At 39.3% G+C, this 144,179-nt stretch overlaps 1 protein-coding gene across 2 annotated transcripts; it reads right to left on the bottom strand.

The window, feature by feature from the left end:
* Positions 1–25,078: 25,078 nt before the first annotated feature.
* PTPN20 (protein tyrosine phosphatase non-receptor type 20) lies at positions 25,079–127,507 on the bottom strand. Of its 2 annotated transcripts, XM_045567827.1 has the most exons (10): positions 127,352–127,460; positions 89,548–89,636; positions 86,262–86,362; positions 82,532–82,644; positions 60,796–60,947; positions 59,622–59,712; positions 43,647–43,981; positions 39,281–39,496; positions 26,069–26,131; positions 25,079–25,189 (listed from the first exon to the last, which is right to left on the bottom strand). In XM_045567827.1, the coding sequence occupies exons 1-10, from the start codon at positions 127,383–127,385 to the stop codon at positions 25,124–25,126; spliced, it is 1,260 nt and encodes a 419-aa protein (XP_045423783.1). In that variant the 5' UTR covers positions 127,386–127,460; the 3' UTR covers positions 25,079–25,123. The 2 variants fall into 2 exon arrangements, with proteins under 2 accessions (XP_045423783.1, XP_045423784.1); XM_045567828.1 differs by lacking the exon at positions 89,548–89,636 and having other exon boundaries at positions 127,352–127,507.
* Between the last annotated feature and the right edge of the window lie 16,672 nt (positions 127,508–144,179).

Raw genomic sequence — 144,179 nt, 5'->3', positions numbered from 1 at the left:
CTGGCGTCTGGGCATGCCCCCCCTCCCCCCCGACACCCACGCTCTCGTGGACCCCACGCCTTGGCCTGGGGCTGCTCCTAGTGCCTTGTTTCTAATGAGCAGAATCCGGCAGAAGTCACAGGATACCACTTCCAAGATCAGCTCACACGACAGGCTCTGGGTGGCGCTTGTGTGTCCTCTCCTGCTTTCTTGCTCTGATAGGAGCCCGGCGGGCGCGTGCGGTGGCCCGGGGAGCCCGAGCAGCAAGAGAACTGGGACAGGCCTCGGCCAGCAGGCAGCAGGTGACCGGATGTCGCCAGCAACCACTGGAGTGAGCTTGGACGCGGACCCTGCCTGGAGATGTCAGCAGCCCCAGCCGACACTGGGCCTTTCCTTTGCCTTTCTGCGCCCCGTCTCCCTGCTCTAGGACAGGGTGTGGGTCGTAGGGCATGGGTCGTAGGTCATGCTTACCACAGTGCTGGACTCCAAAGATGCAACAACAGTTCCCGTTTTCCTTTCCACACGGAGCGGCAGGCTTGGATGCCGCGCACCCAAACAGCAGCATGATGGCAAACCCTGGGCCCGGCTCTGTTCCGAGGCCGCCTGGAGAACCAGGGCCCCAGCAGCAGGCTGCAGAGCAGATCTGACGCATCAGCGTGGGCCTCCCGCCACCCAAACCTGGCCGGGCAGCGGCCAGCACTCCCAGCTAGGGGAGCGCGTTGATCTGTGGCCTCACTGGTGGGAATGGGCCCTTCTCCGGGACGCCTGGGCACCCGCACTCAGCCAGCCTGCTGGGAGCTCTCTAGACCACGTGCTGACAGCCCCAGTGGAAACCTGACTTCCACCTTTGCCATGGTGAGCCCAGGAGGAGGCATCCGGTCATCGCCCACATCTGTGGGGGGACACACCTGGCCATCCCCTACTTCCCCAGCTTTGCTCCAGACAACCCCCAAGTCTTCTGTCCCCTGGCAGAAGGGTGTGGAGGCAGCCTCCCAGCTCCCCCCCTGCTGCTGCCTGAGCCGCAGTCCCCTGAGTAGGCCCAGGACCCCGACTCTCCAGGACAGGCGCTGGGAGCGGCTGTAGAACTGCGCTGCGGGTTCTTTCCCCCGGGGAGCCTGGCCAAGCCCTCTCCCTGCTGTCCCTCAGGCCAGTCCCTTGGCCCCTGGCTCTGCAAATGTGCAGAGAATTCACCTCTGAGACCCCTCTGCATGCCAGGCTCTAAGCCTGGGTTCCACATGTTTTATCTTGGGTGATCCACCCTACAACACCCTTGGGAAGGTGTTCTTCCTACTTTCTAAATGAGGAAAGTAAAACGCTAAGGTTCATTGTCCTTAGCAAGGTCACATAGCAAGGGTGGCAGTTCTTAAACATCACTCTCAGAGTCTGTGACTCTCCTTCCACTGAGAATGGGGTTCATGCCCTCTCTCCTCGAGTCTGGGCTCCAGGGCTGCTTAGGACACAGCAGGTGTGATGCTGGGCCAGTGTGTGGGCTCAGGCTGTAAGAAATTGACAGCTCTACTCCCATCTCTTGGGACGTTGCTCTTGGAACTGAACAACCCTTCTACAAGGAAGCCCTCGTGGCCCGTGCAGAGGCCCCCCGGCCCTCAGCTCCGGCTAAGCTCCCTGCTGCGAGCCAGCCAAGCAATGTGCCCCCTCCAAGTGGGCCCTCCAGCCCCCCATCCAGCTGCCCAGCTGACACCATGTGGGGCAGAGACCAGCCATCTCCACTAAGCCCTACCCACACTGCCATTTCATGAGCTAAATAAATGTTGTTTTGTAAACTGCTAGGTTTTGGGGTGATTTTAAGTAACTGACACAGCAAGAAGGGCCAACACAGTTCAGCTGACATCAAAGTCCACGCTCTTTCTTATTCCCAGCCACAGCTGCCACCTCACCGTCACTGCATTAGTCCTGGGGGCTTATTAGCGGGGACACAGAAGCCCTGAAAAGACCCTTAAATTGAACGTTCCATCTCACCAGAGCCAGCCCCCACCAGGAATCTCCTCCCAGGCATGTCCTCATCACACATCATCCTCCAGCCCTGTGGCAGGGTAGAATTCTCAGACAACCCCTAATGCCCCTTGTCCTTGCATAATCTTCTTCCCTTGAGTAAAACTTGTGACTATGATAAGCTATCACTCTGAAAATCATATTACTGATTTGGCAAAAGGACTGCAAATGTTAAGGTTACTAATCAGTTGACTTTAAGATTAAGGAGATTTTTCCAGGTGGCCTTAACCTAATCACAGGAGACCTTTAAAAACAAGGCATTTTCTCTTGCAGTGGGAGAAGAGGTAGTCAGGGGATTTGCAGTGTGAGGGGCTTGGGCACTAGGGTTGTTCCTTACTGAGATGGAGGGGCCAAGTGGCCAGGGCCTGGAAGCAGCCTCTAGGACTGGAGTGGCCCCCAGATGTTGGCCAAAAAGAAAATGGGGACCTCATTCCAGCAACCACAAGGACCTAAAATCTGCCCAAAGCCTGAACAAGCTTGGAAGCAGATTTGTCCCCAAAGCCCCAGATGAAAGCACGGCCTAGTGTACCTTGATTTCAGCCAGCGGGAGCCAGGGCACATGCCCGGCTGAGCCCGCAGAGACCTCTGACCCACAGAACTGAGAGAGGACAAATGAGTGTTGTTCTAGCTAACTTTGTAATTTGTTACACAGTAATAACAAAATTAATAGAACCCCATTCTTTTTTGTTTCCAGATTCTTCCTTCTCCAAAAGCCTCCTTCCTTTTTTGTAGACTTTGCAAATGGGGTGACATGTAGTCCTTCAAGCAATGGCTGCGGTGTGGGCCTTGGCCAGGGCCCCTGGGCCGGCCCTTGGGAAGAAGGGGTTCCGCCTGTCAGTGGGGCTGGGTTTGGGCCCAGATGGAACCTCTTGGCGTCCACCCACTGGGCGCCACGGCCTGGCAGAGCCATCGTGGGCGGGCTGAGCCTGCGGGTCCAGAGGACGGACTCCAATTATCAGTCTCCTAGACTTCCTGTTAGGGTGACTAAGCCCAGCCCTAATTAGCTGGACTCTGATGACCTGGACTCTCCCAATTCCCTCATTTCCAGGACGATAATAGCCCCGTCTGTTCCCAGCAGACTGTCCTCCTGAAGGACCAGTCCCAGACACCTCATACAGCAATCTGCTCTCTGCCTCCCGGCTCCTCTCTCACCACGCCCCCCTGACCCAGCCACGCTCCCAGAGCAGCCCCCCACACCGTGCACGGATGGGGCTTCCTGTGCCCGAAGCCCTCCAACCCCGCTCCTCTCCCCGGATCCTGGCCACACTGGGGGAGGCAGGCGACAACGCAGTTCCCACATTTCACAGGGGAATCCCTCAGCACAGATTGCGGGACTTCAGACGCAAACCCAGAGAGCCTTCAAGTTACATCATGTCTCCGCAGTTACTTTTTGGTTTGTAAGGACAATGGTTTCTGTCTTCTATCACCACTGAACCTGTCCCCTTCAGCAGGATGCTCCAGCCTAGATATACAGCAGACTATTAAGAAAACCGATCTGATAAAATTGCAAGGTTGAAGATTTGCTTATCAGATCAAGCAGGGAAACATGGTTTTGATTCTCCATGTCTTTACCAATTTTCTTACCTGTGTGTATTTTTAGTTTACATAGAAGCAAATGAAAATCTCCCATTATGGTGATGGTTTTGCAATGTCTTATGACTGTCATTTTTTCTTTATGCGTGTTGAGACAGTATTGTTTTTGATATTCTAGAACTACATTGTCAAGTGCATACAGCTCGTAACTGCAGACTGTTCCTCTTAATACAATGTATTGTCCCACATTATTCCTAGAACGCCTTTGCCTTAAATTCTATTTTATCTTCTATTAATATTGCTTCATTGTCATTATTTTGGTTTGTGTTTTCCTGGTATATTTTTCCTACCCCCTGATCTTTCTGTGCAGTTTTGTTTTAGTTATGCCACTCGTGAGCAGCATATCCTGTAGGTGGATTTTTAAAATTCTAATCTGATGATATCTGTCTTTTACTAGACAAGTGAATTTGTTTACTTTTTGTTGATTATTCACATTTCTCCCTTAGTTATTTTATGGCTTCTATTTTCCATAATTTTCCACTATTTTCCTTGCTTTTCTTTTCTTTTTTTTTTTCCCCTGGCCTAGTGAATTCTCTTATAGTTTTAAGCTCACGTATCACTTTTCTGTTCTTGTAGTCAGCACCCTTACCTTTCCAATCTATGTCCTGGACTTAACCTTTTTCTCAGAGAAAACCTAAATTATTCATTACTGCTGTCCCTCTCTCAAGGACAACAGGGACCTTGCCAGACTTTAACCCCCTAATCACTCTCCCCCTCAGCTTGCCATTTTTATCTGAAGTTAGATTTACTTCGAATCTTCGGATATGAAACATTACTTTTAATTTTCCCAATCGACAGCTAGTTCCAGCACGCGACACATGCTGTGGGACCCACGTGCCCCGCCATCTCCTGTCCCGGCACGGTCCCTGGGGAGGCGCAGGCTCCGATTGGGAGGAATCGCAGTCACCGCAGTCTCATTCAGTGACACCAGTCCCCCAACAATGCGGCCGGGTTTCAGCCACCATGACATAGTAACTGAGAACCACTGCGAAAGCTACCCCATTCACTGCCCGCTCTTCGGTTCACAAATCGCCACCAGAGATTGGGTTCTCTGTCAGGTCCCCCAGTGGTCTGCGGCCGCGCGTCGGTTACTGGGCTCACACGCGGGCGCAGGGGCACTGCCTGCTCGCCTCCCAGCCAGGGCTCACAAGACGAAATATTTTTTTAAAGGCAATTGCCTAAGAAAAGATAAAAGATGTGCAAAGAAATGAAAAGTGATGGTGCATTGAACAGGCAAGTGAGCTTCCAACTACCCTTCCTGAGTTTTTTTACAGAGAAATAAAACTACAGTACTTTCTCCATGTTCCCCATGTTTTAGACTACAGTGTACTCATTATGTATTGGTTTTACTATCTTTTCATCCTCTTCTATATATAAAACCAACAGTAACAGAGTATTTAAGGCCTTGTCAACAATTTTCAAAGGTCGCTGAGAAGTTGCTATTTGTCCCACTGATTAAAATTGTGTTTCCTGAGTTCCGCCTGTGCGGTTACTGCATAGTCCACGCTACGGTGCAAGCAAGGCCGGCCGGCACGTGTCTGGGTCACAGCTCTGCCACTGAAGGTCAGAGGGAAGTAACTTGGAGTCTTTGTTTGTATTAATATCTTCATATTCCTACTCTAGTATTCAGCTTAGAAAGTCAAGTAGTAATCATTGTCCGCCAGCATTTTGAAGTTGTTACTCCACCCTCTCCTGGCATCTCTTGCTGCTGACAGGAAGTCTGTCATCACTGTCATTCTTTGAAAGTCACCTTTTCCTTCTTGTACTTTTATCCTTTTTGTTTGACTCATTATCCTTTTTATTTTGAAAGAGCTATAGATTCACAAACAGTTGCAAATAGTAACTCCATGCGAGAGGTCCCATGGAACCTTACCTGGTTTCCTCCACTGGTCTTGCCTGGCATACCTGTAGTACAGCATCAAACTGGGGAGTCTGACTAATTTGGCATCCACGGATCGTCCTTGGTGCGGCGTCTGGTCAGTCTCTTGCCCACTATCTGACCAGTTGGTTTTTCACAATGGACACCAACATCTTTGTATATTCTAGAGGCGAGTCTGCCATCAGTCAGATGTGTGGCTCCCACTTTGGATTTCTTTGTGTTTTTCCTGCTTGAGATTTGCTCAGCTTCTTGAGTCTGTATGTTTATGTCTCTTTCCATATTTGGGAAACTTTCAGCCATTATTCCTTGCAATACTTTCTCAGTGCTGCCTTCTTTCTCCAAAACTCTGATAACACGAATAGTAGATATTTTATGTAGTCTTTCAATGACCTAAGGTTCTGTTCCTTTTATTCCAGTCCATTTTTCATTCCCAGGGGTCGGTTCCCGGCCTCCGTCTTCCTCTGCCACCCAGAAGCGTCTGCACCGCTGTCCTCCCCCTTCCTGGGCCTGGAGCTGCCCTCCTGGTTTTCCTGCCACACCAGGGGCAGCTCTGTCTTCTTTGTCGGAGCTTTCTCATCTTCCAGCTGTTAAACTATAAGTTCTCTGTTTTTAACTGTTCTTCTTTCTAGCTCCACTACCCCCGGTGATCCTATTTAGCCTCATGGCTTTTACTGGCCAGAATTTATATTTCTACCTTTGCTCGTTCCCCAGGCTCCAGACTCATACCTGGCCTCTCGACATTTCCACTTAGACAGCAACTGCAGAGGCAGCCAGCAACCCTGCCCTTCCCCTTCTGTCTTGAAGTCGTAGCCCCTGATGATGTACTCCCTCCCTCTCTGCCCCAGCCACCACTCTTGATGACATCAGGGTCCCCGGAACTCTCAACACCTTTTCCCATCATGTTAAGTCTTCACATTCCCACACTCCGCCCCCTTTCCATCGCAGCACCTTAGGAATACCAATTACTCCATTCCTAACTGGCCTATTACTCACATTGACCTTTCCCTACCACGCACATTATTCTGTGACTTGGCACAAACACCTGGGACGCTCATAACGAAAACAGTTACCCTCCCTTTTTGAGACCCCCTCCCTTGCTGCAGTCCCACCGTGTTATCTGTGTCCACTCCACAGTGGACATCATCGGAAAATAATGCCACCCCCAACAGCAGCCCCCCTCCCCGCCAGGCTCTGTACTGCTGAAGCTCCCTGCTTCCTTAGGGGACAGGTGCCCAGACGCTTCGTCACTCTGTCCCTTTCCGTTAATCTCCAGGACAGGGTTAGGACAGGACACTGTTCTCCCTGCTGGCAACTCTTCCGGAACTCTGCCCCCCAGGCCCTCTGGTGGCCTCAGCTTCCCCTCTCTCCAGCCATGCACGGACACGGCCTCACCTTAGGTATCTTCGTCCCTCAAGAATCACACCAGCTCCATCGCCATGCCCTCTGCCGCTGCCCTCTGCCTCCCCCCGCCTTGTTCTCCTGCTTCTCGTCCTCATAAAGATCATCCCGTTTTTTCATCCTGCTAGTCCCTCCTGAAACCATTTCAACTCTGTCCTCACACACAGCCCTCCTGACATTTGTCTATTGCCACCTTGTCATTTCACCAGCCTGGATGAGCCACCACCAGCCTCCCCTCTCTGCTCCTGGCCCTGCGGCACTGGGGGAAGCTGCACAGCTGTGAGCCCTGGCTCCCCGGCCAGCCAGTCAGCCTCTCCGGCCCCAGGTGGCCGCACGGCCCAGCTCTTCATCCCTCGCTGACTTCCTGCAGAGCCCCCAGCAGCTGTTCCCAATCTTCCTCCCCTTCCTAAGCCCACAAACCCACCCCACTTCCTGAACTCATAGCAGATGAATGTTCCTTATAATTTATTGAGAATCTCGTCCGATAATGACGTTCTCACTTACTCTCCCCTTCTCCTTGGATGTCTCTATCTTCCCCCAGTGTGTCTTTTTCTGAGAAATACCTTCCTCTTTTCAAGACAAACTTTTCCCTGGACTCTAGACCCCTCCCCTCGCCTTCCTGAATCCTTCTTGACCTTCCGTTTTTCTGTCTTATAGCTTCTTTCTAAATTTTTAATTTTTTAGCTTTATTAATGTTTAATTGATATATAGGAAATTGCACACATTTAACCTCTACATCTTGATGAGTCTGGACATATGCACACACCTGTGATACCATCACTACAGCCAAGGTGCCAAACATAACACCTCCAAAATTTCCTTGTGTTCTTTTGGGGGTCACTTTTTAGTGTGTAAGAACACTTAACGTGAGCTCTGTCCTCTTAACATATTCTAACATGCACAGTGTCATACTGTTAACTATAGGTACTATGCTTTACAGCAGATCTCCAGAATTTATTCATCTTGCATAACAGAAACTTTATTTCCATTGAAAAACAATTCACCATTTCCCCTCCCCCCAGCCCCTGGCAACCACCATTCTACTTTCTGTTTCTATGAGTTTGACTACTTTAGACACCTCATACAAATAGAATCGTGCAGCATTTGTCCTTCTGTAACTGGCTTATTTCACTTAGCATAATGTCTTCTAGGTTCATCCACGTTGTCACAAATGGCAGAACTTCCTTCTTTCTAAAGGCTGACTGATATTCCATTGTGTATCTACACCACATTTTCATCATCACTTCATCCACTGATGGGCACTTACGTTGATTCCAAATTTTGGCTATTGTGAATGGTGCTGCAATAAACATGGGGTACAGATATCTCCTCAATATCCTGATTTCCTTTCTGTGGGATGTGCATACCCAGCAGTGGGATTGCTGGATTATATGGTAGCCCAATTTTTAGTTCTTTGAGGAAACTCGATACAGTTTCCGTAGCAGCTGTATGAGTTTACATTCCCACCAGCATGTAAGATATGAGGGCTCCTCCTTCTCCACACGCTCACCAGCATGTTATTGCCTTTTTGACACAAGCCATTTTCACTGGGAGGAAAGGATATAGCTCATTGTGGTTTTGATTTCCATTTCTCTGATGATTAGTGATGTTGAGCATTTTTTCATATACTTTTTGGCCAATTGTATGTATTCTTTTGAGGAATATCTATTCAGACCTTTTGCCCATTTTTAAATCAGATTATTTGATTTTTTTGCTACTGAGTTGTTTGCGTTCCTTATATTTTTCTGGTTACGAATCCTTCATTAGATGCATAGTTTGCAAATATTTTCTCCCATTTTGTAGGTTCTCTCTTTACTTTGTTTCCTTTGCTGTGAAGAAGTTTTTTAGCTTAATATGATCCCCTTTGCCCATTTTTGCTTTGCTCACCTGCGCTTTGAGGTCTTACTCAAGAAATGTTTGCCCAGACCAATGTCCTGTAGCTTTTCAAACTGGGACATTTTTGAGAGGGAAAAAGGTGTCACTGATAATTATGTAGGACAAAAGGTGCCAAGGGGACTGTCCTAGTCACCCTACCCTCAGTGATTGTTGTAAGGGGATTTGTCATTCGTTTTAATCAGGTATGATCAGACACAAAGGCATAGAAATGACAGTCATGATCTCTAGAAACAGGAGGCCTGGGGCACCGTGCCAAGCCACACAGGGAAGCACTGGGTCGATCAGGGGTCAGAGGGGGATGGGGAACTATAGGCAAGGGCCTTTATTGTGATTTTCATGGGAAGGAATGGGCAAGGCAGGGGAAGCTGGCTTAGAATTGACTGGTTTGCATAACTGCAGAGGGCCCTGGGGCACAGGGGCTGCCACAGTTGTCTGGTACCTGGCTCTGGGTAATTGGGGCAGGTGAATAGTATTCATGAGTGTGAGAGTCCCACAGCTGGGCTGTGAGCTCTAAGTTGGTTGGTTTGTGTTTGAAAATCACACTCCTGGGCCAGCTGTTCACTCTCCCCAGGAACTGGCTAGCCCTGGGAGGGGCAGCAAGGCCCCAACCTATCAAAGCATCAGAATACAGAAAGTTAAAGACAGGATTAATACAGAGGCTACTACAGTCAGTGAAGAGGCTTTTCCAAAAAGCACATGCTCCACTCCCACCTCACTTTGCCCTGTCCCAGGTGAGAATGGACTCTGCAGGGAGCCAGAGCCGATGACAAGCGTGTGCACATGCCAGGTGTGTGTCAGGAAAGGGAGACTGAGAGCCATTGCTTTGCTGGCCGCTTTCCCCTCCCACATCTTATGCCGACTCGACACCTCTGATACCTCAAGTCTGAGTCCGTGTCTTCAACCTCAGGCTCCCGGACTGCGGGGCTGGAGTCCCAAGCTGCTCCCTGTTCCTGCGTCGACTGCCATTTTTTCCACCTAAAACACTTTCTCCCCCTCTTCATCTCCACCTACCAAACACCCAGATTTCATCAAGGCCCGCTAAAATGCAGTTTCCTGGAAACTCATCTCAGGACCCCTCTCCCCGGCTATGTCCCCGGCTGTGTCCTGGCAGCAGTTTATGCTTCCTCCCATCACGGGGCCATACCCCCTGTCCCATCAGGGCCTGAGCTTCCCACCTCGCTCACCTGGGCAGCCAGGGCCCAGAGATGCTCTTGGAATGAATGGTGTTGGCCCCCTGGGGGCCGTATGTGTGTGAGTGTGCCAGTGCATTATCCCTGGCAACATATTTAAATGGGAGCAGAAGCCTCTGGGAAACATGATTCCTGCAGGGAACGCAGGCTTCCTGGGCGGTGTAGACTTTGTGCAGAACAAACAAGCTTGACTCTGGCTTAAACAAAATCACAGTTGCTGAACTGCAAACCTTCTCTCAGCTTTAGATACCAAAGGGCTTTTAGGGGAGGAAAAGGGAGTTTGAGGCATTTTTTTATTTTTGTAATTTATGTACTTGTCCCTTTTTTGTCTCCTGTGGTTTTGGAAAACACCAGTGTAGTCTGAGAGGGGTGCTTTCTGGAGACCGAGGGGCTGTGCTTAAGCAGGGGGGTCGCCCACAGCTTGTGGGTCACATCAGCGGGACTGTCACTTACTTCACTAACGTGCACCTATCCCAAACCTCCAATTAAGGTGACCTTTTCCCAGAGAAGCTAATACATCCCATCTGCTCCTTCTCTTAGGTCACCCCGGGGACATAAGCTAAGCTGATCAGCTTTCAGTTCCCTGAATACGCCTCTCTGCTTCTCACCTCTGCTCCAGTTCCTAATCTCTCTCATACATGCCTCACCTAATATATCTATATAATCCACATATACACGTATATATAAAATGACATATGGGAGGCTGGAAATGCATATGTATATATTAGGCTAGAAAGACAGAAAGAAAGAGAGACAAATAGTGGACAAGGTGGACATGTCACGGTGCACGGGTTCCATTTTTTCAATAATCTCAAATGTTCTGCATTTCAAATCTACCATGATTTCCTTGTCAACTTGTTCTCCTACCCTCCACAATGACTACTTCTGACCTTCTCCATTCTCCTCCAATCTGTCATTACTGTCTCTCCTCCTCACTCCACGCAGATGGCCTTGCCCCTATTGTCCATGAGGAACTGCCTTGATGGTATGAAGTCCCAACGTGAGCCGCCAGGCCCAGCCATGGTCCCCTCGACCCCACCCTCCACACAGCCCTCATCCCCACCGGGTCTTGGCCTTGGCCTGCTGAGCTCAGTTTATGGAGACCACCCCCCCCCGACATCTGATTAACTTCCCCTTGGTAACTTTCCATCCGCTGACCCCCTCACTCTGCACTTCGGCTATAAACCCCCAGCTGTCATTGCTCTACGCTGAGCTGAGCTCAGGTCTGTACTGAAATCTCTTTCCCCTCCCACAGTAGTTTGAATAAAATCTCTCTTGCCATCTTTAATAAACATCCAGTGCGATTTCTCTGTAACTGGCTGTGAATGTGCACACGCAGACCCCGGGCTGGGCTGCCCGCGGCCGCCTCGGGCAAGTCTTCAGCAGTGCAGGCTGTCGTCTCCACATTTGTGACGGGGACATGCTCGCTGCCCACGCGGCCGTCCAAGGGAAGGCTTCCGTAAAGGGTCGGAGGGTGACTCGCACAATGTGGCGTGTGCCCTACAAGTCAGCCTGGATTTGCAGTGGGGCATCAGCACCCACAGCCGAACGCACGGTGTTCTCCTCCCTCGCACTGGGAGCCAGGCTGAGTCCACGCAGCCTGCAGCAGCGAGTGTGACCGACTCACGTGTGTCCTCTTGGCTCTGGGGCGGCCAGAATAAAGGACGGCTTCTCTAAAATCAAATGAGCAAGATAACCTGGGGAAGGCAGGAGGGAAAGGGGCACTGGTCAGCGGCTGCTACCTGCCTGCCTCTGTGCTAAGCAGCCCATCCATGCGGGTCCAGCAAACCTTGCCCTAATATGGCTCTGTGAGTAGACACTGTCACTGTTTCACAGCTGGCTGCACATCCACGTGGCCTCTCTGTTCACGTGGCTGCTGAGCATTAGCCTGGCCCACGCTGCCCCACAGCAGTGGCTCCCCAAGGAGCAGAGACTGCCGGTCTTCTTGAGGGCCAGACCCAGGACTGGCTCACAGGCATCACTCTGTCCACATTTTGTTGGTCAGGGCGTGTCTGAGATTTGGCCCCAATTCAGGGCAGGGCAGGACTGGACCCCTCGGAAGCAGAGCAGTGCCCGTGCACAGGTGGGAGCGGAATCCGTGGTGGCATCTCCAGAGACCATCTACTGCCCCCTGAACCTGCAGTCTCTTCCTTGGGAAAGGGACGTGGTGGGCACGTTCACACAGGCTAGGAAGCAGGTGTTGGACACCCATGGGGTCATGGACAGGAAGCGCCTTCCACACGCCTGGGCCAGGTTCAGGTGCGGCCAGGCGCAGAAAGGAACAGGAGGATTCAGTACTGAATTCCAGGCAAAGTTATACTCGCTTACAGTGAGCCAGTGTGTCACAAATCCAAGGGGGCCCTGGAGCGGGAACCGTGGCCTTTTTCTGTCCTGGGTCCGGCTGGCACTGGGCCACAGCAGCTGGCCAGCCGGTTCAGGAGAAGCCTGGGGACAGGCAGAGTGGCCCTCGGGGCTGGCGGGGGAGGCTGAGTGGCTGTGTAGGTGGACCGCAGTCCAAACCTCACCTCCCAACCTTTCCAGAGAAGAGCTTCTGGGGGAAACGCCTCCCAGTTGTTCCCATTCCCCAAACAGCTGTGTTTTACGACGTGTTAAGTTTGGGGCGGGGAGTCCTCCATCTGTGGAGTTGGCCCAGCTGAAGGCATCCCCGGGACGTGGATTTATGACCCGCTGAGCGCCAGCAGTGCGCTCGGCCGCAAGGGCCCTGAGGAGGCCTGGCTGGGGGCAGGGGGGGCAGCCCCAGCCCCAGCCCTGCAGGTGCCACGGGGGCCTCCAGGTTGAGGCACCTCTTTGTGGGTCCCCAGCTCCCCATGTGCGGTAGCTGTCTCCAAGCCCTCTGAGCCGATGGCCTGCTGTGTCCTGGTAGCCCGTGAGTGAAGTTTGTGATCCACTGCGGCATCTCAGAACAAGGCCTCCATTCCTGGAGATCTTTGGCCTGGGCAATGGCTTCGTAAGCTGGAAGGCCCCACAGCCTTACCCACCTTGGAGCTTGGGCCGTGGTGAGCGGAGCCCATCGGTCCCGAGACCAACCGGGGACCTGAAGGAGACTTTTCATGTGCTAGCTCCTCCCTCCCAGACCTGGGGTGAGGCCGGCTCACCCTGCCTTCCACGGGAGGCAGAAGCCACGTGGTGAAGCCTTCCCAGCCGGCCTGGCCTGGCCTGGGCTGGGCTGGGCGTGAGCCTCCTGTTGCGTGGGGCCACGCGAGGCTTCCGAGCAGTCACCTCCGTACAGGTGTCCTTTGGAGACAGGCTGTCTGGGGAGGGCGTGTCCGGTGTCTGTTGTGTGCCTGTGCCCGTGCGCAAGGCGGTGGGGGCTGAACAAGGTGGGACAAGGCCTTGGCAGGAAGACCATTTAGAGGTGGGCATAAAGGACCCAGGTAAGGCCTTAGCGGACAGCCTCCCTCCTCCCTCCTTCGAGAGTGCGGATCCCACCCTCTCAGCTCACCAGCAACCCCCTTGCCTTGGAAGATGCCTGTGACTCTGGTCCCCCTTGATGGCAGAGGGTCAGTAGCCTGGCAGGGCAAGGACAACTAAGGCGTCCAGCCAGTGTGAGGCTTCTGGTCCCACTGCCTGCGTAGGGCAAGTGATGCTGGCAGGTAAACAACAGGGGCACACAGAACGTCGCAGGACAGCTGCTCATTTTCAGCTTCGACTCGAGGCAGAAAATGAGTCCATCGAGAGAACTTCGATTCCCACACAGCACACACCTACACAGCCCTCCCCCATCCCGTTCGCAGGAGAACCCCGGGCGCTCTCACCCCTGCCCCCAGGAGAACCCCGGGCACTCTCACCCCTGCCCCCAGGAGAGCCCAGGCGCTCTCACCCCTGCCCCCAGGAGAGCCCAGGCACGAGCGCCAGGTGGAGAGCCGCAGACCCCGGTGGCTCGGCTCAGGCCTCCAGGGCAGCAGAGCCTCCTAGGCGGTAATTACATGTGGCTTTGAGTTCTCCCCTCAGACAACAGCCAACAAATCTCCCTTGAAGGTTGCTGTGAGCTTCTGAAGAGATGCTGATGGGAGGCGTCTGGTGTCGCGCTGTGATCCTGGACCCCCCGTCCCTTGTTCTGTAGGGAAGCACAAACCCTGTGCCCTGGCATGGCTGGCACTGCTTTCTCTGATGGGCCCTGCAAGGAACAGGCACGCGACTAATTTTAGAGTTAGAGTGAGCTGGTTCTGCTACCCTTTCTCATAATACTTACTTATTTAACAAATGTTTCTGGGGGCCAGAAAATTTACATTAGGCACTGCTAAGACAAAATGAATATGGCAAAGTTTGAAATATGTTTGAACCAAGGCTATCACAGGTAAATATTGAAATTGTCAACCCAGCAAACAACTTGTAACGCTGTGGTCTGTGCTTTTTTTTTCCCCCCCGTGGGGTTGGATTTTTTTATAAGAGGAAATTCTGCATGTATTCTTAGAGAATGGCACTTCTGAAGTTCTAAGGGGAGATCTGCCTGCTCCACGCCCGGCCCGCTGCTGTTCTCCCGGTGTGAAGGGACTGTGGCTTAGAACGAGGATAGCGTATGATGCACTAAGAGACAAATGAAAGCTGATCTCGGCAACCAGGACCCGCCGCGGGCCCACACCCTTCCTCCTCCATAGCCAGGCAGGGCCCAGGCTTTTCCTCACAGTGTGAGACACAAGCCTGGTATGTATTCAGTGGTTCCCAAACTTTTTGGCACCAGGGACCAGCTTCACAGAAGACAGTTTTTCCACGGACCCCGGGAGCAGAGGGGTGGTTTAGGGATGATTCAAGCGCATTTCATTTATTGTGCACTCTATTCTGTTATTGTTACATTGTAATATCTAATGAAATAATTATACAACTCACCATAATGCATAATCAGTGGGAGCCCTGAGCTTGTTTTCTTGCAACTAGACGGTCCCATCTGGGGGTGATGGGAGACAGGGACCGATCTGACAGGAGACCGAGCGCAGGCGGTGATGCGGCCATGGGGAGCGGCTGTAAATACAGATGAAGCTTCGCTGGCTCACCTACCACTCACCTCCTGCTGTGCGGCCCAGTTCCTAACATGCCAGAGACGGGTACTGGTCTGAGGCCCAGGGGTTGGGGAACCACAGTTCCAGGTGGATCAGAATGACTCTGGCCCAGGGAAAATAGTTACACCATGGGGGCCTCAGATTCTTGCTGATATTTGTGAAAGGATGAGCAGACACTTCTTCTTAAGGAAATGCCCAGGATCCCACTTCCCACCATGGGACGGACACGAACACAGACCACACCCGCTAGGAGGGCCCCATGGGCCCAGCAGGGCCAGAGGTGACAAGGCTCTCAGCCCAGTGGCAGCGCTGTGAAGGGGGCCTTGCGCTGGTGAGCCGAGATTTTGATTCAAGGGCTGTTTCTGTCTTTGTTCTCCCTTTGTCCCTCTGTTTTCTTGTTTTCTTCTTTCAGATCGTGCTCAGTGAGTGAGCAGGGTGGGCAGGGCTCTGAGTCTCATGTCACCTTTTGTCATCACTGGCACCTTCTCCAGCTCCCTGAGACAGACAGGACAGGGGGCTTTGAAGCATTTGAGCAACTATAGACAGACAGTGGCATCCTAGACATAGTTGACATGCACCGCAGCTTACTTGATTTTTAACCAGCACACCTCTGGTCTATCTGTTATCAGCAGAAGCTGCTAAGCAGGCAGGAATTCCACAAGTCAGAGGGATTAGCTTGGCAGATCCCCCGAATGCCTTGGACAAACAGCAGCGTGAGTTCAAATGTGACCCCAGCGTGGTACACTCTTCACTACCAGCTTGCTTCTCTTGAAAAATGGCCCAGAGAGAACGGGACCAAAGGTGCTGTTCCATCTGTCAAATGTTGTCTCTTTAACAACCCCAGTCAGTACGACAGAATGAAATTCAGTGTGTCTATTTTCATTCCGCATTCCGCGGAAAAGGCAGGCTCCTGAAGGCCCTCTGTGACATTACTCAGGCTATTTATTTTTGGCCCTGTGGCTGCAGGTTCTCCAAAATCAAAAGAGCACTGTGGTGGCCTGCTCCTCCCAAACGCTAGGAAAGCGCACGGTGAAAATCAGGGACTTGCATTCATTCTCTCATCCACAGCTGTGAGTTTGAACCTGAGGAGCAGGGCCATCCCTAGAGGACAGCACTGGTGAGACAGGTTCAGGGGCAGCAAGAACGTCCCCTCGGCCCTGACTCTGCATTAGCTGGTAGAGAAGGAAGGGCTGCCCTCCAAAGAGGAAAGGAATAGCCAGGGAAGCCACTGGAAGGCTCCAGACAGGAGGAAGCAGCCGACAGGCAGCTGAAGGATGCTCACTAGACGGAAATTATGGCTTCCACACAGTAAGAAGGAAGGAGAGAAAGGCCCTCACAAAAAGGTAACGGGACAATGAAAGTAGTTTAAAAGTGAGTTGACAACAGTGCTTACGGAAAAAATTTTTGTTTCTTCATGTCCTCCAACCCAGCGCTTTTGTCCTCCTGCTGGTTAGGTCATTAACAAGTTAAATGAAACAATGAAAGGTGCTCACTCCCCATTTGTGTAAGAATTAGGTTCCAACACAATAGATTCCTCCCCGACAACACTCAATGTTAAGAGGAAGTAAGAGAAACAATGTCCACAAAGCTTTCCTAGTGAAGAAAGAATGATACATGAATTTTGTCCAGCCGAAATGTCATGTGTGTGAGTATAAAGACGTTTCAAATATGCCAGAAATCAAGGAATATAAAACTCATAAGGCCACCTTGGAAAAACTACTGGGGGATGAACTCTAACCAAGCTCTGTGTTATGAAATTCCCATAGCCCAGCTGAAGAGACAACAAACAAGTTCGTCACTACATGGTGCTCTTCAGACGTTTCATTCACTCATCCTGGTTCCTATATTCATCATTTCCTACCAGAGGCTCAGAGTGCTGACGTTTTCTTCATGCAAATTTCCTCCATCCGGCCCCTCAGGCGCCAGCACGCTAACTGCGCTTTGCAACTCCAACAGGGGCACGTCGGACACGGTGTTTCCCAGACTCTGCTCGTCACGGAACCTCCTCTCGTAGGACTGGGTTCTGCAGAACAAGCCTTAGCGATGCGTTTGAGGACTGTGTGCTTGTGTGATAAACCAGTGTCTACGGTATGAATAACACTCCAGAACACTGACATCCTATGGCAGGGAGGCCATTACAATTTCTCTGCTCATTTATGCTCCATTCGGCTAACATCTACTGAGAACCCTCTATTTAGGCATCAGCACAGGTAACAGTGGCTCAAAACCAAATAAAGCACAGGTGAGCCTTTGAAGAGCTCATGGGAAAGTCATAAATCAATAATTATGTAATGTTATGTTTGCCATAGTGGTGGCAAACCACTGTGAGAGTCTGGGGGGAAAGTGACAAGAATGTATTTGCTCACAAGTCTGCACACATTTCATCACCTTACTCACATGTGATAGGAGAGGGCTCGCGACTAAATACGACCATGTTCCCGTCTGCCTCACTCGGAAGACAGGTGTGTTGCCGGGCACGTGGAGAAGTGCGGGGATACCTGCCTGCGAGAGTCCACGTCTGGGTGTGAGCAACCAGAACGCATGTGAGGACTAGAAGTTCCACCTTTGTGACTCTCCAGGACCAGAAATCACAATAGAGCCACGCTAGAGCACAACCACAGCCTCCCGCCACCCGTCTGTTTAGGGTCTCCCAGCCCGTCTCCCAGTGTTGCCATGCCGATGTTTCCTCCTTGCCCTCTGGGTCCCTGAGCGCCTCACACTCTGGTTCCCCTGGCAGGACACCCTCCTGGCATGGGGGCAGCTCCTGTCTTAGCCTCACAGCAACACGTGCTGTGCTCTTGTCACTACCGTGATGAGCCAAGCGAGGACTGTCTGCTTCTCATTAAATACCCCGAAGAGCCCCAGCAGTAGGGTGTCCCAGACTATCTGTCCTTATCGTGCTTGCACTATTTTATTTGACTTGCATTTATACTTTATCATCCTGTCTACCCACCCTCAACTTGACATTCTGTCCCTTAAGGTCTAGATCCAGAAAAACTATGAGCAACCCTGCTCCATGCTGGGCCTCCCTTACAAATCCCTTATTCATGGTACTTGGCTGCGTTAGGAGCCTTGGCAGTCTCTTTACCTCTTGGACGATTCTCCCCACAGAACTTGACCTGAGAAGTCAGGGGTGGCCATTGTGCTCAAATGTCATGGCAACGGGGGTGCCACTTAGCTCTGGAGGCAGCAGTCGGTGCCAGGGGCCCAGTCATTGTCTTCTCTAAGAGGTCACTAGAACTCTCATAATAATAAGCTGCTCCCACAAGTATGCCAGCCCAGACATTCTGGGTAGGGCCCCACATGCCCAGCTCGGGCAGTCACTAAGGCAAGTAGCTCGGACAGTCACTAAGGGACCTGCACACCACTTTGTTTTGCAGGCCAGTAATGCTCACTCTCGGAGCGCTGTGCCTCTTTGATGTAGCCCTTTGTTGCCAATGGCTTTCATGTTCTTCTTCATTTTCTGCACCATACAGGCTGAAGTCCCAGTAAATAAGCACTTCAACACCGGGAGAGCACTGTTCACTGCTAGAAGAGATGTGTTTTCTTGGAGAACGAAATAACTGTCAACATACGCATTTCTGTTTGGCCTACGAAGAGCCTTCTATACATCTGATTTGTACGAGGACTGGTTTCGATAACTAACATTTCAGTGGTGATCCTGTGCAGAAAGGATACTGGCAGAGAATTTTAAAGGTGCGCTACAGTGTACAAGTCACCAAATCCACTCCTCCATATCTGAAAAAGAATTTCTGCATAGTCGTCAGTAAGGAAGATATGTTCTTTCACATAAAGGGACATTTAGTCATTTCCTTGGGGTTATTATCTCCAAGCCTAGCTGTGTGGTGGACTCAGTTTCCCAAGTTATACTCCCATTCATTCTTCAGAAGACAAGTCCAAGACACTACTTGAGTTGTAGGAGAAAAATAATGTTTTACCCGGAAATGCACGTCTGTTGTAAGTGTGCTGCAGACATCCTCTAGCAGATCAAGGCAATTCCTTTCTATTCCTAGCTTGCTAAGACTTTTCTTTCAGAAAATGAAGAATGGATTTCAAATTTGATTAGAATTTTTGTCTGCATCTATTGAGCTGTCCAGAGGAAAGGCTCGTGGGAACAATATTCTCCAAGCTCTTACATGTTGATATCAGTTTGCACCCTTTCTATATCAAGGTCAGTTTTTTTAGACATAAAATCTTTCTTTGGAAATCCTAGGTATATTATTTCATTTTATTTTGTCATAGGGCATTAATGTAAAAAAAAACCTGATAATAATCTAATTTTATTTTCCTCATATTCTTTTTGCATAGATGCCCAGAGGATTTTTTTTTTCTTTTTCATCAAACTTCAGTAATTTTACTAAAAAAATTCCTTGGTATTGGTCATACTCATTGGATATTCTCAAGTATGTACTGTGATATTTCAATATGTAATTTTAAGTTGCTTTATGTCAGAAATGTTTTCTTTATTATTCAAAATATATCTAGAAATATTGAATTTGTTCTGAACTCTTCCTTTGGTTTTTGTCTTTAAAACTTCTCTATATGCTGTCTTCTTTGATACTTGTTATGCTCTCAAATCCTGTTTCTTTCTCCATTTTGTTTTGAAATTATTCTTCCTCATAAGCTTTCTATTTCTTGTAAAGTATCAGTTATCAAATGTATTAACTTGTGTTCATCCTAGTTTAGTCTTTTTTCTAAAATTTTTGTTTCCAATTCCTTGATTTGTCATCCCACTTTGAATTTTTCTAATCCTCTGTGTCTCAAGTAATTTTCCTAATGTCTTTAAACTCGTTTTGAAATATAATAGTAGGGGATTGTTTTCTCGTCTGTTTTGAGTGTATCTTTCTGATGTACCCCCGTTGTCTGTAGGACGCCATTTAATTCCCTAGCCTTTTTTTTCCTATGGTAGCTCGTATGGGATTTGAGGATGATACTTTTCTATTGCTCATTTCTATGTGAATGTAGTTTCCCTGAACCTATAGGTGGCTTGTCCAGACAGCTCTTGTCACTTCACTGAGCTGCTCTGATGTCTTCCGGCTCTGTACCTCTCGCTCACTTTTATAAGGACCTTCTCTTCTCTTCCCCATATTCTCTCTGTTCTGCCCAAGTTTGGTTCTAAGCTTCCTCCTCAGTGTGTGGAAAGGAGCCTTGGGCTGTGAGCGTTTAGAGTAGGTAAGAACTAGGCTGCTCCAGCCTCTTTAGATGCTATCCTGTGCTCCTTGCTCTTGTCCACTGTGGAAGTGAGCAATGCCTGCTGTCCTCAGCGAGCCCACCACACTTCCCAGCAACTACCTGTTGGGTCTCTGGTCTGTGTTCATGTCCATCCACATGTAAATAAAACGGGTCCTTCACCAGAGTTTGAGAAGCACTGCTGAAGGAGTCAGAGGAGGGGGAGAGCAGTAGTAGAAGGCTTCGTGGAAGAGGTAGCTCTTAGGCTGGGCATGAAGCGCAATCAGAGTGGGAATGAATGCTGGTGTTCCTCAGGGCTCTGCCCTTGGCCTCTCACTTTCTCTGGGGGCTCGGCCATTCTCATGCCTTCAAACATCATCTTCAAGGAAAACATTATCCAGATCTGAGTTTTCAGCTCAGAAAATCTTTTTTAACATCAAACTCGTAAAGCCATTTGGATGTCCCGTAGGTATAACAAATTTAGTATGGCCCAAACCAAGTGCATGACTTTCCCCCCAAACTTTGTCATTACATCTCACAAGTTTTATTGTGTTTTCAATCTCATTTAGTTCAAAATATTTTCTAGGCTGGGCGTGGTGGCTCACGCCTGTAATCCTAGCACCCTGGGAGGCCGAGGTTGGCGGATCCTTTGAGCTCAGGAGTTCAAGACCAGCCTGAGCCAGAGTGAGACCCCGTCTCTACTAAAAAAACAGAAATAAATTAGCTGGACAACTAAAAATATATATAGAAAAAATTAGCCGGGCATGGTGGCGCATGCCTGTAGTCCCAGCTACTAGGGAGGCTGAGGCAGGAGGATCGCTTGAGCCCAGGAGTGTGAGGTTGCTGTGAGCTAGGCTGACGCCACGGCACTCTAGCCCAGGCAACAGAATGAGACTCTGTCTCAAAAAATATATATATATATATATATATTTTCTAACTTCACTTGTGATTTTTTTTTCTTTGACCCATGGGTTATTTAAAAGTACATTGTTTAATTTCCAAATATTTTGGAATTTTTGAAATATCTCTATGTTATTGATTTCCAGTTAATTCCATAAACATACTTTATATAGTTCTATTCTTCTGAATTATATTGAGACATTTTATGACCTGAAATACAGTCTTCTTGGTAAATGTTCCATGTGCATTTGAAAAGAATGTGTGTTCTGATGTAGTCTGATGCAGTGTTCTATAAATAGCAATTAGGCCAAGCTGGTTGATAGTGTTATCAAATATTTTATATCCTTAGTGGTTTTCTGTATAATTTTCTATGAATTACTAAGAGACAAATGCTGAAATCTCCAACTCTATGGATTTATCTATCTTTCCAGTTTTATCAGACCTATCTGTTTTTGCTTCATGTATTTTGAAGTTCTGGATTTGAAATGCTATCTTTAGCATATAAATGAGTCTGTAATCCTCAACTCCATTTTGTACCATTGATCTATGCACCCTGCACCAGCATCATACTGTTTTAATTACTGTGACTTTAGACAAGACTTTCTGATCGTTGCTAAGGCAAACCTCTCTGTTCCCCCCAGTTAGCTTTTCTTTCTCACAAATATCTTGGCTCTTTTCATGTATTTACTGTTCATTTAGAACGTTTAGCATCAACTGGTCAAGTTCTCGTTAAGTATTTCATATATTTTATAAAATATTTATTTTATATTTCCCTGTTGCTCAGAAATAGTTTTCCTATTGAACACATAGAACAGGGGTTGGCAAACTTTTTCTCTAAAGGGCCAGCGGGTAAACACTTTAGGCTTTATGAGCCACATGGTTTCTACCGATACTATTAACTCAGCCGTTGCCATCATGGCACAAAGGCAGCCACAGACAACATGTAAACAAGTGGGCACAAAACTTTATTTACAAAAACAGGCAACAGGTCAGAGCTGGCCAGCAAGCCATAGTTTGCTGACTATAAAGAGAGATTAACAGCCAGGCGCGGTGGCTCACGCCTGTAATCCTAGCACTCTGGGAGGCCGAGCTGGGTGGATTGTTTGAGCTCAGGAGTTCGAGACCAGGCTGAGCAATAGTGAGACCCCGTCTCTACTAAAAAAAAAAGAAAAAATAGAAAGAAATTATATGGACAGCTAAAGATATATATAGGAAAAAAAAAATTAGCTGGGCATGGTGGCACATGCCTGTAGTCCCAGCTACTCGGGAGGTTGAGGCAGAAGGATCACTTGAGTCCAGGAGTTTGAGGTTGCTGTGAGCTAGGATGATGCCACAGCACTCACTCTAGCCCAGGCAACAGAGTGAGACTCTGTCTCAAAAAAAAAAAGAGAGATTAATAGATACAGAGAAGGATTAATTTTTACATAGTTATCTTGTATCCTAACTTCATAATGAATTTCCTAATACTATTTTTCAGTCGAGTCTATTATTTCTATGTGGGCAAATATATAAACAAAAGATCATTTCGTTCTAATTTTCCAATGTTTGTAACAATTATGCTTTTGTAGTCTTATTGCTTTGGCTAGATAACCTGGAGCAATCAGCTATAGTGCTAACAGGTGGTATCATTTTTTAAAAATAAAAAGGCTCTGTTTTTTCACCTTCAGATTTGATGCTGTGGTTTCTAAAAAATGTTCTTTATCGTGTGCAAGTTTCAGATTTGATGGTTGTATTAGATATCTTTTAAGATCCTTCTAATTCAAACTGTTTCCCTATGAGGGAATGACTGGTGTTTGATGGTGGCCATAGACAAATGAGTGCTCCACTGAGCAATCCATCGGCCCACTGAATATCAACGACCTGTTTTCACTTACTGGATACTTTCCAAATCTTCTGGTTCAATCACTCAAACTTCATGACAACACAGAAAAAAACTAATTCTTCCCAGGGATTAGAAAAAATTAAGTAGGAAATAAAATGTTTTGTTTTAGAGTTGTTCAAGGTGCTTTCCTTTGTGGTTTTTCAATAAAAACAACTCAATGAAATGACCTTTGAGTACTAAAGGTAAATTTAATTGAAAATTCAATAATGTTCTAGGGAAATTGGGGTGAAAAGTCCAAAGAAAAATAAATTACTAGGTTTAATATAAGAATAAAATCTATAAGGTTATTTCTGAAAACCTTTGGTTTAACATGTAAGCATTAAGAACACAAAATTTTAAAAATATGTATTTAAAGTTGAAAGTTAATAAATGTATATATGTTTATATTTAAACATTTTAAAACTTCCTTTAAATTAGCATTCGTATATTCACAAGTGTCAATGAGAATTTCATATATCCTAGACAGAAATTTTTTCATTACTGGTATAAAAGTTAGTATTTTAATTAGTCAAAAGTTTTCAGTTTGGAATTCACCTTCTAAGAATAAAGTGAAAACCAATGCAATCAGTATTTCCACATTCACTTACTTAATTTCCCTGAAAAACTAAAAGTTAATCCAGCTATCAAAATATGAGGTGCACATTAAAGAAGGGACATATTTAACATCAAGAATGGTGAAATTTTTCTTTACAAGAACATTTCAAGGTCCACATACATAAAAATACTTTAGACAATACATAGTAAATATTTTCCTTTAAGTAATAGCACGGAATCCATTTAAGGAAGATTGTTATACATTATACCTATTATTTTACGAAACAGAGAGAAAATAAAATAGGGGATAAAAATATTAAAGGCCAATCATCAAAATAAAATTAATGTTTAGTACAGACTATTATTTATTTTAATAATATAAGTAGAATAATCTAATATCAAATATATTTCTGGCATATAATTATTTTTAAAATAAGAATTATCAATTTTAATTCAATCAATTCAAATATATTCATTCGGCCAAAGAAACACAATAAACCTCTTAAAAATTCAGGATTTATAAATTAATCTTAAACATTTCCTCAATATAATACATAGCATAGTCTGATCTCCACAGAGTTACACTGTAAAAACATACACGTCAATTGCTTTGTAGCTTATAATCAGGTATAACTGGTCACCAAAACTCCTTAACCATAATATTCCTATAATCATATGAGGCAAAGTCCTATAATAATAAAATGAATGTAATAATGGCCACAATCTTTTCAAAAACAGAGTATGGAAGTTTCCATTTTCAAAACTATGAATCTGGTTTTCCAAAATCTGGTTCCCAAATCCAGTTTCTAAATGTTTCAGCAGAGGTGGGGCAGTAATGGAAAGAAATTATTTAATGGAACTCTGAAAAAAAAAAAACAATCACAGATCTTAGTTTAAAACGCACATCAGGAATGAGAGATACCATAAATGACTCAGAATTACATAATAATGTTTATATCAAAGTTTATTGGTTAGCTAAAAGGCAAAGAGTAAGAGGCAAGTAAAATGTAATATTTGCTTTTAACAAAGCAGACTGAGTAATATGTTAAGTGTTAGGGTGGGATAGGAAAGAACTCAGGCTAGGCAAAAATTTCCTCTTGGACTTTCTATATAAACATCTATTTTAGTTTTGGACTGTTGGCCAGTGTGCTCATGTGACGGAGAGGAGGAGCCCTGCCGACCCATGAAACGCCTCCCAGACCAGCACGTCCTTGTCTTGCTGCTCTAGGAAGGCAGCCCCCCCACCCCCGGAGGTCTCTGGGGCCCTGCGGGAGCGTGAGGGAGAGGAAAATGGAGGCCAATTTGTGTTGAAAGTTAATACCTTCTAACTGGACTCTTCTTTGCCTTTCCAAATAAAATCTTAATGAATATAGTTTTAGTCCGTTATTGGACTCTGTAATCCCTTCAACCGAACAGCCAAACTGCAGTTGCTATAAAGCAAAAGTGTAACTTTTGTTACACTGGAAAACATGGGAGGGTATTTTGAGGTTGTCTAGTAAGAGGAATGAGTAAACACTGCTCACCCCAAACCAAATCATGCTGCCTTCAGGGAGCTTTTACACCAGGAAAGCAGACTACATGCATGACAAACCCCTCAGCACAGCTCCAATGCGTTCTTTATGGGGAGGCTCAAAGCCACGCGGTAATTTCAAGTGAGAGGCAGCAGAAGTCTTTCTTAGTCCAAAGTCAGAAGTTTCTGAAGAACTTTAAGCACAATTTCATAACAAAAGTGATACTGCTCCTATAGACACATATATGAAAAACAACAGAATGTTAAGTAATTGAATACCAATATCCACAGAGAACACATTTGTAATTTTCAACCATGCTGGGAGGTTCCTAAAGAGAGCGAACATTTAACTACGAACACTTAGTTTGTATGAGAACCCCTTTATGCAAATATATTTTTTAAATACAAGGAAGATAAATGATCATAATACAGTTTTTGGTCTAGAACTAAGTCCCTAAAGGCTTAACTAAACTTGGAAAACTGTCAATCTCAACTTCTTTATATCTTCCCTGGCTAAATCAAATTAAAAAGTCCCTTACATTATCTTGACATTTCAAACCATACCTATATGTAAAGATCTAGCCTCAAGTCTCTCAAGGCACACTAGTTCAAATAAAATGCTTCACGACATTGGCCTAAGAGCAAGACAGTGCAAAGATTTAGGTGTAATGTTTTCATTATCCATATTCTCTTGACCCCCTCTTCCAATGATTAATAACTAACCTATGACATAAGTATCTTTTTATTACATGCCAATAATCTTATCAGTGGCAAATAAATATTTCAAATTGCTATCCAAAAATTTATTAAAACTCACTTTAGATGTTACTTAAATAACACGGCCTTATGGGCAAAGCTTGTGCGTGGACACCAGGAGACATCAGTTTCGGTCTTGGCTCCCCCCTTGCTGTCGGAGCGACCTGTGGAGCCGACCTCATTGCTCCAAACTTGTGCTTTGTCAGGAATTTCAGAGTAAAACTATGTCTAACTCAAACAGCAAGAATTCAGTGAGCTCATGTAGGTGAAAATGCTTTATAAATTGTACAGTGCTATATAACGCTAAGCTTTGTATTCACTATTCTCGTTAGAATTCATGTCCTGAAAGCTTACCTTCGTTTGAATCATGCCACGACGCTGTTCTCTCATTTGGGTCACTATATCCACAATGTCGAACTGCAATAAGATGACAGTAATTTTGCATTATCCATTTGGAGGGAAAAACACAAACCTACACATTGCCAAATGAGTATTCCATCTCTCTTTCTAGTAAAAGAGGTGTCAAGCTTTAACTGGAAAGGACTCATTTTCAGCCACAAGTAAATGTAACATTTTTAGTTACATGGATAAGAAGACTTGTTTTAATAGGTTTTCAGGTGAAAGCAGTAAGCAATCATTTATAATAAGAAACACTCTAAAAACAATAACACATTTGCCATCGTAGTCACTTACCTGTTATCCAAAGGGAGAACTTACAGCATAATTCTGTAATTCATAATTTCATAATTCTGGGAAAGTACGAAGGACTTTCTCTGCCCCAAGAGTAGCATTGCTGTTTCTCACACAAAGAGCCCTGTCAACTCAAACGGAGACCCCGAGCTGCTGTCACCCCAACACCCGATTCTGCAGCTGCACACGGAGACCATCACAACTGGGCATGGTTGCTGAGTTGGTACAGGTTCACAAAGGCCTACTGTTGGTCCAAGAGAGATGAGTCTAGAAACCAGGAGTGTTTAGAAACTCTTATGGCAATCTGACACTGACACAGCAGCAGGAGTGTGACCAGCTGAACAGGATATAGACCAGCTAGGTGTCGCTGAACTTGCTAGGAGAGTTACATGTGGTATAAGATTGGTACCAGCCATGTGTCACAAGACCATGTTGAAACATGACACATTTGTCAACTGTAACCCAAAAGCATATAAAAAACTGAAAAAAGTAAGCATTTCTTTATTTTTATAACTTGTCATTTTATAATAATTAAGACTTTTAGGTGAAGGGGGAGTTTGAAGATGGTGGACAAGAAAAACCACCAGCCAGAGTGTCTCTGCAAGAAAGACAGATTTTAGAAGACAGTGAAAAAAAATAAACAGGCAGACAAACATAGATAGGACAAGGGTCAGAAGGAAGGTGCTGAAACTACAGGAGACTCTGTAGTTGCGGAGGAGAACTGGAAGGAGAAAGGCCCCGAAAGGCTTGGAGAGCAGCTACAAGGGTAGGTGGAGCAGTTAAATATTCCCTCCCTTGCATCTCGGACTGCTGGAGGGCTCCTGAGGGGAGAGACCTGCTGACACCAGCCCAGAGACGGCCACCGCCAGCAAGCCGTGAGCCTCTTGTGGACAGGCAGGCTCCCAGCTCCCTCAGGACACCTCCCACGCCACAGAGCAGAGCCGACTGGCAGGTGTCATATTGCTTCATTCTCCCTTCCCCTCCCCTACTCATGGCTGCCGGCTGCCGAGAAAGACAATTCAGCCACCACCCGGAGGCATCTGCAGGGAACGGGACCTTTCCTTTTGGGGCCCTACAGAAGACTGAGGGGTACTCAGACTGTGAGCTCCCTAACCGCCAGCCCTCCCAGGTGCCACTTGCCTGGTGACTCCAGGAGAGAGGGGCAAATCCCGAGGCAGAGAGACATCGATCCAGCCTGGGCACCCCGTGGGTGACTTGGGACCAGCACTCCTCTCCCTGGAAGGGTCAGGGATTGATCCCCGGGGCCCTGGGAACAGGCCTGCAGTCCAGATCCCGTACACCCAGGTCTCGATCGCATTGCCCCGGGCATAGGAGGGATATATGTGAACGACCCTCCTGGGTGTGTGAGCCTTCAGGGGCAGACCAGCATGCCTGACGGGCAACTCTCCTCTCACGGGAAGGCCGTGTGCCCAGCCCAGGATGTGATCCTGGGCAAGGAACCTTCTGGCCTGCATGACAGCCAGGGGAGATCCACAGGCTTGAGGTCCTGCCTGCTGGCAGAGGCCCGGGAGAAACTGCAGAATAGGGGAGGGTGGAAGGAGCCAGGCCTGCTCCAGAGTGCAGGTCTCAGACAGCCCCACCCCCACACGCAGACTTTTCAGCTGAGTGGGGCCATTTCAGCCCCTCCCTGGCAGCTTTGCCCAGAATCAGAGAACAGACCTTTGACCCCTGCTACCAGCATTTGTGGAGCTTGAGGGCAGGCTCGCCCACCCCAGCCCCACCCAGCCTCACTCCCCCACCTGCCCCCCCTGAGGTGCAGAATAAGGACACACCTGGAAGTCCCAGGGCCCCACCCACCACCTGAGGAGCTAGAGTGTCTCTCCAGAGGAACGAGAGCTGGTTACAGGACCCAAAAACAACACTGCAGCCTGCCCCTCCCAGCAAGCGCCACCTACTGACAGGGAGGTCATTCTGCACACCCTTTTACTGCCTCTGCTGACTCATTGTATAGGGTGTGGTCAAATCTCACCTACAAACACCACCTACTGGCTCAGAGACTAAACAGGCTATGTCATTATCCAAACGAAAATCTGAAGGTAAGGCGCAACGGCTGATCCAGATGGGAAGGAATCAGTGAAAGAATTCTGTAAGTATGAAGAATCAAATGGAAAGCACACCCCCAAAGGGGAACACCAGCTCTCTAGCAATAGACATCAACCAAATTCAGAACTCTAAAATAACAGAAGAATTTTGAACATGGATTGTAAGAAAACTCAATGATATGCAGGAAAAAATGGATAACCAACACAAAGAAACCACAAAAAAAATCCAACACTTGGAATAAAAATTCACTAAAGAAATTGAAATATTAAAGAAAAATCAAACCGAACTCCTGAAATGAAGACTTTATTCAAGGAATTACAAAACACAGTGTAAAGCCTCAATAACAGGGTAGATCAAACAGAACAAAGAATCTCAGGGATCGAAGATAACACCTTTCAATTAAATAAGTCACTCAGAGATAGAGCACAGAAATAAGAGAAAAGAGCAAAGCCTATAAGAAATGTGGGATTATGTGAAGAGGTCTAATGTTAGAATCATAGGCATCCCTGAGGGTGAAGAAGAAAATACACAAGAGTTTGATAAGCTATTTGAGGATATAATAGAGGAAAATTTCCCAGACCTTGCTAAAAATCTAGATATCCAGGTACAAGAAGCTCAAAGGACTCCTGGGATATTCATCACAAACAGGAAGACACCACGACACACAGTCATCAGACTGACAAAAATAACTGAGAATGAGGCCCTCCCATGAGCTATAAGGAGAAAGAAGCAGGTAACCTACAAGGAAAACCCATCTGAATAATGGCAAACTTCTCAACTGAAACCTTACAAGCAAGAAGAGACTGGGACCCCATTCTTACTCTTCTCAAACAGAATAATGGCCAGCCTAGAATCTTGTATCCTGCAAAACTAAGTTTGTATACAAAGGAGAAATAAAGGCCTTCTCAGATAAGCAAAGACTGAGGGAATTCATCAAGACAAGACCTGCCCTCCAGGAAGTACTCAAAAACAGTGTTACACACATATCAGCACAATAAACACTCATGAATGTAAAAGCATCCAAAAGCTAAAGGTCAAAGGCCAGATACCAGACTGGCTCAAGAGAGAAAACAAAGCAACAAAGTTCAACTCAACAGGATGAACAGAAATCTGCCACATTTATCAATTCTCTCAATAAATGTGAAGGGCTTGACCTGCCCACTGAAGAGACATAGGCTGGCCGAATGGATAAATATACACAGACCAAGTATCTGCTGTCTTCAGGAAACACATCTAACCCACAAGAATGCATTCAGACTCAAGGTGAGGGGATGAAAAACAAAATTTCAAGCAAACAGAAGCCAAAAGAAACCTGGTGTGGTGGTTCTGATTTCAGATAACTTAGTCTTCAAATCAACAAAAGAAATGAAAGACAAAGAGGGTCACTATAAAATGGTGAAGGGTACAGTTCATCAAGAAGACATAACAATTCTAAATATTTATTCACCTAACTCAGGTACACCCAGATTCATAAAGCAAATCCTACTTGATCTAAAAAAAATGATAAACAGCAACACCATAATAGCCAGAGACTTCAACACCCCTCTGAGAGAACAGGACAGATCCTCCAAACAGAAAGCTAACAAAGAAACAATGGAATTAACCAGGACTCTAGAACAAATGGGCCTGACTGGCATTTACAGAACATTCTACCCCAAAACTACTGAATATGCATTTTTCTCATCAGCTCCTGGGACATTCTCTAAGACTGACCATATCCTAGGCCACAAAGGATGTCTCAAAAAATTTAAAAAAATAAAAATTATACCATGCAACTTCTCAGACCACAAAGGAATAAAATTAGAAATCAACTCCAACAGAAACTCTCATCTCTACACAAAATCATGGAAACCAAACAACCTTCTGCTGAATGATTATTGGATTAATGAGGATACTAAGATGAAAATCAAAAGATTCTTTGAACTAAATTACAAAGGAGACACAAGTTATCAAAATCTGTGGGACACAGCTAAGGCAGTCCTGAGAGGAAAACTTATATCCATAAATGCCTATATCCAAAAGATAGAAAGATCACAAATAAACAATCTAATGAATCATCTCAAAGAACTGGAAAAGGATGAGCAAACTGACCCCGAACCCAGTAGAAGAAAAGAAATAACAAAAACCAGAGCAGAGCTAAATGAAATTGGTAATAAAAAAAACTATATGGAAGATTAATAAAACAAAAAGTTGGTTCTTTGAAAAAATAAACAAAATTCACATGCCTCTGGCTAAATTAAACAAAAAGCAGGAAAGAAAGAACTCTAATAAGCTCCAGCAGGAATGAAAAAGGAGAAATTACAACTGATGCCACAGAAATACAAAATATCATCTATGAATACTATAAAAAAAACTCTATGCACATAAACTGGAAAATGTGAAGGAAATGAATAAATTCTTAGAAACACACAGCCTCCCTAGGCTCAATCAGGAAGAAACAGAATTCCCAAACAGACCAATATCAAGTACCAAAATTGAACCAGCAATGAAAAACCTTCCTAAAAAGAAAATTCCCAGATGAGAGGGTTTCACACCTGAATTTTATCAGATCTACAAAGAAGAACTGGTGCCTATCCTGCAGAAATTATTCCACAACATCAAGAGGGAAGGAATCCTTCCCAACACATTTTATGAAGCCAACATCCCCCTGATACCAAAACCAGGAAAGGACACAATAAAAAAAGAAAACTACAGACTAATACCCCTTATGAATACAGATGCAAACATTCTCAATAAAATCCTAACAAACCAAATTCAGGTGCATATCAAAACAATAATCCATCACGACCAAGTGGGCTTCATCCCAGAGATGCAGGGATGGTTCAACATACACGATTCTATAAATGTAATTCACCACATAAATAGAAGCAAAAACAAAGACAATATGATCCTCTCAATAGACGGAGAAAAAGCATCTGACAAAATTCAACACCCTTTTATGATAAGAATGCTTAACAAAATAGGCATAGACGGGACTTACCTAAAAGTGATACAAGCCATATATAACAAACCTACAGCCAACATCATACTGAATGGGGAAAAATTGAGAGCATTCCCACTTAGAACTGGAACCAGACAAGGTTGCCCTCTATCACCACTTCTATTCAACATAGTGCTGGAAGTTCTAGCCAGAGCAATCAGACAAGAGAAGCAAATCAAGGGTATCCAAATGCGGGCAGAAGAGGTCAAAGTATGATCTTCAATCTAGAAAACCTCAAGCAAAGATTCTGCTATGAGACTACTGGAATTAATAAACAAATTCAGCAAAGTCTCAGGTTATAAAATCAATTTACAGAAATCAGTATCATTCCTATATTCCAACAACAGTCAAAGTGAGAACCAAATCAAAGACTCAATACCCTTCACAATAGCAACAAAGAAAATAAAGTACCTAGGACTATATTTAACTAAGGAGTAAAAGACCTCTACAGGGAGAACTATGAAACACCGAGGAAGGAAATAACAGAGGGCATAAACAGGTGGAAAACCATACCAAGCTCATGGGTCAGCAGAATAAACATTGATAAAATGTCTATACTACCCAAAGTGAACTACAGATTCAGTGTAATCCCTATTAAAATACCAACACCATTTTTAACAGATCTAGAAAAAATAATTCTATGCTTTGTATGGAAACAGAGAAGACCCCGTATAGCAAGAGCAATCTTAAACAAAAAGAACAAATTGGGAGACATCAATTTACCAGACTTCAGCTACCCTACAAGGCTATAGTAACTAAAATAGCATGGTATTGGCACAAGAACAGAGACATAAACCAATGGAACAGAACTGAGAACCCAGATATAAAACCATCCTCATACTGCCATCTAATCTTTGACATAGCAGGCAAAAACATAAACTGGGGAAAAGAATCCTTATTCAATAAAAATGGTGCTGGGAAAATTGGATAGCCACATGCAGAAGACTGAAACAGGATCCACACCTCTCTCTTCTCACAAAAATCAACTCATGGTGGAGAACATACTTAAATATAAGGTGTGAACCTATAAAAATTCTAGAAGAAAATGTTGGAAAAACTCTTAGAGACATTAGCCTAGGCAAAGAATTTATGAAGAAGACCCCAAAGGCAATCACAGCAACAAAAATAAATAAATGGGACCTGATCAAATTAAAAAGCTTCTGCACAACCAAAGAAACTATCACGAGAGCAAACTGACAACCTACAGAATGGGAGAAAGTATTTGCATGTTACACATCTGATAAAGGGCTGATAACTAGAATATATATAGAACTCAGGAAAATAAATCAACAAGAAAAAAATCAAACAACCCTATCAAAAAGTAGGCAAAGGACATGAACAGAAACTTTTCAAAAGAAGACAGACTAATGGCTAACAAACATATGAAAAAAATGCTCAACATCTCTAATCATCAGGGAAACGCAAATCAAAACCACAATGAGATATCACTTATCTCCAGTGAGAATGGCCTTTATCAAAAAGTCCCAGCCAGGCGCGGTGGCTCACACCTGTAATCCTAGCACTCTGGGAGGCTGAGGCGGGTGGATCGCTCGAGGTCAGGAGTTCGAGACCAGCCTGAGCAAGAGCAAGACCCTGTCTCTACTAAAAATAGAAAGAAATTATATGGACAGCTAAAAAATATATATATAGAAAAAATTAGCCGGGCATGGTGGCGCATGCCTGTAGTCCCAGCTACTCGGGAGGCTGAGGCAGTAGGATCGCTTGAGCCCAGGAGTTTGAGGTTGCTGTGAGCTAGGCTGACGCCACGGCACTCGCTCTAGCCCGGGCAACAAAGTGACACTCTGTCTTAAAAAAAAAAAAAAAAAAAAAAAACAAGTCCCAAAACAATAAATGTTGGTGTGGTTGCGGAGAGATAGGAACACTCATACACTGCTGGTGGGACTATAAACTAGTACAACCTCTGTGGAAAGCAATATGGAGATACCTCAAAGAGCTAAAAGTAGAACTACCATTTGATCCAGCAATCCCATTACTGGGCATCTACCCAAAAGTACAGAAGACATTCTATAAAAAAGACATCTGCACTAGAATGTTTATAGCAGCACAATTCACAATTGCAAAGATGTGGAAACAATCCAAGTACCCATCAATACATGAGTGGATTAATAAAATGTGGTATACATATACCATGGAGTTTTACTCAGCCCGAAAAACAATGGTGATCTAGCACCTCTTATATTATCCTGGATAGAGCTGGAACCCATTCCACTAAGTGAAGTATCGCAAGAATGAAAAAACAGAACTTGAAGACAAGTCTTTTGAAATGACACAGTCAGGCACAGAAAAGAAAAAAATAATTAAAAAGAACAAAGAACACTTACATGCAATATGAGATACCATAAAATGAACAAATATTTAAATTTTGCAAGTTCCAAAAGGAGAAAAGAAGGTAAAAGGCATAGAAAATCTATTTAATGAAATAATAGCTGAAAATTCCCAAGTCTTGTAGGAGATATAGACATCAAGATCCAGGAAGCTCAAAAAATCCCAAGTATATTCAACTCAAACAGGTCCTCTCCAAGGCACATTATACGCAATCTGTCAAAAGAGAGAATTCTATAAAAAGTAAGAGAAAAAGGTCAACTCATATACAAAGGAATCCCCATCAGATTAACAGCAGATTCCTCAGCAGAAACTTTACAGGCCAGGAGAGAATGAGATGATATATTCAAAGTCCTGAAAGAAACTACCTGTGAATCAGGAATACTGTATTCAGCAAAGCTATCCTTCAGAATGAAGGACAAATAAAGTCTTTCCCAGACAAATGAAAACTGAGGGAATTCAATCACCACTAGATCGGCTCTACAAGAAGTGCTTAAGGGAGTCCTACATTTGGAAGTGAAAGGATAATATTGACCATCATGAAAACAAATGAAAGTATAAAACATAGCAGACATATATAAGACAAAGAGAAAGGAATCAAATGTTACCGCTATAGAAAACCATCAAATTGTAAGGGAAACAATAAAAGAGGATGAAAGGAACAAAAAATATTCAAAACAATTAACAAAATGACAGGAGTTAATCCTTTCCTATCAACAACAACATTGAATGTAAACAGTTTAAAAATTCCAGTTAAAAGATATAGACTGGCTGAATGGGTAAAAGAACAAGACCCAACTATATGCTGCCCATAACAAATCCACTTCACCTGTAAAGACACACATAGACTGAAAGTGAAAGGCTAAAAAAATATTCCATACAAATGGAAACCAAAAGCATTCAGGAGTAATGGTAATTTTATCAAACAAAATAGACTTTAAGTAAAAAAAACATAAAAAGAGACAAACAAGGTTGTTATATGGTGATAAAGGGATTAATTCAGCAAGAGAATATAACAGTTGTAAATATACATGCATCCAACATCAGAGCACCCAAATATATAAAGCAAATATTATTAGAGACAAAGAAAGACATAGGCCTCAACACAATAATAGTTGGGAACTTCAACACCTATAATCAGCATTGGACAGATCATACAGATGAAAAATCAACAAATATCTGATTTAATCTGTACTGTAGACCAAATGGACCTAATCTAACATTACAGAACATTTTATCCAACAGCTGCAGAACACATTCTTCTCATCAGCATGTGGAACATTTTCTAGAATAAACTATATGTTAGTCTACAAAACAAGTCTCAAGAAATTTAAAAAAATCAAAATCATATCAAGTATATTTTCAGACCACAAATAGATATTTCTAGTTTTTTCTAAAAAAAAACAGAAATCAATAAAAGAAGAACTTTAAAACTTTACAGATACATGAAAATTAAATAACATGCTCATGACCAACTACTGAATGAATGCAGAATTAAAGAAGAAAATTTATATATTTCTGGAAAAAAATGAGAATGGAAACATATCAAAACCTATGAGACACAGTAAAAACATTACTAAGACAGAAATTTATAGCAGTAAACACCTACATCAAAAAAATAGAAAAACAGCAAATAAACAACCAAATGATACACTTTGAGGAATTAGAGAAGTAAAAACAAACCAAACATAAAATAAGTAGAAGGAATGAAATAATAAATATCAGAGCACAACAAGTGAAAGAGACTTAAAAATTTAATAAAGAACATCAATGAAAGGAAAATTTGCCTTTTAAAAAAGATAAACAAAACCAATAAACCACCATCTTGACTAACCAAGAAAAAAGCAAAACCAAATAAATAAAATCAGAAATGTAAAAGGACACATTACAAATGATACCACAGAAAAACAAAGGATAATTAGAAACTATTGCAAACAACTATAGGCCAACAAATTAGAAAACCTAGAAGAAATGAATAATTTCTTGGATACATACAATCAAGTTTGAACCATGAAGAAAGAGAAAGAGAAAACCTGGACAGACCTATAATGAATAACAAGATTGAGTCAGTAATAAAAAGTCTCCTAACAAAGAAAAGCCCAGGACCTAATGACTTCACTGCTAAATTCTACCAAAGTTTTAAAGAACTAATATCAATTCTACTCAAACTTCTGTAAAAAACTAAAGGGGATGGATTTTTTCCAAACCCATTCTATGAGGTTGGCATTACCCTGATACCAAAACCAGACAAAGACAAAACAAATAAAGAAAACTATAGGCCAATATCCCTGATGAATATAGATGCAAAAATCCTCAACAAAATACTAGCAAACCAAATACAACACCATATCAAAAACAAAATACACCATGATCAATTGGGATTTATACCAAAAATGCAAGGGTGGTTCAATATACACAAATCAATAAATGTGATACATCACATCAACAGAATGAAGGAAAAAAACTGCATAATCACCTCAACAGACACAGAAAAAGCATTTTGTAAATTCAATATTCCTTCATGACAAAAAAAAATACTCTCAATAAATTAGGCATAGAAGGAACATATCTCAACACAATAAAAACCATATATGACAAACACACAGCTAACAGCATAATAAATGGGCAAAAGCTGAAAGCCTTTCTTCTAACAACTGGAACAAGACAAAGATGCCAACTTTCACCGCTCTTATTCAGCATAGCACTGGAAGTTCTAGCCAGTGTGATTAGTCAAAAGAAGGAAATAAAGGGCATCAAAATTGGAAAAGAGGAAGTTAAACTGTCTCTCTTTGAAGATTACATAATTTTATATAGAGAAAAACTTAATGATTCTACCAAAAAACTCTTAGAACTGATAAACAAATTCAGCTGCAGGATTAAAAAAATCCACAAATAAAAATCAGTGACTTTTTTATATATCAATAACTAACCAGCTGAAAAAGAAATAAGGCTATTTCATTTGCAATAGCTCAAAAAGATACCTAAGAACAAATTTAACCAAAAAGGTGAAAGACCTGTACAATGAAAACTGTAATACACTGATGAAAGAAATTGAAGAGAACAAAGATAAATGAAAGACATCCCATGCTCATGGATTAGAAGAGTTAATATTGTTAAAATGCCCATATTACCCAAAGAAATTTACAGATTCAGTGCAATCCCTATCAAAACACCAATGACATTCTTCATAGAAACAGAAAAAGAATCCTGAAATTCATATGGAACTATGAAAGACCCCAAATAGCCAAAGCAGAAAGAACAACGCTGGCGACATCATATTACCTGATTTCAAAATACCCTACACAGCTATAGTAAACAAAACAGCATGGTTTGAGTACAAAAACAGACACATAGAACATGGAACAGAATAGAGAACCCATATATAAATCCATGCATTTACAGCCAACTGACTTTTGACAAAGGGGCAAACAACATACATTAGAGAAAGAATACCCTCTTCAATAAATGGTACTGGGAAAACTGGATATCCATATGCAGAATAATGAAACTAGACCCCTACTTATTACCATTTACCAAAATCAACTCAAAATAGATTAAAAACTTAAACACAAGACCATAAACTATAAAACTACTAGAAGAAAACATAGAGGAAATGCTTCAGTACATTGATCTAGGCAATGATTTTATGGTGAAGACTCCAAAAACATAGAAAACAAAAACAATAATAGACAAATGACACTGTATTAAACTAAAGGCTTCTACACACCAAAGGAAACATGTAATAAATTGAAGAGACAACCCACATGATGGGAGAAAGTATTTTCAAACTATTCCTAGAACAAAAGGTTAATATCTAGAATATAAAATGAACTCACACAACTCAACAGCAACAAATAAACAGCCTGATTAAAAAGTGGCCAAAACATCTAAACACATATTTCTTGAGATAAGACATACAAATGGCCAAGAAATATATGAAAAAATTTCAACATCATGAATCATCAGGAAAATTCAAATCAAAACCATGATGAGATATAATCTCACCCCAGTTTTAATGGCTATTATCAAAAAGACAAAAAATAACAAATGTTTGTAGGGATGCAGTGAAATTGGAGCTCTTAGACACTGCTGGTGGAAATGTAAATTAGTACGGCCATTATGGAAAACACTGTGGAGATTTCTGTAAAAACTAAAAATAGAATTACTATATGATCCAGCGATGCTACCACTGGGTATTTATACAAAGAAAAGGAGATCAGTATATCAAAGGGATAACTGTACCCTTATGCTTATTGCAGCACTATGCACAACAGCTAAGATACGGAATCAACCTAAAAGTCCATCAACAGATGAATAGATAAAGAAAATCTAGTGTATATACACCATGGGATTCTATTCAGCCATATTAAATAATGATATACTGTCATTCATGGACAAGCCTGGAGGGCATTATGTTAAAAGAAATAAGTCAGGCACAGAAAGGTAAATATCGTATGTTCTCATTCATATGTGGGTGCTAAAAATAATTGAGTTCATGGAAATAGAGAGCAGAATTGTGGTTAATAGAGGTTGGGAAGTGCAGGAGGGAGAGGACAATGGAGACAGGTTGGTTAACAGATACTAAATTACAGCTAGATAGGAGAAATGACTTCTGGTGTTCTATAGCACTGTAGGATGAATGTGATTAAGTATAATTTATTGTACATTTTCAGAAAGCTACAAGGAGGACATTGAATGTTCTCAACACAAAAAAAACGATAAATGCTAGAGGTGACAGATATGCTAATTACTCTGATTATTACACATAGTCTATACATATTGAAATGTCACTCTGTACCCAGTAACTATGTACAATTCTCACATGTCAACTAAAAATAAAAGGAAAAAAGAACACAGATGTGATCTATTTTAATAAATAAAATTTGAAAAATAAAAAGATAATAATACAGAAAATAGTCTGATTCCTGTCTCTCTCTCTTAGCTGGTTCCAAATTAAGGAGGATAGTAAAGGATTATTAGTGACTGAGTCAAACCCAACAATATTATTATCCTTATTTTACATGAAAACTGGAGGTTTGAGAGAGGATGAACAATTTATACAAAGTCACCAAAATCTAAAGCATGTGGCAAGCTGGCAGTCATAAACCCAGAGACCTCTCATTAACTCTGAAGTAGGCATCTTTTTCTAACACGCTCATGTGCATGTTATTTATGTTCATTAAAAACAGGCACATTTCAGCAACATCCTCTAGCAAGTTCTAAAAACCATGTGTGGGGGTGGAGCGAAGGAAAAGGAAAATGCACTCAGATTTACTGTGTATCTACTGTGTTCTGAGCCATTTTTTGACATTAGGTGCTTTAATCCTCACAACCACCCCAGCAACCTGCAGCGAGCTCAGTAGAACCAAGTATCTGACACACATGTGCTTTCCATTTACCAAGTTGCTCTTGAAGGCTGAATATCAGTCTTCCAATATTGTCAGGCTGTTAAAAGTAGTGTGTTTGCCAACATCGATTCCCACACTTACTGAGTAGTTCTTTTCAATGGCACAGAACACGACATCCACACACAGGAACACCCCCGTCCGGCCTACGCCAGCACTGCAGTGAACAACCAAGGGTCCCATAAGGTGGCTCTTCCTCACATAACGAACGTACTTTATGAAACCGTCTACTGAGGCAGGAGTGCCATGGTCTGGCCACTTGGTGAACTGCAAGTGTTTTACCAAGTGACTAGTTCCGGTCTGTTAGAGAGAGAGAGAGACAGAGAGAGATTCATCAATTTCTTATATTAGAGATCTCCTTTCAATTTTTAATATACCAATAATAATAATAATGGCTATATGGTATTATATTGGTATTATACAGAGCTTTCAAAGAGTACTCAAACCTCATTTTGATGTTTTTAAGAATTCCGAAAGTAACCAGGAATAGTTTTCTCCATTTTACAAAGGAGAACACAGTAACAATAATACAAATAAGAACACTAATAGTTACTATGTGCCAGTAAATGTAGGGGCTTCATATACATTACCTCATTTAATCCTCACATCAACCGCTTCCAGTAGGCACTATTTTACCTCCATTTTACAAATAAAAGAGTAAGGCTGAGGGGATTAAGATGCATGCTAGGTCAAGACTCCCATGTTTAGAGCTGGCACTGAAATTCAGGCCTCCTGCATCCCAACCTACCACTTTCCTCTGCACCATGAGGCTGCAGGAAAGCCAAGATTTCAAAACAGAATAAAAGATGGGCTGATGTGTTAGGAATAAGACCAAAAGGCAACCTGTCTTCACGTAAATGTTATACACTAAATTTGATTAAAATAGGCAGGTGCCTGACCAGGGAGGCACCAACCTCTTCTGGCAATGAGGACAGAGTAGTTACTGACCCTGAGAGTAGACTGTGGGCCCTACTCTTGTGCTAAGCCCCCTGGAAGCGGAGTCGTGAAACTCTCCTCAGGGCTGGCAGATGAAGCACTTTGAGTTCACCCAAATCCCACCCAAAGGGATCGTCACCCTTTCCTCAGTGCAGGGCCCTCGTCATAGCTTACTTGGAACCCACGTGGGAAAACTCAGAATGGGTTTCTTGCTCCTCTTCTGCTTCTGCCTCATGTACCTCTTTTTCCTAAGTGTCCTGAACAAAGATGCTGGTGTTCAGAGCCCTATTCTAATCCAAAGTAACTACTGAAATTTGTGATGGTTAATTTTGTGTCAACTTGGCTGGTCTACAGTACCCAGATATTTGGTCAAACATTATTCCAGATATTTCTGTGAAGGCATTTTTGGATGTGATTAGCGTTTAAATAGGCAAACTTTGATTAAAGCAGATTACCCTCCATAATATGGCTGGCCTCTTCTAACCTGTTGAAGGCCTTGACAGAACGAAGACCAGTCTGCTGTGAGCAAGAAGCGATTAAAGCAGATTACCCTCCATAATGTGGCTGGCCTCGTCTAACCCGTTGAAGGCCTTGACAGAACGAAGACCAGCCTGCCGTGAGCAAGAAGCAACTCTGCCAGCGGCTGCTCTGCACCCAGACTGCAATTCCTCCCTCGGTTTCCAGCCCACTGCTCCACCCTGTGGATTCGCCAACCTTCCACAGTCACTTCAGCCAGTTCCTGAAAAGCAGGCTCTCCCTCTATTCCTATATGTGCTAGTGGTTGTGTTTCTCTGGAGAACTCTAATCCTATACTGACTTATTTAGTATAATTTTCTACCTAGAATCATAAAGCTAGAAAACACCCAAGTCACTTAGGTTATTGATGATTTCTGTATTATATGGCATTCTACAGTGGCAGAAATCTGTAACTGGCAGGGGGAAGGAGGGGTTATATTTAAAACCTCTTTGAACTTAACATCAAATAGAAAACTCAAGTCTGAATCACTGCTACATGAAACTAAATGAGGGGAAACACTTGAAAATCTTGCAAAGGCACTAAGTTGAGGATTGCTGTCGCCATATCATGTATTTCAGGTGCTAAATCTCTCCTATCACCACTGACCATTGAGAATCTGCACAGAGGTGGACCTCATAGATTTCCTTACCTGATGCCATGAAAACGGTGCCCATGATGCAGACTCTCCAAAGTAAACCCGTGGTTGTGAAGCTTGTGGGCCTCAGCCCAAAGGTCACCTTCTTGCCATGGCTCTGTAAGTTGACCTTGCAGAGAGACCATTGCTCTGTGCCTCCCATCTGGCCTATATTCTCCAAGCACACATGTCATTTGGAAGTGACTACTTTAGCGTCTTCCTTCCCTACTAGACTCTAAGTGTTCTAAGAGTTAAGACTGTCTGTCTTCTATCCCAGGAAAGTGGAAGAAGCATTCAAGACATTCCTGGCTGCCTACTTTTTGCAATTCATCATTCCTTTTCCTTGTATACAAACCCTTCTTCCTTGTGAGTTTCATGCCTCTTAGCTTCATCTTCTCATTGCCATAACCAAGTGGCTAAACCTCCTGGTCAAGCCTCCACATTCACTGAAGATCCTAGTCTTCTCCCTGCCACATATTCTGGCATCGTCCAAGGCAAATCCAGTTTCTCATCAGCCCTGTAGACACTAACCTCATGACATTTTTATTTCTCTCTTGCAGGGGAGATCACCTCCTTTCTTCTTGTTCCCACAATGATGACCACTCCTTGGACTTATCATCATCCAGTATCAAAAATTTCCCAGCTCTATAACTCCAGTCATCAATTTATGACCAGAAGCTCTTATGCTACCACCTCATTTGTGCTTCACACAACAATGTGGCCAAATGGAGATCCCCAGTCCTTCCCATCCTCCATTTACCTCTAGTTGACTGGCCCCCTGATTCCATTCATATCCCTAAATGATTTTGACTTCGTGGCTGATAATCTGAATCATTCTCTTTACCAAACTCTCAACTCTTTTGATCTTTTGCATCTTGCCACATGTACTAGACAACATCTCACTCTGGGTCAGTCCCATACCTGTGTTCAGTGATCCCATAAATTATGCTGCTGTAAAGCAAATAATCACATAGTTGCATATTTTGTTGCTATTGCAAAGTTATAGGTCCAACCTCAGCATCACTCGGTTACTCTTTTCCTGGTTATTGTCTGTGCACCAATCAACCTCTTTGGCGATGACTCCAAACCTCACCACTGTCTTCAAGCTTCCTGTTCAACTCCTACTCCCTTCACTCCTGTTGAACACATGGATCACCTACCTGCTAATTCAGTCCACTAGAGCAATATAACTCATTACTTTCTCCTGTAAACCATTCCTTTCCTATTTTCCAAATCTACTTGAGCAAAGAAATCCATGAATTATTCTAGATCAATGCTTTCCAACAGAATTTCCTATGGTGATACAAATGTTCTAAATCTATGTGTTCAATATGATAGCCACTCATAACATGTGACTAACAGCACTAGAAATGTGGCTACTACAAGTAAGGAACTGAATTTGTTATGTTATATAAATTTAAATAACTTAAATTTAAATGTAAGTAGCCACATGTGGTTACCATCTTGAATAGCATAATTTCCAACCCCTCCTGTTACCTATAAGTCACAAGTCATAAGTCATGTATATCTACCAGTCAGTTTTATCTGCAAAACACCATTGTCTGTGCTTTCCATGCCAATGCCAAATGCCCTAGTTGATCATGCCACTCTTACCAAACTTCTTCAATGTCTCCCAATTATCTTCATAATAAATTTCATGCTCCCTAGCTGAAATCTAAGACATTTCATGTTCCAGCTTACCCTTGCTTACTTTCTGTAGCCTCATCTCTCATTACTCCCTGGCATTAAACTTTTGCATTCCAGAAATACTTAACTATTTATATTTCTCTCTATATACTCCATCCTATTTAATATATGATTACCTACTTCCTCCTTCCATTTTTCTCATTTGGGTCATTCTCAAACCAGATGTCACCTCCTCCAGTAAACCTCCCCCAAAAACCAGAAGCTAAGCTAAGTACTTCCCTTATGAACCCCCAAAGTATCCCTTACAATCTCAAATTACCACTGACCACAGTAACCGAGGTATCAGTGAGTGTACCACCCTCTCCACTACTCAGTAAGTACCTCTGTGTGCAGCTCAGATATCGGCACACCCTAAGTACTCAAAACATCTTCTATATTCTGCAGAAACAGTTGAATTACACCCTAGGATGAGACAACTTCTAATACTCACTCTCCCCACCCCAATTCTCCTTTCCAATTTTTCCTTCTTTTTAGTCAGAGCCTGGTTAAGCAGAAGCAAAAATAGTGGTGGCTTAGTTTCTGGTCCCAGAGAAAAGTAAAAATTTACCTAAAAAAGTACCCTCAGTCTGTTTTCTGTCCTTTTCTTAACTTCTGGTCCTAACACATCTGCTTGTGTAGTGAAACATACATCTAATACTGATTTTTTAAAGACTTACGGACTTCTCCACAATTTGAAACATTCGAATGGTGAAATACTGAAGTATCTGGTAGTTCTCCAGGAAGATACGGAAGCATTTCAATTCCAAAGGCTTCTTCGGAGAAGTGGGCCAGTAATGATAGCATTTGATAATTCCACCTTCTATCTCTCTGGTTATCATGGCAATAATATTAGAATTATTTTCAAAAACCATTTGCCAAAAGTCATCTACGGTGCCTGGCAGTGGTCCTTGGGAAGCGATATAAAAATACTCTTCTTCATAATTGACTATTCTAATATAGCTAGCATTGATGTAGTCCTTGCCTTTTCCAAGAGGAACGCGTGTCGAATCATCTGTTACAGAAACAGAAACATCCAGTGGATAGAGGAAAGGAGGGAGATGCAACACACCCACACTTCATGAAGCATTTCATATAGGTAAATCCACATATCTCTTTGACCGACAGAAAAGATGGCATAGAAGTTTCTTTTCAAAAGGGTTATTTGAGCTCATCAGTTAAAATTCTTCCCTCCCCAAAACCTATTGGCATGACCTAAGAAATACAGAATTAGGGGAGGTTTTATTTTTTATCAGTTTTTAATAAATACAGAAGGATGCCATTAGCATCCAGGCACTTTGAGAAATTTCTGTTAGATATCGTATAGGCAGAATTAGGCCGTGGGAGGTATCTACTAGTTTGCAACTGAACACAGCAAAGGAAGAGCCCTCTGGGGCAGTAAATGAATGACATTCTCCTACAAATCTGGGAAACCCGCCAACCCAGAGCAGCAGGGGTCAGGGTTAAAAAAATGGATGGTGATAGTTGGAGACAAATCCTAGGATTAATGGAATTCCACCAGTGCCCCCCGCAGGAGATGGCCAGCTTTTATGTCCATTCCTGGTGCAGTGACACATAATCAAAGCAAAGGCACTGTGGTGAAGGGATGCTACCACGGAGATTTGCTCAAAGTCACATGGGACTCATCTAACATAGACTGTTATAATAAATATGAGAGGGGAAACCAGCTACTTGGCCCACTAAATAATAATGCATTTCACTGCCCCAGGAGTTCCTTCGTCACTTGACATAGACATCTGAAGCTCTGGCTCCACCACCATCCCCGTGTTGAGAACAGAACACACACAGAAAAGGAGGGCCCCTCCCTGCCAGGCAGGTCTCTCACCCATAACCTCTCCCTGCTACTCAGAACCACCTGTGCCACTTACCTAGCAAATATGCTGTGACAACAAGAACTGAGAGAGACTTACACTATTTCTGACAGAACTCTCCTCAAATTCCAACATAGCACACAGATACCTTCCCTTGCAAATATAAATGAATAGGAAAAACGATTGCTAAATATATGAAGATACCTAGCATTTCAAAAAGGAAGACCATTCTAAGTAATCAGAGCAAATGTTTTCCTTTCTATAAACAGTGAGAATATGGTAAAAACTTTTTGTATTTTAAATAAAATTCAATAGAACATTATTTTATTACTTAAAAGGATGATATATATGTTTACTGATGTTACCTTATTAAATTATGAAGGAGGTAACAACAGTATTATAGTAAGATATTTCATCATATATGTTTGTATATGATAATATATGATATATGATACATATATAATATATATCACATAATAATAAAAAACCTGGAAAGTATTCATCCAAATGTTACCAGTAGTTATTTTAGTATCTAAATAGAGAGTATGAACTACTATATAGAAGAATAGCATTCTTTTTAATTTTGAAAAGGGAGATTAAATGTGTAAATCAAATATCTAAAATAATAAAATCTTGTTTTCAGATAAAAACCACAATTACATAACTCAAACCCCTAAAGTAGAAATTGAACAGAAAAACAAATTAGTGATTTAGAAAACTGGCTTAAAGAATTTTCTCAGAACCCAGAAAAAAAAAAAGATTTAAAAATGACAATAATGATTAAAATTGATAACATACAAAGGGAACATAAAAAAGGAATTTCAGAAGCAAACTATGGAATATACAGCAGGAAATAAAGAACCTAAGTGATCACAGGAAAGCTCGCTAAACAGAAGAGACAGTAGCAGAATGTTGTGCATATCAGGTCCAAGCAGCACCATACTGTGTAGACATCACCCTGTCAGCTCCAAAACAATCCTTGAAGGGAGGCGCTATAATATTCCTGCTTCTCAGTTAAGGAATCTGTACTAAGCAATTTGTCCCATATTATGCAGCACTTCTTCTAGACTCCACAGCTCAAGTAAATCTAGACTCCAGTCCAAAAATAATTTCATGCCCTATCGCCTCTCAAGGAAGACTCAAGTTTGCAAATGTAAAGGCTCATGTGCCAGGCTACTTTAATGAAGAGAGCCACTAAGACCTCTAGACCAGCAGAGCACAAGGTCACAGGGACAGGAGGCAAAAATCATGCTAGTGGAGCACTAGGGATCATGCTAAGTGGTGGCCCTCCTCTTTCCACCCCTTGACTCTTCAATCCTGGCTATGGCAGAAACGCCATCATATATTGGACACTGATTTGGGACATATATAGCCTCCTAGAGAACACCACCCCAGCCCTACATGGTATTGCCACCTAGCTGGCATTGTAATTGAGTCTTCCAAAGGCCATTCAACCATTCTCTCAAGCCAGCTGCTTCAGGATGATAAGGAATATGATAAGACCAGTGGATTTCATAAGCAAGGGCGCTTCGCCACCAACCATTTGCGACAAAGTGAGTTCCCCCTTGATCAGAGGCAGTGCTGTGTGGAATATCGTGATGGTGGATAAGGCACTCGATAGCTCCACGGATGGTAAATTTGGCAGAAGCATTGCATGAAGGGAAGGCAGATCCATATCCAGAGTAATTGTCTATTCTAGTAAGAAAAAAAGCACTGTTCCTTACGCGATGGAAGTGGTCCAGTGTAATCAACCTGCCGTCAGATAGCTGGCTGATCACCCCAGGGAGTGGTGCCATATCAGGGACTCAATGTTGGTCTCTGCTGCTGGCAGGTTGAGTACTCAGCAGTGGCTGTAGCCAGGTCAGCCTTACCGAGTGCAACTCTGCCTTGCTGAGCCCATACGTAAATATAGCCTATCCCTGCCACCATGGCCACTTTGTTCGTGAGACCCTTGGGCAATGACAGGGCATGGCTGGAGAAACAGTCTGACTGATATGCACAGAATGAGTCATCCTATCCACTTGATTAGGAAAGTCCTCCTCTGCTGAGGTCACCCTTTTTTGAGCACAGTATACAAACATCTTCGTATTTTTTACCCTTCCAGCTAAGCTATACCATGAATCAGTATAAAGTTATACTTCTGGCCACTTCTCTAAGCAAAATAAACAACCAAGTGCACTGCTCAAAGTTCTGCCCACTGGGAGTATTTCCGTTCCACACTGTCTTTCAGAGATGTCTCGACAAACTGGCCGGAGTGCTACAGTTGTCCTCTTCTGTGTAGTACTTGCGTATCATGCAGAACCGTCTGTAAATCAGGTCCACGTCTTCTCTTTCTCTGTCAACTGGTCATAGGGAACTCCTCACGAGGCCACAGCTGCAGGCTGGGAGTGAGAAGGGAAAGTAGCAGGAGTGGGAGCCATGGACATTTGGGCAGCTTCTTCATGTAACTTACTTGTACCTTCAGGACGTGCTCGAGCCAAATTTTGTATCTACCACTTTCATTTGATGATGGAGTGCTGCTGTGTATGCCCAATTTTATGGCTTGGTGGCCTGTGGTTAAGTATTTTCTACCTAGCAGTCTCTACTAAGGCCCAGTAGCAGGCCAAAAGCTGTCTCTCAAAAGGAGAGTGTGCAGGGGATGGCAGGACTTTACTCCGGAATCCTATGGGCCTGTGCTGTGACTTACCGCCACATGCCTGCCAAAGGCTCCATACAGCACCTTTATTGGCCACTGGCACTTCAAGCACCATTGAATCTACTGGGTCATACAACCCATGTGACAGAGCAGCTTGCATGGAAGCCTGGACCTATTGCAGAGCTTTCACTTGTTCTGGGTCCCACTCAAAACTACCAGCTTTTCAAGTCATTTGGTAAATAGGCCAGAGTAGCACATCCAAATGACGTATGTGTTTCCTTCAAAATCCAAAGAGGCCCACTAGGCATTGCGCCTCTGTTTGGTTATAGGAAGAGCCAGATGCAACAATTTATGCTTCACCTTAGAAAGGATTATCTCAACATGCTCCACACCACAGGACTCCTAGAAACTTCACTGAGGTAGAAGACCACTGAATTTTTGTTGGATATATTTCCTACCCTCAGACATGCAAACATCTTACAAATAAGTCTAGAGTTTTTGCTACTTCTTGCTCAGTAGGTCCAATCAGCATAGTGTCATCAATGTTATAGAGCAGTGTAACACCTGCGAAAGGGAAAGGTGATCGAGATCCCTGAAAACTAAAATATAACATAGGGGTAAAGATTCTTCAGACCCCTGAAGTGGGACGGTGAAGGTAAGGTGTACTGCTGGCCTTTTCAGCTGAAAGCAAACTGCTTCTGGTCTGTAATAATAGGTATGGAGAAGAAAGCATTTGCCAGCTCAGTAGCTACATACCAGGTATCAGGGAATGTGTTAACTTTCTACAGCAATGAAACCACATCTGGTATAACAGCTACACTGGAGTCACCATCCGAGTAAGCTTACAGTAATTCACTGACATTCTCCAGGAGCCATCTTTTCTCTGTATAGGCCAAATATGTGAGTTGAATTGGGATGTGGTAGGAATCACACCCCTTCACCCTTCAAGTCCTGATGGTGGCACCAATATGTGCAATCTCTCCAGGAAAGCAGTATTGCTTTTAATTTACTATTTTCCTAGGGAGAATCAGTTCTAGTGGCCTTCACTTGGCCTTTTTTGCCATAATAGCCCTACCTCCACAGGTCAGGGAACTAAAGTGGGGATTCTACCAGTTGCTGAGTATGTCTGTTCCAATTGTACGTTCCAGAACTGAGGAAATAATCACAAGATAGGTTAAGGTGCCTACTGTGTCCACTCTGAGATGGAGTTGAACTAAAACTACATTTATCCCCAGACCTCCATAAGCCCCTACTCTAACCAGTAGACCACAGCAACCTTCCAGGTCCCCTAGAATTAGTGTCAGTTCAGAGCCAATGTCCAGTAGTCTCCAAAGTTCTGATTATTTCCTTTTCCCAGTACACAGGAACTTTGGGTAGGAATGGGAGAAAGATTAACAATATGAAATTTTGGCAGTGTACCTTCCTCACAGGCTGGCCTCTCATTCATTCAAGGAGTTCTGAGTCTCCAGCTGGCTCAAGTCTGGGAAATGATTGAGGGGCTGTGACTCTCTGTTTCTATGATTCAGTTTACACTTTTATTCACTTGACCTGGAATTCTTTTGCTTATACAGATCAAGTAAGAATTAAGTAGACTTCCCATCTAGTTCAGTTCTAGCAACACCATGATCAACTAGTCAGTATCATAGGTCTCCATAGGTCAGATTATTTTGATTGCTGCTTTGACTCCGCTCTCTCTTTCTGTAACCGCCGTCACCTTGCCTTTGGCTATCAAGTGCTACCACGTGGTCCCTGCCTCTCTGGGATCCAATGGCACCCACTGCATTCAGGTTTCCTGATTCAGTTACAGCAATTTTCACTGTGATGTCTGACCTGTAGAGAAGAGCAATCACAGAGCTCTTCAAGGATGCTGGGACCACCCTCACAAATATATTTCTTACGGTCGTGTGAGCAGGTCTTAAATGACAAATCCCCTCTAACATTCCAATCTCCCTAAGTCTTTGGATCCCTTCCTCTATAGCACATACAGGCAGTTCTGGCATTTTATCGTCATTTAGAGGAGGCTACATTTTAGTCCATGTTTCAGCCAACCAACCAAACTGTTAGATCCCTTTCTAACCCCCCAAGCTACAACATTAAATCTAAAATCTCTTCTTAGTGGGCTCACATCAATAAATTAAGCCATATCAGAATTTATGTTCCTTCCACCATTGCTTCACACCCTAATATCCAACCTCACAAATATTTCCCAGATTTCTATCTATATAAATTGGAAAAATCATGTAGTTCTTTAGAGCGTAACCCACTGCCTCATGGGTCACACCTTGCACCTTTCCTTTCAGGACCTGCTGGGACTCAAGTCTAGTTATAGGTCTAGAAGCAATGAGGGGGTGTGGTGTGAGGGGTTGAAAATATTTTGTCTTGCAAGGCAACAACCTCAGGGGACATGATAAACATCCCCTTAGGCAAAGTAGGGTTAATCTCTTCAGATAGGGGTGGAGTAGCTGCTTCTACTTGCAAGGAGACTCAACACAGCCCAGGGGTTCGATATGCCCAGCTTCAAGAGGCTGTCCCCATACGTCTCCACTCTCATTTTCACAGTCCCATTTCTTTCCAGTCAATGCCTTCACTTTAAAAGCAGACAACCTACAAGGTTGGGAATTCAATTTGCAATTTAATCCAGTCATTTTCAGGATGAGACTTCGGGTCTAGTTCTCAGCAATCTCAGCCCTGTAGTTACAGTTATATAAGGGTTCCTTTCAGGGCAGAAAGAAATTTTTAGGTTATTTCTGTGGCACTTGAGCTGGGAAATCGAATCCTTAAGCTCATTTCTTTCGCCCTCCATCCAGTGGTATGTTAGGAGTAACCAGCCAATCTCACTGTACTCACCAGTTTGACAAAATGTTCTAAGTTATCAAATACAGTCACCCAGAACCTTATTTCTTGTAAGTATTTGAATAGGAGTATCCAATGGCAGTGTTTTTCACATCCGCCTGGCCACGTCACGCTGTGGGTTATCAGTGTGCTCTATTCACTACCAGGAAGTCCTTAAGGCCTTTAAATCTTATCATGTTAGAGAACCAATTCATAAAACTCATCCTTAAGATTCTGTTCCTCTAGAATCACTCTCAGTACCAAAATCTGTATTACTCTGGGTTCTCCAGAGATATAGAATCAACAGGCTGTATATACACAATGAGAGAGATTTACTTTAAGGAGTTGGCTCAGGTGATTGTGGGGGCTGGCAAGTCTAAACTCTGCAGGGCAGCCCAGCAAGCTGAAGACCCAGAGAAAAGCTGATGTTTCAGTCTTGAGGCCAAAGGCAGTCAAGAGGTAGAATTCCTTTTTCCCTGGAAGACTTCAGTCTTTTATTATCAATGTCTTCTGCTGATTGGATCAGGCCCAGCCACATCATGGAGGCTAATCAGCTTTACTCAGAGTTTACTGATCCAAATGTTAATCATATCTAAAAACATACCTTCACGGCAACAACTATATTAGATTAATATTTGACCAACGGTCTGGGTACCATGGCCTAGCCAAGTTGACACATAAATTAACCATCACACTAGCTAAAAATTTTAGCAGATAATTTGAAGGAGGAAGGTTTTCCTTGAAACTTAAATTAGTTCCCTGTAAGACCAAGTGAAAGAAGAAATTAAGAACAAAAACTAGAGAGAGAGAAAGAAGGCATGTGCAAAACTACAAAGAGGCAGAAGTAAAAAAATAATCAGAGAAAATATGAAAGCCTCATAAGGGAGAACCTTACAATTCATAGACACTCCAGAAAAGAAAGACAAAAATAGATTGAAGAAGAGCAATTACTAACTGAAGAAACTTTCTTACAGCAAAGGAAGACCAGTTAAAAGGGTCTATGAGTTCTAGGTGACACTGACAGAAATGAAACACACCTGGTAACATTCCTGAATACAAGGAAAAAAGTAAAGATTTTGGAATGAAATAATATATTTCTAATGAAGAAAAAGGGTCAGATGACAATTAGAATTTTCATCTAAAACACTGGAAGCTAGAGGACAGTAAAGTAACACTCAGAGAAACTGCGAGCAAAAGATTAAAATCCCAGAATCCTAAAATCAACAAAGATATTCATTTATCAGGATAAAAAAGGAGCTATAGCCCAAATAGGAGTAGTTTGAGACTATATCTACTACTTATACCATCTCCAACCAAACAACGAATGAATCAGCACAGCAACCTCAAATGAAGGAAAGATAGAAAGAAACTGAAATAACACCAAAAAACTTATAAAATATAGTTTTATATCTATATAAAGAGTGACTAGGAATCTTTTAGTGCTAAAAATTGTTTCTTGAAATAGAAAACAAAACATTGCACAAGAAAAATCTATTAGTAGTATAAAAAATTAATACAGAGAAGCATTATCACATAGTGGTGGTGAAGTGTGGATTTGAATCCCAGATCTGTCTCCTATTTAACCTTTTTGTGAAACAAGGACACTAACATTCCCAACACTACGGGGTGTTGTGAGGATTAAACGTAACTATCTGTGATGGACTTAGATCAGTAATACACCGTAGTAACAAATGCATTACTATTACTGCTACTACTATGTTATTGGTGGTGGTAGTAATAGAAACAAATATGCAGTATCTTCAAAAGTATATACATGCCTGTTAAATCTATGCCTTAAAGAACTGGTATTTTCACAGCTTTCTGTATTATAATGGTAAGCTGTACAAAATTTTGAAAAAGTGTAATATATCTTTTGCACTCACAAACCTCCTTTTAAATAGTTTATTATGGTATAATTGTCATACGTGTGCACCTGTGAAACCATCACAACAACAAAGGTAACTGAACATCTCCATCACTGCAAAAATGTTCTCATGCCTCTTTGCAATCTATACGTCTTGCTTCAATCCTGCCCCAAGGCAACAACTGATACACTTTATATCAATACAAATTAATTCAAATTCTCTAGAATTTTATATATGGATGCATACAATGTATTAGTTTGTTAGGGCTACCATAACAAAATACCCCAGACTAAGTGGCTTAAACAACTGAAATTTATTTTCACAGTTCTGGAGGCTGGAAGTTCAAGATTGTTATGGTTTGAATGTTTGTTTCCTCTAAACCTCATGTTGAAATTTGATCCCTAATGTTAGAGGTGGGGCCTAATGGTAGATGTTTGGGTCACACAACGATCCCTCTTTAATAGATTCATGCCTTTCCTTGGAAGTGAGTGAGTTCACACTATTTTCATTCCCACTAGAGCTGGTTGCTAAAAACAGCCTGGAACCTCCCCTCTCTTTCTCTTGTTCCTCTCTCACCATGTCATTTCTGCACATACTGACTCACCTTTGTCTTGAAATGAGTGAAAACAGCCCCAGTCCCTCACCAGATGCCCAATCTTGAACCTTCCAGCCAGCAGAGCTGTGAGCTAAAAAAATAAATACATAAATTTCTTTATAAATTACCTAGTCTTGGGTATTCCTTTATAGCAACACAAAATGGGCTAAGACAGAAAATTGGTATTGAGGAGTGGGCCATTGCTGATATAAAGATACCTGAAAATGTATTAATAAGAGCAGTTTTGAAAATGGGTAATGGATAGAGGTTGGAAGAGTATGGAGGGCTCAGAAGAAGACAAAAAAAAACAAGGGAAACTTTGAAACTTCTTATAGATTGGTTAAGGGATTGTGATCAAAAATGCTGATAAAAAGATAGATAGTAAAGGCCATGCTGACAAGGTGTCAGATGGAAATGAGGAATTTATTGAGAATTGGAGAAAAAGTCAGCCTTGTTATACCACAGCAAAGAACTTGGCTGCATTTTGTCCATGTCCTAGGGATTTGTGGAAGGCCAAGCATAAGAGGATGCTTGGCAGAAGAAATGTATAAGCAGCAAGGCATTCAAGAAGTGGCTTGGCTACTTTTAACAGTTTGTCATCCGTTAAAGCAGCAAAGGAATGATCTGAAGGTAGAATTAATAATTAAAATGAAATCAGAGCATAAAGTTTGAAAATTCACAGTCTGCCCACGTGGTAAAGAAGAAAAGAGCATTTTCAGGAGAGGAGTCCCAGGATGCAGCTGAGAGACCTCTGCTAGAGAAATCAGCATGACTAAAAGGGAGCAAGATGCTAATAGTCAATACAACGGGAAAAAGTTCCTGAAGGCATTTCAGAAATCTTCACGGGCACCCTCCCATCACAGTCCCTGAGGTCTAGGAGAATAGACTGGTTTGGGGAGACAGGCCTAGGGGCACCACTGCCCTGTACATCCCTGTCTTGTGCCACCTCAGGACGCTGTTCCCCATGACCTGGCCACTCCAGCTCCAGCTGTAGCTCAAGTGGCCCCAGGTACAGCTTGGGCCACTGCTCCTGAAGGCCTAAGAATTAAGCCTTGGTGGCATCCACATGGCGTTAAGTCTGCAGGCACCCAGAATGCAAGAGACATGGAGGCTTGGCAGTTTCCACCTCCATTTCAGGGAATGTATTGGAAAGCCTGGGAGCCAGGCAGAAACCTGCTGCAGGGGCAAAGCCACTGCAGAGAGCCTTAGTAGAGGCTCTCATTTCCTACTGGAATTCCAGTAGGCATTTCCTACTGGAAATGTTGGGTTGGAGTTACTTTAGAGAGTCACCACCAGGGCAATGCCCATTGGAGCCACAGGAGCCAGGTTGCCATGGGACTGACAGCAAAATGGTAGAGCCACTGGCAATGTGCCACCTCAGCCTGGAAAAGCTACAGGCATTCAGTTCTAACCTATGACAGCAGTGACGTGGGCTGCACCCAGCAAAGCCATGGGGGTGAGGCTGGCCAAGGCTTTGGGAGCCCATCTCTTGTACCAGTGTGTTCAGAATGCAGGACATGGAGTCAAGGGAGATTATTCTGGAGCTTTAGGGTTTAATGTCTTCCCTGCTGGCTTTCAGACTTGCATGGGGCCTGCTACCCCTTTCTTTTGGTCAATATCTCCCTTTTAGAATGGGAATGTTTACCTAATGCCTCTACTATCATTATACCTTGGAATTAAATAACTTATTTTTTAATTTTACTGGTTCACAGCTATAAGGAACTTATCTTGAATCTCATATGAAACTCCAGATAAATTTGGGGGACTATTGGGAAGAGATGATTGCATTTTTTAATGTGTGAAGAACATGAGATTTGGGAGACCAGGGATAGAATGCTATGGCTTGCATGTTTGTCCCATCCAAATCTCATGTTATAATTTGTTCCCCATGGGAGGTTTTTGGGTCATGGGCATGGATCCCTCATGAGAATTAGTGGGGAGAGTTCCCACTCCTTTTGTTCCACAAGAGCTGGTTAGAAAGAGCCTGGCATCTCCCCTTCTCTCTTGCTTCCTCTCTCGCGATATGGCCTCTGCACACAGCGGCTCCCCTTGCCTTCCACCATGAGTTGAAGCAGCCTGAGGCCCTCACCAGATGCCCAATCTTGAACCTTCCAGCCAGCAGAATTGTGAGATAAATAAACCCTTTTTCTTTATAAATTACACAGCCTCAGGTATTCCTTTATAGCAACATAATAGAGAATAAGCCAAAGATCAAGGTGGTGGTAGCCTGGTTTCTACTGAGGCCTGTCTCCTTGGCTTACAGATGGCTGCCTTCTTGCTGTGTCCTCACATGGCCTTTCCCCTGTGCCTCTGCATCCCTGGTATCTCCTGTAATTCCTAATTTCCTTTTCTCCTAAGAACACCAGATGGATTGGATTGGAATAGGACACACCCTAAGGGCCTCATTTTATCTTAATTACCACTTTAAAGGTCCTATCTTCAAATAAGGTCATATTCTGTGATACTAGGGGTTAGAACTTCAACATACAAATTTTGGAAGAAACAATTTGGTGTACAACATACAGCATCTACTCCTTTGACTGGCTTCTTTCACTGAGCATAATCATTCTGAGACTCATTCATGTTGTTGAAAGTATCATTAGCTTGTTGTTTTTTATTACACAGTCATATTCCATTGTGTGAACATACCACAGTTTGTGTATCCTCTCTTCCACTGATGGACATTTGAGCTGTTTCCAGTTCTTGGCTATTGCAAATAAAGCTGATAGGAACATTCATATACAAGTCTTTATGCAGACAAATGCTTTAACTTCACTTAGGTAAAACACAGAAGTAGAACTGCTGAGCCATAAGGTACATATACACTTACCATTACAAGAAACGGTTAAACTCTATTCCATTGCAGTGGGTGTGAAGAGGTACCTCATTGTTTCAGTTTGAATTTTCCTAATAATTAATGATGTTAAGCATCTTTTCATGTATTTATTTGCCATCCATATATCTTCCTACAAGAAGTAGTTGCTCAAATCTTTTGCTCATTTGTTGTTAGGTAATTCATCCTCTTCTTGGGTTGTAGGAATTAATTCTTTATACATTCTAAATACATGTCCCTTATCAGATAAATGTTTTCACGTATTTTCCTTATAATCTGTTACTTGCCTTTTTGTTTTTATGATAGTATGCTTTGATGAGCAACTGTTTTTAATTTGATTAAATCCAATTTACTTATTTTTCTTGTATAATTTGGGGTTTTTATGTCATATTTAGGAAAACTTTGCCAAAACCAAGGACATTAAAATTTTCTCTTAGGTTTTCTTCCAGAAATTTTATGGTTTTAATTCTAATATTAGGGCTATGATCTATTTTGAGTTAATTTCTATATAACACGTGAGGTAAAGGCCAGACCATTTGTTGAGAGATTGTCCTTTCCTTATTGTCTTGCATCCTTACACTCAGATATTACCATCTTCCCTGCCCCTCTCACAGGACTTTAGAGAGTATTCAATGAGATATGTGTAAACATGCTCTGAAAAGTAAAAACTAATAGAAACCTAAGTCACTATTTTTATTAGTTATGAGTAGAATCTCATCCAGAGACAAGTAACAGAAAAGGTATTAATATTAAGCCAGGAGTCAGAGAACCTGACATACAATGTGGCATCACTCTTTTTTTGGCCTTTAAAATGCTTTGTAAGTTGTAAAGTGTTAAAGGAATACAAGTTACTATCTTTATACTTGAAAATATCTGGACTACATAATAAAGGCCATTCTTGCTTTGCACAGTAGTACAGGGCCATAAATATGATTGTACAAGCTGAAATCATAAAAAAAGATCTTAATAATCAATAAGAAAAGTTGTGATTGTTTCACAGCCCTTCAAAATTTTTATGAATGCATTAAAAACTCCCTTATTTCTTGTTATAGAGAGGTGAAAAAATAGCAAGACTAATATTTATTTAGAATATCGTAATTTTAACCATTAGAAACATTGAGAATTAAAGCATTTAATTTGTCAAAAATTTATTCATAGTAGTTTCAACAGTATTTGCTTTGTCTTTTTTGTCATATAACTTACAACACAAAATGGGTATTTTTTTCTATGCCTTGGCTAACTTCTAAGTTTGAATCATCTTCCACTATTTTATACTTTGCATTTATATTGTCATGAAATAGCTCGAAAGTTCCTTTATGTGAAGTTTTTTTCCAGCATCGCTCCCCCTGGGTCACCTACATCCTTTTTGTCACAGCCACTTTCCTCATTCTTGTCAATAAGTTCCCCTTCAACAAGTGCCTCTTGCAGCTCTAGGATCTCGAGTGGTGGTAGTGTGAACATGTCCCCAGTCAGCTGTTTCTTCTCTAACTCCATTTACATTCAATTCAAATTTCATTCCCAGCATTATTACTTTCATTTCCTTACTGTAGTTTCATCTCTGTCTTTTGATTATCCATTCTTATAAAATGTCATGGGGTTTATCATTGAAAGACAAGGAGACAACACAACTACATGTTCTGCTGTATCACTAAAACACAGCTACATGTTCTGCTGTGTGCAAAATCAGTAACAGGTGCTGTTAGCTATTGCCAACATATTTTTAAAGAAGTGACATGATTAGTCATTGATTATGATACATATCTGTTATTTACATAGTGACTTGTGGACTGAAGATCTAGCAGTGACATTCGTTATTTCATACAATTACTCAGTTAATACATCTGGGCAACTGAAATATAAATCATGTGGTTGTGGGACTGGTGTTATTTAATGAAACACAGTAACTGATATTTGTGCATATTGGGACTGTGCAAAGTGAAGACTGCCACTATTTGCACTGTCCAAAGACATATGAGTACATCCATTTAGCGTTCTCAGCATTTGAAGAGGAGGGCAAATAAATGATTTCCCTGAATTTCTTGATGTGAATCTTCAGGAAATTTTTCTATAAATTCCAGAAATGTGTGGTAAAGAAATCCAAGAAGCCTTCTATGATTGTCACTTAAGTAGGCTAATTTTCATATTAAATTACACTATATTATGAGGAAGATAAACCAGTGGGCCTTAAAATAGAATCAGGTTGAATTACAGTTTATTTTCTTTTAAGAAAAGCAGAAAAGTTTTTACATGATTTCCCTTAGTTTTAGTAATTTAACTTTACTTTTTTGCATCTTTTAATCTCTTCAGTTTTCACTCTTTTTTATACCTAGAATAAATCATTCAAGTCAGATTAAATGTTATGTGTGCCCTATATCCTAAAATGAACTTCTTATAATCCTGAGAGGCTCATTTTAAAGGTCTATTTGCTTTCAGTCTACTTGAGGGCCAACTGCACATGTAGGAATGGAAATTATGTAATTGGGACCTCTGACCTCTCAGAGTAGCACCAAATTGTTGGTATTACCTACTAAAATGTCTAATAGTGGTTCATTACCTTAATTTTAGAAGTATCCATCAACGTAATTCTACATGCTCTCCCCACAGAAGATAGCAGAATAAATTATTTTAACCATCCTGGGAAAGTATTCATCATATTTTATAATCATAAAATTATCTTAGATCTTAATGAACCAATTAAACATGAAAGTATTTACCTAATGAGAGCAGTCAATGTGTTCTACTCTGATTTTTATGATAACTACCTCAAATCTAGTGGGAGAAACAGGAAATAAAATAATTAAAATATAGTTTGGTAAGTGGGAGATGGTGGTCACAGATGCTATCTGACTATTAGAAAACCACCAGGCCTAGCTTTGGGGAAAACAGGGAAGGCACTGCCGAGATCGCTATGAAAGGCAGCAGGAATCACCTCAGCAAAAACGGAGAACAGATGGTTTGTGCAAGAACCACAGGTTCAAAGCCATGGATGCAAGGAAAAGAGAATCAATTGCAGAAATCAAAAGAAGTCCTATGGCAAACAGAGGAAAACTTCATAAGCCATGCTAAGGAACTTCACCATGACAGCAACAAAGCAGCAAGCAAGAGCTTTGAAAGGTAGCAAGATGTTCTGTTTTGCATTTTAGGAAAATCATCTCAGTAGCTGCTGTGAATGGATGGGAAAGGGAGGCAGCAGACAGAAGACAGAAACCAGCTGAGAAATGAAACGATCTCAGTCTCATCAGCAGTGAGGATCCAGAGATGGGAGAGGACTCTAGAGGTATTAATATGGTAGAATCAAAAGAATTTGCAACGACTTTTTGGATACTGCAGGTGACCCAAAGATTTCTGGCTTGAACAGCTAGGTGATCGTGTTAAAAAAAGATTTAGAATATAGGAGGAGGCTCAAGTTGGAGGAAGAGAAATGATAAACTTAGTTTGAAAAAATTTTGACTTTGAAAGGAATATGAGTCATGGAATAAGATTTCCTGCTAAAGATAAAACTGCATTGTTGTGTTTTGTTTCTGATCTGCAGACAACCTGAGATAGGCAAATCCCGTGAGTACCTGGGTGGGGAGGGCAGGGAAGCAGCGTGGAGGACTCTCTGAGGACAGTCAAAGGGCAGCCTCTGTTGGAGGGTGGATCGATAGCTTTATCGTCCAGGACAAAGGAGATACATAGCCCCATTGTATTTGTATGTCTAAATAAAATTGCCAGGGAAGGGGGTCAGGGCTTGGGGTACCAAAAGTGGTAGATGTCTCAGACTGTCGGACTTCATGTTCTGGGCAGTTCACAGTCTGACAAGTAGCAGTGCATGAGAACAACGCTGAAGCCCTGCTGGACGTGACCCTGTGGCAGTGGCTGGAGGAAATGCCAGAAGCAGAAGGCTTTACCCTCCCCATATCCTAGAATGGATCCTAAAATATGCCCAGGCCACCCCTGCCAGCTCCTACAGCTCTTCACCATGGTCACAGGCCAAAATGTCTTACGCAGAAAGCCATACAACTCTCTTTTTACCTTTCCCCAAATGTAAACAGAAAAATAATCAAAACCATTTTTAGCTTACATGGAAGAATATCTCGGTATCTGTTTTTCTCTTTGTTGCTTCGTTGATTCCCAAAGATGAACTCACCAGGCAGATTCTTAAATTCTAAATCCTTTAAAAGGTAAAAAATATAAGTCATGTATTTACAGTAACCAAAAAACAAAAGAACTCTGCCTTTGTTTAGGGCTCTTGATCCTTAAACCCCTACATGATGTGACTTGCTATTTAACGTATTGTATAAGTTAGAATCCCATGTAAAAAGTACTACATAAAATATCTCAAGTTTGAGACGCCAATCAATGAGTTTTATGATTAAAAAAATGTTAAACTCTCTGGAGATACTTTTCCACTTGAACTTCATTATTTTTTCTCTTTCATAAAAAAAAGGAAATATAAAATATTCACTTCTTAGAACCTACTCATAAATCAATCAATTTATAAACAAAGATAACAAAAAAGATAAATAAATAAACAGCCTCACAATTTACCCTTTACCCTTTGAAAAAAATATAGTTAGGACATCAAGAATTCTTCTTTTCAAAAAAATTTCTTTATCAAGTGTGAATTCAACAAACATTTATTGAGCATTCAGTATGTTCCAGATATTAGAATATGAAGATGAATAGAAAAATGGACTCATTCTTAAGAAGTGAACAGCATAGTTAGAGGACATGTAATCAAATAGCATGTGACCATTATACAGAGACACCAGTGTAAATTACAAGCACTTGATTGTACTTGAAGCCACATGAAGAAAAGCTCTAAAAAGGAAGCAGCACTTGAACTCAAAGAAATTAAGGTATTTATCCATATAATTAACTACCATGCAGTACTTAAAAAGAATGAGATACAGCCATATATGCTGGTAATACATTTGGAAATCATATCTTATGTGTAAAATTTTTTCAAGAGGGTAGAAGACTAAGTAAAGTACATGCCAACAATTTTTCTGGAAATTTATGTGACAAACTTAATAGCGGAAAGGGACCCAGGAAGTCAAGAGAGAGAGAGAGATTTTCTATCTATTTATACTCTTTTATGCTACTTGACTATTTTTTTTACCATGTACACCTATTACTTTAAAAAGCATACCTAATGTTGAAGGGGAGAGGAAGAGGAAGGGGCAGGGAACTCTCTGGTAATGATACAGAAAAAGAAATCATATATAGACTCTTGTTAAGACCAAAATATTTACCATAAACTCCTGGATGATACCATATTCTGCTACTTTTTTCTCAAGCATTTTCAAACAATCTTTGATGGCTGATTGCTCATGAAAATTGAATATTAATGGTCGAATCTGAGCCAATTGATCTAGCTCCCCTTCAGTAACAATTTTGTGTGTATCTAAGAAAGAGAAAAATTCACATCTATAGGTTACTTGTATGTATGTGAAGGGAGATTTTATTTTTTGTAACTGTTGTTTTCTCTTAAGTAAAGGCACAGCCATTTAAGGGTCAATAGAAGTTTATTTTTTCAGAGGTGAAGAGTCTATTACTTTGAAAGAGGCTGCCTTTGCTTTAGAAAAATCATGGCTATGTATGCTGAAATTACACAAAACCACTCACTGTTCTTGGAGAAAACTGTTCAGTGCTATTAATGTAACAGACACAGTAGATTGAAAAGTGTTCTATTTTATAATGTCAATTGGATATATGGATTGACAATTATGACAAGGCAAGAATGTACAAGATTTGGATTAGGAAAAAGAGAGAACTTTTGCACTCTCTGGGAACAAGTGTTTGGAAGTCCCTGGAGTCTGAGATGAGAGGATATAGGGAGTCCAACACACACCTTCCTCTAAAACAGACAAACACACACATGCATGCATACACACACATCCCAAGGATAGAGATGATTTATAGGATATAATGGCTATAATATGAATAATTATATATATGGACACTTATAACCAATAATAAGAGAGCGTATTCTATTTAATAGCATACATGAAATCTTTTTTTTTTTTTTAATGATGATCTTTAGGTCAAGTTGACAGTCTAGGTTCCAAATATCTGAAATTTTATACATCATGTCCACTGGCCAAAATGTAATAAATCTAAAAGTCACTAGTAAAAGAATGTTTTAAAATTTCAAAATTTTGAGGCAAAATGTTGAAGTGAAACCACTTCTCATAATCTCTTTGCAAAGCAAAAATCAGGTTACAAAAATCAAGTTAATACCAGCAAAAAATATATAAGAAGCAATTAAGCAAAAGAAAGATGGAAGTTTCTAAGAATCTGCACAGCACTGGGCAGTGCATCTCATGTTGGAACCCCACGGTATCCAGAAGCTCTTTGTAGAGGTAGGAGTGAGGGGCTGTTGGCAGGGAAAGAAATTCACAGAAATCCACAATTTCTCACAAATATCTCTAACCTTAGTATAAGAGGATGTCCAAGCAGCCCAGAAGGGGGGATAAAAATTCCCACAAGAGTAGCAGCCATTTTGATTATCATTTGACACCCAACACAAAAACCCTTACAGCTTCCCGTTGTGTTCTAGCTTTGCTGGAAAAAAAAGCTGCGAGAGCACAGAGAGGAAAGAAAAGGTGGAATGACTACAGTGGACACTGGCATTGACTCCCCAACACTGATTCTACTCTGATGGCTAGTTAAAGTCATTCATGATCATTCCACAATAAGATCTTTGCCAGTGAATAATTCAGAAGTAGCAGATGATTTGGTTCAAAGGAAAGCAAGGAGAAGTTTGTTCAGGGATTCTGGAATAGAGAAGCAAGCTTCTCTCATCCCCACCCCTCTGTCCAGACATAAACAAAAAAGCATAAGGCCCTAATATCACAGGCTGCCATCTTATGACAATACAAGGAAGGAGTTGACTATAGCAAATGTGAAAAACATAGAGAACCGAATTCCTGATGACATCAGCAGCTGATCAGATTGAACCTGGCATCCTTCCTACTTCTGGACTTACATTATGGAGGAAAATATATTTCTTCATCATTAATATGATTTTGAATTTGTTTTCTTTTTCTTGTAGCCTGGTCCAAGAATTTCAATCAAAGTATATAGGTCAGGCTTCAGCTATAGATAATGGCAACCATTCCAGCCCGTCTACAGAAAGGGATTTGATCTAGCTATGTGGTGCTGGCATCATAATTAGGCAGGCTTAAAAAGCAGGTGCTTTCCCCATTATGATGCATGAACAACAATGCAGAATAGTTTGCCAAAGAAAGTGCTGCCTTTTCCACAATGAGAAAACTGAGGACGCTGGAGATCATTGTTCTAACCACTGGCTCCAGGATGACACCACCTTAGCAACAATGGAGAAGTGAGAAAGCCACCACCACAACTGTTGACTCTAGTAATACAGCACTTCAGCTATAATGAGAACCAGGAATGCCATGTTTGCTATGGTGTGTACCAGCAAAACGGATGCCTTTCTACATATTTACATCTTGGCTAAGTGCACACGATTGGTCATGCCCATACCAACTACCAGGAAGTCTTGGAAATGTCATTTTTAGTTTTCCTGCCTGACTATAAAGAAAGGCATGCTAGGAGGAGGATGTGATTGATGTTGAGTTAGGGCATCTATATCTGCCCAACATTTCATCCACACCCTTTGAGCTTTGTGCTCCTTTCCCCCTACCCCTTTAGCACACTTGTCATTGTCCTCGGGAAAAATGCAGCCCTCAAAATGTACTTTATAATGCCAGATAATGAGATTCAAAAAAAATAGACTGGGAATCAGAAAGAAATAATTCATGCTCAATTAATAACATTAAAGAGATAGATAGAGCTATACATGTTCATGAACAAAATGGAAGTCAAACATGAGAGGCAGAAAAAAAATTAGTAATGCAATATAGTATGCAAAAAAATTAAAAGTCCATTAGGAAATGCAAGATAACCTACAAAAAGAAAATTCACTGTGTATGCAACATCTGTAGAAAAAATAAGAAAATAAATTATTTTAAATAAGAGCTCAGAAATGAGATGAGAATATAATAGAATGAAGTGAAAAAAAGTTTGAAGACCTAAGAAAATAAAATGAAAATTCAAAAGTACAGGATTATAGAACTAATTTATAATTAAATCAAACATTGTAAGAAATAAAATAGTTGAAAATAAGTTACTGACATAGGACAAAGGCATGTGTACATAAATTAGTGAAGAGAAGAAAGGTAAAGAACAATGAAAAGATAATGCCGTGAGGACCTCATCAGAAGCTGAGGAGAAAAACTGGAGACAGGGTGAGGAACTTAAATCCTCCCGTATGATGCATACTTGGGGAGGGGAGGGGTGGCTTCTGCAGGAAAGGCACAAAACCCACCCAGGATCCTTTCCCCCATCCCCCTAATGGAACAAAACATAAGATACTGGGGTAAAGTATCCAACACTGTCACCTTCATAGCACAGGTGAAGGCCCACTAACACTGGGGGCAGAGAAGGGGAAAAGCATCCTGGACCCAGTCTGTAAGATACTCTCTACCCCTGAAGAATGGAACTGCCTGAGGCCCAGGGACACTGCAGGCTGCACAAGGCTGAGGCTGAACAAGGACCTGAGAGAGTATCACCCCCAACCAGGTTGGCAACAAGGGAATTACAAGTAAGAGCACTCTACTGCTGGGAAGTAGATAGGATCCTAGAGAGGAGCCTCTTGTGAGGTGCAAGTACAGTGGGAAGACCTGAAGCAGAGGAGGAACAGACCGATGTGAATCCTCCAGCAAACCAATCTCATTCTACACTCAAGGTAACACTAGAGGAATCTGAAGCTGGTGGTGCACTAAGAGTAACCACAGAAACATCAAACCCCAAACCCTGCTCAGTTACTGACTAAAGTGACTCAGCTCCTCACACTGAAGGCCTACCTAGGAAAGAGCATATCCATTCCTACATGCCTCAGATTCCAGAACATAAGATGAAATATACTACAGCAGTTCTCCCTTATCCACACGGGGTATATTCCAAGACCCCCAGTGGACGCCTGGAACTGCAGAGAGTATAGCTGATTGCTGTCAATTGAAACATTTCTATTCATGTATTCCACCCATCAATTCAGTGTTTTTTCCATCTTAACTAAGCACTTATACACGGTGGCCATACCTTTTTCAGCTGAGTTGCAACAGCAAAACAAGCGTAGATTTCTTTTTCCTTCTTCACAATTTCACAGATAGAAGACTTGTTCTTACTGCAGATCTTAGCACCTTCAACATACAATCTTTTCTTTCCTTTATTAAGAACTTTTACCTTTTCATTTAAAGAAAGCACTTAATGTCTTCTCTTTGGCATATCCAATTTTCCAGCATCACTATTTTTGTGCTTTGGGGACATTATTAAGTAAAATAAGGGTTACTTGAACACAAGCAATGCAATACCATGACAGTAGATCTGACAACCATGAAAGCTACCTACTGACTAAGGGGCAGGTAGCACATACGGCATGGATATGCTGGGAGAAAAGATAATTCACATCCTGGGCAGGATGGACTGGGATGGTGCCAGAGTTCATCATCCTACTCAGAAGAACATATAATTTAACACTTATGAATTGCTTACTCCTGGAATTTTCCATTTAATATTTTTGGACTACCTTGACTGTGGGTAACTGAAACTGCAGAGAGTGAAAACACAAATAAACGAGAACTACATACAGTATTTTACTTCAGTCTCTAGACTACATGATATCCAGTTTTCAACAAAAAAATTATATAGCACACAGAGAAGAAAAAAGATTGTCAAGAGATAAAGCAATCAACAGAACCAGAAAGAGATATAACATAAATGTTAAAAATGTCAGGTGATAGATTTAAAATACTGATAATCAAGTTGTTAAAAGTTAGTGGGAAAAGTGGATAAAATGTATGAACAAATGGGGAATTTCATCAGAGATACGGAAGTCTTAAGAAAGAACCAAGCAGAAATGAATAAAACAAAAAATACTGTAAGAAATAAAGCATGCCAATTGATGGGTTCATCAGCAGACTTGACACAGGCAAGGGAAGAATCGGTGAACTACAAAGTAGGTCAAGAGGAATTATCCAAATTAAAACACAGAGAAACAAGCTGAGTTGGGGGAGAAGAGACCATCCAAGAGCTATAGGCCAATATCAAATAGACTAATACACCTATAAATGGAATCCCAAAATAAAAGAGAATTGAGCAGAATATTTAAAAAGATAATGATTGGGAATTTTCCAAAATAAAGACATGAAGCCTTAGATCCAAGAGCACATCAAAAATAATATAAGCCAGAAGATACTTACGTGACATTTTTAAAGTACTCAAAGGAAAATGCCATATGAAAAAAATAAAGATCTCAATAAAGGTAAATACATGAGTAATTATAAAAGTTGGTATTATTGTAACAGTGGTATGCAACTTCACTTTTCTATTGATTTAAGAGACTAATACGTTTTTCTAAATCATTAATCTAAAAGCTAATTATAGTTTTAGTATTATAACTTTGGTTTATAACTCCACATTTTGTTTTCTACACAAGAAATTAAAGCATCAAAAAATATTAGTTTATGTTTTGGGCCATACAATGTATAAAGTTGTAATCTTGTGACATTAATGAATGAAAAGGGTGAGGATGGAGCTTTCAAAGGACCATAGTTTGAGTATCTTAATGAATTAAGATGGTACATAAGAGTGTTACACCTTTAGGATGTTAAATATAATACTCATGGTAATCAGAAAGAAAATAGCTAAAGAATATACACAAAGCAATATAAAAAGATTTTATTAATATCTATTTCACTACAAAAATCAGCTAAACACAAAAGAATATGGTAATGTAAACAACAAGGGACAAAAGAGCCACAAAGCATATAAAAAACAAACAGCAAAATGACAGAAATAAGTCCCTCCTTATAAGTAATATTACTTATCTTTATTATTTTTTTTTAGAGACAGAATCTTGCTATGTCTCAGCAAGGCTGGAGTGCAGTGGGGCAATCAAGCTCACCGCAGCCTCAAACTCCTGAGCCCAAGTGATCCTTTTACTTCAGCCTCCTGAGTAGCTAGGACTACAAATGTGTACCACCACATCCAGCTAACTTTCTTAAGTTTCTTATAGAGACAAGTTCTCGCCATGTTGCCCAGGCTGGTCTCGAACTCCTGGTCTCAAACAATGATTCCGCCTCGGCCTCCCAAAGTGCTAGGATTGCAGGTGTGAACTGCCACCTCTGAGCAGTAATTACTTTAAATGTAAACAGATTAAACTCTGCAATCAAAAAACAGAGATTGGCAGAATGGATCTAAAAAAAAAAAAACATGATCCAACTATGTATATTGTCTACAAAAGACTGATTTTAAAGACACAAATAGGTTAAAAATAAAAGGATGAAAAAGGATATTCCATGCAAATAGTGAACCAAAACAGCAGAAGTAGCCATACTAATATCAGACAAAATAGACCTTAAATCAAAAAAGGTGATAAGTGGCAAAGGATATATTAATAAAAGGTTCAATACAGCAAGAACACATAACAATGATAAACATATATGCATCTAATAACAGACCATCAAAAATATGAAGCAAAAATGGACAGAATTGAAGGAACAAATATACAGTTCTACCAAAATAACTGGAGACATCAATACCCCATTTTTAATAATGGACAGAACAACCAGACAGAAGATAAGTAAGGAAAGAGAGGGCTTGAACAATACAATAAATCAAGTAGATTTAACAGACATATACAGAACACTCTATGCAAGAACAGAATACATATTCTTCTTAAGTACCCATGGGATATTTTCCAGGATAGATCATACATTAGGCCACAGATTAATTATCAATATATTTTTAAGATTGATGTCTTCTCCAAACACAAAGGGATGAAGTTAGAAATCAATAACAAAAGAAAAACTGAAAAATTAATAAATATGTAGAAATTAAATAACACACTCTTAAACAACCAATAGATCAGAGTAGAAATCACAAGGTAAATTAAAAACACTTGGAAATGAATGAAAACTAGATCACAACGTATCAAAACTTATGGGATACTGCAAAAGCAGGTCTAAAGGGGAAATTTTCAGCTATAGATCCTTACATGAAAAAGCAAGAAAGACCTCAAATCAACAAACTAACTTTACAACTTAAATCACTAGAAAAAGAAGAGCAAACTAAATCTAAAGCTAATAGAAGAAGGGAAATAATAAAGATCAGAGCAAAGATAAACAAAATATAAATAGAAAAATAATACAGAAAAATCAATGAAACCAAAAGATGTTTCCTCAAAAAGATCAACAAAATGACAACATTTTAGTGAGATGGACTAAGAAAAAAACAAGACTCAAATTACTAAAATCATAAATAAAAATGGGGACATTACTACCAACTCTAAAGAAATAAAAGAGATGATTATAAAGTATTATGAGCAATTGTAAGCAAAAAAAAAAAGGATAGCTTATCTGAAATGGAAAAATCAGCAGAAACACAAAACCTACCAAAATCAAACCACAAATAAATAGAAAATTTGAATAGACCTATGACTAGTGAGCAGATTGAATCAGTAATTAAACATCTCCCAATAAAGTAAAGCCCTGGACCTGATGGCTTAACTGTTAAATTCTACCAGACATTTGAAGAACTAACACCAATCCTTTTCAAACTGTTCCAGAAAATTAAAGAGGAGGGAATACTTTGTAACTCATTTTATTAGACCAATATCATCCTGATATCAAAGCCAGACAATGATACCACAAGAAAAGGAAACTATAGGCCAACATCCTTAACGAACATTATATAAAAATCTTCAATGAAGTACCAACAAATCAAATACCCAGCAGCATATTAAAAAGATTATATAGCATGACCAAGTGGGATTTATTCCTGGAATGCAAGGATGGTTCAACACAAAAAAATTGATCAACGGAATACAATACATTAACAGGGAATGAAGGGGAAAATTTCAATGGGTACAGAAAAAGCACTTGAAAAAATTCAACACCCTTTCATGATAAAAAAGAAAAATATTCAACAAACAAGGAGCAGAAAAAACTACTTCAACACAATAAAAGCCATATATGAAAAACTCACAGCAAACACCATCATACCCAAGGGTGAAAATCAAAAAGTTTGCTTCTAAGATCAGAAACAAGGTGAGGATGCCTCTTCCGTTACTTCTGTTCAACACAGTACTGGAAATGCTAGTCAGGGCAATTAAGAAGAAAAAAAATAAAAGGCATACAAATTGGAAAGCAAAAAGTAAAATTATTTCTGTTTGCAGATAATATGTTCTTATATAAAGAAAATCCTAAAGATTCCCTATACACAGAAAAAAAGAAACTGTTAACACTAATAAATAAATTCAGTAAAGTAGGAAGGCACAAAGTCACACACAAAAATCATTTGCATTTATATACACTAATTTGAACAATCTGAAAACAAAATTAAGAAAATTCCACTTACAATAGCACAAAAAAGAATAAAATATTTTGGAATTAACTTAATTAAAGGGGTGAAAGACTTGTACAATGAAAACAACAAAACATTGCTGAAAGAAATAAAAGATACCTCATGTTCATGGACTGAAAGACTTAATATCATAAAAATATCAACACTACTCCAAACAATCTATAGATTCAAAGCAATCTTATCAAAGTACCACTGACTCCTTTTGCAGAAACAGAAAAACTCATCCTAAAATTCGCATAGAATTTCAAGGGATCTCAAAAAGCCAAAACAATACTTAAAAAGAAGAAAAAAAGAAGACTCACACTTTCTGATTTCAAAATTTAGTACAAAGCTACAGTAATAAAAGCAGTATGGTACTGGTATAGAGGGATATAGACCAATGGAAAAGAACAAAGTCCAGAAATAAACCCTTACATACATGGTTTATTCTGATTTTCTTAGTTTTTCCTTTTTTTTTTTTTTTTCTGTTTCAGGATCTTATCTAAGATAACACATTACATTTACTTGTCAATGTCTCCTTGGGCTCCTATTGGCTGTCAAAGTTTCTCAGACTTGTCTTGTTTTTGATGATCTTGACAGTTTTGAAGAGTACTGGCCAGGTACATTCTTCAATGCCCCTCTATTGGAATTTGTCTAATTTTTTTCTGATTATTTGTCTGGGGTTATGGATTTTGGGGAAGAAGATCACAAAGGAAAAGTGCCATATTCACCGTATCATCTCAAGGGTATATCCTATTAACATGATTTATGACAATTGATATTGACCTTGATCACCTGGCTGCTGTGGTGTTTGTCAGGTTTTTCTACTATACAGTTACTCTTTGTATTTCCCTTGCCATACTGTACTTTTTGGAAGAAAGTCACTACATGTGGCCCATACTTAAGGGGTGGGGGATGATGCTCCACCTCCTTTAGAGTGGAATGTCAACAAAATTTATTTGGAATTCTTCTGTATGGGAGATTTGTCTTTTCTCTCCCATGTATTAAGATATTCTTTTTTTTTATGTCAACATATTAAGGGGGTACATAAGTTTAGGTTACATATATTGCCCTTGCCCCCGCTCCCCCCCAAATCACAGCTTCAAGCGTGTCCATCCCCTAGACAGTGTGCATCGCACTCGTTATGTATGTATACACCCATCCCCTCCCCCCCAACATCTGCCCGATACCCGATTAATGTTATTCCTGAATGTGCTCTTAGGTGATGATCAGTGAAACCAATTTGATGGTGAGTACATGTGGTGCTTATTGTTTCATTCGTGGGTACTTCACTTAGTAGAATGGGTTCCAGCTCTATCCAGGAAAATACAAGAGGTGCTATATCACTATTGTTTCTTATAGCTGAGTAGTACTCCATGGTATACATATACCACATTTTATTAATCCAATCATCATTTATTTATATCAGTATGGAATCATGAATGATTATTTTATACTTTGTGTTATAATCTAATGCTACATTACATCATTGCTCAAACTGTTCCACCCTTTGTCACTAGGAATAAGAAAACATTTTGAATTGAAGTAAAATAAAAATACATCACAATTTGTAGGATGCAACTAAAGCATTACTTACAGGAATATTTGCTGTATTAAATACTTATAGTACAGTTGTCCCTCTGCATCTGCAGGAATTAGTTTCAGGACCATCCCTTCTTGGATATCAAAATCCATGGATGCCCAAGTACTTTATATAAAATAGAATAGTATTTGCATATAACTTAGACATATCCTCCCATATACTTTAAATAATCTCTAGACTATCTATAATAACTAACATAATATTTTATAAATGCTAAATGAATAGTTGCTATATTATATTTTTTAATTTGTATTATTTCTTATTGTTTTTTTTCAAACATTTTTGATCCACTGTGGAACCTGAGGATACGAAGGGCTAACTTTATTAGAAAATTCTTATCAATGATCAAAGCTTCCACCTTAATAAATTAAGAAAAGCAAATAAAACTCAAAGCAAGAAGAAGGAAGAAAATAATAAAGATTAAGAGCAGAAATCAATGAGATTAAAAACAATGAGAAAATAAATGAAACTAAAAGCTAGTTCTTGGAAAAGATAAATAAAATTCATAAAGTCTTTAGCCAAACTGATCAAGAAAAAAAGAAAGAAGACATATTTTCCCAAATCAAGAATAAAAGAGAGGCAATCCATTAAGATATTACAGGCATTAAAGAGTTAATGAGAGAATATTATGAACTCTAGTACCATAAATTAGATAACTTACATGAATGGGACAAACTCATTGAAATATACAAACTGCCAAAGTTCATTAAAAAAGAAAGAGATAACATAAATAGTCCTATATCAATTAAACAGATTCAATATTGTTTAGGGCTGAATTATTTTCCCCTCAAAAATTCATATGTTGAAGTCCTAACTCTCATTAATGTGACTGTATTTGGAGACGGGATCTATAAAGAGTTGATTAAGTTAAAATAAGGTCATTAGGGAATGTGAATCAGTAGGAAAAGAAAAAATATCACTCAAAGACAAAAAAAGACTTTATATCCTCTTCTGGGGAAGAGGAGAGAATATGTTTTCAGTTGTACACAATATAGTTGTATTATTGTATTTGGAGATTAAATATGGTTTAAAGAGATGTATATGGGTGCCGAGCTAACAAAGCTTAGACTGTGATAGCTCTGTAATATGTCATCATGCCCAAGCTGGCCTACTTTCCCCAGAATTCTGTTTCCTGAATGTTCCCAGTTAATATGGGCTACAAGAGAGGTTCTCACGTGAGATCTGGAAGGTGAATGTGAAGCAGCAGCCATTGTGTGCTCACGAGCACCGTCGCTGATCTCCTCACTCACCTTGATCTTTACTTGGAGGGAAGAGCTTAAATATCACAAAAATGCCAATCTTTCCCAAATAAATATAAATGGCATGCCATTCTATCTGAATTTCAAAGGTGTTTACACAGGAATGAACAAAATAATTTAAAATTCTGTATGTAGCAATAACTCTCTCAAATAGCCTACAAAATTTATTTTTAAAAAATTAACAGGAGAGACTCCCTTTCCAGATATTATTTAAAACTACTGTAATCAAAACAAAGCAATATGTCCACAGGAGCAAAACAGTCAATTAGTTAAAAAGTTTAAAGACTAGGAAAGGATCTAAACATTTCTGGAAACTTAATATGCTATAAAAGTATATTTAAATTCAGTTGGGAGATGTGGTTTATTTAGCGAATGGTGCTGTCTACTCATATGAAAGAAAATAGTTTTCTATACCCCTACCATATTTAACAATAAACTGCAGATCAATTAGTGATTTAGCAAAATGAATAAATGAATAAAAATTCTAGAAAAAATTTAGGAGAATATTTATATCTTCTTCCTGTAAAAAAAATAACCTTCATAAACATTCTAGAAATTGAGAATGTTTATGAAGGTCTCCCTTCTTAAAGGATGGGGGTGGGTGTGAGAATTTATAATACATTTGTCAGATAGACAAAGGACTAATATTTCCAACATGTGAAAAGTTCCTACAAATTAATTTAAAAAACATTTAAATGGACAAAGCATATAAATATGCAAATCCAAGAAGAAGTTAATAAATATACTAGTTAAGATACTTGATCTTACTAACAATCAGGATAATAAAAATTAGAATAACAGGGAGTTGCTATTTTTCATACATCAGACTGGCAAAAATTAGAAAAAGGGTTATCTATTGATAACAAGAATGTAGGAATATTGAACTTCCAAATAGTTCAGAGTCACAAAAAATTGCTTTAACCTTTGCAAAGGAATCTCATATTGTTCATTAAAATATAAAATGAACATGCACTTTGACTTAGCAATCCTACTTTAGGGAATCTAACCAAAATACAAGCAACAGTACATGGGAAATATGTATAAGAATATCTATTGCAGAAAAAGTCAGCTGGATAATGGGTGAATATATTATGATATTTCCTTATAATAGAATATTAGACAGTTATTAACATTATGTTAGACTATCCATTCACCTACGTACATGATAAAGTTTAAGTTTAAAAAAAAATAAGGTTAGAGTTGCAGCCCAGGTATGGATTGCAGGGAGAGACAGCAGAGACATTCAGGGACCCAACCAAGAAAAACAGTGAAGCTGGGAGAAAGGAAGACAGAGAAGAGAGGGGAGCAGCATGGACCAAACCCGAGCAGCTCGGGGAGCCCAGGAAATGGTAAGGGGAGCTTCCCCTCCCCCACCTAGTTACCTTCAGTGGAAAGCGGGACACAGAACATACTGGGGGCGCTTCTACCCTCCAGGAGCCCAGGCACAGTGGCTAAATAGGAACAGTGGGGTGAACCAGCAACCCCCAGGAGTTCAGGTGTTAAAAAGGGACACTCCACAAGAAAGTGCCACAAGAGACCAGAGTGCCAGCTTTCTTACACCTGGACACTTCCTCCTCCGCACCTCCTCCAGTCACTGTATCAGAGAAAGTAATTTTGGCCTGGGCTAGCTGGTAGCAGCAACCCCCGGCCCCCAACCATTGCAACCACGAGAATAGTCTGAATCAGAAAGCACACCAACAGCTGCTTCTCTAGGACAGGTGCGCATTCCTGGCTGAGTCTACCACTGAGAGTGGTGCTGCTACAATTTGTGACCTTCCTGCCCACTGGCATTTTGCAGGATCATGTGCTGGCAGCTTGGATAGTCGGGCTGGACCTGGTGTCCCCGGAAACAAGAGCGGTGCAGGGGGAGGCAGGGGAGAGATCTCGGTCCTGGATTTGAGTGCCAAGGAAGCCCTCATGGACACAGCCAATGGAGGAGTTTAAAAGGGCGCTGAGGAATGGTGATCTGCGAACACGCCCATCCTCCACCCCTACTGGAGAACTGCCACATTGAACAGGGACACGGCATTCAGAGTGAATTAGTCTAGTTCCTGGTTCTCATGACAACCGAATGCCCCTGCATGCTGGCAAAACAGGAGCAGGGACCCCCTCCCCCTCCCCCACTCATTACAATAGGAAGTGCAGCTTGAGCCAAGAAATTCCACAGCAGCCACTTATCCCTTGTGGAAACGTACCCCTGGCAGAGGCCCCTGCAGACAGAGAGACCTGCCTCTCTCCCTTTGGGGTCTCTTGGTGGAACAGGAGTGCATAACTGGGGACTCCCCCTACCTGACAGCACCTTGTGGAGACGCACACTAGTGGGTCAGACACAGGGACTGAGGGGTAGTTTCAGGGCAGGTCTTGGGCAGTGAGGGAACTCACACAGACTCTTCTGATGGGAGGGTGCTGTGGACTTTTAAGAAGTGAATAGAGAGGGTGCTCACCCCACCCTGCAGAGAAACGATGCTAGTGGATAGGGTGGAAAGAGCAGAGTTCAGGGCCTTAGCACACAAGTGTTTAGGCCCCTCCCTCAGGACCAGATGGTTTCACAGCCAAATTTTACCAGACCTACAAAGAACAGGTACCTATACTGCAGAAATTATTTCATAAACTTGAGAAGGAAGGAATCCTCCCCAACTTGTTCTATGAAGCCAATATCACCTTGATACCAAAGCCAGGAAAGGACACAAAAAAAAAACTACAGACCAAAATCACTTATTAATATAGATGCAAAAATTCTCAATAAAATCCTAGCAAACTGAACTCAAAAAAAGGGACACTCCAGGAGCCCAGGCACAGTGGCTAAATAGGAATAGCGGGGTGAACCAGCAACCCCCAGGAGTTCAGGTGTTTCCACCCTATCTACTAGCATAGTTTGATGTGCAGCTGCACATCAAAAAAATAATCCATCATGACCAGGTGGGCTTCATCCCAGAGATGCAAGGATGGTTCAACATACACAAATCTACAAATGTGATTCACCACATAAATAGAAGCAAAAACAAAGACCATATGATCCTCTCAATAGATGCAGAAAAAGCATTTGACAAAATTCAGCATCCCTTTATGATAAGAACTCTTAACAAAATAGGCATAGATGGAACATACCTCAAAATTATAAAAGGCATATATGACAAACCCACAGTCAGCATCATACTGAACAGGGAAAAATAGAAAGCATCCCTGCTTATAACTGGAACCAGACAAGGTTGCCCACTGTCACCACTTCTGTTCAAAATAGTGCTGCAAGTCCTAGCCAGAGCAATCAGACAAGAGAAGGAAATCAAGTGTATTCAAATGTGCAAAGAAGAGGTCAATCTATCGCTCTTTGCTGATGATATAATCTTACATCTAGAAAACCCCAAAGATTCTGCCAAGAAACTCCTGGAATTAATAAATAAATTCAGCAAAGTCTCAGGTTACAAAATCAATGTGCACAAATCAGTAGCATTTCTTTACACAAACAACAGTCAAGCTGAGACTCAAATCAAAGACTCAATAGCAATGAAGAAAATCAAATACCTAGGAATATATTTAACCAAGGAGGGGAAAGACCTCTATAAGGAGAACTATGAAACACTGAGGAAGGAAATCACAGAGGATGTAAAGAAATGGAAAAACATATCACGTTCATGGATTTGCAGAATCAACATCATTAAAATGTCTGTACTACCCAAAGTGATTTACAGATTCAATGCAATCCCCATTAAAATACCAATGTCATTTTTCACAGACCTAGAAAAAAATAAGTCTATACTTCATATGGAACCAGAAAAGACCCAGGAATGGCCAAAACAAACTTAAACAAAAAGAACAAATTTGGAGGAATCACTTTACCAGACTTCAAACTACACTACAAGGCCATAGTAACCAAAACAGCCTGGTACTGACACAAGAAAAGAGACTTAGACCAATGGATCAGAACAGAGAACCCAGATATAACACCATCCTCATATTGCCATCTGATCTTTGACAAAACAAACAAAAACATACACTAGGGAAAAGAATTCCTACTCAATAAATGGTGCTGGGAAAATTGGATAGACACATGTAGAAGGCTGTCTGAAACAGGATCTGCACCTCTCACCACTCATAAAAATTAATTCATGATGGATAACAGACTTAAAACTAAGACATGGAACTATAAGAATTCTAGAAGAAAATGTGGGATAAACTCTAATAGATAACAGCCTAGGCAAACAATTTATGAAGAAGACCCCAAAAGCAATCACAGCAACAACAAAAATAAATAAATGGGACCTGATCAAATTAAAAAGCTTCTGCACACCCAAGGAGACAATCAATAGAGCAAACAGACAACCTACAGAATGGGAGAAAATATCCACATGCTATACATCGGATAAAGGGCTGATAACCAGAATTTTACAAAAAACTCAAGCACATCAGCAAGAAATAATCAAACAACCCCATTAAAAAGTGGGCAAAAGCTATGAATGGAAACTTTTCAAAAGAAGATAGACTAGACTAATGGCCTAGTTTCATAAGCATACGAAAAAATGCTCAACATCTCTAATCATCAGGGAAATGCAAATCAAAACCACAGTGAGATATCACCTAACACCAGTGAGAATAGCTTTTATCAAAAAGTCCAAAAGAATAGATGCTGGCATGGATGCAGAGAGAAAGGTACACTTATATGCTGTTGGTGGGACTGCAAACTGGTATAATCTCTATGGAAAGTAGTATGGAGATACCTCAAAGAACTAAAAGTAGACCTATGATTTCATCCAGCAATCCCCATTATTGGGTATTTACCCAAAGGAAAAAATCATTTTATAAAAAAGATACTTGTACTTGAATGTTTATAGCAGGACAATTAGCAATTGCAAAGAGCCCAAGCGCCCATCAATACATGAGTGGATTAATAAAATGTGGTATACGTATACCATGGAGTACTAATCAGCCATAAAAAATAGTGAACTAATACCTTTTGTAACAACCTGGATGGAACTGGAGACCATTCTTCTAAGTGAAGTTGCACAAGAATGGTAAATCAAACACCACATGTACTCACTATTAAATTGGAATTAATCGATCAACATTCATGTGCACATATGGTACTAAAACTCAACAGAAATCAAGCAAGTGGGAAGGGGAAGGAAGGGAAAGGTAAATACACACCTAACAGGTACAATGTACAATATCTGGGTGATGAGCACACTTAAAACTTTGCCTCAAACTGTACAAAAGCAGTTCATGTAGCCAAAATGTTAGTATACCTATAATATTCTGAAATTAAGAAAAAAATAAGGCTGCAGAGGAATTGCAGAGTTGCACAGTACATGTCAATTTTTATTTAAACTTTAAGTAGAAAATCTATGTTTTTTATCCTTGTGGATTCATAGATAAACTATTAATATTGGTTACCTCTGCATCTAGAATTTGAGATGAAGAAATTAACTTTTTCTTTATAACATTCTATATTGATTTTCATTAATATAAGCATATATTTCATATTAAGCTTATAATTTAAATTGTTTTAAATTTGGGCTTTTAAAATATTTTATTAAATATTGAATAGGTATAAAATAATAATTAAATAAAATATCTTTAATGTATTAAAAAACAATTATACACTACCCAATTTAAAAGTTTATCCTTTGCCTCTGGTGTACCTTTCCCTGACCTCATTCCCTGTTCTTCTCCCTCAGGAATAATCACTATTCTGACTTGTGTTATCATTCATTTTATTTTGTTTGCTTTGTTTACCATATAAGCTATTTTGCATATTTTGCAAATTTATATTGATTAAATCATATTTTCTTTTAAATCTTCATTTTTTTTTTCTGAGACTACCTCTGAGTTTATTCATCTTCACATTATACAACCATACCACATCTAATTTATCCACGCTGGTGTTAAAGGGTATCTGAGTTGTTTACAGTTTAAGGATATTACAAAAAAGCCCAGTAGGAACATTCTTGTGTATGTCTCCTGGTATAAAAGAAAAAGAGTTTCTGTAAGCTAAATAACTAGGAAGGGAACTGCTAGGGTATAAAAAGGATGCATACTAAAGAAACACAAAATGATTTTCCAGAATGGTTTCCATCATGCCACATACTCACCATATTGAGTATTATCACAATTTTAAATTTTAAACAGTGATTTAAATTACTCACTGTGATTACATTTTCACTTTCCTGATTCAGAATTAGCTTGAACCACTTTTTTCATACTTCCTCTTCTGTGAAGTACCTGTTAATGTCTCTTGCCCATTTTTCTATTTAGTTGCCTTTTACTTATTAATATGTAGTTTTTTTATATTTTTTTCTGGGCATTAATCCTTTGTCAGTGTAGACCTCAATAACAGACCCCAGGAGAAACCTATCCTTAGTCTCAAACTGAAACTCAAAAGGAGGGTATTGAGAAAGAAAAGGGAAGTGACCTCACTCTAACAGGCCTCAGTATTCCCTGTTGAAAATAAACATACTTCATACAACACTAACATAAGTTGCCATTCAGAGGCCATAATACAGCAAAACTAAACAAAACCATTAGTCATCCTGTCTGAACATCAGTAGAACTAAAAAGAACAGCCCCAGATATACTGACTGTGAGTTTTTGGTTCTTCTGTGGTTCAGAATGTCACCCTTCCTCCTTTAAAACACGTGAACACCACTTGCTTGGCCAGACACTCGTCTTAGACTGTGAACTTCCTGCTGTTGCTGCAACAGTAGCAGTTTGAATAAAGTTTTCCTTCTTTGTTTCAACTCAATCTTGGAGTATTCCCAAAGACTCAGCTCTATATATGTTTATCATAGCACTATATATTATAATATTTTCAAAAGAACTACTCTAAATGTCCAAGAGATTGGCTATATAGATATGATGCAGTCACACAATGAAGTATTATTTCGCTTTTTAAAATTGTAGTGTAACTATATATTTATTAAAAAGATATGTTTACAAACAATATGTTGTTTTTATTTTAAAAACATATTTATATGAAAAATTCCACTTCTGCCTACAATGTAGAAAGCTAATGTGAGTGTAACTCACACCCTAACAATACATAAAAATTGAAAAAAACCACTAAATCAAAATTTCATTGAACCCATCAGAGAGCTAAAGTTGCAGGGCAAACAAATAGTATGAAATCTAAAGACAGGACATGAACACCAGCTCACCTGTGGCAGCTCAAGGGAGAGAGAGATGCCAGGCACTATACAGATGGGAAAGGAAGATTCAGATGGAAAACTTCACCTGTTGCTGATGACTAGATGTGGGAACATGTGACAGAGTAAAACAGCAAGAAGCCACAGACACAAAGAGAGTTTGTACACACTCGCAGACTCACCTTCACACATCTCCAGTGGGTCCTCATAAGGAGGACTATTCCCTCTGAGGGGTAGGGTTGGAGGAGGGGAACTATTGCCATTGCTGAAAATGCATAAAGCCCTACCTGGACCTATCTCCCCCACAGAACTAAAGCCTTAAACTGCAGGAGGAAGAGCAGCAATCCCTGTTGAACACAGCTGAAGACCCACTACAGTTGGGCAAAGAGCAAACAAAACCCCTCTACTCCTGGAGGAGGGGCAGGAAACAGGGTTCTATGCCACAACTATCACAAACCTCCTACCGCTGCACTAAGCGTGGAGCAGGAAACCCTTTCCCACAGTAGACCTGCCAAAGGTAGAAGGCAGAGAGCAGATGCCATGAGGAGAAGGGGCAGGATCACTGACAAACCCCTGCCACTGAGAACCAGGAACAGAGGGCCTGCCTAAGGGTGAGACTGGATTGAGACAGAAAAGAATGACCCTGCCCTCCCTGCCATGCAGGCTGGCACCAGTCCCCCTGCTGGTGGAGGGTAAGGGAGGGAGAGGCAACGCTTGTGAAGCACAGGGAAGGCCTAAAGCTGATGGAACAGGAAGGTCAAGACAAACTCTCTACAGAGAATGGCCTTTATCAAAAAAATCCCAAAACAACACATGTTGGCGTGGATGCGGAGAGACAGGAACACTCATACACTGCTGGTGAGAATGCAAACTAGTGCAACCCCTGTGGAAAGCAATATGGAGATACCTTAAACAGATTCAAGTAGACCTACCATTCGATCCAGCAATCCCATTATTGGGCATATACCCAGAAGAACAAAAGTCATTCTATAACAAAGACACCTGTACCCGAATGTTTACAGCAGCACAATTCACAATCGCAAAGATGTGGAAACAACCCAAGTGCCCATCAATCCACGAATGGATTAGTAAACTGTGGTATATGTATACCATGGAGTACTATTCAGCTATAAGAAATAACGATGATACGACATCTCTTTGGTTCTCCTGGAGAGAGTTGGAACACATTATATTAAGTGATGTATCCAAAGAATGGAAAACCAAGCATCACATGTACTCACCAGAAAACTGGTTTCCCTGATCATCACCTAAATGCACATCGGGGAAGGATACCAATTGGATATCAGACTGAGATGGGGGGTGGGGGGAGGGGATGGGTGTATGCCTACATGATGAGTGCGTTGCACACCCTCTGGGGAATGGTCATGCTTGAAGGTGCTGACTCAGGGAAGTGGGGGGGGAGGGGATGGAGGTATGACTACATGGTGAGTGCCAGGAGCACTGTCTGGAGAATGGACATGCTTGAGGCTCTGACTCAGGGGGATGAGCGGGACATGGATAATGTATATAACCTGAACTTATGTACCCCCATGATGAGCTGAAATAAAAAAAAAAAAAGACAAACTCTCTAGAACCCCAGCTGCTGACCAAAGCACAATTTAAATCTTGAGGAGTTCTAAGCCCATGATTCACTGTAAGTAATAACAGCAGCACAAAACCAAAATCCAGCTCATGTCCTAAATACACTACATCAAGAACCTGGACTAATGGCCTACCAGAGGAATAGGCATCACTATTTCTAGGCATAAATTCTATTTATCTCAGTCTCTACTTTTCTATACCAAACACCAATACGCAATCAAAAATTATGAGACGCACAAAGAAGCAGCGGCAGCAGCACAAACAATGAAACCACTGTCAATAAGCAAGGCAATCAACAGAAAGAAATCAGCAACAATCCATCTGTCAGAATTATCTGAAGGAGAACTTTAAATAACTGTGATTTACATGTTTGAGCTCTTGTGACAAACGTGGACAAAATGTATGAACACATAGAGAATGTGAATGCAGAGACAGAATTGATAAGACAGTGACAAATGGAAATGTTATACACAAAAACACGGTAGCAGAGATGAAAAATACTTTCAGTGGGTTCATTCATAGACTCAACACAGCCAAGAAAACAAACAGTAAACTTGAAGATAGGTTGACAAAAATGACCTTAACTGCAACACAAAGGGAAAAAAGAGGAGAAAAAATAGTAAAAAGCAACCAATAATATTGGTACAGCTTCTTTGAAACAGTTTGTCCATTACACACTTATGATCTAGCAATCCCACTTTTAGATATTTACCTTAAAGTAATGGAAACTTATGTTTATACAAAACTGGTATGTGAATGTTTGTAGACTTTTATCCATAATTACCAAAATCTGGAAACAACCCAATGTCCTTCAACTGGTGAATGAATAAACAAACTGGTGTAGCCATGCAATGGAATACTATTCAGCAAAAAAAGAAATTAAATACTTATAAATGCAATGACACAGATGAATATCAAAAGCATTACACTAAGTGAAAGAAGTTGGATTCCATTTATATGACACTGAGAAAAAAAGACAAAAGTAAAGAGAACAAAAACAGATTACTGGTTGCCAGGCACTGGTAGTGGGGTTAGGGATTGACTACAAAGGAACACAAGAGAAATTTCTGGGGCAGGGGGTGGAAGTGGGCATTGATAAAAATGTACTATATCTTGATTGTGGTGGTAGACTTTGGTCAAACCTCATAGAACTGTATGTTAAAAGGGTGAATTTTACTGGGCATATGATTTATACCTCAGTTTATAAAAGTATGTTCTTGTAAACTATTTTTATATGAGACCTGAATTTTAATAATTACATAGTGTGATACTGTCCTGATTAGATTTGACATTTTTCAAATAAAAAAGTCATTAGACAAGATAATTCCAATACCTGATGGGAGGATGGAATGGATGACTTCTAAAATCCTCTCTATCTCCAAGGTTTTTAAGGTGTGCATGTGATTCCTCAACTTCAAACACAAATTTTATATATGTATGTATATTAAGGATGTGTCCATAGCTATGTTCATATTTTACATAAATATAAATACATACACACACAAAATTTTGGAATATTCTTCAGTATTATGATTTATTTTATTATACACACTTATTTCCTTTTCCCCCTATAAACAAGTGACTATTTGTAATCCAAAAAAAGTTATTTTACTTACAAAGTATATATTGTGCAACAAATTAAAATAAGGAAATGAGGAAGCAGGTCATATTTTTCAAACCCATGAAAATCTAGAATCCCTAGTTTAAGAAAATTCAAGTGGATCATTTTATTAAATTGACATATTTGACACATTAAAATACTTGAAGGGCAGAAATTTTCTGTTATGAATGTGAAATGTGGAACATTTTTCTTTATTGAAAAAAAATCCTAGAAAACGTATTTTCCCATTTTTTAAAGTTTTTCTCAGTTCTTTCCTTCATTCATATTAGAAATATCTTTGTGCATATCCCTAAAATAGAGCCCCTTCCCAAATCTGCTACTCCAAATAGGATGATGTCATACCAGGAAGCTGAGGAGAGACAGTCTGCGAAGGTCCTGCAGACCCCCCATCCTCACTGCTCCATCTGTTTCTTCCGAAGGAGCCAGGAGTAGCTGCAATGTTGTGATCACTCTCACTAGAAAAGAAATATATATATTTTCCATGGTTTCAAAGAATATATACATTTAAGAAAGAATCCCTAATAGTCTCTACTAATTATTCAATTGATACCTCCATTTCAGTTCAGCCTCCCACTCCCATAGTCATCACCTGAAACTGGCTCACTTCTGAGATGATTCCAAAATCCCAATGTCTGATCGTAAACTCCATCTCCTCCCACTTTTGCCTGGCTTGCAAACTAGTTGCCTCAAATCCATGCACCTATTCACCTTCTCTCCTCCTTTACCTAGGCTGTGGGAGAAAAGTACTAGAGTTGCTGGGATTTCTAATATCAGCAGAGAGCCATTTGGAAAACAAGGTATAGGTATATCCCTGGCTGGTTTCCTCTACCATTTCTCCATGGCAACTATTAATAATTCCATGACACCACCGTCTTTCAGTCCTTATCTTAATCCTCTGCCTTAATAGAAATGTAGCCCCTTCTATTATAAAAAATGCAAGTCAGAAATGAGGAACTCTTTCAAGTTACTTTCTTTTAAAACATTTACTTAAATGCATCAATGTCTTCATTATTTCTTGCTTTCTCCTTGTTCAGAATTAACCTTTCCATGTTCTCAATTCCATGCCTTCTGCCTCCTTGGAAACATTTTTCTGTATCTTGAGTATTGAAATTGAAACAGCAATAAAAGAGACTTCCTAAAAAGAGAAGTCCCAGATGAGATGGTTTCACACCTGAATTTTACCACACCTACAAAGAAGAACTGGTGTCTATCCTGAAGAAATTATTCCACAACATTGAGAAGGAAGGAATCCTCCCCAACACATTTTATGAAGCCAAAATAACCCTGACACCAAAACCAGGAAAGGATAAAACAAAAAAAAGAAAACTACAGACCGATATCCCTTATGAATATAGATGCCAACATTCTCAACAAAATCCTAGCAAACTGAATTGAGGTGCTTTTCAAAAAAATAATCCATCACGACCAAGTGGGCTTCATCCCAGAGATGCAGGGATGGTTCAACATACACAATTCTATAAATGTAATTCACCACATAAACAGAAGCAAAAACAAAGACCATATGATCCTCTCAATAGACGCAGAAAAAGCATTTGACAAAATTCAACACCCTTTTATGATAAGAACACTTAACAAAATAGGCACAGACGGGGCTTACTTAAAAATGATAAAAGCCATATATAACAAACCCACAGCCAATATCATACTAAATGGGGAAAAATTGAAATCATTCCCACTTAGAACTGGAACTAGACAAGGTTGCCCACTATCACTGCTTCTATTCAACATAGTGCTGGAAGTCCTTGCTAGAGCAATTAGACAAGAAAGGGGAATTAAGGGCATCCAAATGGGGGCAGAAGAGATCAAACTCTCACTCTTTGCTGATGATATGATATTATATCTGGAAAATGCCAAGGATTCAAAGAAGAGACTCCTGTAATTAATAAATGAATTCAGTAAAGTCTAAGGATAAAAAAATCAATACATACAAATCAGAGGCATTCGTGTACACCAATGACAGTCAAACTGAGAACCAAATCCAAAACTCAATACCCTTCACAATAGCGACAAAGAAAATAAAGTATCTAGGAATATATTTAACTAAGGAGGTAAAAGACCTCTACAGGGAGAACTATGTGTCTTATCTTTTTCTTAAATGTAAAATTAATCTTTCCCTGTTTACAAATTATTTCATATCATAAAAATACTCAATTGTCTCTCATCTTAAGAATAAGAAACCCTTTAAACTCTCTCTCTCTGTCTAGTTAGTAATTGCTAACAGATTTTTAAACACTAGCCCACACTCACTTTCTGTTTTCCTTTCGAACCTCTCCCTTCTCAATTCACTGACTAATGCTACCTACTTGGCTATTGCTGCACTTTCAGTCACAGCTCCACTTAGCAAAAGCCTCCTAATTTGACTTCTGGATCTAATCTTCAACGTCTAGAAAAAATTCTTCCTAAAATACAAACTAATTACAACTGTCTATCAACTTCAGGATAAATCAAGTCCCCCCCCCTTATCAGGTCCCAATCAAGTTTGGGATCTTGGCAATTTGGCCCCTGCCTACTTTTTCATCATCATCTCTATTAATTTCCTGCGTGCACTTTATTATGCTTTAACCTCAGCAAAATAAATGCATTTTTCTTTTACTTTTGTGGATTTTCAGGTTTCTTCTTCTTTTCTCCTTCTCATCTTTCTTGGATTACTGTAAACATTTAATTGGTCTCCATTTCCTGCCACTCTCAGCTATCCTCACCTTGCTACCAGCAATCCTCCTTCTATAGTAGGTAGATTAGATAGATAGATAGATAGATAGATAGATAGATAGATAGATAGATAGATGGATGCCTGAATAAAACAAAAAGCCCCTACCTGAGCTTCATTTTCATTTTAACAGACTGAATAAAATGCTCATGCATTTTAAAATGCATGCTCAGCTTCAGATATATTGAGTTCCTTCACACTCTAGCCCACAGTATTTTTTTGGCTCTAGCTTTCATCTTGTCCAGCTTCCTGGCATTCCAACACACACAGACCCTACAACTCTTGACACTGAATATTTCTCACCATTAATATTTCCACAACTCCTTACCTTTGCTCAAAATTCTTTCCCCAGCCTGAAATTTTCTTTCTTTCCTTTTAACCTGCTAGGTTTTTAATTAAATCCTAAATTCAACCAAAATAGATCTTTTTCAAAGAAGCTAATGAGAAACTCCCCTCATGCATAGTTCTATGTCTTCTGTACTCACAATCTTTGGATTTTGACTCTAAAATAATATTTACTACATTGTACTTAAATTTGTCTTTTATACTTCTGTTTTCCCAAATTAAACTGTGAAGTAAAGAATAAGAAATCTGTAATATTTTGTATTGGTATACAGCGCTTAGTATATATTAATAATAGAATCTCAAAATGCCATTTGAATTACTATTAATTTGTTCACTTAATATACTTTTGAAAGTTGTATATACAAATTTTATACATACACATGTACATAATACACAATAAAAAGAGTATGTACATTTTTATACAGTGCTATTCCAGTGAGTATAGCTAATATTACTGATAAATCTCTAAGGAAATATGGCTTAATAAAATGTTTCCTTATTTGATAAGGTTTTGCTTATAATACCTGAATTTGAAGGTAAGCATGAAACTGCTGTTTCTTTTGTTTTCCTAATGGAAATTTATTTTTATTTAGTGTTTTTTTTTTCAGATATAGTACCAAGAACTTACCATACTAATAGTCCTATTGTTTCTAGCATGTAATTTTCTTTCTGAAAACAGAATGAATTTCTAATAAAATTTAAGTACACTGTCCGCTCCGAGAGCTACAAGCATATTTGCAAAGGCTTTGAAGCTGTATAACTATTGAAATGATGGAGAAATTAAATCCTTCAAGAATATGGTTTCTTTCTTTATTACTACATATATGAGCTCATAAATACATCATATTTCTAACCAAGCTAAATCAGGTTTGCAAAAAGCTGTATCTTAAAAAGTTAATCAAACATTTGAGGCCATTATTCACTGTCTCCATTCAGTGGCTACCTATGAATATGAGGAGCATAAACAGAGAAATCATTGAACAAGCATATTAGTTATACCTTTCTGAAGGCTCTTCAGAAAAATACTCATAATTATCATGTGGGATTTTCTGAAGAGGGAGTTTTTTTACCTTCTCTGAGTTAGCTTCATTTCTCAAAACCTATAGGCATAAGAAAGGCATGATTTTATGGAAATATAGTTTAAAAGAAATATGATCTCTACAGATTCTTAAAAATAACTGTAAGGTATACAATAATGGAATTAAAACCACAATCACATAATTTAACTTCTACTCCTAGAAAATCACTTGAAATGTATATCTCCCTATTAAATATTTTCTAATCTGTCAAAACAGTCTAGAGAACTATCTAGACTCTGTTTATTTACCAAAAATAAATTGAATCAGTCAATTTATTTTTCAAAAGTGAATTTTAAAGTTTTATTTTAAAAATAGGTTTATTATTGCAGCTCAGAGGAAATACTTATAATTAATGCTTACCACATTTAGTTTACTATGAATATAAAATTCCTAGCACTATATTTGTCTTTAGTACTGAGCCAACTAATTCAGTAATTCTAAATAAGTCCCCACCATGAGATTTTGCACTACCCAATGCAGTCCACTTTGATACGTTTGCAACATCCTGTACGGTATCTGGCTCAATAGTGAACAACATCAAATTTAAGCAGAGGGAAAAAATCCCATTAAAATAAATATTCAGTAACTAATAGCCCTCAGTTCTACTTCAATTAATGCACTTGTTCATTTGACACTTCTTTTCTGAGAGCGCAGTATGTACAGATACTATTCTAAGTGCTGGATACAAAACAGTGAACAAGGGAGGCAAGTGGTCTGCCCCCGTGCAATGTATATATTCTCATAGGGAGATAGATTATAAACAAGCATAAAAGTCATTACAGCTGGCGACAGGTGTTAATGTGGTAGCAAACGGAGTATGTTATAGATAACTGCCATGTACCAAAAAGATGAAAAGGAAGAAGAAAAGCAAAGGCACAGGGAGGCATTCTGGGTAAAACGAACAGCAGATACAAAGTCCTTGCACTCTTTCACGGTCTAGCCCCTGCTCAACTTTCCACCTTCACCCCATGCCTCTCTGTTTCTCACACAGCATCTCCAGTCACAACCTAGGCCCTGTATTTACCTTTTTGAAGTATCTTTTGATAATTTTAATTTTGTACAATTTATTAAGCTTTTCCTTTCTTGTTAGTGTGTGTGTGTGTGTGTGTGTGTGTGTGTGTTTTGCTTAATTCCACAAGATTTCTTAGCCCTGGGATGCCTCGTCCAAACGTAAATACAGCCATCCTTCCAGAACATGGACCCAGTCATTTTTTAAAATAAGCATGTTAAAAGAAAGATGGCACTCCGATCAAACCTATTAGTTTTGCTGAACAAATCAAAACATATAACTTAAGTTTTTAGCCTAACATGAATAAGCATTTCCTGAAATATAAAGTTAACATATTTTAGCAATAACACTACCATTACAGACTGTATTAAATCCTAATTGTCATTTTAAATAATACGTAAAATATAAATTTTTAAAATTCCTTCTCCATGCTGAGCAAAAAAATAACAATTCTCCTATATATTTTTCTAAAATTTTAAGTTCTGCTTTCCATATTTGAGTATTTAATCCACCTAGAATCACTTTTGGTGTACAGTGCACCTTGCTTTCTCTGCTCAACCACCAACAGTGATCTTGCATTCAGCAGGACATTCACAAGATCCAATAGGCTATACCTGGCACCAGGTGAGCTTTGCAGAAAGATACAGGAGAGGAGCCACAACATAACAGTAGGACAGCATTAGGCACAGGCATCACTGGAAGAAACTTAGCGTCAGCTCAGATGTAAGACAACGAGACCACATGGGTGAGTATAAGAGTCACTCTGGCTTAGAAGTCGCATGCTGCACAGGAACTGGCATCTCTCATAACAACCTTTGACTCTAACCTCTGGGAATTGCAGCAAGGGACTTCCCACATTCAGAGAAGACCCCATTTGTACTTTCAATAAGGGCTGTATGATTAGGGACAAATTATTCTGGCTTTCTGGGGCTTAGTTTCCCCATCACTAAAATGAGTGTTGAAATAAAAATTTCTTTAAATTTCTTCCAAATCTAACCACCTACAAGTCTGTGAGTCTAGACAGGGGACATATCTGAAAGGACATCAAGTGGCTACAAAATCAATGGCTTCATGAAATATAAGAAAAGCAAATTCTGATAAAATCAACTAATTTTCCTAATATACTCTAAAATCATCCAGGAATATTCTAAGATCCTCTTTTCTAAAAGGAAACTTTAAAATATATTGAAACTCATCCTAGAGAGGCCGAGCCATAAGATCTAGCAATAATAGTAATAATAATAATAACAAAATCACAAAATGTATTCAGTTCTAGAAGGGAATCAAGCAAGGTTACATAATATAAAGGATCTACTTGAGACATTCTGTGAAGCTGCTTATTTTCAAATCATCTGTACTTCAAGCAGAAAATCATTCTGACCAGTAGTGGACTGAGAAGGCAGCACTGCACTAACAACTGGAGGTTGCCAGCCAGAGATGCGATGTTGACATCGATGTGGCCACCTTATGTATAATGGAGGAATGGACAGACTCCTATACGAGAAAATATACAAGCTACAATGCTATTCTTAAAAGTAGCACTCCTGCCCACCTCAGGTGGAGGTGGCAGCTAAATTGAGGAAGTGGGGGCAGCAGCAACTTGCTCTTGGTACTGACTTTTATCTCTATTGCTGCTGGAATCAAGCATAAGGACAGCACCATGGCAGTCCCAAAGCTCCATTGACTTGATAAGAGAAAAAACTGCAAGGCACCCACAAGGTGAAAATGCATTTCCCTTTTTTGTACTCTAACCCTGGCAGTGTCTGCACAAGGAGGGTAAAGTGTTGAGGTTAGAGGTTTTGCCATAGAATTTCTGCTGCCCTCTACTTTTCCAGTTTGGAGACACTGCACCATGCCGTCTCCATCAATGAAAAAGTCCATTCATCCATATTTTAAGGGTGCTAACATACTTCATGTGAAATTTATTTTGTATCTCTGTTAGTAACACAAAATGAAATAAATGCCAAAATAAGTAAAATTTACAGACTAGCATTGAAGGGGATTTTCTTTAGAGCTGCAAAATGTTCTGTTCTTTTAAATCTCTATTTTGGTCATCTTCAACATCAGGGGGACAAAGAATTGAGAAATCATTTTAGAGAGGAGAACAAAATAGATACCTATTCCCCAGAAAGTTCAGTCAGCGATGTAGGCATCAGCCACGGTCCACTAGCAGAGGTCCTTCTCTGTTGAGTCTTACCTTCGATGTCTTTTTCTGGCTTGACGATGGCAAGGTCTCCCTGAAATTCAGGTCTTCTGTAACAGAGTCATCTCTCTTATAGTCTTTCACTGAACAAAGGCAAGGAAAGAACTGATCAAATGAAAAGCACTACACAGACAGAAAGGTGGAGACTTAATAAGAAAAACCAAGCTACACGAGGGAAATTTGTACCTAGTTTTCCTCTTTTTGAAACATCTTAACTTTATCTCCTATGTTAATCTCTTCTCCTTCTGCTTTGAAAAAACAACATAGCAAAGATGATCCTTCTTCTAGGATTATCCTCAGGGAATTGATTATTGAGCAGTTCCTTTGTTCTTAACTGCCATATTATCCAAGAAAGTACTCTTCAAATTAATCCTAAATACATACATCCTGCAGAACCTATGTATTAGGACCTAGAGAACATAATCTTCTGTGTTTCAGAGTCTACTTCTTGAATAAAGAATAGTGTGTCACAAAAGTCTCACTTTAACTTCTTGTATTATTTACAATTCATAGGTTAGCAATATGATAATCTATGTAGAAAGTTGATGTAGGCTTTAATGAAGAACATATGAACCACCCCAAGGAAACTCATTCCTGGGTTTATTATATGAATGTTGCTAATTACTTTGTTAATTCCCTGTGCAGAATCTTTCAGATAAGTAGCCAAGAGAGAAATTTTTCTCTGACCTCAGTATTGAGAAATTAGAGTACTGTCTCTCATATCATGGTACCCTTAAATATTATAATTTAGACATTTTGTGACATGGTATATTACAAAATCAGTAAAAAAAAAAATACAGCAAATAAGCACTTTGGAAACTAAAAAGATAAAAAGGAAATCAAAGAGAAATTATGAACTACTATAATACATGAATCAATCTTATAAAATATTAAGAAATACCAACAAAGGAACAGCACACCAAAACAAATATGAAGTATCTGTAGCTGTGTTTAGAGGGGAAATTTACAGTTTTAAATATGTTTATGAAAATGACAGAAAATCTGAGAAAAATGAGTTTTGTATTTAATCGGAGAGGCAAAACAAAGAAAAAATGAGGAAACCCAAAGGAAGTAGAAAGGAGGAAATCATAAAGAAAAATAATAAATAGAAAATAAGCTAAAAGAATATAATAATCAACATAATGAAACCAAAATCAAATCAACTATATCTTTGAAGAAGATTTAAAAATGCACAAATTTCTTTCACTATTAATCAACAGAGAAAAAATGAACAAATAACATTAAAAATGAAAAAGGGCACAGCTACAAATGCAACTATCATTTTTAAAAGTAATAAGCAAATACCACGTACAATTTAAGACAAACTTGATGAACTGGAAATTTTTATAAGAGAATTAGAAATTATTGAAATTTATTCAAGAAGATGTAGAAAGCCTGAAAAATATAATAACCATTTTAAAAGTTAAACCAATAATCAAAAATCTCACTCCCATGAGGAAAAAGCATTTGGGGTTCAAACAGGTTTCCAGATGAGATTTTATCAAACTTTTAATTAACAAAACTCCCTTTCATATGAAATAGTTTCATAGAATTTTTTTAAAAATGTAAAGTTACCTAGTTTATATTTAAAGGTTAGTAAAATTCTTTTTTTTATTTCAGAATATTACAGGAGTACAAACGTTTAGGTTATATATATTGCCTTTGCACCACCCGAGTTAGAGCTACAAGCATGCCTATCCCCCAGACAGTGCACACTGCACCCACTAGGTGTGAATATATCCATCCCCTCCTCCCCCAACCCAACCTGCCCGACACCTGATGAATGTTATTTGCATATGTGCACATAAGTGTTGATCAGTTAGTACCAATTTGATGGTGCATATATGTGTTGCTTGTTTTTCCATTCTTGTGATACTTCACTTAGAAAAATGGGCTCTAGCTCCATCCAGGATAATACAAGAGGTATTAGCTCACCATTGTTTTTTGTGGCTGAGCAGTACTCCATGGTGTACATATACCACATTTTATAAAGGTTAGTAAACTTCTGACATGAAAACAAAACATGTAAAATACATGTAAGAAAATTAAAAGCCAAACTCACTAATGAACATAGATGTAAAATTCCTAAATGATATATAACTAAATGGTGCAGTGGAAAAAAATACATCTAGACTAAGTTGGATTTATCATAAGAATTCAAAGTAAGCTCAGTATCATAAAAATCTATCAATATAAATTAGCATATTAACAAATGTTAACAAAATAAATGACAGAAATCATATCATCTGAACATATAAGGAAAAATCATTTGAAAAATCCAATAGTCATTCAAACTAGAAATAGAAAGGAACTTCTTTAACTTATAGTAAAGGTTATTGATCCAAAATATTGAACTAGCATTATACTTAATGGTAACACAGGCCCTGCTTATGATTCTTTCAAACGAGCCAAAAACCAGGACAACAACTCTCAAAACCACACCTGACAGTATTGTATACAATACAGAACTCAGGCAATAAAGGAAAAAAGAAAGAAAGGAAACAAAGACATAAAGATTGGAATCCAAGCAAGGAAACTGTTATCTGCAACTACTGTAATTGTCTAGAGAGAAAATTAAAAAGACTCTACAGTCAAACTGCAGGGTGAGCATACCTAATCTGAAAATTCAAAATCTGAAATGCTCCAAAATCTGAAACTTTCTGAGCATCAACATGATGCCACAAGTGAAAAATTCCACATCTAAGCACTTAACACAAACTTTGTCTCATACACAAAGTGATTAAAAGTATTGTATAAAATTACATTCAGGCTATGCACATAAGGTATATATGAAACATAAATGAATTTAATGTTTAGATTTGGGTCATTTCCCAAAAATATCTCATTATATATATGCAAATATTCCAAAATCCAAAAAAACTCCAACTCCAAAGCACTTCTGGTGCCAAGCAGTTCAAATAAGGGATACTCAACCTGCATTACAAATTAGAGAGTTTGACAGGATAGCTTATACAAGAATCAATAAATTAGGGACATTCCATATATCAATAATAATCAACTAGACATGGCAACAGAAGAAAATATGTCATTCACAAGAATGCCACGTAGCCCCCAAACCTAAATCCAACCAAAATGGGAGCAGGATGTTTGCACGTGTGTGGACCTTTGTGCATAAACACACTAGAGAATACAGGTCTCAGAACAGCACAGAAACTTTGGAAAGGAGAATAGATAAGGGGCGTTAGCCCTACCAAAAATCAACAGTTATTATAAGCTAATCAAAACTGTGTGAATTGGTACAGGGATAGAAAAATAGATCAATAAAAGAGAATAGGGATTCAAAAACAGACTCAAGCACACAAGGCATTGCCATATGATAGCGGTGGTGCTCATCAGTGGGAAGAGTACTAAGATAAACGGGGTTGGGACAACTGTCTTCCCATCAGAAAAAAAGGTTTTACTCCTACCTCATAGCATGACAAGATCAAAGATCAAAATATGACAAATGAAGTAAAGGAGACTTTTTATTATGTTAGGGAAGGAATGAAATTTTGAGTTATAAAAGCACAACTTATGGAAGAAAATATTGACAAATGGGAATATTCAATTAAAATATACCATCAACAAAGTTTAAAAAATAAACATTCACCAGGAGAATAGAATATACAACAGAATATATTTAAAGAATTCCTAAAATTCAATAGGAAGACAAATAAGCCAATAGAAAATACGTAGAATATATTAAACTAGTTGGTCTTCTTAGTTGCAAGTAATGGTAACCAACTCTTGCTGATTTAAGAATAAAGAAGATTTATGACATGTCCCCTGGGCAACTCCCTTAACCACCAGGAAAGCTGAGCAATAAGACACGGGTCCTCTGGATGCTGCAGGGTGCACATCTAACATCCCAATACTGGACAGTAAAACCGCACCTCAGCCTCCACAACCCTTGACACCGGATTTCACTGCCACTATTGCTTCATACCAAGATTCAAAGGATGGGAAATTCTGCAAACCTAGGAAGGAGCTTCAGATGCCAGCGAGGTAAATTGAAAAAAAAAAGAATACAAGAATTATAAATGAGCAACTTACAGAAGAAAACATACAGGCCAATAAATACTTGAAAAAATATCCAACCTCACCTAATAAACAAAGAAATGAAAATTAAAACAACTTACAATTAACTTTTACTTCTACTCATGATGACTTTGTTGTAATATGGCTTAACCACAACACCCAGAAAATAGAACAAAATATATCAAATGACAATTTTCAGACACTGCACAGCAGACTGTGATCTCTGCAAGAAGGAAATGAAGAGGTAATCCTTATGATTGCTCCAGATTATGGCCTCAAGGAGTTTCCAGGCTACAGCTTAGGAAGGGAACCAAAGAGAATCCAGTGATCTCACTGAGTTCAGAAAAAAGAGATCAAAGTTAGGAGAGGCAGAGGCAGCTGGCATTTGTGGGGCAGAGTACCCGGGAGGAAGGAGCTATAAGGACAAGATTAGTCCGAATATCTGCAAAGAAATCCTTGTATGTCCTTTGCAGAATATGGATATGTTTATAGGTAGGAGGACAATCCCTCATGCCCAAGAAGGTCCACTGGAAAGCAGCAGGCCAGAAATTAGTAAGAGCTAGGAAAAGTTTCTGTTCTCATAAGCCAGAATGAAGAGACCTGGTAAGAACAGGGGGCCCTGGGGATAGTGCACATAAGAGACATTTTTTAGTAGTAAAACCATCCCTAGAATAAAGGCTCCTTGGGGTTATCTGTGAAAAACTTAACAGCAAGTCTCAAAAAGGTTCAGGGTAAATTTCAAGTAACATACTACAAGGTGAAAAATACCCAACATTCTTTAAAGGAATACAAAAAAAAAATCTAGCAACCAAAATCATGTAATTTACAATGTCCAGTCAATGATTAATAGGTATGTAAAGAAGCAGGAAAATATGACTCATAACCAGATAAATCAATCAATAGAAATATACTTAGAAATGACAGATGATGAAATTCATAAAGAAGAACCTTTAGCAAGCTATTATAAAATTTAAAAAGAAAATAAAGGAAAACATAATACAATGAAAAAATTGAAAAATGTAAAAATTATATCTATTGGAACTTCTAGAGATGAAATATATAATGTATGAACTGGAGGTAATTAACAGTAGATAAGATAGTGAAGAAGAAAAAAATCAGTGTCTGTTAACACATAGCAAAAGTAATTATTCAAAATGAAGCACAGAGAATGGGGAAAAAAGAGACTGAACAGAGACAGCAAACTGGAACAATAACAGGTGGACTAAAATTCAAGTAATTGGAATGCTAAAAGCAAAACAAATATGAATAAATAATAACTGAAATGTTTCCAAACTAGATGAAAACTACAAACCCATAAATCCAAGGTCAATAAAATACAAGTAATAAACTTATAGAAAAGTTACACTAATGTATATCATATTCAAATTGCTCAATGGGGATACAGAGAAAATCTGAACAATGGCCAGAGAGAATGACAGCAGATTTCCCGTCAGAAATCATGCAGGCTAGAAGACAATGGTGAGAAATCTTTAAAGTACTAAAAGAAAAAATAAATGTCAATGTAGAATTCTATACCCTGCAAAAATATTTTTCAAAACGTAAGACTTCCACACACCAACAAAAGAAGGATAATTCATTACAGCATACCTGCACTAAAAAAAAAAATGTTAAAGGAAGTTCTTCAGGCACAAGGAAAATGATAAAATATGAAAATTTGGATCTATACAAATGAATGAAGAGTGGCAAAATCGGTAAATATATGAATACATATAAAATACTTTTTGAATGTTTTAATTTCTTTAAAGTATAATTGATTTTTTAAACAAAAATAATGATAATGTATTGTGGGGTGGACAAAACACACAATAAAATTGATGACACTATAGCATGAAAGGCAGATGGGAGGAAATGGAAGTATCCTGTTGTTCTTACACTATATGTGAAGTGGTAAAACAGTCCCCCCTTATCTGCAGGGTTTGTGTTACAAGACCTGAAGGGGGTGCATGAAACTGCAGATAGTACCAAATCCTGTATATACTACATTTTTTCCTATACATACATACCTATAATAAAGTTTAATTTATCAACTAGGCATGATAAGAGATTAACAACTGTTTATTTTCTAAAATGGCGTATTAGATGCTTCATTAGCTATCCTCATCCACTGTAAATAGCAAAATAGTGTAAATAACACTGTAAGCTTTATTCAAGCAGAAATGCAGGACACTTAGGATCCTAGGAAAAAGAAGGTGGACAAGCAGCAAGTGTGGTAGCATTCAAGGGAGAAAAGTGAGTGAAGCCCCAGTACATGAGAGGGGCACAGAGTTTCCCTCTGTGATTCACCATTCCACTGGGAAACCTTAGAGCCCAGGCCATGGGAGAGCACCTTATTTCTCCCAAGCCCTGGAGCTAACTTGGGTAGAGGTTGTGGGACTGAGAGAGGAATGGCCAACAGGAAAAGCTACAGGCATTTCCCCTGACCTGGGACCAAGAAGAAGAAACTATTCTCCTGGTGTCTGGCTCATATGAAGCCAGTCAGTGGTTGGTGAACAGGCAGCTGTAGCTGCCATGAGCATCTGAGTCGTGGGCCAGAGATTCAAGCACCTGATCTGGAGGAGAGGAAGGACTCCCCACAATCAGAATCGAGTGGGAAGTGTGGAGAGCATTCCAACCACAGGTGCTAGAACTGGGCTGTCTCCCCTAACAAAATCTCAGAGGGAGATTTGCTGAAGCCCTGGGTTTCTCCTGTACAGTAAGATCTGCAACAAGTTAGTCTGCATGTGACATTGCTGCACACCCCAGCCTGCTCCTTTGGTCAGTTTAGGGAGTGAGTCCTCAGGGAGTGCTGCTCCTAAAGGAAAGGAGGGTGCAGGGATCTAAGGGGGTACCTCTTTGGGACAAAGACCAGAACATGTGTTCTCCCTGTGCCTGAGAGCTCCTCACCTGAGGGCAGAGAATGACTGTACCACTTCCAGTAAAGACAGGAGCACTATGCCCACATCAGCAAGGGGAAAATACAGTTCCAATCCAGTGGACAAGTGGCCTCAGCACTCTGAGACAGATATGGACACGGTCTGCTCCACACCCCCACCCACACAGCTGTGGTAGCTGCTCCCATGGGAGGTCTACACAAGCACACCAAAGGACAGACATTCTAGGGCTTTTAAGTACAGTTGCGGCCCCACTGGTAAAGCAGGGGCAGCTCCCTTCTCTAAGCAGAGTCTTCAGCACGTTTCACCAGGAACTCCCACTGCCACCCCCACCAGGGCAGGTCCTTGTGCCCCGCATAGGGATATCCAAGGGTAGGCTTTGCAGTTCAGCTCCATCCAGCTTTGCTCCCCTCTCAGGGGCCAAGCAGGAATTTTGGGCCAATACACATTCCATAGATCATCTCACTACTTGAAGCAATAGAGAAATTCTCCCAGTAAACAAAGATCAAGGTTACAGCCATCTGTTTCTGACATAGCTGGCTCTTACCCTTAAGTGTCATCTATTGTCCTAGAATTCAAACTGCACAAACCAGTACAAAAACTGCTGATGTAAGTATCCAGCACTGGGGAAGGAGATAAGCTTCTTGAGACTTCAATCATCCCAGCCCTGCAGGAGGCAGTCAGCCTGCTGACACACCCAGCATATCACTATTACAACCATCATTTGAAAAAGCCACCACAAAAAGACTACTTATAAATAAGGAACACATACAAAGGATTTTTCACTGAAATCATCCAGTACCAAAGCCAAATTACCCTATACAACATATAATACAATCACACTTTCAAAGGGGAAAAAAAAAATCTCATCCAAACACAATTAAATTCAAATGTAAGGAGACGAGATATTTACCCAGATGAGAAGAAACCAGAGAAATAATTCTGGGAATACCGATAAACAGAGTGTTACATCACTCCCAAGGATCACACTAACTCTCCAGCAATGGATCCTAACCAAAATGAAATATTTGAAATACCAGGCAAAGAATTTCAAATACCGATTTTAAATAAACTAAATGAAATCAAAAAGAAAGATGAAAGTCAACACAAAGAAATCAGGAAAGAGAAATTCAGGATGTGAATGAAAAATTTACAAGAGAGATTGATAATTTAAAAAATACAAACAAACAGAACTCTAGAAATGAAAGACTCATTGAAAGAATTATAAAACACAATGACAGCTCTAGCAATAGAATAGATCAAGCAGGATAAAAAATTTGAGAGCTTGAAAACAGGTTTTTCTAATTAACCCTGTTAGACAAAACTAAAGAGAAAATAATTAAAGAAAAAATAAACAAATCCTTCAAGAAATACGGAATTGTGTAAAGCGTCCAAATCTATAAGTCATAGGTATTCCTGAGGCAGAAGAAGAAAAAATTAAAAAGTATAGATAACCTACTTGAGGAAATAATTAAAGAAAACTCCCCTGGTCCTACAAGAGAGTTAGACATCCAGACACAATAAGTTCGGAGAACTCCTGCGAAACAAATTGCAAGACAAACCTCACCAAAGCATATAGTCATCAGGCTATCTAAAGTGAACATAAGGGGAAAAAAAAACCTAAAAGCACCAAGAGAAAGGTGTCCAATTACCTGTAAAGGCAATCCTTTCAGACTAACAACAGACTTCTCAGCAGAAACCTTACAAATCAGGAGAGATTGGAGCCCTATTTTTAGTCTCCTTATACACGCAAACACACACACACACACACACACACACACACACACACACACACACACACACACACAAAACCTGTCAGCCAATAATTTTTTTTACCCTACTAAACTAAGCTCCATGAATGAAGGAGAAATAAAGCCTTTACCAGATAAGCAAATACTAAAGGAATTCCACCACTAGACCAGCCCCACAAGAAATGCTCAAGGGAATTCTAAACACAGAAACAAAAGGCCAATACTTGCCATCACAAAAACACATGAAAGTATAAAAATCACAGGTCTTATACAACAATTACACAATGGAGATTACAAAGAAAATAGGAAATAATTAACATTATGACAGGAATAAAACCTCACACATCAATAATAACCTTGAAAATAAATGGACTAAATGCTCACTTAAAAGATATGGACTAACAGACTGGATTAAAAAAATAGGATCCAACTATATTCTACTTACAAGAAACTCACCTAACTGGTAAAGACATTTATAGACTCAAGGTAAACGGATAAAGTGAGCAGGAGTAGCTATACTTAGATAAAACACATATTAAATGAACAACAGTAAAAAATGTCAAAGAGAGTCATTATATAATGACAAAAAGATCAGTTCAACAAGAAGATCTAACAATCCTGAATGTATATGTACCTAACACCAGAGCTCCCAGATTCATAAAACAAATAATCACTAGATCTAAGGAAAGAGACAGACAGCAATACAATAATAGTGGGGAATTTCAGCATCCCACTGACAGCACTAGACAGACCATCAAGGCAGAAAATCAACAAAGAAACATTGACTAAAATTGGACTATAGACTACATGGACCTAATAGACATTTATAAAACATTCTACCCAACAACCACAGAATACACATTATTCTCATCAGTGCATGGACTATTTTCCGAAAATAGACCATATGTTAGGCCACAAAACAAGTCTCTATAAATTTTTAAAAATCTAAATTATATAAAGTGTCTTCTTGGACAACAGTGGAATAAAACTAGAAATCAATACCAAGAGGGTCTCTCAAACCTACACAAATATATGAAATTAAACAGTCTGCTCCTGAATGATCTTCGGGTCAACAAAGAAATTGAGACAGATATTAAAAATGAATGAAAATAGAGATACAACATATCAAAACCTCTGAAACAAAACAGAAGCAGTGCTAAAAGGGAAATTTATAGTGTTAAATGCCTGTATCAGAAAGATAAAAGATCACTAATTAACAACCTAATGTGGCAGCTCAAGGAATGAGAAAAATAAGAACAAACCAAACCTAAAGCTAGCAGAAGAGGAGAAATAACAAAGATCAGAACAGAAATAAATTAAATTGAGACCCCCCCCAAAAAAACAAAGCATCAACGAAACAAAAATTTGGATCTCTGAAAAGATAAACAAAACTGATAAACGTCTATCTAGATTAACCAAGAAAAGAAGAGGCAAAAACTCAAATAAGCATAGTCAAAAATGAAAAAGGAGACATTACAACTGATACCAAGAAATACAGAAGATCATCTGAAATTGCTATGAACATCTCTCTACATACAAACTAGAAAATTTAGAGGAAATGGATAAATTCCTGGAAACATACAACCTTCCAAGATTGAACCAGGAAGAAATAGAAATTTTAAACAGACCAATAATTAGTAGAGAGATTGAATCAGTAATTAAAAAAATCCCCAATTTAAAAAAAAAAAGTCCTGGATGAGATGGATTCACAGCCAAATTCTACCAGACATACAAAAAGAAATGCTACCAATCTATTGAAGCTATTCCAAAAAATCAAGGAAGAAAGAATCCTCCCTAACTCATTCTCTGAAGCCAGTATCACCCTGATACCAAAGCCAGGCAAGGATGCCACACAAAAAAGAGAAAACTACAGACCAATATCCTTAAGAAACATAGATGAAAAATCTTCAGTGAAATACTAGAAAAGCAAATCCAACAGCACATAAAAAAAATAATACACCACAATCCAAGTGGCTTTTATTCCAGGGATGCCAAGATTGTTCCACATATGCAAATTAATAAATGTGATTCACCGCATAAACAGATTTAAAAACAAAAACCATATGATCATCTCAATAGATGCGGAAAAAGCATTCAATAAAATTTCGCATCCCTACATGAATCCTCAATAAACTAAACATAGAAAGTATATACCTCAAAATAATAAAAGCCATAGATGACAAACCCACAGCCAACATCATACTGAAAGGGAAAAGTTGAAAGCCTTCCCTCTAAGAACTGGAACAGGACAAGGATGCCAACTTTCACTACTCATATTCTATATAGTATGGGAAGTCCTAGTCAGAGCAATCAGGCAAAAGAAAGAAATAAAAGTCATTCATATTGGAAAGAGGAAGTCAAATTATCTCTGTTTGCTAATGATATAATCTTATACCTAGAAAAACCTAAATTCTCCTCCAAAAGACTCTTAGATTTCATAAAAGAACTCAATAAACTTTCAGGATACAAAATCAATGTACAAAAATCAGTAGCATTTCTGTATACTAATAATGACCAAGCTGAGAATCAAATCAAGAACTCAATCCCGTTTACAACAGCTATGAAAAAAAGTAAAATATCTGGGAATATATTTAACTGAGGAGGTGAAAGATCACTATAAAGAAAACTACAAAACACTGATGAAAGAAATGGCAGATGAGACAAACAAATAAAAAAAAGTCCCATGCTCATGGATAGGAAGAATCAATATTGTTAAAATGACCATAGTGCCCAAAGGAATCTACAGATTCAATGCAATTCCTATCAAAATCATAACATAATTTTTCACAGAGTTAGAAAAAACAATCTTAAAATTCATATGCACCCCAAAAAAGAGGCTGAATAGCTAAAGCAATCCTAAGCAAAAAGAATAAAGCTGGAAGTATCACATTATCTGACTTCAAATTACTCTACAAGGCTACAATAAAGAAAACAGCATGGTACCCATATACAAATAAACATAAAGATCAATGGAAAAGAATAGAGAACCCAGAAGTAAAGCCACATACCTTCAACCATCTGATCTTTGACAAAGTACACAAAAACATATACTGGGGAAAGGACATCATATTCAATAAATGGTGTCAGGAAAATTGGATAGCCATATGCAGAAGAATGAAACTGGATCCCTATCTCAAACCATATATAAAAATTAAGTTAAGATGGATTAAAGACTTAAACACAAGACCTAAAACTATAAAAATTCTAGAAGAAAACATAGGGAAAACTCTTCTGGACATTGGCCTAGACAAAGAATTTATAACTAAAACCCCAAAAGCAAATGCAACAAAAACAAAAATAAACAAATGAGACTTAATTAAACTAAAAATATTTTTCATAACTAAAGAAATAACCACCAGAGTAAATAGACAACCTACAGAATGGGGGAAAAAATATTCACAAAGTATGCATCTGACCAAGCACTAATATCTAGAATCTACGAGGAATTCAAAGAACTCAACAAGAGTAAACAAATAACCTCATTAAATAATAGGCAAAGGACATGAACCAAAATTTTTCAAAAGAAGACATAAAAATGGCCAAAAAACATATGAAAATGCTCAACATCACTAATCATCAGAGAAATACTAATTAAATCCACAAGAGATCATCTGACACCAATTAGAATGGCCATTATTAAAAAGTCAAAAAATAATATATGTTGGTAAGGATGTGAAGAATAGGGAATGTTTATACTACTGTTGGTAGGAATGTAAATTTGTACAACTTCTATGGAAAATAGCATGGAGATTTGTCAAAGAACTAAAAATAATTCTACCACTCCATCCAGAAATTCCACTACTAGTTACCTACCCAAAGAAAAGAAATCATTATATCAAAAAGATACCTGCACTCACATGCTTATCGCAGCATTATTCACAATAGCAAAGATACAGAATCCACCTAAGGGTCTATCAACACATTACTGGATAAAGAAAATGTGGTATGTATACACACACACACACACACACACATTATGGCATACTACTCAGCCATAAAATAAAAGAATGAAATCATGTCTTCTGCAGCAACATGGATGGAACTGGAGGCCATTATCTTAAGTGAAATAACTCAGAAAACAGAAGATCAAATACCACATGTTCTCACAAATGGGAGCTAAATAACGAGTAAACATGGATAATAGAAAGTTGAATAATATACACTGGAGACTTGGAAGGGCAGGAGGGTGTAACAGTGGGAGGGGACTGTAGGATGAGAAATTACCTAATGGGTACTATGTACACTAATCAGGTGAGGGTTACACAAAAAGCCCAGACTTCACCACTATGCAGTGTATCAATATAACAAATCAGCATATGTACCCCATAAATCTATTTTGAAAATATAAAAAATAGATTAACAGCAATAACTAATGACAAAATAGAACAATTATAACAATATAGTATAATAAAAGTTATATGAAGGTGTTCTTTCTCTCAAGGTATCTTTTGTACTGTACTTATCCTTCTTCTAGTGATGATGTGAGATGACAAAATGCCTACATGATGAAATGAAGTGAGGTCAATGATGTAAGTAAGCACTGTGAAATACTGTTAAGCTACTATTGGAAACTAATCTAAAACTTATGAATTATTTCTGGAATTTTCCATTTAATTTTTTTGGAACGCAGTTGACTATGAGTAACTGAAACTGTGGAAAGCAAAACTGTGGATAAGGGAGAATTACTTTATACTGTTATTTGAAAAAACACCACAGTAAGTTAAAGATGTATACTGAGAATCCCAGAGTAACTACTAATAAAAATCAAACAAAGTGAAATAGCTAAGAAGACAATAGTGATGATAAAATAGAATACTAAAAAATATTCATTTAATCCAAAAGAGGCAGGAAAGAAAAGACCAAAAACCCAATGAGACAGACAAATAAAAAACAAACAGCAAAACCATAGCTGTGAAATCCAACTGTATAAATCAAAAGCTGGCAAATTTTTCTTAAAGATACAAATAGTAAATATTTTAGGCTGGTGAGCCATCCAGTCTCTGTGACAACTAGCCAACTATACCATTGTGGTCCAAAAGCAGGCATAGACAATACATAAACAAGTGCGTGTGGCTGTCTTCCAATAAAATTTTATTTACAAAAACAAGTGGTAGGCCTGTAGGCCATAGCTTGCCAACCTGCAACATAAATAATTACCTTCCATGCAAATGATCTATAAACTCCACTTACAAGGCAGAGATTGTCATACTGGATTTAAAAGAAAGGCAAGACCCAACTATATGCTGCTCATTAAAAGAAACCTACTTTACATATAAAGGCACAGTTGAGTTAAAAGTAAAAGGACAGAAATGAGACACCATTCTAATACTAGTCAAAAGAAAGCTGGAATGGCTATATTGATATCAGACAAAGTAGACTTAAGAACAAGGAATGTTACCAGTGATAAAGAAGAATGTTACATAATCACATAGAGGTCAATTCATTAAGAAACACAACTCAAAATGCATATACAACTAATAGTAAAACTCCAAATTATGTGAAGTAAAAACTAATAGAATTGAAAGGAGAAAGACATGCCCACAAAATTTTTCTTCCAGTAATTGACATAACAAGTATTGATAGAAAAAAAAAAGCATAAGGACATGGAAGACTTGAAACACAATATCATTCACATTGTCCTAATTTAATTTAAAAGTATATAACATTTCACCCCCAAACTACAGAATATACATTCAAGTGCCCATGAAACATTCACAAAGATAATATTCTGGGCCATAAAACAATTACCATTAAATTGACAAACTTTGAAATCACAGAGTTTATCACATACATGACAAAATATACAGATACTCTCACAGACGATAATGGAATTAAATAGCAATCCATAATAATAAGACAGGGAAAATGCCCAAATATTTGGAAACTAAGCAACGATTTCTATTTAACCAATGAGTCAAAGAATAAGTCATAAGGGAATCTAGAAAATATCTTGAACTTCATGAAGGTGAATAAAACAGCATACTGAAAGGATGGAGCCAAAGCAATGCTTTATGGGTAACGTATAGTATTGAATGCTTCTATGAGGAAAATAGAAAGGCCTAAAATCTAATGATGAAAACAACCACCTGTAGAAATTTTAAAAAGACAAAATTAAATTCAAAGGAGTAGAAGAAAGGAAATTATAGTAAAAGCAGAAATCAATGAAATAAGCAGAAAACAATAAAATAAAAACACACATGCATTATTGAAAAGATCAATAAAATTGATCTTTTGACAGATGAATCAAGAAATAAAAGAAATATTGAGAGAATCGTATGCTCTTTGTTTTCGCTTCTATTTATGTGGTGAATTACGTTTATAGATTTGCATCTGTTGAATCATCCTGCATCTCTGGGATGAAGCCTACTTGTTTGTGATGGATTATTTTTTTTGATAAGCACCTGAATTCAGTTTGCTAGAATTTTGTTGAGAATGTTTGCATCTATATTCATAAAGGATATTGGTCTGTAGTTTTCTTTTTTTGTTGCATCCTTTCCTGGTTTTGGTGTCAGGGTGATGATGGCTTCATAAAATGTGTTGGGAAGGATTACTTCCTTCTCGATGTAGTGGAATAATTTCTGTGGGCTAGGTACCAGTTCTTCTTTGTAAGTCTGGTAAAATTTAGGTGTGAAACTGTCTGGTCCAGGATTTTTTCTTTTTAGGAAGGTTTTTTATTGCTGTTTCAATTTCGGTACTTGATATTGGTCTGCTCAGGAATTCTATTTCTTCCTGATTGTGCCTAGGGAGGCTGTGTGTTTTTAAGAATTTGTCCATTTCCTCCACATTTTCCAGCTTATGTGCACAGAGGTTTTTATGTTATTCACAGATATTTTGTATTTCCATGGCATCAGTTGTAATTTCTCCTTTTTCATTCCTGATGGAGCTTATTAGAGTTCTTTCTTTTCTGCTTCTCGTTAATCTAGCCAGAGGTGTGTCAATTTTGATTATTTTTTCAAAACCAACTTTTTGTTTTATTAAGCTTCTGTAAAGTTTTTTTATTATCAATTTCATTTAGTTCTGCTCTGATCTTTGTTATTTCTTTTCTTCTACTGGGTTTGGGGTCGGTTTGCTCATCCTTTTTCAGTTCTTTGAGATGATTCATTAGATTGTTTATTTGTGATCTTTCTGTCTTTTGGATGTAGGCATTTATAGATATAAATTTTCCTCTCAGGACTGCTTTAGCTGTGTCCCACAGATTTTAACCTAAGGCATGAAACTATAAGAATTCTAGAAGAAAATGTTGGGAAAACTCTTTAGACATTAACCTATGCAAAGAATTTATAAAGAAAACTCCAAAGGCAATCACAACAACAACAAAAATACATAAATGGGACCTGATCAAATTAAAAAGCTTCTGCACAGTCAAGGAAACTATCATGAGAACAAACAGACAACCTACAGAATGGGAGAAAATATTCGCATGTTACACATCTGATAAAGGGCTGATAACTAGAATCTATTTGGAACTCAGGAAAATCAGCAAGAAAAAATCAAACAACCCTATCAAAAGGCGGGCAAAGAACATGAACAGAAACTTTTCAAAGAAGATAAACTAATGGCTAACAAACACATGAAAAAATGCTCAACATCTCTATCAGGGAAATGCAAATCAAAACCACAATGAGATATCACTTATCCCCAGTGAGAATGGCCTTTATCAGAAAGTCCCGAACCATAAATGTTGGCATGGATGCGGAGAGATAGGAACACTCATACACTGCTGGTGGGACTGCAAACTAGTGCAATCTCTGTGGATTGCAATATGAAGATACCTCAAAGAGATACAAGTAGATCCACCATTTGATCCAGCAATCCCACTACTGGGCATCTACTCAAAGGAACAAAAGACATTCTATAAAAAAGACATCTGCACTAGAATGTTTATAGGAGCACAATTCACAATTGCAAAGATGTGGAAACAACCCAAGTGCCCATCAATACATGAGTGCAATGGAGAAATTATCACTGGATGGTAATTCAATGGAGAAAGGACAGACTTTTCAAAACGTAATGATGGAATAATCAGACGTGTATAAAAAAATAATCTTAATCCTTATATCACACCACAACAAAAATTCAAAATAAATCACAAATCTAAATATAAGAACTAAACATATAAAATTTCAGAAGTAAACAGGAGAAAAATGTTTGTGACTTTGAAATAGTCATATATATCTAAGATAATATGCAAAAAGCATGAAGAATGAAAGAAAAATTTATAAACTTGGTTTCCTCAAAATTTATTGTTTTACTGATTGTAATAATTTCTCAGAAGCTTCCTCTGGATTTTAGACATAGGCAATAATTCCCAATGGTCATATATCTTATTTTAACTTTATCTGTTTGATCCCAGTTTTGTCATTTACTTGGTACGTTATCTTAGTCAAGTTCCTTGATCTCTCTGTGCCTCAGTTTCATCATCAGTAAAACAGAAATGCTAACAGCATCTATGTCATAGGATGTGATAATGACCAGATGACGTATTACATGTGAAGGCCTCAGCACAGTGCTTTACACAGGGTCAGGCAGCGCTGAATATACTGGTTACTACTATTAGAGTTTCTAGGATTCATTTTCATTTTTTTTCTAGCTTCAGCTGCTAGAATGGGACAGAATTCATTTTCTTCATTTATATTTTTCAAGAAATATTTATTCCATTAAACCATGTGGTTATTTTTCAATCTATTAAAAAGAAATATCCAGGGCCTAGAAATAATAATACTACAGTAGCAACAAGCATACCCAGTGCCCAGATCTTGGTTTCTAAATACTATTCTCCAATAAAAAAAAAATTAAAGCTCCCTGGAGAAATGGCTGAATCTGGAGATGAGGCAAAGAAAAATTCAAGCAAAGCCTGAAGTACCTTATAATGTCATAAAGCAATGACGTACACAAAAAGCACAAGGCTGGGGTATGGCAAAGGAACAGAGGAGCCAACCTGAAATATCTCCCAGTGGCCAGAGCTAAAACAATTTGAGCAACAAAATAAGTAACAGTGAATTTTAACACAAGGTATACAATATACATGAGTTCATAGTGATGTAAACGGATGACTGAATAAATAAATAAATGGGGGAGAAGAGACAAATCTCCCTATGGGAGAATTCAGAACAATATATATATGCATATTCCCTCCTCCAGGAGGTAGGGCTTACTTCTTGCTCCTTTCCCCACCTATGAGGGTGGGCTGCACCAAGTGACTCACTTCCAAAGATGAGAAAGAGTAAGGAAAGGGAAATACAGTAACATTACGGTGGACAAACCTGGTAAAAACCACCTTAACCAAATAACAAAGGTTAACATTATCAGTGATGTCATGTGGTTGTCACGTGGCCCGTGATGTGATGTGACAAGAAGGGCATTTCACTTCTGTGATATTCCTCTTCCAAATCCATAACTCCTGTCTAATAATGAGAAAAACATCAAACAAACCCAGATTGGAGGCTGTTCTACAGGATATCTGGCCACTACTCCTCAATCCTGTCAAGGTCATGAAAAAACAAGGAAAGACTGAGATATTATCACAGGGTAGAGGAGACTGGAGAGATCTAACAACTTAACGAGATGTAACATGCTAGATTCCATCCTGGAACAGAAAGAGGACATTATTGTGGGGAAAATGGTGAAATTCAAATAAAGCATGGAATTTAATTAATACTAATGCACCAAGGTCAGTTTCCTAGTTGTGACAAATGCATAAAAGGCAACATAAAATGCTAACAATAGGAGAAACTGGATGAGGGGTACATAGGAACTCCTTGTTCCATCTTGGCAACTTGTCTATCAATCTAAAATTATTCTAAACTAAAAGTTTATTTAGACAAGAAAAGAAAAAAAATGAAATTTTCCTCCTGTGTTTTCTTTACCATCTTCTATAATTTGTATAATTATTTGCCTTTGTTTTATAGTTTGCTAGACTTTTTTTCTATTCTTTCAAACCAGCTATTTGCTAGTGGCTCTAGTTTTGTTTTCTAATTCATTTATGTGTTATAAATTCCTTCTGATTCTTCTATTCTTTTCCTAACATCTTAAGGTAAATAATTAGTTCATTTATTTTCTTTCCCTTTAAAAGTTTTATTAGTAAAAACATTTAAGAATATAAATTTGCCTCTGAGTACACTTCAAACTACATCTCAGATTTAGGATTCTTATTTCATTTGTAGGGTCCCCCACTTTCCCCTGTTTTCTTTCTGCATTCCCCCCCCCAAAAATCACAGATTGCCTTAGCCTCTCTGTGACCCAACCAGCTGTGTGTTTCTCCCAGCAGGCCTGAACCCAAACCAGGGCCTTGACCATTCCCAGGCACTGACCCTGACCCAGAGCCAAATTCCTTACACACTGATATAAACTCCATATACAAACTCCATATCCTGCCCCCCTCACTGCGTACATATGTGAATAAAACACCCTTTTCCTCTTGCTGTCCGTCTCGAGGATTGCTGCAGCACTCTGTACGTAAGTTTCCCTAATAAACTCTTTGGATTGATCACCCTGGCACTTAGTGCTCCTTTCTTTGGAATCCCAGCCAACCCCAACTCTGGATGGTTTGGGGCACTTGCTTGTGGGAACTCCCCTGCAGCCATTTTTGGAGTGATTTCAACTGTGGGCTCAGTGTTATGAAACATCACTATTTCTAAAATTGTCTGTTACAGTATTTTAACTATTCTATAATCTAATGACACGAATTTTCTTGAAAATTCACTGGGAATTTTATTTCCCAGTGGTTGGTGCTTCGTTTTTTAACTTAAAACAAGTTCACCTCCCTTGCTTCTTTCCATCACCCACCTGGCAAAACCTCAACAGTGGATGTATTCATCAGCCAGCATCTCTGTATACTGTACCCAAGCAGAAAGTCACAAGGCAGACTGGATTCTTTAACAATTCATAATTACTTTGGCAGAGACAACTAATTGTCCCAATATCTATTCTCTCTAGTTTTAGTTGGGTGCATGGCCACCTGGAATACAGCCCATATTCTCAGCCTTCCTTGCATTTAAGAATGGTCATGTGACTAAGTTCTCTCTAATGGGATAGAAGCAAAATAGTCTATAGCAGCTTCCAGGAAGGTGCCTTAAAACACAGTTTGTGTATGTCCTTTGCTCCTCCTTGCCCTCTGTTTCCAACCTGCTGCTTAGAATAGAGATGTGACAGCTACAGCCCCATTTGAATATGTACCACACCCCAGGGGTGGTAAGTGCAAAGCTGGAGGCAACCTGCATCCCTAAAACTTCTTGGAGCAGAACTAACATTCTAGGCCTGCACTGCCCACCTCAGACTTACTACATGAGAGATAAGTAAACTTTCAGCTTTTATAAAGCAATATTTTAGTGTTTCTGCTATTCACAATTCTACTGGTATTTTAGTTTTTCTCTTATTGACAACCGTACCTAATCCTAACATATACATTAACTTAATAATGGGCTTTCAAAGTGGGCTACTATATTTCAGGGATTAACTTACTCTCCTACTCTTCCCCCATATTATTTCAACCCTCTCCCATTCTCCTAAGCCTCTAACACCTTCACATCTCCTCCTTACTCTCAGCAGATGACTGGCCTACACTTCACAAACACAGCTATTGGGTGGAATTCCCTGGTATTCTTGCTATACAACAGACAATCTGCCACCTCTGCATACACCTGATCTTCTTTTCCTAGTGGGATAACACAGGAGCCACTCCCCCCACTTAGGCTTTTGGGGTCCTATCCCTGCCTTGCCCTTTCTCTTTCTCATCTATTCAACTTCTCCCTCTTACACAGAGCTCAAAGTTTCAGAAACTATCCTTCACCCCACAACCTCCCCCAGATCCCAGTCCATTTCTCTCCCTATACATTTCTTAAAAGAGTTTTCTCAGCTAATCGCTGTCTTCATTTTATCACTTCCCACTTACTCCTTGTCCCACTCCAATCCGGATTCTAGCCCCAATGCTCCAATAAAACGGTACTCTCTAAAATTACCAATGGCCTTTAGTGACAGCACTAAATCTGACTGGCTTTAAATTTTTTCTTATTTTGCTTTAACTCTCAGCAGCAGATCACATTGTTTACCATGACCTCCCTATTTAAAATAGTCTTTTACCTTGGCTTCCATGGGACACCACTCCTGGTTCTCATCCTATAATTCCACAGCTCATCCTATGTCACACCTTTGCCAGATCTTCTTCCTCTACCTAGACATTAAATATTGCAATTCTAAGAACTCTTCTGTCATCAAGATGAGTAATACCTCCCCGGGTGCTCTCATCCATACTCAAGTCTTCACTTATATTTATATACAAATGATTCACAGTTGTCTCTGGTACAGACCTGTCAACTATCCTCTAAATGGAAAACTGCTTAATACATTGCCCCACTTGGATGTCTCACAATCATCCCAACTTTATTATATCCAAATTTGAACTCATGATTTCCCTAATGCTCCCCACTCAATAACCAGCAGCAACAATTGATCCTTTTTCACAATTCTTTCCTCAGTGAAAGGTAATGATACCCACGTGCATCCAGTTATGCAATTTGAAAAGTTAATAAGCATCCTTTACATACATCTCTCATTTATGTGCTATCCACCACCAACCTTGTTATTTTGACCTCCTGAATATCTTTCCCCCTGTAATGTCACCACTAAGTCTAAGCTACCATCATTTGTTTTTTACTATTATCACAGCCTCTTAATAAACCTATTTCCACTGTTACTGCACATCCAATACATTCTCAACATTGAAGCCAGGGGAATAACAGACAGTAGACACAGACAGACAAGAATTCCAGATGTTAGTATAAACAGAAAAAGAGTTTAAGAGTTCTATGTTTAAGACATAAAAGACAAATTGAAACTTTTGGAAAGGAACTGAATAAAAGATTTCTGTGGTTGAAAGGAGCCCAATATAAAGTCTAATACTAAAAAACATAACAACTGAAACTAAAACACTAATGATGTACTTAACAGTAGATTCAATGCAGCTAAAGAGAGAATTAGTGAGCTAGAAGAAGAGTCAGAAGAAACACAAAGTTACAAGAAATAGAAAATACAGAAAAGAGGTGAAGAAACAAAAGATACAGTAAGAAGGTCCAACATAGGTAAAACTGGACTCTTAGAAGGAGAAGAGAGAGAAAATAAGACGAAATAATATGGAAGTGAAGACCAATATTTTTCTAAAACAAGAAAAAAAACCAATTATCTTTAAAGAAGCAATAATGAGATTAAAGCTGACTTCTCAATAGCAACAGTGGAAACTAGAAGACATTGTTGAAATAAATAAACTGCCAAACTAGAATTCTATAACCAGGGAAAAATTCCTAAAAGAACAAAGGTAAAAAAAATTTTTTAAATATATATATATGCATGTATATATGAGAAGACATCTGCACTAAAGGAAATACTAAATTATATTTTCAAGCAGAAGGAAAAAATACTACATGAAAGGTCAAAGGGAGGAGGAAAGATGGCGGAGTGGTGGTGACCTCCTGGATTCGTGCTCCCAGAGAGGAAGGCACGGATCTCAGTCTGCCACAATGCTAGAGGATCGCTCCCCCACAAGAACAGTGGTGTGAATCCACGGAGAATCAGCATGGGACACAGAGAGCAAGAAAAGACTGAGATGAATGGAAAATCTTATTGGGAAAATCTGGAGAATGAGGGACAGACAATAGAGAGGGGAACATGGGTCAGCTGTACCCGCCTCACCAGCGAGTGAGGGGGGTTCAGCCCCACAGGAAAGTGGCCTGTTTCCCCACTGACCCCCACTCCCACTCAGTCAGGGATCTGCCTGAAGCCGGTGCGGAATCACCACGGAAGACACAGGGCTTTGTGGAGAGGAGAAAATAGCGGGGGGCATTTTGAACCCCGGAGCTCTGTGGGCGGACTGCAACCTGTGGGAGAGGGTTTGCGCTGGGCTGCAGCAAAAGACACCTGGGGGATGCCGAACTGTCTCCACTACGTGGGCGGCTGGGCTCCCGCAATCCCGGCTCCCCCGGTCCCTACCGGACCCTGAACATTCGCCCCCAGCACAGGCAACCAGCGCGAGGGCAGCCGCCATGGTCAGGGTCCCCAGCCTAGCCGCTGTGGAGTGATTGGGAACCAGGCAGCTCCATTCCCTAGTCCGTGGCCCCCCACTAGGAACTCCACCTTTGTGTGAACACTGAGGGCTTCCCCGGTCGCGAGGGAGCAGAGCGTGGACCTTGCGGACCTTGGGGCAGCAGACCGTCACCCCCAGGAGCTGCAGCAGCCGGGGCGCTGGGCGAACACAGGCACCCCCCCTCCTCCTAGCCACTGTCTTTCGCGCAGAGAAAGGCAGAATCCACCAGGGAGAGGAAGAGGCAAGGAAAAAGTCGCTTTCCGTCTGCAATTAGAACAGCCCAGTGAGGGGACTCTCAAACCGATTTGGGGCCAAATTAATTCTCTGGGGCTGGACCCAACAGGAGCAGCCCCACAGCTGAGGCAACAAAATCCTGAACAACATGCGAAGGGCTCCCCCTAGTGACAGAGGAGGCAGCTTACCTGGGCTGCTGCACAGCCCAAGAACCACACGCACGGAGTGCCTCTGTCCAGCCTAAAGCTAGCTGAAAGAAGGGACCTAAGGATTGATCCAGATGGGAAGGCCTCAGCAAAAGAATTCTGGGAGTACAAAGAAACAAGCTGAAACCTCGCCTGCGAAGAGGATTACTAATTCTCCACCAATTGTCACAAATCAAACGCGAAATACCAATATGTCCCAGGAAGAATTTCAATCATGGATGATAAATAAGCTGAATTTTATGCAAGAAAAAATGGATAACCAACACAAAGATACCACAAAAAAGATCCAGGATGTGGAAGAAAAATTCACTAAAGAAATCGAAATATTGAAGAAAAATCAAACTGAACTCCTGGAAATGAAGAATTTATTCAGGGAGCTACAAAACACAGTGGAAAGCCTCAAGAGTAGGGTAGATCAAACAGAAGAAAGGATCTCAGAGATCAAAGATGATACTTTCCAATTAAATAAGACAGTCACAGAGATGGAGCAAAGAAATAAGAGAAATGACCAGAGCCTACAAGAAATGTGGGATTATGTGAAGAAGCCTAATGTGAGAGTTATCGGCATTCCTGAGGGTGAAGAAGACACTAAGCAAGGGCTAGATAAGCTATTTGAAGACATAATTGAGGAAAATTTCCCAGGTCTTGCCAAAACTCTAGATATACAGGTTCAAGAAGCTCAAAGAATCCCTGGCAGATTCATACCAACTAGGAAGACACCACGTCATGCAGTTAATAGATTGACAAAAATTTCCACTAAAGAGGCCATTCTACGAGCTGTAAGGAAGAAGAAACAAGTTACATACAAAGGAAAATCCATCCAAATTACGCCAGATTTCTCAGCTGAAACCTTACAAGCAAGAAGAGACTGGGGCCCCATTCTCACTCTTCTGAAACAAAATAATGCCCAGCCTAGGCTCTTATACCCAGCTAAGCTCCGCTTTATATATGAAGGTGAAATTAAGACATTCTCAGATAAACCAAAACTCAGAGAATTCACCAAGACAAGACCAGCTCTCCAAGAAGTACTCAAAATAGGGCTGCACATGGACCAGCACAAGAAAGACCCACGAATATAAAACTACTCATGAGAAGAAAAAAACCCAGTTATCACAATGGCTCAAGTGAGAAAACAGAATAATGAAATTCAAGCCAACATGAGGAACAGAAATCAGTCTCGCTTATCAATTCTCTCAATAAATGTGAATGGATTGAACTCCCCTCTCAAGAAACATAGGCTGTCCCAATGCTTAAAAAAATACAAGCCATGTATCTGCTGTCTTCAGGAAACTCATCTAACCCGCAAAGATGCATTTAGACTGAAAATAAAAGGGTGGAAATTGATATTTCAAGCAAATGGAAGTCAAAAGAAAGCAGGCATGGCTGTTTTAATCTCCAATAACTTAGTTTTTAAATCAATAAAAGTAATGCAAGACAAAGATGGTTACTACATACTGGTGAAGGGTACAATTCAACAAGAAGACGTAACTATACTTAATATATATGCACCCAACTTAGGTGCACCCAGATTCATAAAGCAAACCCTACTTGCTTTGGACAAAATGATAGATAAGAGCACTTTGATAGTTGGAGATTTTAACACACCGCTGACAGTACAGGACAGATCCTCCAAACAAAAAATAAACAAAGAAACAAAGGATTTAAATAGAATGCTAGAACAAAGGGGCCTGACCGACATCTACAAGACATTCTACCCAAAATCCACTGAATATACTTTCTTCTCATCAGCCCATGGGACATTCTCCAAGATTGACCATATCCTAGGACATAAAGCATGTCTCAAAAAATTTAAAATAATAGAAATTATACCATGCATTTTCTCAGATCACAGCGGAATAAAAGTAATAATGAACCCTAACAGAAACTCTCATTCCTACTCAATGTCATGGAAGCTAAACAACCTTCTCCTGAATGATTATTTTATAAATGAGGAAATCAAAAGATTCTTTGAATTAAATGACAATGGAGACACAACTTATCAGAATCTGTGGGACGCAGCTAAAGCAGTCCTGAGAGGAAAATTTATTTCCATAAATGCCTTTATCAAAAAGACAGAAAACTTACAAATAGACAATCTAATGAATAGACTCAAAGAGCTGGAGAAGGAAGAACAGACCGACCTCAAACCCACCAGAAGGAGAGAAATTATTAAGATCAAATCAGAACTGAATGAAAAACACAGCAAACAAACCATAAGGGAGATTAATAAATCAAAAAGTTGGTTCTTTGAAAACATAAACAAGATTCACACACCTCTGGCTAGGCTAATCAAGAGCAGAAAAGAAAAAACTCTAATTACCTCCATCAGGAACATGAAAGGAGAAATCACAACCGATGCCACAGAGATACATGACATCATCTATGAATTTTACAAAAATCTTTATGCACACAAATTGGAAAATGAGGAGGAAATGGACCAATTTTTAGAAACACACAGCCTTCCCAGGCTCAACCAGGAAGAAATAGAATTCCTGAATAGTCCAATATCTAGATCTGAAATCGAAACAGCAATAAAAAACCTTCCCAAAAAGAAAAGCCCTGGACCAGATGGGTTCACACCTGAATTTTACCATACCTACAAAGACGAACTGGTGCCCATACTACATAAACTATTCTCCAATATCGAGAAGGATGGAATTCTCCCCAACACATTTTACCACGCCAACATAATTTTAATACCAAAACCAGGAAAGGATGCAACAAAAAAAGAAAACTACAGACCAATATTCCTTATGAATATAGATGCAAAAATTCTCAATAAAATCCTAGCAAATTGAATCCAAGTGCTTATCAAAAAAATAATCCATCACGACCAAGTGGGCTTCATCCCAGAGATGCAGGGATGGTTTAACATACACAAATCTATAAACGTAATTCACCATATAAATAGAAGCAAAAATAAAGATCATATGATCCTCTCAATAGATGCAGAAAAAGCATTTGACAAAATTCAACACCTTTTTATGATAAGAACATTTAACAAAATAGGCATAGACGGGGCCTATCTAAAAATGATACAAGCCATATATAACAAACCCACAGCCACCATCATACTGAATGGGGAAAAATTGAAAGCATTCCCACTTCAAACTGGAACCAGACAAGGCTGCCCACTGTCCCCCTTACTTTTCAACATAGTATTGGAAGTCATTGCGAGAGCTATCAGGCAAGAGAGCAGAATCAAGGGAGTCCAAATAGGGAAAGAAGAGATCAAACTCTAACTCTTTGCTGATGATATGATGTTATATCTAGAAAATCCCAAGGATTCAACCAAGAGACTCCTGGAATTGATCAATGAATTCAGTAAAGTCTCAGGATACAAAATCAATACACACAAATCAGAGGCATTCGTATACGTCAATAACAGTCAAACACAGAACCAAATTAAGGACTCAATACCCTTCAAAATCACAACAAAGAAAATAAAATACCTAGGAATATATTTACCTAAGGAGGTAAAGGACCTCTATAGGGAGAACTACGAAACACTGAGGAAGGAAATCGTAGAACATGTAAATAGGTGGAAAACCATACCATGCTCGTGGATCGGAAGAATCAACATTGTTAAAATGACTATTCTGCCCAAAGTTATCTACAAATTCAATGCAATCCCTATTGAATTACCAACATCATTTTTCACAGATATAGAAAGAATAATTCTACGCTTTGTGTGGAACCAGAGAAGACCTCGTTTAGCAAAAGCAATTTTAAGCAACAAAAACAAAATGGGAGGTATTAATTTGCCAGACTTCAAACTATACTACAAAGCTGTGATTATTAAAACTGCTTGGTATTGGCACAAGTGCAGGGACACAGACCAATGGAACAGAACAGAAAATCCAAACATAAAACCATCCTCATATAGCCATCTAATCTTTGACAAAAACATACTTTGGGGAAAAGATTCCTTATTTAATAAATGGTGCTGGATAAACTGGATAGCCACATGTAGAAGACTAAAACAGGACCCACAGCTTTCACCTCTCACAAAAATCAAATCAAGGTGGCTAACACACCTAAATCTTAGAGGGGAAACTATTAGAATTCTAGAAGAAAATGTAGGAAAGACTCTTACAGACATTGGTCTAGGCAAAGGATTTATGAAGAAAACCCCTAAGGCAATCACAGCAACAACAAAAATAAACGAATGGGACCTGATTAAATTAAAAAGCTTCTGCACAGCCAAAGAAACAGTCACGAGAATAAATAGACAGCCTACAGAATGGGAAAAAATTTTCACATACTACACATCAGATAAAGGTCTGATAACAAGAATCTATTTAGAACTCAAGAAAATCAGCAAGAAAAAATCAAACAACCCTATCAAAAAATGGGCAAAGGACATGAATAGAAATTTTTCAAAAGAAGATATAAGAATGGCCAACAAACATATGAAAAAATGCTCAATGTCCCTAATCATCAGGGAAATGCAAATCAAAACCACAAAGAGATATCACTTAACTCCAGTGAGAATGGCCTTTATCAAAAAGTCCCAAAACAACACATGTTGGCATGGATACGGAGAGACAGGAACACTCATACACTGCTGGTGGGACTGCAAACTAGTGCAACCCCTGTGGAAAGCATTATGGAGATACCTTAAACAGATTCAGGTAGACCTACCATTCAATCCAGCAATCCCATTATTGGGCATCTACCCAGAAGAACAAAAGTCATTCTACAACAAAGACACCTGTACCTGAATGTTTATAGCAGCACAATTCACAATTGCAAAGATGTGGAAACAACCCAAATGCCCATCAATCCACGAATGGATTAGTAAACTGTGGTATATGTATACCATGGAGTATTACTCAGCTATAAGAAATGACAGTGATATGACATCTCTTTGGTTCTCCTGGAGAGAGTTGGAACCCATTATATTAAGTGATGTATCCAAAGAATGGAAAAACAAGCATCACATATACTCACCAGAAAATTGGTTTCCCTGATCATCACCTAAATGCACATCGGGGAAGGGTACCAATTAGATATCAGATTGAGATGGGGGGTGGGGGGAGGGGATGGGTGTATGCCTACATGATGAGTGCGTTGCGCACCGTCTGGGGAATGGTCATGCTTGAAGGTGCTGACTCGAGAAGGTGGGGGGTGGGGGGAGGGGATGGAGGTATGACTACAGGCTCTGACTCGGGGGGATGGGCAGGACATGGATAATGTATATAACCTGAACTTATGTACCCCCATGATGAGCTGAAATAAAAAAAAAAGAAAAGAAAAGTCAAAGATGTTAAAAAATATATAGAGAAACAAAAATGTTAAATTTTTGATTAACTACTGTCTAAAACAATGATAATAATGATGATAACATGTATATGGAATTAAAACAGGACATATACATGGCATGTACATGGAAGGAATGCGCACAGTAAATAGGGTAAAAGGTATTAAGGTCAGCATTGCCTAGGAATTGGGTAAAAGAGGGGATATCACTACATATCCTACAGACTTGAAGTGGATAATAAGGAAATATCATTAAAAACTTTAAGCCAATATAATTAAAAGTTTAGGGAAGTAAATTTATTCAAAGACACAAATTATGAACAGACACTCCAAGAAATAGAATATCTGAATAAAGAAACTGAATTTGCATTAAAAAATCTTGCAAAAGACATCTAATCCTATATGATTTCATTTCTCCCAAACATTTCAGGAATAAGTAGTATCACTTTTACACGAACTATTCCAGAAAACAAAGGAAAAGAGAATAGTTCTCAAAACATTTTATTTTATAATTACCCTGCTATCAAAACCAGACAAAAATATCACAAGAAAAGAGTATTGATATCCCTCATGAATATACCAAAAAAAATTCTTTCTATACTTGGTGCTGACTCAGCTGGATATCCATTCTCAAGACTCAATTCCAGAAGGATCATAGATCTATATTTGAAAGGTTAGACAATAAAGCTTTTAGAAGAAAACACAGAATATCTCCATGAGCAATGCTATATTTGTTGAAGCCTAGTAGTAGCCCTTGGTGTGGTAATTTATAAATCCTTCTTGTGGATTGAGATTCCTTGACCAATGATCAAAGTCAGGATAGCTCTAGATAGAGCACAGAATTAGGAGTGAAAGACATAATTACTATGAAAGATGTGTGGACTAATTTAACTATTTGATGGACATTAACACATTTGGGAGGTATGTGGCCTGTCATCTTACTACATAAGGCACAGGACCAATAAGTCCTTCCCAGTGTGACTCCTTTAAATACTTCCCAGTGACTCCATTTGGCTTATTAACAGATGGAAATGAATTTTGAGGACCTTAAGAAGTACAAGATAGAAATGTGACCCTCTCTCAGACACATGGGTGGAAAGGCCAGAGAGAAGTATCTCTTAAGAAAAAGTGAGGAGCTGAAAGTGAACCAACACCAAGAAATAAGTGGTCTGTTTTTGCCAGAACATGTACTATAGTGAGAATTATGTTATGGTCCCAGGAAGCGTGAGATTCTTCCAGCATATTCAAGAATTGACAATGAGTAGCATAAACCCTGGGCTAGCTGACTCAGGCCCTACATGATTCTGTAAAATTTAGAATATTGGACCTGATGCAACAAGATCATCAGAAACTTCAGGTCATCATGGTTAAGTTTTAAAGGAGCCTAAAATATAGCAAAGGCTGAAGATCTTTACACAGGTTTTGACAATGGGCCACTAAAGTGACCTTGTTAAAGACCTTGTTAAACTAGTTAAGTTAATTTCCTGTATATTCTACCATTTTCAGTATCATAAAGGGATGACTTTTTTATTTCAGCAGGCATTGCTAGACTCCAGCACCTATTTGGCCTTGCAACAGGACTCCAAAAGAGGCTACAGAACCACCAAGTACTCTAGGCAGAGAATTTCTTGCGGTTTGGTGGTCAGAGTCATCCTAATCTTAGGGGCAACAGAAAAGAGAGTGCCTACCCCAACAAGATGAGGAGAGCTTCCTCTCGACCCACGGCTACTCTAGATGACTGTAGTTAGAGGCTGGTTTAACCTGCCTTGTTCACAGTGAAACTCAGTCAATTCCTAAAGACCATGTCATTCTTTTCTAAGGGCTCACACGCCATTTGTTTGGTAATAACCTGTTATAAATCCAGATGACTAAATTTTCATTTCTTAAAAAGCAACGTATTGTAGAAACATTTATTAAATATCTACAATATACGAAGCACTGAGCTTGCTTAAACAAAGAGGAAAAGACTCAACCTTTATCCTCAAGGAGCTTACACTTCAATAGGGAAATATAAAAATAATTATAAAATTATATAATAAGACAAGAACTTTAACAAGAATTTAAATAAAGCCTAGGAGAGCCCAGAAAAGAGAATACAAATTCCAGCTGCACTCTAAATGCTTTTAATAAGTAATGAGGGACTGTATCTGTGCCTAATATTTTAATTCCTTTAAGGCAATTTGGTGTTCTCTCTCTTATTTTGGACTTTTAAATCTATCTTCCTCTGTTTTAACTTTTCAATTTTCCAAGTCATTCTTTCCTTGAGAAAAGAGACCATTTACTAGGTGGCAGTAAAGAATAAAACTAGAAATTAGCATAGCATTATGCAGTACTTCTTGAATACAGAAAAATATATTTAGAATATAAAAGGTTTTGCCAATAAAATATGAGAATTGCTACTTTCATTGTAATTTCTTTTAAGGAAATTCACCCAGTTTGGCTGCTTGCATATTAATTTGCAAATGTTTTAAATAAATGGGTGTCTCAAATATCTTTTTGTGTGCTTTTTTTGTTCCTTTTATGGAAGCTAAAATAAAGGCATGGAGCATTTAAGGTGTAAAATAGGAAAGAAACTGTGTCAAAATTATATTTAAAAAGACTCCAGTAAAATTTAACATTTTGTCAGATTCCTAAGCAGCAGATAGGAAGAAATCAACCATTAATTGATAGAACTGCTAGTCCACGCTTAGCTCAAAAAAAAAAAAAAAAAAGCATCAACTGGATTAAAAAAATTGAGCAACATACAGAACGAGATAAATAATCCTGGATAATAGAGAAGTGTAAAATAAAGGAAGCTGAAGGCACCATTTCACAAGAATTAAATTAGCAAGATTTCTTCTTGCTGTGATAATACAAATGCTGCTGAGGTCACAATATACCTGGTATACTGTTGGTAAAGTACTTAACCACTTCTGGAAAATGACATGGCAAATACAGGCATACTTCAGAGATATTGCAGGTTTGGTTCCAGACCACCACACTAAAGCAAATAGTGCAATATTACAGTATTATACCACACTAAAGTAAATATTACAGTCACACAATTTTTTTGGCTTCCCAGTGCATATGTTATGTTTACACTATCATATAGTCTATTAAGTGTACAACAACATTATGTCTAAAACAACAATGTACATATACTACAATGTAAAAAAATTATTGCTACAAAATGCTAATGATCATCTGAGCTTTCAGTGAGTCATAATGTTTTTGCTGGTGGAGGGTCCTGCCTCAATGTTGATGGCTGCTGACTGATCAGGGTGGTGGTTAGTGAAGGCTAGGGTAACTGTAGCAATTTCTTAAAATAAGACAACAATGAAGCTGCCATATCCACTGACCCTTCCTTTAATAAAAGACTTCTGTGTAGCATAGAATGTTGTTTGATAGCATTCTGCCCACAGTAAACCTTCTTTCAAAATTGGAGTCAATCTTCACAAACCCTTCTGTTACTTTATTAACTAAGTTTATATTACATTCTAAATTATGTGTTGTCATTTCAACAATGTTCCCAACATCTTCATCAGGAGTAGATTCTATCTCAAGAAACCACTGTCTTTGCTCATCCATAAGAAGTAATTCCTTATCCATTAAGTTATTCTGAGAATGAAGCAATTCAGTCACATCTTCAGGCTCCACTTCTAATTTAAGGTAGTGTTATTTCTACCACATTTGCAGTTACTTTCTCCACTGAAGTCATGAACCCCTCAAAGTCATCCATGAGGGTTGGAATGAACATCTTCCAAACTCCTGTTAATACTTTGACCTCCTCCCATGAATCACGAATGTTTTTAATGGCATCAAGATAGATATCATACAAAGAACCAATGGAAATCTCGAAGGTGAAACATTGAATGAAAATACCATTAACAGCTTCAGCAACAGACTAGATCAACCAGAAGACAGACTTTCTGAATTATAAGGTATGTCTTTGAAATAGACAAAAAAAAAAAGAGAGAGAAAGAAAGAAAAATGAATAAAAAAGAATAAAGAAATCCTACAGAATTTAGGAAATATCATTAAGTGAACAAATATTTACATTATTGGAATTCCAAAAGAAGAAAAGATGAGAAAAAGCACAGAAAACCTATTTAATGAAATCATAGCTAAAAACTTCCAATTCTTGGGAAAGATTTGGACATCTAGATCCCAGAAGTTCAAAGATCCCAAATAGTTTCAGTATAAAAATGTCCTCTCTGAGACACAGTACAGTTAAAGTGTCAAAAGTCAAAGACAAAGAGAGAATTTTAAAAACATCAAGAGAAAAGGATCAAGTCACACACAAGCAATCTCAATTAGAATAAAAGCTGATTTTTCAGCAGAAACTTTATAAGCCAGGAGAGTTTGAGCTGATATATTCAAAGTGCTGAAAAAAAAAATCCCTGACAGCCAAGATTATGCCCAACAATGCTATCCTTCAGATATGAGGAAGAAATAAAATCTTTTCTAGACAAGCAAAAACAAAGGATTCATTACCACTAGATGGGTTTGTTAAGCAATGCTTAAGGGGGTCCTACATCTAAAAGCAAAGGAATGATAACAACTTTCATGAAAACAAACAAAAGTATAAAACTCAATGTTAGAGCAAATACACAAATGAGAAAGGAATCATATTACTACAGAAAACCACCAAACCACACAGATAAACAGTAAAAAAAAGAAGAAATAAAGAATATATAAAACAATCAGAAAACAAATATGCTTATAGCAAAAAATGCCTACATCAAAAAGTATTTCAAATAAACAACCTAACAATGCACCTCAAGGAACTAGAAAAGCAAGAAAAAACCAAACCCAAAATCAATAGAAAGAAAATAAATACTAAAGATCGGAGCAGGGATAAACAAAATAGAGACTAAAAAAAAGACACAAAAGATCAATAAAACAAAAAGTTATTTTTTTGAAAAGATTAAAAGAATGGACAAACCATTAGGTAAATTAACTAGAAAAAAAAGAGAAGACCCAAGTAAATAAAATCAGAAGTGAAACAGGAGACATAACTGACATCATAGAAATACCAAAGATCATTATAGACACTATTATGAATATATGCCAACAAATTGGAAAACCTAAAAAATATGAATAAATTTCTATACACAAACTACTAAGATCGAACCAGTAAGAAATAGGAAACCTGAACAGATCAATAATAAGTAACAAGACTGAATCAGTAATAAAAAGTGGGCTAAGGACATGAATAGGCATTTTTCAAAAGAAGACAAACAAATGGCTAATAAGCATCTGAAAAAATGTTCAACATCACTAATCCTCAGAGAAATGCAAATTAAAACCACAATGAGATATCATCTTACACCAATCAGAATGGCTATTATTAAAAAGACAAATAACAACAGATGTTGGTAAAGATTCAGACAAAAGGAAATTCTTATAAACTGTTGGTCGGAAAGTAAATTAGTACAACTTCTGTGGAAAACAGTATAGAGATTTCCCAAAGAACTGAAAATAGAGCTACCACATGATCCAGCAAAACACCTCAGATGTTTAATGCAGCAGTATTCATAATTACAAAGATATGGAATCAACCTAAGTGTCTATCAATGAATGACTGGATTTTAAAAAGTAGTATATATGCACAATGGAATGCTATTTATCTGTAAAAACAAAAGAAGAATGAAATCATTTCTTTAGCAGCAACATGGATGGTACTGGAGGCTGTTACCTTAAGTGAAACAGCTCAGACACAGAAAGACAAAAACCACATGTTCTTGCTTACAAGCGGGAGCTAAATAATGTGTATACATAGAAGCAGAGTATGGAATGATGGACAATGTAAACTCAGTGGGGGTCAAGGGAGGCGGACGATGGAAGGTTGTTTGGTGGATACAATGTGTGCTGCCTCACTGATGTGCTCACTGAAGGCCCTGATTTCACCATTATGCAATATATCAATGTAGGAAAAATTGTACCTGTACAAATAAAAAATAAATGGGAAAAAAGTCTCCTAACAATAAAGGCTCAGGACCAGTTTACTTCTCTGCTGAGTTCTACCAAACTTTTAAAGGACAGCAAACACCAGTTCTACTCAAATGATTCCAAAAACCTGAAGAAGAAGGAACTCTTCCAAACTCATTCTACAAGGCTAGCATTGCCCTGATACCAAAACCAAATAGGAACACAACAAGAAAAGAAAACTATAGGCCAATATCCCTGATAAACATAGATGCAAAGATCCTCAATGAAATACTAGCAAACCAAATCCAACAGCACATCAAAAAGATTATACGGCATGATCAAGTGGGATATATCTCAGGGATGTAAGGATGGTTCAAAACATGCAAATCAATACACATGACACATCACATCAACAGCATAAAGGACAAAAATCATATGATTATCTCAGTAGATGCAAAAATACATTTGATAAAATTCAACATCTCTTCATTATAAAAACCCTGAACAAATTTGGTACACAAGGAGCATACCTAAACACAACCATCATCATACTAAATGGGGAAAGGTGAAAGTCTTCCCTCAAAGACCTAAAACAAGGCAAGGATGCCTACTTTCATCACTATTACTCAACATAGTACTGAAGGTCCTAGCCAGAGTAATCAGGCAAGAAAAAGAAACAAAAGGCATCCAAATTGAAAACGAAGAAGTCAAATTGTCCCTGTTTGCAGTTGACCTTATATACACAAAAACCTAAAGACTCCGCCAAACACTCTTAGAACTGATAAATTAAATGGATTTAGTAAAGCTGCAGGATACAAAATCAACATACAAAAATCAGTAGCATTTCCATACACCAATAATGAACTACATGAAAAAAAATCAAGAAAGCATTCCCATTTGCAATAGCCGCAAAAAATAAAATAAAATAAAATACCTAGGAAAAAAATTTAACTAAGGAAATTAAAGATCTCTATAATGGAAACTATACAACAATAATGAAAAAAATTGAAGAGGACACAGATATCCCATGTTCATAGATTGCAAAAATATTGTTAAAATGATCATACTACCCAAAGCAACCTACAGATTCGAGGCAATCCCTATCAAAATACCAATGACATTCTTCGCAGAAATAGATAAACAATCCTAAAATTCATATGGAACCACAAAAGGCCCCAAATAGCAAAAGCAATACTGAGCTAAAAGAACAAAGCTGGAGGCATCACACTACCTGACTCAAAATATACTACAAAGCTATTGTCACCAAGACAGCATGGTACTGGCATAAAAATAGACACATAGACTAATGGAACAGAAGAGAAAACCCCAAAATTAACCCACATATCTACAACCAACTGATTTTTAACAAGGTACCAAGAACATTCATTGGGGAAAGGACGGTCTCTTTAATAAATGGTGCTGGAAAAACTGGATATCAATATGCAGAAGAATAAACTTAGAATCCTATCCCTCACCATATAAAAAAATCAATTCCAAATGGGAAAAAAAAAGATTTATATGTAATACCTGAAACTATGAAGCTACTAGAAGGAAATATAAAGGAAATGCTTCAAGACATTGTTCTGACTAATGATTTTTATGATTAAGACCTCAAAAGTACAGGCAATAAAAGCAAAAATAGATAAATGGGATTTTATGTTTACCTAAAAGCCTCCTGCACAGCAAAGAAAACAAGAGGGTGAAGAAACAATCTGAAGAATGGGAGAAAATATTTAGAAGCTATTCACCTGGTAAGCTATTAATACCCAGGAGGAATTCAAACTACTCAACAGTTAAAAAACAAATAATCTGATTTAAAAATGGACAACAGATCTAAATAGACATTTCTCAAGATATACAAATGGACAAATATATGAAAAAGGCTTAATATCACTAATCATCACAGAAATGCAAATCAAAATCACCTCAGTTAGCATGGCTATTACCAAAAAGATAAAAAAAAATGACAAACATTGTCAACGATGTGGAGAAAAGGAAACTCCTCTACACTGTTGGTGGGAATGGAAATTGGTGGCCATTATGGAAAACAGTATGGAGGTTCCTCAAAAAAATAAAAATAGAACTACCATATGTTACAACAATCCCACTATCAGGTATATGTCCAAAGGAAAGGAAATCAGTTATGTTGAAAAGATATTTTCACTCTCAGGTTTATTGTAGCACTATTCACAATAACCAAGATATGCAATCAACCTAAATGTCCCTGAACAGATGAATGGATAAAGAAGATGTGGTGTACACAAACATCATAGGATATTATTCAGCCTTAAAAAGAGAGGGAAATCCTGCCATTTATGACAACATAGATGAACCTGGAGGCCGTTATGCTAAGTGAAATAAACCAGACACAGAAAGACAAATACTGCATAATCTCACTTGTCTGGGGAATCTAAGACAACCAAACTCACCGAAGCAACAGTAGAATAGCTGCTAGGGGTAGGGACAGGGTGAAGGGGGAGATGGGGAGTTGTTGGTCAAAGGGTACAAATATCAGTTATGCAAGATGAAAAAGTTCTGAAGATCTGATGTACAGCATGGTGACTTCAGTTAACAATACTGTACTGTACACTTAAAATTTGCTAAGAGGATAGATCTTAAATGTTCTTAACACACACACACACACACACACACACACACAAAGGAAAGCAAACAGTAACTATGTGAGGTGATGGGTATGTTAGCTTAACTGTGGTGATCATTTCACAATGTATATACATATCAAAACATCAAATGTACACAATTGGTATACCTTAAAATATACACATTTTTATTTGTCAATTATAGTTCAATAAATCTGCAAAAAAAAAAACTTCTAGGGGAGGAAGCAACAATGAAGAGGAGGGTGGGGTGAGAGGGACTAGGAGCTGAACTGAACATGAGAGGAGTGAGGTAAGTCGTAAAAGAAAGAGAAAAATGATGGCAAGCTACTAATGTTTCAAGGCAAGATAATGATAATCCAGGACAGCTGGGAGACAGCTAGCATTTAATTAAAACACTACATTAGTATGATATGCCAAAAGCATTAGAAATGTGTATGCCCTTAGTTCACATCTAAGAAAATTATGGAAATAAGCAGAGCTTTGTGGCAGATTATAGGTTGTTTTCATTGTCTTATTGTCTTCTTTGTGTGCTTTTTTGTGTTTCCCAAATTCTTTGCAATAAACTTATATTACATTTATAATCAGGAAAAAATGTTATATGAAAAGAGTAAAATAAAACACTAGAGTCTAATCCTTGGTACTCTAAGTGTGACGGCTTGGTAGAAATGCAGAGTCCTGAACCCCTCCAAATCCAGGGAATCAGAATCTACAGGTGAACAATCCGCAGGTGGTCCCCACGCAAATCGGTAGTGTGAGAGGGATTATCTGCTCCTCTAGCTCCTACACCCCCCGCCATGGACAATGCACCTACCAGCATCTGCTCTAAAGTTCCTGGGTGAAGACATGTTGTCCCCATAGCCCAAATGAGATGGGTAAAAGGCTTCTGCAGATACTAAGCCTTAGTGTCCTGCAAGTCAGGCAGAAGGTCTAATTAGTATCCAGGGGCCAGCACACAATCGTTGTTCACCTGGTCAAACACAAAGCAATAGATTTTCTATTATACAACTGGAGATTCCACAGTTTTGACATATTATTACTCATTAATTCAGTCAGTGTCACTCAATGAGTACTCAATTCTTTAAATGCCAAACCTAAGCTAAATCAGGTGCTGGGGATTCATTCAATACTGAATAAATAATAATTAACTACAGAGCCTGTATTCAAGGAGTTTATGCTCATTCAAACTATAAAAAGTCCTCAGATAGAAAAAATATTTTTTTCTTTTCTAATCTTTGTAGTAATTGGCCTGTACATTGCTCTCATTGGTTAAAAACAAGAATATTTTTTTGTCTGGAGACCTTTTCATTAATTACCTGCAAATGAGATGGGATTACTGTAATCTGAATCTAAAGTTAATGTGAAACAAACATATTTTAAAACTTTGAGTATAGGATGTTTAAAAAAATATTTAAAACACAGATGTAAGGCAAAAAGATAGGTAGCATGTCCCTGCAGTGTCACACAATGGTGGCAGGCCATCCAAACGATTACTTATGCAGAGAAATTGTACTTTGTTCAACTCAATGTTTACTATGGATTACAATGCCTAGACTTAGTGAAATTACATGGTAACCTATAGATTTGTTGTCCAGTAGCAATATAAATAATTTCTGTCTGATAAAAAAGCTAACACCAAAGATTATCATTTATTGCCCTGTCCAGCATTAACTAGGTTTTTTTAAGCTAACTTAGCATTCTTACTCTAACACTGGTTTAAAATGCCAATAAAAACCCAGATCCTCAAAGTGTTCTTTGAACTACCTTTGCCATCTTCCTGGCTTCTTCACTAAATCACTAATTAATAAATTGATTAAAATCATTTCATTTCAAATATGTATGAGTCACATGTTAATTTTTTTAAAAACTCTACTTTGATGAGGGGAAAACAATATCCTTTTTTTTTTAAAAGGAGGACAGCAGTGGCCTTGTGACTGGCAGAAGGTAAGGGACTCCAGTGACCAACCTTCCCTGGAGGTAGACCTGAGATGTTAAAGACCCCACTGTTAGTTAAGAACCACTTTACGAAGACAACCAAGCTTCTGCCTCTCAGCTATGTGATTAAAAATATTTAAAACAGTACAATTTTAATTAAAGACAATTAAAATGAATTTCCTCTGAAATTTAATCAAGCAATTTTAAGATATTCCTTGATAACTAGAGACACTTATTTAAATACTAGGATTTAAATATGCTATACCCTGCATTCCATAAATAAATATGTGAATGGCCCTCAACTCTAACAACTTATGCTCTTTATATAAATACACACACATACACATTAGTAAGCTCTCTCTAATATACAGATGAGTAAACTGAAATCCGTATCAACCCATACCAACAGTCACCTGTTTCAAATCTTCCATAAAAATCAGCAATGCTTCCAGAACAGCTTCAATCAGAAATGCATGTCCATTTGTGACATTTTAACACCAGTGCAGTGAGTCAGAGTTAATCCTACAGAAACACAAAAATCAAGCTAGATGAATTTCTGTTCCCTTACATGTTATCTAGTATGTATTAGAACAAATAGAAAAAACAAATTGATAGTAAGATGATTAACATTCGATTCAATTTTTGAGTTGCAGCCACTGTAGTAAATCAGTAACAATGTAAGATCATACAATTCTCTATCAACATATATGTATTGAAAGTTGAGGCAATCTATAAAGTCTACAAAAGTAAAAATTTTTCAGGAAATAGAGTACACCTTTTACCGTATTTCCCACCTCCCCTCAAGTTTGGCTAAGTGAGTCCTATAGGTGCTTCCCCTATAATGTATATGCTTTATAATGATTTCTGGATTCATCTCCTCAAGTTGGACTATAAGCATCTTGAGGACAGGAACTGTAAATTTTTCAGTTTTTTATTGTCAGTGACCAGCACATTGGAGACACTCAAGAAATGTTTGATGGATTAATTCATTAACTCCACGAAAAATGTGTATGCATCCCCAGGTAATTAATCTGCATATCCACCATAAGAACTCTGGGAAGTCCCAGAGGTCTTACTTGCATGATACACACTCAGTCCCTGAGGGAAAGACCGTGAAAGACATTTAGGGACCTATGGTCAGGTCCCTGAGATAAAGGTTTCGCTCCAACTCCTGGGGAAGATGCTGAAGTGTAGAAAATCAGGAAGCTAACCCTGAAAAAAAGGAAACCTAAAAAAGTATTATGTATTCCAGGATACAGCACTTAGAATAGAGAAAAAGGCTCCAATATGGTATTAAGTGATCCCAACTGATCCTAAGAGGAAAAAACACAAATGTCTGGTTTCCACAGGCAATAAAAGCAGGACATTTTTCTTCAGGAGTTAGGGTGACACAAAAGCGTCAATGAATACTACACATATTCTCAAATTCTCAGTTGGGGTGCTATTTTCAGTCTATCTCAAACTATCTCAAACCTGAAACAGGTGCTAACAAAGACCATTTCTTCACAGTGAACTCCAGGTTGGGTATAAGATGCCAAAACACAGAATTTTAAATGATATGCTCAACACCTTGTCCCTTGTCCTGGCAATTCTTTCCTCAAGGGTTGGGACTGCTTCAAACTCTTGTGACAGTTATATCATGTACCACTCTCTGGACCTATACTAGGACAAATGGGAATAAAAGCAGCAGCCCTAAAGCTCTAAAGCTCAATTCTGATTGACTCTTGCCACCCTATAGTCACCCCCAGGGTGGGAGTTCCTCCCTATGAAATCTATACTTTCTGTGACCAAATTCCCAGTATAAGATTCTTGGACTATTATTAATTATTTGGCATGTTTTATGCCTTTTAAGAACTTTTATTGTTTTTAGTTTCTTTTAAGGAATATTATTGTTTCTTTTTCCCAACTATAATGATAACCAATATTCATAGTGTAAGTAAAGTTACCATGAGGAAATTTCATTTCGCGGTTTACTAATCATTCTTTACAGCAAGTGAGCATGGGGTGGGGAGTGCATGGGAGGGAGCAGGGAGGAATGAAGTGCTGAAGTGCTGCCTCCAGAGCTACTGACAGCGTGGCAGTGCAATCAGGCAAAAAAAGAAAAGAAAAGGACAGAAAAAGAAATAGAAGGATTCAAATTGGAAAGGAAGAAAGAAAACCATCTTTATCTGCAGGATTAAGATTTTTATACATAATTATACCTCGAAAAGATTGATTTTCAAAAAGCCATGGAAAGATAATCTTAAAATAAGAAATAGAAATAATCGTGTAAAGATAATAACAATCAAGTTTCAATGAAAGTTTAAACATTAAAGAAATAGTCATCACCCACCAATCATAGTTAAGGGAGCAAACCATCACCACTTGCGTTAGCAGCAAACTCACCAAGGATTACTGCGGGAGTCCACTGGAACAGTGGAATACTTAAGGTTCTAAAAGCACTGGAACCCTATGTCAACAATGCTTAGCCACTTGCAACCCAGAGACTGATGACACAGTTACCATGAGCTACCTTCTGAGCAAATACTGTTTCAATTATTACAATGGCATAAGTAAAAATAACTAAATCACTTAAAACATCTTTTTAAAATGATTCCATTATTTGGATGCTTCTGCTACTTAGATGCCAAGGTAAACAATATTCTACTGTTTGTTTCATTCATAACATAAATTGATTTGACATATTCACTCCAACCTCCTGAACCTCAGGTCCATCTGTCTGTCTGTCCTTTCTTTCTTCCCTCCCTCTTACCTTCTTTTCTCCCTCTTTGGGAAATACACCAGTGAATACATGAGAGCACTTTATTTCAAAATGCATAGTTCCTGTACCTCCAGTCAGTAGACCTTCGCTTCCATAACCCAAAGAAGTATGGATGTATAGGGTACAGCTGAACTGAGATCATGTCAATCAGGAACTTATCCACATTATGCATGTGTGCAGACAAGAGTTCACGTAGCAGGCCTGAGACTGCTCTCTTTAGAAAGGCCTGCTTGCAAGGCTGGCCCCTGGCTGGTGTCTGGGAGCTAGAATGGTAAAACAGTAACCTACAGTAACATAAAACTTTCTCTAAATAATATGAGAAGCTCACCGTGCCTAGACTGTACAAACAATGTTTGTATGCTGAACACCTGCTTTCCTGCTGGGTGTCTGGAATTTCAGTGACTGCCATCAGTCACAGTGGCAATCCATGCCCATATGACTGACCTGCAATAAAGACCCTATGTTCTCAGGCTAAGGTAAGCTTCCCTTGGTAGACAACACTTCACACACGTTTCAACAACTTGTTGCTCAGGGAATTAAGTGCATCCTGTGTGACTCCACTAAGAGAGAATTCTGCGAACTTTGCATTTGATTTCTCTCTGCTGATTTTGCTTTGTACCCTTTCACTGTAATAAATCTCAGGCATGAATATGACTATATGCTGAGTCCTGAGTCCTTCTAGCCAATCACTGACCCTGGAGCGGTCTTGGAGAGCCTTGACAGAGCATGTTTTTACCTAGTATGAGGAATACACTGCCACTCTCCTACTTTCTGCCTCACAATTCTTAGGAGAGAAAAACCTACACAGCGTTACCTGCACATCATCCCTGGGCAATCACAGAACACCCATCTCCTCAAAAGAAGGAAGAAAATAATTGTGTGATGTTTCATTATTTTTACTGCAAATAATTTTGCATACAAGGCCTGCTTTCATCTGACCATTTTTATAAGAAGTTTTTGGGAAGTAACAAGCTAATATCTTCTTAAAATAAAAATACACCTGTCCAACAAAATTTAGCTTGTTCTATGATGAAGAGAGGGATTCCAGACAAATGCCTTCTGATGTGCAATCAATAGCCATATATAAACAAGGCCCCAAACTTACAGATTCAATAAAAGATTATTAAACTGGGGCAGATTCCAAGTAAAATTGTAAAACACCATGTCTGTCCCACCTGAGACTCACATTCTCCTTCCAACATGTCTGCCCTACTTATTCCCTCAAGACTCAGACTTCAAACTCATTCCTGTAAGCTATGAACATTTTCATAGCAGTATACTAAAAAAAACCAACAAGTCACCTAAAGGGTAAGGAAGGCGACTGCATTAAGGAAATGAAAAAAGGTGAGAGAGAGAGAACTTCCTGACTTCACTCAAATTCCACATATCCCTAAAGGGATATCTTTAGTCATCTAATATGTAAAATAAAAGATTTAGAACAGCGCTATCAGCAAAATGGATCTTTTTCAGGTACAAAAGTTTTAAAGTCCATAAACTCTCTCCTTAAAACACTGAAGATCATATGCTATGGTTATAATACTCTTCTCTGAACTGAGAGCTCCATACAGCACCTTTTAGAAGCCCTGACACAATGAGAGAAAAAAGAAAAAGCATGTTCCTACTCCCCTATCCTCAGCAGACATCATCCTTGTAAGAAGTTAATAGGGAGAAAAGAAAGTAAATCTTCTAGAGCTTTTTACATCACTTAACTCTTTGAACCCTGAGCTCTCTCTCTCTCTCTCGCTCTCTCTCTCTCTCTCTCTCTCTCTCTCTCTCTCTCTCTGCAGGCTGGTAAAAAAGAAGCAAGTTCTCCACATCTGAAATTCTTCCCTCTCTCAGCCCATCGTCCCCACCTTCTCCCTCCTCTGTGGTCCCCATAGCCAGATATGAGGTGAAAAGTGGAAAATCACTGCCCTGTGATGGGGCAGTGATGACTGTGTTATCCACTTCTAGAAAGGATGCTGTTCCTAAAGAATGGCAAATGGCATTCATGCTTTGAGGGGGCCTTGCACTACTAGGAATTGAGTGGCTGAAGCTGCCTAGTGACTAATTTAGTGGCAAAGAAAAGTAAAAGACAAACAGAAAGATTAAGAGCAGAAGGCAATCCCTCAACCTTAATCAGATAGTTCTAAAGAAGTGATCAGGAAGGCTCACAGACCCCCAACCCATGACCTTATCCAGTCGCCAAGCAACCCAGACTGGATGTGGTTGCCTGGCCACTGCACCTTCCATGGATCGAGCCACAATACATGTCTTTCAGGAGTGTGATCACAGTTGTTGGCTATGAAAAGTAAAATCCTAAATCAATTCACTAGGCTTTGAGTGTCTACAAAGTGCCAGTCACTGTATTAGTGATCAAGATACAGGGATGATGCAATAATCTCTGATTCCCAGTAGCTCACAGTTTAGTGGACATCTGGCAAAGTACCTCACTGATTCTTAACAATTCATGTCATCATATCAACAGATGCAGAAAAGCATTTGACAAAATCCAAATTCCATTCTTGATAAAAACTCTCAGAAAACTAGGACTAGAGGAGGACTTCCTCAACTTGATAAAGAATTTCTACAAAAAATCTGCAGGTAACTTAATGGTGAGAAACTAGATGCTTTCCTCTAAGATGGGTAACAAGGCAAGGATGTCCTCTCTTACAATTCCTATTCAACATTACATTAGAATTCCTTGCTAATGCAATAAGATAAGAAAAAAATAAAAACTATATAGATTAGGATGGAAGAAATAAAACTATCTTACTTCTCATATGACATGACTATTTAAAACATCCCAAAGAATAAACAACAACAAAAACTCATGGAACTAATAAACAATTATAGAACGGCTACAGAATACAAAGTTAATATGCAAAAGTCAATTCCTTTCCTATATACCAACAATTAACAATTGAAATTGGAAATTAAAAACAATACAATTTACATTAACTTCCCCAAAAATGAAATATATAGGTGTAAATCTAACAAAACATATACAGGATTTATGTGAGGAACTCTATGAAACATGGATGAAAGAAAGCAAGGATCTAAATAAATAGAGAGCTATTTCATGTTCATGGATAGAAAGACTCAATATTATTAAGATCTCAATTCTTCCCAATGTGATTTATAGGGTTAATGTAACCCCCATAAAAATCCCAGCAAGTTATTTTGTGGATATCAACAAATTCATTCTAAGGTCTATATGGAAAGGCAGAAGACCCAGGAAAACCAACAAAATACTAAAGAAGAACGAAGTTGGAAGATGGATACTACAGGATTTATTATAAAGCTATAATAATCAAAACCACATGGTACTGTAGAAAGAACAGACATATAGATCAATGGAACAGAACAGAGCCCATACAAATATACCCACACAAATGTAGTCAAATGATCTTTAATAAAGGAGCAAAGGTAAATTCAATGCAGAAAGAATATTCTTTTTCAACAAATGGTACTAGAACAATTGGACATATGCAAAAAACTAAAGAAAATGGATCACAGACCTAAAACACAAAATTATAAAACTTCTAGAAAATAACTGTATTGGTGCCCAAGTACTGCCATAACACAGTAGCACAAACTGGGTGGCTTAAAAGAAATGTATTCTTTCATAGTTCTGGAATCTGTCAGTCTCAAAGCAAGGCATCAGCAGGGCCATGTTCCCCCTGAAAGATCTAGAGGAGGATCCTTTCTTGTCTTTTCTTGTCTTTTGGTGGTTGCCAGTTACCCTCGAGCAGCACAAGTCAACTGGCTGACACAATTCAAACCACAACAGCCTGCCCTCCAACCCCCCAAAAGTCTTGTCTTTACCATGCATGAATACATTCCCCCCAATTTCAACATCTCCAAGAGTCTCAATCCATTCTAGCATCAACTCTAAATCCAAAATCTCATCTAAATAGCAACTCAAAATGTCCAAAATCTCATCTCCTAAATCATCTAAATTAGGTATGTGTAGGACCCTGGGTATAGTCCATCCTGGGGCAAAGTTCTTCTCCATCTGTGGACACTGAAACCTAGAAAACAAGTTATCTGCCTCCAAAATATTAACACAATGGTGGTACAGGTATAGGATAGACATTTCAATGCAAAAGGAAGAAATTGGAAAGAAAAAAAAGGGGGTGGGTAGGGGGTCACAGGGCTCACACTAGTCCAAAACACAGCAGAGAAAATTACATTAGATTTGAAGATCTGAGAATAATTCTCTGAGGCTCAATATACTCTCTGGACCCATGGACGCTCTGAAAGCCCTGCACTAGAGGCCCACTGAGGCCTTGATGGCCTTAAGCTACCCGTAGTGAAGGTAGTCCTGCCCTTTGGGCATGAAGCAGCAGATCTGCCCTTTGGGCACTCTGTTTCCTGCTGTAATTTATTATAGCAGAACCGAACTTCCTGGTAACAAAGTATGTATATTAGTTTCCTAGGGCTGCCATAACAAAGCACCACAAACTGGATGACTTAAAAGAACAGAAATGTATTCTTTCACAGTTCTGCAGGCAGAAATTTGAAATCAAGGTGGCAGCAAGGCCATGTTCTCTCTGAAGGCTCTAGGAAAGGATCCTTCCCTGCCTCTTCCTAACTTTTGGTGGTTGCCAGCAATCCTTGGGGTTCCTTGGCTTGTAGACACATTATTCCAATTTCTACCTCTGTCGTCACATGGATTTCTCCCTCTGCATCTATGTTCAAATTTCCCTTGTCTTATAAAGACACCAATCATTGGATTAGGACCTCAGCTTAACTTGTTTACATCTGTAAAGACCCTATTTCTAAATAAGTTTGCATTCACAGGTACCTAGGGTTAAGACTTCAAGATATCTTTTGGGGGAACAAAATTCACCTGCACAAAAATAATAGGGAAGAAAGTCCAGGTGACCTTCATTTTAACAATGAGCTTTTAGATACAAAAGGATGATCCATGGGGAAAAAAGTGAGTAAGTTGGACTTTAATAAAATTAAAAACTTATGTCTTCTGCAAAGAACACTGTTAAGAGAATAAAAAGACAAGCCACAGACCAGGAAAAGATGTTTTCAAAATACATATCTGACAGAGAATTTGTAATAAAAAATATCAAAGAATTATTTGAAGCTCAAGAAAGAGAAAATAACCCAATTTAAAAATGAGCAAAATATCTAAACTGACTCCCTATCAAAGAGCATATATATACGGCAAATAAGCATATGAAAAAATGCTCAATATATGATGTTGTTAAAGAATTGCAAATTAAAACAATGAGATACCACAACATACCTATTTAGAATGGCTAAAATACAAAAAACTGACAATAGCAAATGCTGGTGAAGATGTCCAGCAACAGGAACACTCATTGCTGGTGGGAATGCAAAAAATGGTATAGCCACTTTGGAAGACACTTTAGCAGATTCATACAAAACTAAATATAGTATGACCATATGACCCAGCAACTGTACTAGATACTCACCCAATTAATATGAAATAAAAATCTGCGTTCAGATGTTTATAGCCATTTTATTCATAATCACCAAAAACTAGAAGCAACCAAGATGTGCTTCAATATTTGAAAGGATAAACAAACTATGGTATAGTCATACAATGGAACATTATTCAATGATAAACAGAAATGATCAAGCCATGATAAGATATGGAGGAACTTTAAATGAATGTTGCTAAGGGAAAAAAGCCAATCTGAAAAGGGTACGTACTGTCTAATTCCAACTACTTGACATTGTAGAAAAAGCAAAGCTGCAGAGACGGCAAAAAGATCAGTTGTTCACAAGGTTTGGAGGGAAAACTGGAGGAATGGATAAAGCATAGGGGATTTTTGAGAAATGAAACTATTTTATATGACACTATAGTAATAGATAAACGACATACTTTGTCAAACGCATAGAGATGTACAATACAATGAGTAAACCCTAATGTAAACTATGGACTTCAGTTAATGATAATGTATAGATTACTGGTTCATTAATTATAACAAATGTACTCAACTAATGCAAGATATTAATAGGAAGGAAAATTGTGGGGGTAAGGGAGCACATGGGAACTCTGTACTATTCTGCTCAATTTTTCTATAAATCTAAAACTGTTCTAAAAAATAGTCTATAAAATAAATTTTTAAAAAGCCAAGAGAACAGGAATTTTAAAAAAGATAATTGACTATCTAAAGCAAAAATAATAACAATTATATTGCGGGGTGTAGAAGTAAAAATGTAGAAGAAAAGCAATCATAGCACAAACTAAGAGTGGGAAGTAATGGAAGCACACTGTTACAAGTTTATATGTATGTGACATGGTATGCCACTTGAAGGTAGATAAACTATTGTGCAGTCTAGAGCAACCACTAAGAAAAAGAATAAAAAGGAGGAAGAGGCAGGGAAGAGAAAAAGCAGCAGTAGCATAAGCCAAAATTAGAGATAAAATGGAGTCATAAAAAATCCTCATATAAGACAGAAGAGGATGGGAAAAGAAGAGACTAAACAACAGATGAGACAAATAGAAAACTGGCAAGATGGTAGATTAAGATCCAATCATATCTATAATTACATTATGTAAATGTGTCACCATCTAAATTAAAAGGCAGGAATTATCCTATCGGATTGAAAAAAGAGACCCACTTTAAACACAAAGGCATTGATAAACTTTTAAAAAAGGGAAAAGATAAACTGTGTAAACACTAATCAAAAGAAAAGTAGCTTGAGCAACATACTGAGACCCCATCTTTACCAATAAACTAAAAAATCAGCCAGGCATGATGACGTGCACCTGTAGTCCTAGCTACAAGGGAGACTAAGGCGGGAGGATTGCTTGAGCCCAGGAGTTCAAGGTTTCAGTGAGCTATGATCATGCCATTGCATTCTACCCTGGGTGACAGAGCAAGACCCTGCCACTAAAACAAATAAATAAATAAACGGAAAAGAAAAAGAAAACAAGGTAAATGGCTATATTGTTATCAGACAACACAGACTTCAAAAAATGAAAAATATTTCCAGAAATAAAGAGGGGCATTACATGATGAAAATACATAACAATTCTAAATGTATACGTACCCAATATAGCTTCAAAAGTCATAAAACAAAAACTGAAAGGAAAAACAGAAAAATCCACGATATTGTTGAAGAAGAGTACACAGATATTCAATAAGGATATATTAATAGAAGATATGAACAACACTATGAACCAATTTGACCTAACTTTTAGCTCACCCAACAACAAAATAAGTATTACTTTCAAATGGACATGGGACATTCACAAAGATAGACCATATTCTGGGCCTAAAAACAAATCATAAAAAATTTAAGCTGAAATACAAAATATGTTTTCTAAAATGTAGTAAAAATAGAAATCAACAGAAAGAGCTCTCAAAAATTCTCAAATATTTGGAAATTAAACAATATATTTCTAAGTAATTCCCATCTCAAAGAAGAAATGACAAAGGAAATTATAAAATATTTTGAATTGAATGAAGGTGAAAATACAACATATCAAAATTTGTGGATGCAGCTAAAACAGTGCTTAGAGGGAAATTTACAGTATTGTTTATATTGGGAAACAACAAAGAATTTACATGTTAATTCTCTTCCCTACGGTAAACTTGATCAAATCTTCATTGATTAGTGTGAGAAATGCCAATTCAGTCATCAATTCACATCTTTCATAGTTACCTGATTACTAGAGTGAACATTTGCATTGGGGAAGTTCAGAAATGCTCATTTTTTCATTTTCCTGATGATAAGATGCCACCTAAGCTATGTTTATTTTAAATTCAGGAGTAACTAAACTATGGAGGGAAATCTAGTTGATTATTTATGCCAGTGATTCTCAAACTCACCTGCACATTAGAATCACTTGAGAAGTTTTTTTTAAAAATACCAATGTCCAGACCTCACCCAGGCCAACTAAATCACAATCCCTGGGGTGGCTCCAGAGCATCAGTGTTTTTTTAAAACGATGATCGAAAGGTGACTCTAAAACACAGGGCTGAAAAGTACTGATTTGCACTAATGATATCCCATGCTAACTGTACATCAGAGTCACATGGGGAGCTCTCAAAAAAATAGATTGATTCCAGAAGCCTAGCATGACTTACTAATTCAGAATCTGTGGAAGTGGAGCCCACCATTCCATGAATCTTCATAAAGCTCCCCACTGGCGATTCTGATGCAAACTCACTGGGAACCATTACTTTATAACATGCATTTACTCTCCCTGTTGTATATCAAAGCAAAGATCATTTAGAACTTTCACTGGTCTCAAATGCCAAGCCTGCCAGTAGCTTTCAGTCAGTAGCTGACACATCACAGTAACTCTAAGGATTTTACAGATCTTTTCAGAACACTTTTATGTGCAGCTCACTAACCCACACCATTTACCATATACTATGCCTGTACTGGCTACACAGTCCATCGGTCTTTCTAATCAAATCCCTCTAATGGGCTGCCGATCTGGGAACAGCCACATGGAATCACATTACCCTCCCAGCCTTATTCCCCTTTGCTAAGTGGTACGCAATGCCAGGATTAATGTAACGAACACCATTGATCAGATGAGTCCGGATGAAATCTGAGTTGTTTTCTGCATCAAGAAGCAAACTGTTACGTTTGCTTCTCTCAGAGAGATAAAATCAGAGGATGGAAGGCGATCCCTGAGGCAGAAGGAGTAATATAGTCCCCTGCCAGTCTAAAACTCTGTCTAGACATAATAGCGGGACACTTAGAGATTGATTTTAATGGAACCAACTAATCGGTACACGTAGCACCATGGTGGCTCTACCAGGCAGGTGATGATGATAACATTTAAGCAACCAGGTGCTATTTTAGGCATACTAAATATATTAACTCATGTGATCCTTAAAACAATAACCCTATCAGGCAGGTACTGTTATTATTCCCATTTTATAAAAAAAGAAACAAAGGTACATAGAAGTTAAATGATTTGCCAAAAGTCACATAGCTAGTAATTGGCAGTTTTTGAACCCAGGCAATATGGCTTCAGAGTTCAATACCTTAAGTACTCCACTATACTGTAGGTGAATGGTCGACAAGCAGTTTAAAAAAAAAAAGGTAAAGTCTACAGCAGAAACTAGAAACTGGAGATCAGACCATGTGTACTTTGGACAAATTACATAACCTCTTGGAGCTTATTTTTGCATCTGAAAAATACGGATAATAATAGAACCTGCCAAGCAGAGATGAGGTGAGGATTAAACAAGATCTTGCACGTGACCTACTTAGAAAAGCACTTAGCACTTTTAAGAGCTATGTCAATGTCAGCCTTTATGATTATTTGCATCTTAATACAGCCAAAGTGGTCAGGAAGAAGTGAGGGTCTATTTTCCCTGGTGATATTAGATTTATAGATTCTGAGCTTACCAGTACATCAGATCCAATATGAAATGCAGTAATAAAAGATTTTCAGAGAAACATAAGAACTCTCACTGTGACAAAACCCCAGCCCATCCAGTCCAGGACAATGGCTCTAAAAAGCAAACACCCTCAGTCATCCAGCTGTATAAACAAATGTAACCACACCAGAAGCCAGAATTCCAAGTAGCTGCAAACTGCAGCTGACTCTGGTTCCATTGAAGGACATGTCACAAAAGATCCTGTCAGGTGGTAAATGTCAGCCGTCCTCAGTCACATTTGTATAAACAGAAAAGAAAAAAAAAATGAGAGTGCAAATAAAAAGAGGTTACATTCATCATGTGTCTGGCATTCTATTAAATGCTTTTCATGCATTACCTCATTTAATCCTCATGACACCCTTCCAACGTTGAACATTACCACTGAAAATCACACAGACACTCTGGTTGGTCTCAGTTTAAACTCATGACTACACATCTCAAGTGGGCACTAATACTGCTTGGCAATCCAACTCCATTCCCCTAGTAAACTTGCTTTCCCACTCTCTAGGACTATGTCACTAGGCTCTCCTCCAAGTTCCAACAACTCTTCTCTCCCCTGCTGCTCTCCCTCTCAGCTGGTGACTGCCTACCCAGATCCTCCTTCCACCACCTACCTGCATCTGCATCCATAGTCTCAGCTTCCCCTCTAGTTGCATCAGCTTAAGTGTCCCTGCTCATTTCAAAACCAACTACCCACGCACCAGTTCTGTGGTCTCTTCCTCTCTTACGCATTCAAAGACTTTCCCCTGCAATGTTTCCCTCTTTCATCTGCACCATTTCTCCCTTTCTGTGAGTTCAATCACATTGGCATGTCAACATACTCTAGTTTCTTCTATCTTAAAAAACTTCTACTTGACCTTAAGCTCCTCTACTCCACTAAAGTTGTTTTTGTTAAAATGATTAAAATCCTCCTAATTGCAAGACCATCTTATACAGTAGCATTTAACGCAGTTGACCACACCCCATCCCTTTGTTAGCTTTCCCTCCCCTTCTTTGTGTACACTGTCAGCCTAGTTTAAATGCCATCTATAAGTGAGGATTCCAAAGGTTAGCTCTAGCCCTACATCCCCCAAAGGCTTCAAATTCAACTAACAGCCTATCTGATATCTCAACTTAAAAATGTACTAGGTGATTTATATTATATATATTTTACCACAAAAAGAAATAATGATTGTTCAAGTAATTCTGTAAATGGAGAGAGACAGATAAATGAACAGATAACATGAAATAAGTGTAGCTAAATATTAATGGTAGGCTACAGGTGGGAGGTGCACAGAGTTCACTGTAAAATTCTTTCCAAATATGCTGTTTATATGTTGAATATTAGAAAAAACAACTAAGCATCTCAAACCTAACATATTCAAAATACGTGTGTGCGTGTGTGTGTGTGTGTGTGTGTGTGTGTGTGTGTTTTGGAAGCGCCACAACTTCCAAAAAAGAAACCTACCCTCATTCCTAGAGTCTTCCTTGAGCCAAGGACTCAGCCTTGACTGGCTCTCTCCCACCTGGAATATATTAATAATTCCAGGAAGACAGGAGACCTTGCCTATCTCGTTCATCTATATTCCCAGCTTCTAGAACGGTGCCTGGCACACAGGGTGTGCTCAAAAATAGTTGTTGGATGAGCTGACGAATTAATGTTGTGTCTCTGTAGTCCCTCAACCCTCACTGGCCCTCGAGTCCAAATGGAGTTCTTGGTCGCCAAACCTCCGGAAAACGCGTCTCAAACCTCCCGCGACCACGTGTTAGCGCCAGATCACGGCTTCTTACCAAGCACGTCAGATCCGTGCTCCTCAGCGACAGTTCAAGGCCCTTCTCCCTGCCACAGAGCCAGTGTCCCCTGTCCAAATCTGTCACACACTGGCACCCCGACACATGTCACAGAACAGCCGGGCATCACAGCTGAGTCCGCCCCCAGCCTCAGCAGACGCCGGCCTCCCTCTGCCCAGGCCCACCCAGGCGGCCCCCGGGGTCTGGGCCGTGACCCGCGACCGCGCCTTTGGGCCCTGCTGTGGAGGGACCTGCCTCTTCGTGGTCGCCTCCGGGGCCAGGGTGCGCCCCGCGGCAGCCTCCCCTCCCCGCCCCCACCTCCGCCTGCCCACCCACCTCCCCGCCCCCTGGGCCACTCCTCACCGCGGCCTGTCCCCCTGCCCCCGCCGCCTCGCCGTTGAGTTGGCGCCAGAGCCCGCGCCCGCCCGCGAGCCTGCGCACTGGGACTCCGCCATGCATTTCCTCCAGGGGCTGTCCCGGGCCTTGTGCGTGCCCTCCTCCCAGGCCAGGCTGGTAGCGCCAACAGCTGTCTGAGTCGGTACTCTGAGCCACCGAGCGCTCTGTTCTCCAGGAGTGGTCGCCTGCCCCACACCTGCCCCTGAGCCCTCCACAGAGTCCCCAGAAGGCTGGGGTGGGCAATCAGCTTGCAGTATCACAAAAGGAGATTCATAGCCTGTTCCAGAATGCGAGTTCAGCGGGCTGTTAGGTCAATTAAGTTTCAGCGAGGTTGGTTAGCATAGAGGGGATTCAAGGTGTAGACATTGCCTGAAAATGTGAAGCCAGAATCTTTTTATCTTGACGAGCACATCCTCCATCCATTTGGTCCTGACCAGAGCCACTTTGTTGGATCCCAGTTTCCTTGAGGGTACGACCAGACCTGCCTCACTTATCCCCCAGCCTTCATTGCTGGTCCAAGCAGGGAGCCATGTCCCTGAGCCGAACTGGGGTTGAGCAACACTGGCCACCGTCTGTCCAGACGGGAGAGGTCAGCTGCCCGCCTGGTGCGTCGCTCATGGGAGATGCCTTCTCGCCATCAGAGGCAGCGCCCAACACACCCTCCAGGTGAGCCACACCCCAGAGTAGGGGTCTCCCTTAAAGATGGACCCGCGTCTGATGTTTCTTTTGTTTTTCTCATAGTGCCTAACATCAGGATTCTGCATGTGGTCACCATTTCAAAAACATGAGCAGCATAGCAGAATCACAATGTTCTAGCTATTGCTGTGTCCCCACGTAGATGGCTGCTCTGGGACACACGGAGGATCTCCCACTCACAGCATCAGGAAATCTCCGCATGGGGTCTAAATGAACCCTTGGTTGGGGGGGGCCTGTAGTCTCATCCCATCTCCCACACTTCCTGCTACACCACACAGTGCTCTAGGAGGCCGCTGACTCAGAAGGCTCTTTTTGGCTTTCTGCCTTTTAACCAGTGAAAAATTCAAATAACTATGAAGTTTAGGACTCCATCACAGATTACTACCATTCTCTGGAGGCCTCTTTAAACCCTTATGTCTCGGCAATCACCAGTAGTACAAGGAAGCTTGCAAGCCTGGCCTTAGCGCCCTGCTTTCCTACTGATTAGCTGATGACCTGGGGCAAGTTACTTCCCAACTTTTTTCTCAGTTTCCCTTTTTTAAAAAAAGGAGACATAGAGTTGCAACTGCTTAATGAGGCAAAATACGGAAGCATTCAGCACTATTCCTCACAGTAAAGTGCCCCTTTCTTTCTCAGGAGGGTGAATAAATGTGAACCTGAAAGAGCCAATCCTTCAGGTGGATTCCAAGTGGTTAACTAGGCCTAAA

Source organism: Lemur catta, chromosome 14 (genome assembly GCF_020740605.2).
Source record: "Lemur catta isolate mLemCat1 chromosome 14, mLemCat1.pri, whole genome shotgun sequence".
Taxonomy (NCBI): domain Eukaryota; kingdom Metazoa; phylum Chordata; class Mammalia; order Primates; family Lemuridae; genus Lemur; species Lemur catta.
This window is presented reverse-complemented; position numbering and strand designations above follow the sequence as displayed.

Excerpts from the sequence above, each read along its gene's own strand:
- PTPN20 (XM_045567827.1), bottom strand. The coding sequence starts at position 127,385 with ATGTCTTCACCCAGGAACTTTAGAGCAGATGCTG. Across the intron at positions 89,637-127,351 it reads GAACTTTAGAGCAGATGCTG|TGAAAGACTATAAGAGAGAT; the intron begins GTAGGTGCATTG and ends GCCTTTGTTCAG. Across the intron at positions 82,645-86,261 it reads TCTGAAGAGCCTTCAGAAAG|TGAGAGTGATCACAACATTG; the intron begins GTATAACTAATA and ends TTTCTTTTCTAG.